General features: G+C 52.1%; 6 protein-coding genes across 13 annotated transcripts; 1 reads left to right on the top strand and 5 right to left on the bottom strand.

The window, feature by feature from the left end:
* Window positions 1-6,848: 6,848 nt before the first annotated feature.
* On the bottom strand, window positions 6,849-19,834 carry LOC102108112 (interferon-induced very large GTPase 1-like). Of its 2 annotated transcripts, none has more exons than XM_088053003.1 (2): window positions 19,740-19,834; window positions 6,849-15,184 (listed from the first exon to the last, which is right to left on the bottom strand). In XM_088053003.1, exons 1-2 carry the CDS (start codon window positions 19,825-19,827, stop codon window positions 7,881-7,883), a joined length of 7,392 nt encoding a protein of 2,463 aa, XP_087909129.1. In that variant the 5' UTR covers window positions 19,828-19,834; the 3' UTR covers window positions 6,849-7,880. The 2 variants fall into 2 exon arrangements, with proteins under 2 accessions (XP_087909129.1, XP_087909130.1); XM_088053004.1 differs by lacking the exon at window positions 19,740-19,834 and adding an exon at window positions 18,579-18,693.
* Window positions 19,835-36,073: 16,239 nt separating this feature from the next.
* LOC148184747 (sterile alpha motif domain-containing protein 12-like) lies at window positions 36,074-41,850 on the bottom strand. Of its 4 annotated transcripts, none has more exons than XM_088053326.1 (4): window positions 41,757-41,850; window positions 41,154-41,252; window positions 40,382-40,643; window positions 36,074-38,130 (listed from the first exon to the last, which is right to left on the bottom strand). In XM_088053326.1, the coding sequence occupies exons 2-4, from the start codon at window positions 41,211-41,213 to the stop codon at window positions 38,126-38,128; spliced, it is 327 nt and encodes a 108-aa protein (XP_087909452.1). In that variant the 5' UTR covers window positions 41,214-41,252; window positions 41,757-41,850; the 3' UTR covers window positions 36,074-38,125. The 4 variants fall into 4 exon arrangements, with proteins under 4 accessions (XP_087909452.1, XP_087909451.1, XP_087909453.1 ...); XM_088053325.1 differs by having other exon boundaries at window positions 41,726-41,822; XM_088053327.1 differs by lacking the exon at window positions 41,757-41,850 and adding an exon at window positions 41,490-41,527.
* Window positions 41,851-43,380: 1,530 nt separating this feature from the next.
* On the bottom strand, window positions 43,381-60,051 carry HADHB (hydroxyacyl-CoA dehydrogenase trifunctional multienzyme complex subunit beta). Of its 3 annotated transcripts, none has more exons than XM_014261305.2 (16): window positions 59,976-60,051; window positions 58,229-58,303; window positions 57,833-57,874; window positions 56,280-56,376; window positions 55,291-55,335; window positions 54,306-54,405; window positions 53,017-53,104; window positions 51,519-51,706; window positions 49,082-49,262; window positions 47,700-47,821; window positions 45,999-46,078; window positions 45,872-45,919; window positions 45,513-45,600; window positions 45,358-45,432; window positions 44,554-44,718; window positions 43,381-43,924 (listed from the first exon to the last, which is right to left on the bottom strand). In XM_014261305.2, exons 2-16 carry the CDS (start codon window positions 58,293-58,295, stop codon window positions 43,889-43,891), a joined length of 1,422 nt encoding a protein of 473 aa, XP_014116780.1. In that variant the 5' UTR covers window positions 58,296-58,303; window positions 59,976-60,051; the 3' UTR covers window positions 43,381-43,888. The 3 variants fall into 3 exon arrangements, with proteins under 3 accessions (XP_014116780.1, XP_087909383.1, XP_014116779.1); XM_088053257.1 differs by having other exon boundaries at window positions 60,019-60,037; XM_014261304.2 differs by lacking the exon at window positions 59,976-60,051 and adding an exon at window positions 58,399-58,517.
* Window positions 60,052-60,283: 232 nt separating this feature from the next.
* On the top strand, window positions 60,284-85,087 carry HADHA (hydroxyacyl-CoA dehydrogenase trifunctional multienzyme complex subunit alpha). 2 transcript variants are annotated; one of them, XM_005532732.3, is made up of 20 exons: window positions 60,284-60,398; window positions 65,226-65,267; window positions 65,355-65,425; window positions 66,518-66,651; window positions 67,746-67,884; window positions 68,827-68,946; window positions 69,028-69,130; window positions 72,955-73,077; window positions 73,692-73,810; window positions 74,574-74,630; window positions 76,825-76,934; window positions 77,193-77,327; window positions 77,909-78,080; window positions 78,919-79,005; window positions 80,437-80,577; window positions 81,615-81,683; window positions 81,929-82,124; window positions 82,527-82,641; window positions 83,435-83,580; window positions 84,566-85,087. In XM_005532732.3, the coding sequence occupies exons 1-20, from the start codon at window positions 60,311-60,313 to the stop codon at window positions 84,709-84,711; spliced, it is 2,313 nt and encodes a 770-aa protein (XP_005532789.2). In that variant the 5' UTR covers window positions 60,284-60,310; the 3' UTR covers window positions 84,712-85,087. The 2 variants fall into 2 exon arrangements, with proteins under 2 accessions (XP_005532789.2, XP_014116777.1); XM_014261302.2 differs by lacking the exon at window positions 60,284-60,398 and adding an exon at window positions 65,052-65,151.
* A 155-nt stretch (window positions 85,088-85,242) lies between these two features.
* Window positions 85,243-92,260, bottom strand: GAREM2 (GRB2 associated regulator of MAPK1 subtype 2). The gene is made up of 6 exons (XM_014261291.2): window positions 92,149-92,260; window positions 90,687-90,827; window positions 89,412-89,542; window positions 87,767-88,873; window positions 87,082-87,245; window positions 85,243-86,977 (listed from the first exon to the last, which is right to left on the bottom strand). Exons 1-6 carry the CDS (start codon window positions 92,258-92,260, stop codon window positions 86,134-86,136), a joined length of 2,499 nt encoding a protein of 832 aa, XP_014116766.2. The 3' UTR covers window positions 85,243-86,133.
* A 5,748-nt stretch (window positions 92,261-98,008) lies between these two features.
* RAB10 (RAB10, member RAS oncogene family) lies at window positions 98,009-138,565 on the bottom strand. The gene is made up of 6 exons (XM_005532731.3): window positions 138,082-138,565; window positions 112,562-112,622; window positions 104,068-104,206; window positions 101,892-101,981; window positions 100,679-100,780; window positions 98,009-98,438 (listed from the first exon to the last, which is right to left on the bottom strand). Exons 1-6 carry the CDS (start codon window positions 138,206-138,208, stop codon window positions 98,355-98,357), a joined length of 603 nt encoding a protein of 200 aa, XP_005532788.1. The 5' UTR covers window positions 138,209-138,565; the 3' UTR covers window positions 98,009-98,354.
* Window positions 138,566-138,770: the final 205 nt, after the last annotated feature.

Genomic DNA, 138,770 nt, shown 5'->3' with positions numbered 1-138,770 from the left:
GTCAATGGCAAGGAGTCGAAAGGGGCCTTTGTATGGCTTCCATGAGGAGAGTTTATTTCTTCTGACTCGTGAAGGGTCCAGGAACAAAGGGCCCAGAACAGGGCTGTGCAACATGTTTTGTACTGGGGCGGAGAGCAACTAGGACCAATGAGGTTAGGGCCAGGGGGTGGTACAGAGGAGGGTCCAGAGTGTTAGAGCAAATCCGTTCGAGGTAGGGGAGGGATTAGAGAACTCGGACCAATGGGGATCCAAGGACAAGAGAAGGTTCTAGGGATAGGGGAAGACCCAAGGAAAGGAGGCAGGGAAGAGACCACCCAGGGGGAGGGAAAAGGGGCTGGCTAACAGGCCAGGGGGAAGGGTAGAACTGGGGTACATGTATCATCAACAGGGAGACATCATAGGAGAGGCCTCAACCATTAAATCATAGTGGCCTCCCTCCAAGGGGATTTAGCACTCTTCTCGATAGAGGGCTCACAAATCCCCACAGTTACAGTTCGATTCATGCAAGGAATTAAGACAGGGAAGAAAAACAATACTTACTAGTGCACCTCCAGCAATTACCAACCATTTCTTCCACCCCTCCCTGTAATAAATAGAGACCCTTTTGTTCGCCTAAACATGTAAGATACGATGCTTTGCAAAACTATGCTTTGTGTAATAGGGATGAGGTTGAAGGCTGCTGCTGACGTCTGTATAATTATGAGAACAACCTTGCAAGCTCTCTTGAATTCCAGAAAGTTAAGCCACTCAGATAAGCCTTAAAAGGAGAACAGTGAGGAAAGGTCAAAAGAGGAAGACTCCTGATCTTCATCCTGCGACCACCAGAAGGCAGAAAGCGACCACCAGTGACCGGAGGCACATGCGCAGAGACACCCGAGAAAGGACAACGTAACCCGGAAGTCGGACCACTTAAAAGGGAAGACACGGAAATCGGACGTGCGGCAGCCAAAGGAGCAGAGACTCCCCTGCCGCCCAGCGCTGATTTTTTGCTTATTGCTTGCTTGCTGTAATTAATAAAATTTTTACCATATCACTCTCTTGAGTGCGTTCATAACACTCCCCATTGAACAAATTGTCCAACCACTTCATTTTGATCAAGTGTGTCTGTCCACCTTTCAGCTGGTACGTGGGCTAATTTTCGTGTATTAGTAGTGATGTTTGTAATTACTTCACTCTGATCATTTATTTCAATTCAACACTCAGAAGAATTAAATTTCCCCCACACACCACCCTCTTTGGCTAAGAGAGGTGCTAACAGTGCTAACCTGTTCTGATATATCATCGCTCTCATTTGGTGAGACTGGGCTGAGAGTAAATCGATGGCCAAAGATGATTGGTTTGAAATAATTTCTACTAATGCTTGTAGATGGATGATGCGATTTAGCATATATATAGGGGTTCTGCATCCCCATGACCCATCCTAAGCCCATGTAGCAGGGCCATGTGTAGCTATTATCCTCTCAGGAGGCCACTCATCTTCTCCCTACTTTTGCATAGCCCCGATTAAAATCTCTCTCTTTTTCCTTCTTAACTCATCGTAAAGTGGGATCCCTAAATGCTGCTTTTCTATTCTGGGGAGCAAGAAAAAGGAAGGTTTAATGATCCCCAGGGTGCATCTCCCTTCCCAGTCTTTAGGAAGTATTACATAAGCTGACTTCCCACATAACCAGAAGAGATTTTTTTGGGCTTTCCAGTATGTGTCTGTTTTTACTGAAGTTATACCTCTTTTATTCCAAAACTTGGAGATTTGTGGCTCATCTAGAAGGGGGTTTTCTTCTTTAGTAATGCATTCATATAATTTTTCCCTTTTTACCAGCCCACAACCTGTTTTTCACTTCTTAGCCCAATGTAAGTGTGGTGCCTTTGGAATCCACCATTGGTTGGTATAATTTGTTACCAGATATCTTTTACATGTGGGAGAGTGAAGCTCTCCCACATATACTGCATACCTTGGACCTCTTCGCCACAAGCATTCTTCCCCAGTCACCTTGGATCTCAAACTCCAGGTTTCTTCTTATCGTCTATTATCTGGTCCTGGCTCTTCTTTTTCTAATAGCTTTAAAATCTCCTGCAGGTTTAAAGGTATTCCTTCCCACGGCCATATTTCTGCCATCCTCATGTCACCACAAATCCAACAACTTGTTACATTAAATTCTCGACTGATTTTCTCAACTAAATCCAGAAACAAATTTTTACCTCCTACCAACTGGATTTCAGGAGACCTCTTAACCACCCCTTGTATTTCTTCCTCTTTAATTAGATGAGGCTCATAAATTTGTTGATTCCCCCCCAGTTTGCCAGGTTTTTCTCTGTACATATCCATTTTTCTTTCATAGGGCATTCTCTCAGTAGTTTCTGTTAAAAATTTCCTACATTTTCAAGTTGCCAATAAGTTTTCCCGTCCTCTGTACAAATTATTGACTGCGAAGTGTTGACACAGGAGGGGCTTGGGTTTGTATGCACTCTGAGGACGGCTGATTGAGTATCCCCTGCATATTATGGGTAGTAGTACCTATCGCAAGGGGCAGCCTCTCCCATCGAGGTGTTCATCATTAGGAGGGCTAGAATCCATGGGAGTCTGGTATAGGGCACTCTGTCATTCTTGTTCAGAGAACTCATGTCTCTTGTTCAGGACGTGCTTCCCTACCCAGTCTTGCCTCCTTTTCTCCTTGCCCTGGATTGGTGTTCTTACCAGCTACCTGGTTGCAGGGGTTCGAGCTTCCCTCTGTGTCAACTGGTTTCCTCTCCTGTTTCCCTTTTTGGGGTCAAATTTGCTAAACACCTGGGAGAATGCTCTACTTCTTGAACTCAGAATCTGCAAAAGAAACACCAGAAGTTCAGTTTTTACCAAGATACACAATTTAACTAAGTATTCAATGTCCATTACAACTCACAAACTTTAACTGAGTATTTAGCTTTCATTAGAGCTCACAACCTTTAAATAACTTTTTCCCAATACTATCGTTATAAGTTTCATCTTTTTATCTGTCCCTTTCAGGTCAGTCACCTGGGGTAAGAAACTCAACTGGGGCAGAAACAGGCCCTTTTACTCTTGAAATATGAGTCCATCCTTTCTCTTGGGTATTAATTGCTGTTTCCATTGTCAGAAGGACCTGGAAAGGGGCCTCCCACTTCGGAGTCAACAGCTGTTCTTTCCATGTTCTAATTAATACCCAATCCCCAGGCCGAAATCTATTATGGCTATATCCCGGACGAGCCCCCAGAAAACTGTTATAACCAAGGCTCAAGACTTTTTGATGTAAATTCAAGTCAGGCTCGTTGATTAAGACTGAGCTGCAGCCGAAAGAGGACACAGGCTAATCCTGCATGCCCCATGCTACAAACTGGGATAGCAACAAACTATAGAAATGGGTTCCCCAACAGAAAAAGCCCCTGATAACACTCAGCATCCTGATTTATACCCTCCCTTAGTCCTGGATTGGTCTGTTTTGGATCCTCTCCGGGATTGGTCACTTTCTCAGGCTCTGATTGGTCTATAGCAGCATTCATCCTGGTCCAATCATTTGTCCAGGGCGTCGAATGACTGGTGGACTCTTCTTCCAATCATTACTCATGGTGCTGACAACATCTTCATTACTTCATGTTCTCGAATATTCTATTCCAGGCCCCCATAAAGCTCCCTTATATTTCTTACCAATCCCCCATTCTGTCCACCCAACCCCAATCCAGTCTCAACCCCGAATATTCCAAAGTTCTTAACAATCCTAGTCATCTTAACAACTTTACACCATATTTAAACATAGTTAACTTTTATCCCTTATAACTTTGTAATTCATAATATCAATTAACACTCTAGTAATAATAACTTTAATTAACCTCCCAAGTTCAACAAAAAGATCATTTATAACACTGCCTCACCACCGGGGCTGTGGAGAGACCCAGCTCCACCTCCACGGGAGCTGGGCAGGGACCCATTCCCCCCTGCTCTGGGGGGCAAAGGCGTGATACCCCTTTCCCTGCCCCCCCCACGGGAGCAGGGGGTAGAGCTATCCCTCCCACCTCCCCCCTCCCTGTGGGGACAGGGGGCAGGGGCACAGGGAGCAGGGTTACCACATTTAGAGGTGGGGTTGCAGGGTGGTGTCATGCAGGGTGAAGGTATGTTAGAGGGAAGGGGAATGTGTGAGGGATGGGAGGGGTTATGGGAGGAGTAGGGGTTATGGAGGGAGACAGGCGGGTGGAAGGGGTTATGGGAAGGGGGAGGGAAATACGGTAGTGGTTTCCCCTCATGGCTATCTGGCACATGGCCAGCATAATTTTGGATCCCAGCCACGCGGGGATAGGGGGGTTCATTGCCTTTAACAGTTGGGATATGAGGGTACAGAGAAAGCCCTCTGATAGCTTGCACAGCACTATCAGAGATGGGGGGCTGAATGAAACACATGGAACCAGGAATGGCATTGTCAAGGTGCATTTCCTGCGTTTCTGGATCTGTTCTATGCATCTTCTTCAGCTCAGGAGCAGAGGGTTCAGGGGAAGGGTTAGGGGGAACCAATGGAAACTGCAGTGGCTGTTTTTCTATTTCTTTTTCTCTGTCAATCAATTATTTTTGAATTATAAGAAAAAACGGGAGGTACTTTGAAGCAAATTTGTCTCCTTCCTCCACTTTAAGTGTTAAGAAATTGCTGATTCTATCCCATGCAGGGACAGAATCTACATCTAGCATGTCAAGCTGTGGAGTGTTATGGGACAGCCATGAGATAAAATGTTTCAATTTTTTTCAAGAAATCTTAACATCTGTGGAATTTAAAAATTCTTGTAATTTGGATTTAAATTTGGTTGGAGTGTAGATAGCTTTGATCCCATTTTTTTTGTTGTTGTTAAAAGCTGTTAACACAAAATCATTTTAGTTTTTTTTCTTCTTTACACAGCAAAAGAAGCAAAGCCATCCATGATAGGCTTTTCTCAGCTCTCCCCCCACCCCACTCACTGGGGTAAGACAAACTGCTCAGCCCAGCGGCAGCGGTTCTTGCCAAGCAACTAAAAACACATGGCTGGGATCTGAGGGAGAGGAAGTCACGCCACTTGTCCGCGCCACGGCCCAGGGCCACCCTCCCACTGCAGCCACTGGCTCTGCAGCGGTGGTGCTGCCTGCCACCGCCTGCAGCACTGGCCACAGTCCCAGATGGGTCCTGTCGCTCTGCCGCTGGCCGGCCCATGCACACCATTGCCTGCGGATCCGTGCCCTCTGCCGCTGTTTGGGGGGGCCCTTCTTCCCCCGCCACTCGCCGCCCCAGGGAGCGGTCGGCACCGGCCCCGCCACCGCACAAGGCCACTGCAGCTTGCAGGGGACCGCACCCGGATCCTCCACGCCTCTCCACTGGAACGGGAACGAGATCTGTGGCACCGGTGGAAAGCGGGGAGGGGTGGGGCAAGTGGCTCGGCACGTTCTGCGGCCACCGGTTCAAAACCCGCCATGTTGACATACATGTTTGCAATGCAAGAAAATCTCCTCTGCTCTGGATCTGACCTTCTGACGATTCAAAAGGCTATCGGATCCTTCCTCAAGACCACAGCCACCGAAAACAGGGTGTGTCTCCCAGGCTAACTGATTACATCCAACAGACTTGTTTGAACCCCACTAATGGAGTTCCAGTCGCTTGTGGGTAGTTCTAAAACTCCTCTCACTGGGGCACCAATCTGCTATATTTTATGTATGTTCTCTGCCTCTCTATAGCCACTGTCCGCCCTCCTGCAGCCAGGGAGGTGAGAAGATATTATGGCATTGACCAGAGGCTCTCTCCCTTGCTGAGATGGTATTCCAGCTTTATTCTGGTGATCGCACGGGGAAAGAGAAAGAAAGTTGGTAACACGCTCTTTTTTAAAGTCAGGGGAAGGGGAAGGGTTACATTCTTAAAACCAGTAAGGAAAACTGGGGAGGAAGAGATAAGAGGGGAGAATCTAACATTCTATATTTCAGGGGTACGTCTTGGGTTATACCGTTTTTCTAAATGCATTACAACGTGCTGCCATACCCCGTCTCCCAGACCCTCACCCAGTGTTTTGCCAGGCAGCAGGGTCAGCACAAAAGAAACAGGCACCAACTTAAGGAAGAGGTGTCATTTACTATAATGCAAAACTGCCAAGAATCACAAAAGGATGGCAATCTCAGCAAGGCACATCATCATTACTACAAAAGATTGCATACAGTGAGATGTCACACATTACATCTCCAGTTACCCCAAGACTTTACCATCCTCCAGCTCCACACATCAGCTGGGGAGCCTCTGTCACAGTGAAGGAACGGAGAGTCCCTCTCGCTAACTGGGAATTACTGTGGGGTGTCCACCTGCAGGCAACAAGGCTTCCAACGGCACTGTGAGAGGGTCCTGTTCTTATATTGTTCAATAACCAAGCTAACATCACTTCCAGTGCAGGAACATCTCGTTTCTTTTTCCTCTTGGGTTCCTCCCAAAGCCTGGCCTGGGCTAAAGCAGGAACCAAGGGAGTTGTCTTTGATCCTACACTCCCAAACAAGGAAAAATGTCAGATTTCATGGATCTTGTCCCATATGTAAATATGGAGAGATAAATGCATGTTCCACTAATGAGCACATTCATAGATCATATTGTTAATGATGCTTCTTTAATGAGCAGATACATTTATCATATGGCTAATAATGCTTCCCTAATGAGTGGATGCACATCGCTTTTGGTGGAAAGGTTCACCCACTGGGCAACTTTGGCTCAGGGCCTAACGTTCAGGCCTAAGGCAGGGCCCGTTGTTCAGGCCTTAGGAATTCACCCAGTGCCACCCCCTGTCCCCTGCCTGTCTCAAGTCACCCCCAGCTGTGTCTGTCCTGAACACAAAGGGGACACAGAGCAGGGAGGTCCAAATCAACTCCTTTATTAGCAGAGCCTGCAGGGCATGAGGCTGAAGCAGCCCTTCAGCCAGCTCTCCAGCAGGGCTTGGCCCTCGCATTGCCAGCGGGGCTGCAGCACCTGCACAGCAAAAGCCCCCACGCCTGCCTGGGCCAGAGCCAGCTGGTGCCACCTTCTCCAGAGCACGGCTCCAGTGCCACCAGCCTGCCTGGACAGCACCAGCACTGCCCCGAGGGCTGCTGTGGAAGGTGCTGGCAGGCAGGATTCTCCACATGGGGCATTCCCAAGGCTTTCCTCAGCAGTGAGGCCAAGGGCAGGAGCATCTCCTTGCAGGCCTGAGGGCTGCAGGGAAGGGCAGCAGCCCCAGGCACCTGAGCAGGAGCGGCTGCCCTGGACAGAGACACAGCACCTCCGAGACTGGGAGTGAAAGCACTGCCTGAGCCCCGGGGCCATCGTGTCCCTGCTTTCCTGAGCCCAGAGGCACAACAGCTCCTGCTGGGAGAATGGCCTCAGTTGATCCAGGAGGCTGCAGTGAGGGAGGGAAGGATGACACCCAAAAGCCAATCAGCCCAGCTTGCAGCCAGCGTGGAGCTGGCCTCAGGTCCTGCAGCTCTTTCTCCGAGCAGGACACCTCCTTGCTGCAGGAAAACTGCCTTGGGGGCACTGTCTCTTCTGTCTCACAGCACCTGAGCCAAGGGGTGCTCTGAGTGCTGCCTCTGCCCTTGCCCTGGCCCTCGGGCTCAGGCTTGGCCATGAGGCCAATCGCCACAAGGAGAGGCTTTGGTTTGGCTCTAGGACAAAGCAGAGGGAAATGTTTTTGGCAAGAAGGCAAGAGGATTCTGGCTTTCTCATCAAGCAAGGGAGTTCCTGAGCAACGCATACAGTAAAGTGCCTTATTTCACCAAACGTGGGAGCAGTTGGACACCCTTGTCTTCATTGGGCTTGAGAACATAATCATTGTAACTGAATTTGTGGAGAGCCTGGTACAAAGTACTCCAAAACTGCAAAGCCCTTGATGATCTTCCTTCCCGTGGATGTGGCCTAACGCCTGTCCAGCTCGGACAATGCTTCCTGCTTGGTAATTCTCTGCCATGCCTCAGGGATTTTTCCTTTGCCCTGAAATTTACCATTGTACAAGGCTTCCAGCTGTGCCCTGAAATGAGACACAAACCATTTCCAATATGCCTGCATGGATGAATCAGGAAGAATGTTCCAACTGGAAAAACGGGATCCAGCATCACGGTATGTCCTATAAGGGATCCATTCACTGTTACCAATTTTGAATAAGACATCGCTTGCAACGAGGCTGGAACAAATATCAATGACCAGCTCTTCTGTCTCATAACACCTGGCTCCCACTAAAGCTCGTGGGCGATGGAAGACCACATAATGGTCTCCATCATGTCCCTGCATGGTGTTTGTGCAGACAGCCCCACAAAATGGACACTGCTCCCAGCACCCCGAAAACTGCTCCACCAGGATGGTGTGAGGCTGTGTTGAAAACAAGCTCATATCAGCACCAGCAAATTCTTTCCTGAGCCTGTCCCTCAGGTCACCCAGAGCTTCTGCCATGGCACTGCTCAGGAACTCAGTATCTTTGACCTCTTGGTGCTCGATGCCCTTCAGGTCACTTCTGGGCAAGTTGATCACTTCTGTCAGTTCCCTGCAAAATTCATCCAGCCAAAGAGAGACATTGTCTTCTCTGTCTTTTCTGTCTTTGACAATTTGGGTTGATAAAGAAACAGCTGACAGGATGTTTCCATAGAGAAGATTCAGGGAGCAATCTAAAAACTTCTCCAGTCTCCCACTCTTACCTAAACAGTAATTCTTAACTTGTGTTTCAATGTATCTTTCAAAAAATTTCTCTGGGAAATTAAGGTAATCCTTGAAATACTCAAAATTTTCTTGTTCTGCCAGGTATCTCAGGATGCAAATTTCCAGATTGGCTCTGTTGCCCCTGAAATCTGGGAATTTGCCCTGCATGTCCTCAGCGATGGCTTTAGACGTCCTCTCATAGACCGCCCGGCGAAGAGCCGCTTCAATCTTCTCACAAAGGAAAACAGCAAAAGTTGTGATCGGAGAGGCTCCTTGGCAGGACATCTGGAAACATTGGAAGAACTCTTCTCTCTTGCTGCTCAGGTACACAACTGGGTCATTTGCCTTTTGGAATGCTTCATGCATGGCTTTAAACCTTTCCGCTGCCATTTTGCACAGATACAGAGACAAAGCTATGCTGTACTCTCTGTTAAAAGTACATTTGGCATGGCTGGGGACGGAGTTCACACCGTTGTGTACTTCATTGAGTATTTCATGGATAAAATTTCGACTGTAATCCCGTTTCTCCTGTTCCTTCTTTTCAATGTTTGCCTTCACACACACTATGATGTTGTCTGTGATGTGCTGCAAGGTGATAGCCTCATCACTGGAAATGCTCCTGGGATCTGAGATAAAGCCAAAATATTTTCTTTTCATTACATGTTTCTCTAAGTCGAAAGAAAATCCACTGCCTTTGGGAAATGATGTGATCCGTGCATGGAAACCTGGCTCCTTAAAGTGCTCCAGAAGGACTTCTTCGATGTCTGCATCGATATCCACCTGTTCCAGAGGACGAGCAGCACTGGAGATTTCAGCAATCCACTTGTTCCAGACAAGAGTAAAATTATCCCTCAGTTCTCTCTCACTCAGACTCTTCCCTTTCAGAGTCACAGCCAGCTCCCTACTCCTTCTCAGGAGCTCATCTTCATATTCCAACTTCCTTGCATCCAGTTTCCTCTGCTCCTTCTGTAGCTCTATAAGACTCTCACATTTCTTCTTCATTTCATGGAGAAGAGTCTCTTTTAGTTCTTTCAGCTTCAGCTCTGTGCCTGATTTCCACTGGACCAGTGTCTCATGGTCTTTGTCTTCCCTGAAATACTTCTCCACTTCTTTCTCAATGCCATCACTTGTCTTTTGCACCAGCCCTTCAAGGTGTTTTCTGGTGACATTCTGCAAGTCCCCATTCCGAATTCGGTTGTCCAGTCCTGTCTGCACGTCTAAGATGTGACTCCTCAGCTTCCAGGTCCACCGACTAAAGGCACTTTCCAGTTTCCGGTACACAGCAATCTCCAGGGAATTCTTGAAGCTGAAAACAAAGTTTTCATTCAGCAAAGCATTCCAGAGGTCACCAATACGATCTTTCAGGCTCGAGAGCCTCAAAATGCTGTGCTGCGACTGCTTCTTGGCAGCCTGGAGGATTTTGCTCTTTAGTTGCTGGACGTTCTGGCTGTAGGTGGGGTTGGGTGGTGCCATTGGGGGGTTTCCTTCCCACAGGTGAGCAAAGTAGTGAATGTGGGTGTTGACATCAAAGCCAATGACATCGCTGAAGGAGGAGATGTCACAGAATTCCTGCTGAGCAGCTATCACGGTCATTTCATCCAGCTTTTCTTGCAAACGCCTTTGTCCTTCCATGTTCTGCTCCTTGGCAGTTGCTTCTCCCACATTTTGGTGGACAAAGAGGCAGCTGGGGGAAAGATTGACTTTCTTCATCCTCAGGAAAGCCTGCACAGCGATCTGGAGAACATCTTGCATTTCTGACGGGTTCTCTCCAAACACATTGATCACAGTCATGTTACCAACACCAATGACAAAGGTGGCCAGCTCATTGTCATGGTTCAGGGACTGTTTACTGGCCATCTCGGTGGCACGGAGTCCCTCTGTGTCAACCACCAGCACAAAATCAAAGCCCAAGTCTTGCTGCAGCTCCTCGCCCACTGGGATGAGCTGCATGAAGGCTCCGCGGGTGCATCTCCCCGCGCTGACGCTGAACTGCAGACCAAACATGGCATTCAGCAGGGTGGACTTGCCTGTGCTCTGGATGCCCAGCACGGAGAGCACAAACACTCGTTTGTCCCCCAGCCTCCCCATTAAGCTGTCAAAGATGGCTCCCACCCAGCGCAAGGGCAGGTAAGAGGCGTCCCCATCCATCAGCTCCACGGGATAACCCAAAACCATCAGCTCTGCTGCAATTTCTGGCAGTTTAGCATAAAGCTCATCCTTGGGGTTCATTAACTGCAGAGCTTCATAAATCTGCCCTACCTCTCTCAGAAGGTGCTCCAGGCCGATGGATGAATTGTTGATTTCATCAGAGATGGAATCCAGCTGATTCACCAACTCAGCATTCACACTGCTTTTTTCCTGGTTTTTCTTTCCTGTCGAGATTTCAGTCCATAACTCATGATAGTCTCTTCTTAGTTTTTCAAGGCAACCATAGGACATCTCATCCATGAAGACCTTCGTCCACTGCAGGAAATATTTCTTGGTATCTGCTGGCTGGCCCTTGAGGAAGCCAAGAAATAACTTCATCAGTGGGTTGAGGGGGAAAGCTTGCTCAAGTTGCTTTCTTCTTAGTGCTTTCTTTTCTTTTTCAGTTTGGCTGCGATGATGCTCAATGCTCTTGTTCCCCTTCTCCTGCAAGCGAGTGAGTTCTTTGTCCTTTTTGCACCACTGGTACCACAGTTTTCCTTGAAGCGGCAGCAGCTGGGATTTGATCTCAGACAGCTTCTCTTTCTTCAGAAGCTCCACCAGCTCCTTTGACTTTACTTTGGCTGCCACACACCCGGGTTGATCTGCATCCACTATGAATCCGTGCTGGCGAGCTTTGTCCACGCAGGCGTCCAGGCTGAAACATGGATTAGACCCTTCCAGGAGATTCCCAATTGTTTTGCTCAGCTGGATCACCAGTTCTGCTTCGTTTCTGTTCCTGATCCCAATTTTTATTTTTGTACTTGATCGCCCAGGTGCAACGTTCTCTTTTTCCGTGAGAAGACAAACCAAAGGCCTTTGTGACTGCCACAGGTCCTGCAGAAGCTTTTTCCCCCTGCTGTCCATGTGCTCCGAATCAGACACCAGAGCCACGTTGACAGCAGATATCTCCTGCAGGAACTGCAGCTGTGCTTTGTGATCCCTGGCATCTCCATGCAGGTTGCAGAAAGCCACGCAGCGCTCAAAGGTGTCATCGGGGCTTCCACGGGGGCAGTACCAAGCAATCTCCACCACCCCTTCCATCAGCAAACGCTCCCTGGTGCTGCCTCTGCAGTGGCGGTGGAAGAAAGTGTTGTGTTTGCGTTCGCTCAGCAGAGCGTTCAGGAGCTGAGACTTGGAAGAGGAGGCCGAGCTGCCAATGCGGATGAAGGACACGATGGGTATCTGTGCCTGAGAGATGAGTTTGTTGTTGTAACTCTTTGTTTGGACCTGCTTTCCTGACTTCTCAACCTCTTTCCAGCTCCTTTGGATTTGGCTGAGGGCATAGAGCGGGAACTCGATGTGTGAAGTGCACGGGTTGGGCACCAGCAGAGGCAGCGCCAGTTGGCAGAAGGCCAGCTTGGTTGCAAGGGTCTGTCTCAGGAAGTCATCAGCGCAGTGGAAAATGGCCATCTGCAGGTCCATGGGGTGCACATAGCTGTCCCTGCTCACACATTCAGGGGCTGCTTCCTCCAAATCATCAAGAAAGTTATCAAAGCAGTCTGACAGTTCATCCTCTTCCTTTGTAGATACTGGCACAGGTGCAAGGCCTGGGATGCTCTCATCCCAGCAAGTCAGGTACCTCACCTGGTAATCCACGGTTAACAGCTTTTGCAGGAAGTAACCGGGCAGTTCCGTGTCCTGGCTGGGCTGGCTGTCCTGCAGACATGTCCTGCAGATGGTGTGGAAATCTCCCATCCCCATTCTTCTTGGATAGTGACTTTCAAGTCCAAGGCGCTTGAGCAGCTGGAGGAACTCCTGGTTTGTGATGGCTTCATTTGCTTCGGATTGGCTGCTGTTGGAGATGGATTGAGACTGCCTAGGGAGTTCAGATGTTGGAAAAGTGCCTTTCAGGTCTCTGATTATGTTCTGCATCCTCTCTTCATCCCCATTGCCATCCAAGCACCCACTGATCAAGGAATGCAAGTCCTCTTCCAGCCTCTCCCAGTCTTCACCTCCACTGTGCTTTTGGAGCAGATTCTTTATCCGTGTGGACCACAAGCCTTTCATGTGATCTTCCATGAAAATTAAACGCTCCCTCTTCTGCTCAGGGGACAGCCCTTGACTTTCTGGTGTCACAGTCAGACCCTTCAGCAGAAGAGAGGCCTCAGCTCTGTCGGCATCTTGCTCCTTCAGGTTCACGTACTCCTCATGTGCCACTTCCATTTCCTTGGCCATGTACTCAATTTCTGGGTGTCCAAGGAGGTGCTGAAAAGTGCTGCTTTCCACCTGGTACCCTGTGCTGCTCACAATCAAGAGCACCAACAGTTCCACGTCCTTCTGAGCCTTTTCCTGGAGACACTGGAGTAAGGAATAAATGGCGAGGCTGCTGGTCTGGGTCGCTTCTCGCTTTGCTTCATGAATGGCGGAAGCAGAGCTTCCTGGTGCGTAGGAGACAGCATGGATGTGCTCCTTCATTTGCTGCAGTGTTTTGATGAGGTCTTCAAGCTCAGAGACTTTGGGAGATTTGGGAAGTGGGTGCTCAGTCTGGAAGATCCATTGCATAATGAAGGAAGCCTCAGGGAAGTCCTTGACAGAGTAGATATGTGGAGTCAGGAGGCTTTTCAATATTACCTTGATAAATCTGGTGTTTTCTGGAGGTGACTCCTGGCAACTCTGCACGGTGTTCACCAGGAAGTCCTGCAGGGCTTTGTCTGACAGGCACACGTTGATCCACACACTGGGGTTCCTGGTTTTTGCATTCAGATCATCTTTTAGCTCCATCAGCATGAGCAGCTTCCTTTCATCCGCCGGCACCTCCCAGGCCTTCAGAGTCCTCATGAAATCTCTGGCCTCTTGCACTGCACTGCCCAGTTCCTCTCCAAAAATGCTGCCGACACTCAGATTTGTCAGCGCTTTGTACGCAGCCCGGAGGGCTCTGCTCATCTGACCCACGGAATTAAAATCCCTGCTGTGATTGTACAGGATGACATCCCACACTGGGATCAGCTCAAACCCACGGTCAATAACGCACCACGTTGTGTTATCAGACACGAGCCCCGTTCTCCACTGAGGAAGAGAAGCGGTGTCTGGTGGGCCCCCTGTGTTGACCACGTAGAGCTGAATCGCTGTATGGGAACCCTCTCCGGCTCTTCCCAGGACAGAAGCCTTTGAGCTGGATGTAGAAACATCCAGGGCCCCCGCAGCACTTGCCAGGAAGCCACCCCAGCTGGCCCTGACAAAGCTGTTCAGAGCTTCAGACGTTTGTCGCTTCATCTCTTCCCTCTGCTCCTCTCGGAATCCCTCAGTAGACGCCTTCCACCAGAATATCCCCCCAAAGTGGAGGGGACCCTGGTTTACGTGGGACCCAAACCTGCTGAAGAACCTCTCACACATATTTAGCAGGAGGGTCTTGTCATCCTGAGTGGAGCTCAAGAGCGGCTCCATGTCTTGCAGCTCCCGCAGAGCCACATCCGAGAGGCAAAGCTGATGCCTTTGGAAGTAGCAGGAGGCCAGAGGGAGGTACTGGTACCTGGTGCTGCAAAAGTAGCTCTGCTCAGAGCGGGACTGGTGGGTGTCCTGTGACCGCGAGGAGCTGCTGCCATCTACACCCGCTCCCAGATTAATTCCCCAGAACTTGCATTTGGCAGAAACACTCATGCTGAACCCCAGCTGCTCCATGGACTTGGTGAAAGAGGATTCTGCTGCAGAGGAGGAGAAGTCCTTCCTCTCAAACACCGATCCTTGCTCTGGACCAGCGAACTGGAATCCCTCAGGAACCCTGAGGAGCTGCTCTCGCTTTGCCAGCGCATCTCCAGGTCTGCTGGTTCTGTAGATGCCCTGCAGGGCCAGTCCCCCTGATGCCCGCCTCAGCACCTCCGCGTCAGGGATGTTCTCTCTCCTGCCTGCTGGCAGCTCCTGCTGCTCCAGCTGCTTCTGGATGCTCTCCAGCATATCCGCCAAGGGTTCCTTTGGTGCTGGCCAGAACTCTTTGGGAATCTCCATGGCTTGCCACACAGTCTCTGCTTTCTCCCTCAGAGCATCCTGGCTGTGGGTGCGACTGTTGAGCATTTCTGTCAGATCATTCAGGGCTTCTTTGGCCAATTCTTGTTTCTCTTTTCTCTTCTCCATGTGCTCCTTCTGCACATCTTTACTGGTTGCTTTGTCGTCTCTTATTTTCAGGAGTTTCTGGAGTGCCTTCTTCTCCCAGGGGTGCCTTACCTCACACTCCAGCTTGAGGTAGTCTTCGTATTCCAGATGTTGCAGAGCTTCTCTGCACTCAATTCCCAGGATCTGCGACACTTTGGGCAGCCAGTATCCAGCATCCAGCCCTTCATCCTGGAATGCCTTTGCCAGGAGCTGTGCCTTTGTATCCCCCTCCTGTGTGCCCTCCTGCGAAGCCATGGCTGTGGAGGAAGAAAAGAGACTTTCCCTAAGGTGCAGGCAGAGGCCCCAGCCTCTGGCAGAGGCTCTGCAGCAGCTGTGGCCCTGGGGATTGCTCCCACCCGGCTGCTGGAGCCAGGCCTGGGATGGCAGAAGAGCCAGGGTCCCCTTCCCAGCACACTGGATGTGCCTGTGGCTTTCCTGTGTGCAGGATCAACCCTGAAGCTCAGTCTTTATCCCAGAAACTACACAGAGAGAGACACAAACACAGAGATACACAGAGACACACACAGAAATAGGCACACAGGCACAAAGACACAAACACAGACACAGAGACACACACACTCACAAGCACACAGAGAGACACAGAGACGAAAATACAAACACACACACAGAAACAGACACACACACAGGCATACACACAGAGACACTCTCAGACACAGACACAGGCACACACACAGACTCTCACACACACAGGTACACTCTGATTCACTCAGCCACACAACCTGCCCTGGACAAGCTGCTGCCTTCGCCATTGCCCACATCCTCCCAGCAGAACCCCTCATGACACAAGAGCAAGGAGCACTCCCGGCTCCCTCGAGCACTGGCACAGCCCCTCTGCCCATCCAACACCCCTGCCTGCATCCTGCACCCTCTGCCCAGTCCCACGGCTGCCCTGCTCGCTGTCTGGCCCAGCCTGCTGCTCCCAGCACCCGGACGCAGTGCTCACACGCTCCCCCCAGGGCACCCCACACTCCCCAGACACATCCCCCCACGCCAGGCACGGCCACACGGGCTCTGAGCTGTGCTCCTGCTCCAGCTGCCAGCGCAGCCCCTCCTCGCCCCACTCATGCCTCTTCCCAGGAGCTGCTTCCCTGCACACTCGGGGCTCACCCCAGATCAGGGGGAAAATCCACCTTGTCCCTACCCACAGCTGTGTCTGGGGTATCCTGGGGTGACTGTGATGTTAAATTGTATCCCCATTCATCTGCCTAGCCCAAAAATACGTTTTGTATCCTTAAAACTTTATCTGAGAGTGAAAGTGAGTGGAGAAAAAGCACCGAGTCTGTTATCAGAGACTGTCCTTACTCCCTCCACATTCCAGGAAAGGGTTTTGACTACAGCACAGACAACGGGAGAGAGATCGCCTTGCCTTTCCAGCTAGCCAAAGCAGAGAGGTCTTCCTAGACTGTTTTCTTTCCCTTTTCTTGGAACAAATCAAACCTACTCTGGACTGGGGATACGGGTTACTGGGGATACGGGGGAGTACCGGGAGCTTGCACCCATGGACTACAAGGGGCCCAGCCTGGGCAACAGCATTTTCCAGCACCAGAGGGATTGATAACAGAGCAAACACCCACAGGAGGGAGACCCTCTGAATTTTTCATCTCTTCAGAGCAGCGAGAGCTTTTTGTAATTTGGTATTGTTCATTCTTGGGCTGGGTAGTGCTTTGCCTGTTAAATAAAGAGGTTTTTTCCACTTGTCCCAGAGAAATTTCTTCCCAAACCAGTTGGTGGGTGGGGGGAAGGGGCCATGTGGGTTTGCTGCCTAGAGGGAGCCCCATTAGAAGTCTTCTCCCAAATTTGCCCTAAAACAAGACACTGGGGTATCCTGGTGGCCCTTCAGGAGAGACTGGAGATTTTGGGAGCCAATTTGGACAGGTGCCCTCCGCGATCTCTTGCTCGACACCACAGGGGGTCTCGTCAGCCCAGCGCCCATTGGTGGCCATCTCACCCACGGCCACCACATGGCCACTGAACTTAAAATCTCTGGTGACAGGAGGAAATGTCAGCAAACTTCAACCCTGGCCTTGAGGGGAGCAGGCTTCAGGCTGCTCAGGGGTGAATTACAGAGGGCCCCTGGGAAACGGCTCTGGAAGGTGCTGGGGTCCTGTCTTGGGGATGGTTCTTACCCAGAGCCAGTTCAGTTTTGGTTTGTGTCTGGAGCTGTCACTGTAGCACCCTGACTCAGGAATATGACGAAGTGTGAAGGGTGGCCCAGGACTCTGGGTGGGGCTGGGGCCAGGGGCTGCTCTTCCTTCCAGCAGGGGTGATCAACACAGGGGCCATGCGGCACAGTGGGTCTGTCCTGAGCTCCTGTTCCCCGATGGTTTTTTCCTTCTTTTCCCCTCTTGGTTTTTTCTTGCTTCAGCACCATGACCAGGGCTTGCCCAGCTTGCTTCTCTGCTCCTCTGCTGCTTGGGAGCCCAGAGCCGCTGCGAGCTGGGAGCACCTCCAGCCCCAGCAGGCCCGGCCTCAGGCCCGGCCATGGCCGGTGAGGCGCGCAAAGGAGCGATCCCCCGGCCAGCCCCCGCTGCTCCGGCTGTTCTGCTACCCTTGGATTCGCCGGCCCGGGCCTGCAGCGGCACTGAGAGCGGCTGCTCCCCGCGGGCTGTGCAGGGGAAGCCAACTCTCCTCTCCGCGGCGCCCCAGCCGCCATTGGCAGCGGAGAGGCGGCCGAGCCCGCGCCACAGCGCCCCCTGCAGCCGCGGGGGAATCATCGCACCCGCCCGGCCCGGCCGGGAGCCACCAGCGCCCCTGCCGGCCGTGCCCGGAACTGCAGCCCAGCGGCGCGGGCTCGGCAGGGACACAAGGCTGGCTTTGCCTTTCTGCTTTTGGTTGTTGCTGTTGTTTGCTGCCCTTGATGTATATAGATATACTCTAGGAAATTCCTATTGTTCCGTTTCCCCTAGCTTTGCATGAAATCCCCATAAATTCAAAGTTAAAATTATATGGAGAGAAGAGGGTCATATTCTCCATTCCAGGGTGGTCTCCGCCTTCCTTGGTAGACACCTGTCTTTTAAACCAGGTCCATCACTGCTGGTCACTTTTCATTGAAAAACCCTCAAAGGACAAGGCAGTCATGAGTCACTGCCACTACGGACTCAAGGGAAAGTCCTGCTCCTCACCCTAAACTTCATCTCACTGCACAATCACCCATGGGGGAGGTCAAGGACAGCCTGGTAATCTGAGCTTTTTGGATTTCACTAAAGCTTTCGATCCTGCTTCTCCCAGGACCCTGGTGTGTCCCTTCCAACTCAGGCCATTCCATTATTCCATGATTCTCACACTAACTGACCTGACCCTTTCACTGGACACCTGCCTTTCAGCCTTTCAGCCTTTGGGTTGGGTTTTTGACACTGTCACACAATCCTGAAAACTCTCCCAGTCTCAGTTCACTTGGATTCTGGAGAGATTTATTCACTGCAAAAAATTCTTCTGATCATTCATCTTCGGTCCCACCAAGGCCACAACTCCCTTACCAGCACAGGTATTGATCTCAGGGGCTTGGACTCAGGGATAGATCCAAGGGCCCCTGCAGCCTTCCAGAGCCTTCAGGGGCAGCTTTCCCTGGGGAGTTCCTGCCGATTTGGGCAATCTGTGCAAGGCCTGTGGGCTCTGATTCCCCTCACCCACCTCACAGCAGATGCTCCCCTTGCTCCCAGCCTTGGCTTCCCAGCAGACACCGGCACAGACACGAGCTGGGAAGAGAATGGATTGAGAGCAGCCCTGAGGAGAAGGACTGGTGGGCGCTGCTGGGTGAGAGGCTGTCCAGGGAACATCTGTGCTCTCAGGCAGCACACAAGCTGTGGAGGGGGCAGAGCCAGGGGAACAGGAAGGGAGCTGATGCCTCAGGGTCACTGCTGGAGCTCGTCCACTCTGGCCACTTGTCCCAGCCCTGTCCCCTCCCAAATTCTCTCCCACCAGAGCGCTGCCAGCGCTGGTTCAGTCTCAGGAGCCAGAGGCCGCCCTGGACAACAATAACTCCAGCCCTGAAGCCGCCCCCAGGCACCCGTGGCAGTCCCTGCACGGTTTCCCATTGCTGAAGGAATAGGAAAAAGGCCCATGCGACTGTGTCCGTGCCCACAGAGAGGCACTGAGCACATTCAGGACATAACTCGGGATCGAGCTCCTCCTTGGAAGCAAAGGAGGGAAGCAGCAAGGCTGGCAGCAGGAGCGGCCATGGGAATGCGTGCAGCCGTTCCACAGCACAGCCCCCGAGAGTGTTTTCCCCAGCCGTGTCCCAGGGAAAGAAAGGGGCTCTGGGAACAGCGCTCCCTTGCTGGGGCTGGCCCAGAGCCCAGAGCGCTCTGCGCGGTGACGCTCCGACTGGAGGAGAGGAGAATGCCACCCGCCCTGCATGGGGAGCAAAAGGAAGAACTGAGCCCCTGCGCTTGGGGACAGGGCAGGAGGAGCCGTGCCTGCCGCTCATCCCCACGGAGCTGCCCAGCGGCCGAAGGAGCGGCTCGGGGCCAGCACTGCCCCCGGCATCAGTGCCACGGCTCCTGCCATCCGGGGGGCACAGCAGCCATCCGGCCCCACCTCTGAGCCCGGCCCCCTCCCAGCTCAGCCCCGCAGCGCACACGGCTCCCCCGAGCCCCCCAAAGCGGCTGCAGCAGCGGCGGCTTCCTCCAGCCCCCGGAGGAGCAGACACCGCCCGCCCGCTGCCCTCCCAGCGCTCTTCCCCTGCCCTGCCATCTCCCCGGCCGTGCCAAAACACCGCAACAGGAGCCACGAGAGCAACAAGATCCCGCTCCCCGCTGCTCCCGGCCGCACAGCTCCTCCCCAGGGCCCTACCTTCTCTCCTTCTCCCTCCGAGCCCCGCAGCTCCCGGGATGCCAGAAGCCGATCCCAGCCCCTCTTTAAGCAGCCCCGGCTCTCCCATGGGTGCGGCTTCCTCTTCCAGAGGTAGTGGGGCAATTCCAGGAAATCAGGCTTCTGACAAAACCGAGTGTGAAAGCGAAACCACTCTTTTGGAGTCCGATTATTTGAGTTAGAGCCCGATTTCCTCACCAGCCGTGGTTTGAGCTGCTTCTCAGAGAACTCTCAGCTCTTTGCACAGACCTTTTAACTGCTGTGCTGGTACCTGGAGGGCAGGTGAGGCTCTCAGCCCTTCCTGGGGCTGGTGTTCCATCAGGAAAAGGAGCAGGGGGAGCACAGCACCCCTCTCAGGGATGAATTTATGCAGAAATTCATCCTCCATAACTTTCTCTCCTGTTAGGTCATGTATCAGTTCAGCACAGCCCCTCCAGCCCCGGCTCTTTTGGAGGGAGCTGCTTCCTCTTTTAGGGGGGCCGTGGGGCAGAAGCTACTGCTTTCCCATAGGTCCTGTTTTCCTGCAGCAGTGTGAAAGTGAAGCTGCTGCTGCCTGGTTTGGGCTGAAAAAGTTTCTTTGTGAGAGGTGGAACTTGTGGATGTTCTAGGTCTTTTCCAACCTTAATGATTCTGTGAGAAATGAACTTGTAAAAATTCGTAAAAATCTAAATAAATGTATATAACAATAACGAAATAAAATATAAAGTACAGTATGACACACAAGCCCTTCCCAGATCTAGCCACGAATTCCCACTCAAAGGATAACGATCCTAGCCGGCGCCCATCAACAAAAGAATAGACAGGACGCGGCCCATCAAGCTGACAGGAAAAAAAAAAAAACTCCTCAAACTGACAAGGACAGGCTCGGTGACCATCAACGGGGAAGAATAGGCAGGACACGAAACATCAAGCCAAAACGGAGAGGCACCGACGAGATATTCATCACCGGACCCGAACACCTCGCCTTGCGGGCTACCGTTGGGGGAAGCCATCAAGTAAACAAAAGGAAAAATCCAGCCGAAATATCCATCGGCTCCAACCCGGATCCAGCCATCCCATCCGGATGGCCTGAACCACAAGAGCCACTCAGAATTTCTTTACATATGAGGAGACTCGGTCCGGACGTCCATTCGACTCTATTCTCCAATGCCAGGAAATCAATTCATACGACAATCAAGGACTGTTGATGAATGGTGCCTGCCTGGAATTTGGCCTCAAGGCTAAAAATCCCTATAAAAACCCCGGACAGTCTACCCTCCTGCGTGGATTTGGGAACACCTATACCTTTGGGTATAGACCCCTGTCCACCCAGCGCTGCGCTGTTTATTTTATTGTGGTTTTCCCTCATTGTTTATTTTTTTATAAAAATTGTTTTATAATAAATTGTTTTTATTTAACCCAAATCTGCCTTTGCATTTATAACAGATTGGTGCCGTGACTCGGATCGGAGAAACTGCGGGGAATCTCGCTGCCCAGGACGGGTACCCCCGCTGATTTTGGCGGCCTGGTGAGTTGAGAACCCCCGTAGTTCGTTCCGATATCCGAACCAAATTTAGGCGGAGGTAAAAACCACAATAAAAAGGATAAATCCGGATCGGAGAGCTCGGAAGGCACGGAGCCTTCGGGAGCCGCGGCTTACTTTGCTCGTAAAACGTCTAGTGCGCACAAGGGACACCCACGCAGGAAAATAGCTGTAAGTACTGCTGGTTGAGCGGGCGATCGGGCGAGTGTGTGAGACGTGATCTGATCACGAAGCGAGTGCGGACTTCAAGGTCGCGTTTCCATCCTCCCGCGAGGGAATTGGCCGGCCGCGAAGGAAGCGATACAGAGTGAAAGTTTTTTTTTTTCCCTCGACACACACTGGTAAAACCTGAGACCAAAGGGTGTCTCGGGAACTGATCGCAAGGTACTAAGAGGGGAAGGGACGTCTTGTCGAGCTCGAGGCTGGTAAACCCTCTTAGTAACGGACCCAGAGAGAGGTCCAGGGAAGAATCAAAAGTTCCGATTACAAGAGACCTCAGCTCAGCTCGCTGAAAGGTGAGTATCGGCAAATTTTGATTCCTAAGTACACAACGCAGAAACTGATATCGACTCACGGAGAAGTCGAAGAAAGGTAAGAATATATTTGCGAAGTATAGGGCAGAAAAAGAGTAAGCTTCAAGGAAGAAGCACAGGAAAAGATTCCTCCGATCAGGGGGAGGAATCACCAGACATCCCACTGGAAAGTCCCTTGGGGTGGATGCTAAAACACTGGGAAGATTGTCCCCAGAGGAAGGGGAAATCAAAGGAGAAATTAATACATTACTGTATGGAGGTTTGGGGAGGACAGGAGTTGAGAAGTCACCTCACTTGGCCAGTATTAGGCACATTTGAAAAATGGACGTGTAACAAGTTGTTCTCCTATGTGGAGAACAAAGTCCCCTCAGATCCTGAGGAGAGGGAATACGCTAAGCTCTGGGTAAATGTCAGAGTAGGGCTATTCCCAATAAAGCAAAAAGAAAAACGTGAGTCGAAAACTGAGTCCTGGGAACCCCTCGATCACTTACCACCCCCGTATCGAGGACCAGCGGGACCTTCCTCTGCAGATCAAGTAATGCCCACAGCACCCTTGGGCCCCCGAGACCAACCCACTGAGATACGTGTGTCTCAGACGGGAGACTCGGGGCCAGCAGCGATGCCGGCAGCCCTTCCCCTTTCCCCGCCTGTAAACACCGTAACCACAGCAACCTCCTCGGAGGTTTTTTCTGCGCAAGGCTGGGGAACACCCTATCCGCCCCTGCCGGTCCGGCCGCCACAACCGGGACCCTCCCATACAACGGAGGGGACTCCTCCCTTCAACCGGGTGACGGCAAAATTCCCACCATTAATAACAGGGAGGCAACACACAATCACCAATTCCCCTCCCGCAAGTAGAACCCGTTTAAGAGCGAGAATGATAGATAATGAATGGGGAGAGAGTGAAGAAGGGCACCGGTTGCTCCCTCTTAAAGAAGTACCGACGGCCCCGGGAGTGATCGGTTTTGTGAATGTCCCCCTTAACTCTGGAGATGTAAGAGCATTTAAAAAAGAAATGGGGCGGTTGTTAGATGACCCTCTCGGAGTGGCTGAGAAGTTAGATGAATTTTTAGGGAGTAACATTTATACCTTTGACGATCTTATGGCAATCCTGAGATCACTGTTTAATCCGGAGGAAAGAGAAATGATTAAACAAGCCGGGATCAGAGACTGGGACAGACGCAATCCACAGGGGATGCCAGGTAACCAGAAATGGCCTAGCGCAAGCCCGAGCTGGAATGCACAGACAGAGGAAGGCAGACGGAACATAATGGATTTAAGGAGCATGATTGTACAAGGTATAAGAGAAGCGGTCCCTAGGGGCCAGAACATTAGCAAAGTTTTCAAAGAGTGTCAAGGAAAAAAGGAACCACCCACTGAATAGATCGAGAGATTACGGCGAAGTTTACAGATTTACTCTGAGACTGACCCGAACTCTCCTGTGGGGGAGGTTCTGTTAAAAACACAATTTGTTGCTAAATCTTGGGAAGATATTAGGAGGAAATTAGAAAAGATTGAGGGGTGGCAAGATAAAAGTCTTCAAGAGCTCCTAAGGGAAGCTCAAAAAGTGTACATGAGAAGAGAAGATGAGAAGCAGAAATCGCAAGCTAGAATTTTAGTAACAGCGGTAAAAGAAGTCCAGAAACAAGAACAGATGCAGGGTAAGTTTAAAACACTACCCGGAAAAAGTCGAGGTTCTCACTGGGCAGCCCCGGCCCCACGGAGAGAGAGCCCGGAATGCTACTACTGTAAAAAGGTAAGACACGTTCAGCGGAATTGTAAACAAAGAATAAAAGATGAGAAAATTTTTCAAGAAGATTAAGAGTGTCAGGGGCTCTTTAATTTAGAGACCAGAACATCCAAGAAGCCCTTGATAAAATTAAAAGTGGGCCCCTAACGACAAGAAGTAAGTTTTCTTGTAGATACTGGGGCAGAGAAAAGTACCCTGCAGAAATTGCCATACGGATGTGTGGCTAGCAGAGAAAAAGTTTTTGTAATCAGTGCAAAGGGAGACCCCTTTGAAGTGCCTGTAATAAAAGATGTGGAAATAGAATCTGAAAATAAAATTTGCTTAAGGAATTTGCTATTAGTAGAAGAAGCAGATTACAATTTACTGAGAAGGGACATGATTGTTGCTTTAAGAATTAATATCTTGATTAAAAATTCTGAATTAGTGGTGAAAATATTTAAGTTGACTCCTAAAAATGAAAAGAAAATAAACCCTGAAGTATAGCATTCAAAGAGAGAAGGGAGTTGAAACAAATAATTGATGACCTCCTAAACGAGGGTACTTTAGAGCCTTGCATGTCTCAACACAACACCCCCATCCTAGCTGTAAAAAGACGGATAGTAGCGTCCGATTAATCCAGGACCTACGAGCGGTAAACGCTAAGACCCGGACTAAATTCCCGGTGGTGGCCAACCCCTATACTTTACTAAATAGACTCACACCAGAAGATATGTGGTATAGTGTGATTAATTTGAAAGATGCTTTTTAGACTTGCCCTCTGGATGAAAGGAGTAGAGATTATTTTGCATTTCAGTGGGAGGACACAGATACAAACCGTAAGCAACAGCTAAAGTGGACGGTCCTCCCCCAGGGGTTTGTGGAGTCTCCGAACCTTTTCGGACAAGCTTTAGAACAAATGTTAACCCAATTTGCTCTTGAAGACAGGACAAAGCTTTCACAGTATGTAGATGACTTGCTAATAGCTGGACCGACTGAAGAGAGTGTGAAGAAAAGCACGATTGCCTTGTTAAACTTTCTAAGAAAGAAAAGTTTGAAAGTATCAAAATCCAAGCTGCAATTCACAGAGCCTGAAATAAAAAATAAAATACCTCAGACATTGGATATCTCAAGGAAAAATTAGACCCGGAGAGAGTAGCAGACATCCTTGCATTGCCTGCACCAAAAACAAAAAGGCAAATTAGACAAATTCTAAGGCTCTTGGGATATTGCAGGCAGTGGATTGAGGGTTTCAGTGAAAAAGTGAAGTTTTTGTATGAAAGATTAAACACTGACAGGCTGAAGTGAACTGAACAGGATGAGTCTAATTTCCAGAAATTAAAAACTGTTCTTATGACTGCCCCGGTACTAACTCTACCAGATACGAATAAAGAATTCCAGTTGTTTGTGAATGTGAGTAAACAAACAACACAGGGAATCCTGACTCAGGAATGGGCAGACAAAAGAAAGCCTATAGGCTTCAAAGATCTTAGATCCAATCAGTCGGGGTTAGCCTACGTGTTTACAAGCAATTGTAACAGTGGCTCTGTTAATAAGAGAAGCAAGGAAAATAACTTTTCCTCCCCTGGTAGTTTACACTCCCCACGATGTGAAAAACATATTGCAGCAAAAAGCAGAGAAGTGGCTGACTGATTCCAGGCTTCTAAAATATGAAGCCATCTTAATCAGCTCACCCGGTTTAGAATTGAAAACCACTGCACAAAAAATCCTGCTCAGTTTCTATTCAGAAAAATTAGTACATGATTGTTCTAAAATCGTAGAGCTGCAGACCAGATAAGTTACATCAACGCAAACTGTGATTGTTTTCCATTTATACATTTTAAATGTGCTTGTTGTAAACAAATTTGAGTAACCCACTGTTGGGGAGAGTACAAACCTAAGAGACTGTGTACCAATTGTCTGACTAAAGAACAGGAGCTGACTAGCCGTTTCTTAATACTTGCCACCAGGGCGAGATTGTTGGAACTCGACTCTCCTGAGTGGTTCCTACTTTTTCAAAAGGGGATAAGAGGGAAACTAGACTCCAAGGCAGAGGCTTTGGAAATTGAGTGCCGAAAGACAGTAAAAGTACCGTGCAGGACAGACACGATTAAGTCGTCTCGGTGGGCTACCTTTAAAAGGAGATACGCCATAAGAACTACAAGGGCCCCTGAAGAATATCCCTGCTGCCGGGAAGATGGTAATCCCCGCCGTATATTTTTATACGGGCGAAGGGCAAGGCAGAGGGATACACCGGTGGGGAATCCTGATGTTCCTGAGTCTAGCCGTGTGCTTAGCCGAGAGAATGATTCCCGAGGTACCTCCGGGGGAGCGTCTCCTGGGGAAGTGTGAGCAGTGTCAGACTGCCACAGATACCAGACGAATAGTTAACTACTGTCCTCCGGAACGTTGTTTGTCTAACAGCACTCAGTATAATCTTTGTGAATTAAAGGGGAAGGTCCAGTGTTACCACTCAGGGGCAAGGCTTAAGAACGGGCAGTCTAAAACTCCTATGAAAAGAAAGACTGAAAATTCCCATTTCAGGTATAAGAGAGAAGTGGAAATGATTCCCCCAATTCCAATCTGCAGTCAATGTAACAAAACGGTCTAGATAGGGGGGGAAAAGACAATCCACCTTTTTGGCATATTATGCGGTTAACCCTTTATGTTACAATAAAGCGAATTTAAAAATGTGTACCATGGGAGGGAAAGTATATTGAGAAAGTAAAAATTTAAAACATGAAAAAAAGGTTTTTTTTAATAATGAACCGATAATCCTTGATTTGTTAAAAAGTAGTGATGACCGGGTATGTTTGCAATTCAACCAAGTATTCTGCTTCTCCAGGGATGAGGAAGGGGTAGACCCTGAAAACAAAATAAAACAATTAACCCTAGAGTTAAAGAGGCAAAAAGCAGAAGCTCAGAAAAAGAAACTAGAACAGGAGAGGCTTAACTCTCTTAGTGAACATTATGAGCAATTAGAGAAACAATACAGCAATTGGGGGTTGCCAAACCCCAACCAGAATCTTTTCATAGATCTAATGCAAGAAATAGCCACAGAATTAGGTCTATCTAACTGTTAGATCTGTGGCGGTTTAAAATCAGCTGAAAGATAGCCTTGGAAGGGAGAGGGACTAACCCCAGAGTAACTTCTAAAAATGAGAAAGCTCTAAAATATCAAAAACAAAACAAAGACCAGAAGGAAAAGAATTCACTGATTTAGTAGGCTATACCCCGTGTGTAAGCACACTCACGGTGAATTCAGAAAGCAAAACAAAAACCTGGCAACCTGAACCACCCGCGGGCTATTGGAGTCGCTCCCGGGGGAATAACTGTGAATAGATGGAAATAATTGAACTTTACTGGTACAAAAACTCTGGGGCCAATCCCTTCCATGAGCTAATAGGATTGAAGGAATATTGAGATGATCCGGCAAAGTTGAACAAGAGTTAAAAAGCTCCTAATAGTATATATTAGATATGTGGAAAAGGCATACAGCGAGCTACCCAGAAAATAGAAAGGATCCTGCACACTTGGAATAATTCGGTCCTTTTTCTTTACTCTACCTAAAACAGAGAGTAAATCATTGAGCCCCTCTCTTTGAGACATTAAACAGACAAAGGAAGGAATTAAAACGGAAACTACCAATAGCGGGAGGCAACCAGAAGTAGAACGAGGAAGAATGACCTGCCAAAAGGATCATTCAATATTACGGGCCGCTACTTAGGCAAATGATGGCAGCTGGGGTTACAGAACCCCCATTTATCTCCTCAACAGACTTATCAAGTTGCAAGCGGTGGTAAAGATAGTTTCCAACCACACTTCAGAAGCCCTAGAACTCCTAGCCAAACAACATTCACAAATGAGAGCTTTTGTGTACCAAAACAGACTAGCTCTCGATTATTTGCTAACCGAGGAGGGAGGAGTGTGTGGCAGATACAACGAATCCGAGTGTTGTATAGAAATAGACGATTACGGAGAAACAATAAAAGGATTGGCTGCTGAAATTAAAAAGGTAGCTCATGTGCCAGTCCAAAAATGGAATTCAATCCTACAAGCCTCCTGGTGGGACCAGATATTCGGGCAAGGGGCTTGGTGGAAGAAGCTAGTATTTTTCATCACTTGTTCAGTTGCCAGAATCATTTTCCTTCCCTGCTTAATTCCTTGCTTCATCAGACTAATTCACTCTGTTGTGCAAGGAATGCAGATTGCCACACTTCCAATTGATCCTGAGAAAGCGCAAGGGAGACCTACTCCTCTCTCTAAACTAATGAAATTAGAGGAGGAAAAAGAAAACGAAAATGTGATTAAAGCCTTAAAGAAGTTTGAAAATAAATATAACCTGGCACAAGCATATAGTGAGAATTCGTTAACAGACTGAGAAAAAGATGAATGTGAGTAAAAAAATTATAGTCCTCCCCTGCAGAATTGGATGAAATAACACGAATTTTTAATGTAATGAATTATTAGGCGGGGGACTGTGAGAAATGAACTTGTAAAAATTCGTAAAAATCTAAATAAATGTATATAACAATAACGAAATAAAATATAAAGTACAGTATGACACACAAGCCCTTCCCAGATCTAGCCACGAATTCCCACTCAAAGGATAACGATCCTAGCCGGCGCCCATCAACAAAAGAATAGACAGGACGCGGCCCATCAAGCTGACAGGAAAAAAAAAAAAAAACTCCTCAAACTGACAAGGACAGGCTCGGTGACCATCAACGGGGAAGAATAGGCAGGACACGAAACATCAAGCCAAAACGGAGAGGCACCGACGAGATATTCATCACCGGACCCGAACACCTCGCCTTGCGGGCTACCGTTGGGGGAAGCCATCAAGTAAACAAAAGGAAAAATCCAGCCGAAATATCCATCGGCTCCAACCCGGATCCAGCCATCCCATCCGGATGGCCTGAACCACAAGAGCCACTCAGAATTTCTTTACATATGAGGAGACTCGGTCCGGACGTCCATTCGACTCTATTCTCCAATGCCAGGAAATCAATTCATACGACAATCAAGGACTGTTGATGAATGGTGCCTGCCTGGAATTTGGCCTCAAGGCTAAAAATCCCTATAAAAACCCCGGACAGTCTACCCTCCTGCGTGGATTTGGGAACACCTATACCTTTGGGTATAGACCCCTGTCCACCCAGCGCTGCGCTGTTTATTTTATTGTGGTTTTCCCTCATTGTTTATTTTTTTATAAAAATTGTTTTATAATAAATTGTTTTTATTTAACCCAAATCTGCCTTTGCATTTATAACAATTCTATGCTTGTATGAAAGGCAGCAGGAGCTGGGCAGAGCCTGGGGCTCCTGCCTGGAAACACCAGCCCTGCTCCCCTTAGCCTGGATCATGGAATCCTAGAAATGGACATCCTGTGCCAAGGCCTGCCCACCCTCCTAGGGAACAATTCCTTCCCAATATCCCATCCAGCCCTGCCCTCAGGCTGTGGGAAGCCTTTCCCTGTGTCCTGTCCCTGCAGCCCTTGTTCCCAGTCCCTCTCCAGCTCTCCTGGAACCCCTTCAGGCCCTGGAAGGGGCTCCCAGGTTTCCCTGGGTCCTTCTCCAGGTGAACACCCCCAGCTCTGAGGAGAGGAGGGATGGGAGGAGATGCCTGTTGGTGCCATCACATCAGCTCTGTGCTCTGAACAACCCAGGGACCGCAGAGACAACCTCCAGAGCCCTCAGCCCCTCAGCTTGTGCAGGCTGGGGAGATTCCCTGGGCTGGAGCAAGGCCAGAAGAAGGAAGATGGGAAACAGGGACCCTCAGCACAGCTCCTGCAGCCAGAGCCATCCTGGCAAACCCACAGAGGGTTCATTAATAATACCCAGGGGACAAGAAGGTCAAGTCCTTGGGCTCAGGGGTTGCCACCAGCACCTCCCATCATGTTTTCCAGCACAGGAAGAGGGCACTGATGGTGTCAGTATCCCCAGGCCATGGGGCCAGGCTTCTCCCAGAATCTCCCTCAGCTTTTGGCATAGATGTAGCACCATGGGTGGTGGTAAATTGCTGCTACCTTCTGAAAGCATCTCCACACGAAGGCATTTGGGCAGGCACACTACACACACACAGTCCTCTCACAAACCACAGATGACTCTCGACAAATAGAGATGGGAAGGGTTTTTTGTATAGAGTTCCAACGGGGTTTGCTTCATTCCCATGCCAAAGGGGTCCAAGGACAAAAGACAAATAACAAGCAAGGGTCCAGGATTATATATGGGAAAGAGGGGAGCGGATCAAAGGGTCAAGGGCCAATGGGAAAATGGAAAAGTGGTGCAGGGTTGGGGTAATAGAACAAGGGAAATTTTCCAATAGGAAAACAGGGGTGCACCATTGCACTGAACTGGGGCCAATGGGGAAACAGGAAGGAAGAACATTCTAGGGGATGTACAAATGTGAACAGGGGCTGAGCAGGGTGACATTAACTTGGTAAACCAACACGGGGACAAACTTAACAAGACATTAACATAAGTCTGCAAAGGTCTGTGTGGAAGAGGACTTCTCTCACCCCAAACTCAGGAGACATTACTTGTTGCCTCCTTTCCAAGACTGGGGTATGGAGATTTTCATCATAGGCCCATAGGCCTCCATAGTCAGAGGCCTTTGGGCCTCCACAGAAGAAGCGCGAGTGCTCTGGGGGGGTTTTCTCCTTCACCACTGGCATAAGGCTGTGGGACCCACTGGAGCAGGAAGCCACAAGGCAGGAGCAAAATGCCCTGGGCTTGGGGTGGGGGGTGGATGAAAGAAACACCATGAATGGGGTGTTCCTCTTGGAAACAATACAAAATTTTATGTAACTTTAGTCAGGAGTTTTGTTCGCCTTCACCCAGCAGGAAAAATAACTGAAGGTTCTTTTCAAAGGATTGTTTTAGCACTGGAGGCCTGATGAGCTGAACCTCTCAGCAAACTGGGAGTAGCACAGAACATACACAAAAGATAACAAGCAGCAAGGAACATCAACTCCACACATCACCCCTGGCATGGTCAGATACACCTGGTCCAGAAAAGTCTGATGAGAGAACCAAGGACTGAGGACAAAATTAGCATCAGAGGCAAAGAAATCTGTGAGCAATAGGAAACCATGTACTAGCAACAGCATAACTTGGGAGCAATGAACATTGAACTGAAGAATTTCTATGAGTTTTGACTGTATAAAGTTTTGGGGGAAAAACTACTAAAGATCATGTGATGGAATGATTTTTTATGCACAAGCCAGGCTATGTGTGGATGAAAAAAATTCTGTTGCAAATCCTGGCCAGGACAGCATCCTAGCCATAATAAAGTAATGCCTTGATTCTCTAAAACTAAGAATGTTACTGGAGAGCTTTTGTTCTTTCTGCAGTTTTGGTGACGTTCCCAGGTGTTGCAGCAGCCTGAGGACCCAGCACAGAGCCAGCAGTGGGGCATGCCCTGCCCCTTGCACACACACACACACACACACACACACACACGCACTTGTGGAAGCGCACACAGACACAGAGGTGCACACCACGTGCTCACACACTTGTGCACAAAAACAGGAAAGGCTCTTTTCCTTTCACTAAAACTGCAGGTAAAACAAAAACTCTCCAACATCTTGTTAGCGTTAGAGAATGAAGGCATGACTTCATTGTGGCCAGGATGCTGTTCTGGCCAGGATGTGCAACAGAAATCTTGTCAGCCATACTTTGCTTAGCTATGTAGAGAAAATCATTCCATGACACATGATCTTTACTGGGTTTTTCCCATATTTATACAGTCAAACCTCAGAGAAATTCATTGGTTCCATGTTCATTGGTCCCAAGTTACAGAGTTTTTAGTATTTGGTTTCCTATCAGTTATTGATCCCTTTGCCTTCCATGTTAATTAGGTTCTCATTCTTCCTTCTTTTATCTCTCTTTTCCCAGACCAGGAGTCTCTGATCATGCCAGGGGCGATGTGTGGAGTTGATGTTTGTTGCTGGTCCTTAACTTTTGTGTATCTTCTCTGCTACTCACAGTTGGTTGAGATGTTCAGCTCCTCAGGCCTTGAGTGGTGAAACAGTCCTTTGAAAAGAAACTTCAGTTCTTCAGTGAGAAAAGTGCCCACAAAATAGTACCTTAGACTGTAACACTCTGTTAAAACTGATGTTGTTCTTGCACTGAGAGGAAAAATGGGATGAAGTGATGTTTGCTGAAATTTTTTTCTCTTTGAGAAATCACCCTGAATAGCCAAAGGATTGTAGAGTTAATTCTGCACCTTTGGACCCTTGGTTTTGGTTTTAGAGAAGGAAAATAAGAAGAAAAGGATTAAACATGGTTGCTCAATGCGTAGCATAGGATATGTCTGCTCTAAACATTTAGATTGTCAAGAGAAAGAAGGTTTAAATTTAGCTGCAAGACCAGTGCGTAGAAAACTAAAAGGGCAGCTGCAGCCACAGATAAGGAAGCAAAAAACGTAAGAGAAAGTTCAGGAGGTAGGTAAAAGCTGCATATTGCAAAAAGGGTGGACATTAAAAGCAGGAGTGTCCTCAGCTAGAACTCAGGAGTTCTCTGATCCCTCTCCTGGCAATAGCAGAGGAAATATGAAGGGGACCAGAGGCTTCCTCCTCAGAAGAGCCTCTGGTAACAGCCACGCTGGGAAACTAGAATTTTTGGTAGACACAGGAGCTGTTACTCAGTCTTAAATACCCTGCAAGGGAAGAAGTGATGATTCCATCCATTTTTGTCAGTGCCAGTGGTGTCACTGGGACTCGTGAAATACTCCCCCTTTTCAAGCCAATTACATTCAAACTGGGAAAATTATCGATAGCCCATCAATTTTTGTACCTGCCTAACTCTCCAAAACCATTATTAGGTGGAAACTCACTGGAAAAATTGGGTGCAGAGATCAAGTTTCAGGAAGGGGACATTCAAATTAAAAGACTTAAGGGCAATCGATAAAATAGCATGGTAGTATACCCCTACACACTCTTAACCATGCTAAAAGAAAATTATGACTATTTCCCTGTAATAGATTCAAAAGACACTTCTCTCTGCATACCTCTAAGCCATCACAGACAGGAACTATTCACATTAGAGTGGGAAAATCCACAGACAGGACTGCACTGCCACAAGGATTTAAAAAATAGCCCCACAGTTTTTGGGAATCAACTGGTGTGGTGGTTTCACATTGATTGACATTTGGGGAATGGAGCAAGAAACCACCCACAGAAGTGATTTCTTTAAGAGAAGCTACTGAGAACTTCCTCTGTTCTCTGTCCTAGGCTATTGGCCTATAGCTGGCTATTTCTGAGAACTGACAACATTTTGCACCATTTAGAAATTAGATCCACCTCTGTGAATTCTATTTTAAAAACCACAAACCCAGGAACTCTCTCTTTTTGCTTCTGGCCTCGAAAGGCAGCAGAGCTCTGGTGAGGCCGGCCCAGCTCCCCCGTGGCCTGTGCGGCCTGGAGGAGGCCAGGCCAGACCCCAGTGGCTCCCGGGCAGGGATGGAGGCTGTGAGCCCTGGTCCCAGGCTGGGCCAGGCTGTTGCAGTGTGTTTCTTGTTAATGGCGTGGTCTGTTATTATCTAAGTTGATGGTTTGGTCCAAATGAGACCCTCCCACTCCACGTTGTCAATTTACGCTGAGTCTCCTGTCAATCTGTCTTAGGTCCACTGCATCCTTGGAATTCCACTTCGGAAATCCCCTGAACTTCGACTCTTGATTAGTCCATGTGACCCAACTTCCCCCCCTACATCTCTCATTGGATAATGATTTTGTGAACCCTGCCTTTGACCCTCCCCAGGATATCTCTGATTAGCTGATGCTTTGTACCCTCCCTTTGAACCACCTCCCTATTTCAGCTGTTGCACGCTCGCATTTTCTGTCTTTTGCTGCCAAGGTTCCCCAGAGCAATAAATCCTCTGTTATCCCATGCAAAAGACCTCCCTCTCGTCCTTGTCTCCTCAGAGTGCAGACTGACAGCCAAAAAGCCGTAGAGCAAGTGCTCTAGTCACACCTGGGGTCATCCTGCTCCTGGGGTGTGACCTGCTCCTGTCACAGGCCGAAGTGATGGAGCCAGATCAGCTCCGGCGAGATGCGACACCAGGCCACGGCTGCTGACACTCACTGACACCAAACCCCCTCCCTGGGGTCCCTGCATCTGCCCTGCACCGATGGTTCCAGGTCAAACCCCCACTTCCAGCGGCTGCCGGACAAAGAGAGGTGCAGCACAGCCTGAAATCCAACACCGTGACTGCTGCGGCCACTGGGTGAGATTTAACCCTGTCACTACACAGATGAGACCTGCAGACCTTGGTCCTCTCTTCAGGGAGAGAAAAGGACAGAGTGACACCTAGAAAGACAACATGAAGACACCAAGGTCAGTAAAAGAATGAGTCCAAGCCTCAAATGGAAGGAGGATGAGGAGATGCCCTAATGGGGCTGAAAATTTTTTTGATAGGGCCAAGATGGACAATGATATACTGAAATATCTATTTTAATTTAACTTCACCAATCAATTGGAATGGCCGGAGAATGTGAAAGATTTGCAAGTTTGCTTCCCATCTCAAAGCAGCAAGTCCTTTGCCTTAACGTCATCCATTGAGAGTCACTTTATAAAATATAACACTACACAGAGGCTAAAAAAAGGCCATTCTTTGGTTTGCAAACCTTTGGTTTTCTATGGAGGGATGATAATATCCTAATTCTCTGAAGGATTAAAGCTCTCAAGGAATGAAAGTCCACTCAGTATTACAAAAGTAGTCCAAACAATTGAGTAGGTCGCAAAAAGGCTAATCCTCCCCCTGGTACAGATATCTAAGTGGCCAATAAATTACAGCTCTCCCCTCTTCTTTTTTTGCATGAGAACCAGGACCACTAACAGGAGAAGTCACAGATATTCCTTATGTCGTCCATAACCAAAACTGTGCCGAACACTAATTCATGAGAAAGTGTGGGGGGATGAAGCATTCAAGCTGTAGATGTGAGCAGAGGCATCCATTGATGAAGCCAAGCAGATGTTAGAGTAGCTGTGATCCCATGAGATGCTTGAACAGAGAGAGATGAGAGTTGATGGAGACCCTTTGCCCCCAGAAGAAAACCTCTGTTCCCAGCGATGATCACAGCGACAGGGGGAGAGAACCTTTACCTTTGACCAACTCATCCTTAAAATAATACCCCTTGAGTTCATGGCCCATGAACACACTTCTAGGAGGGCTGTGAAAATCGGAAGAATTTCACGATGCAGAACTTTTTGCCTGGGCAGCTGCTATTTGTGGAAATGAAAAGCCACAACAAAACTGTTTCATGTGGAGAAGTCTCCATGGCATGACACGAGAAAACTCCTCTCCCTACAAGAACTGGTGAAAGATTATTGTATAGTTGGTACTGCTTTAACATCCCAGGTTTTGTCTCTACGTGGTCAGTTGGGAAAGGAAAAAGTTGGGCAGGGGGAGGAAAGGAAGTTTTATTCTGATGCTTCTTATTCTTGTAGTCCTGTTAATAAAGTTTCTTTATACCTTTTAAGTTTTAAGCCTGTTTTGCCCTTTTCTTAATCCATATCTCACAGCAGGAAATGAGCAAGTGCCCTGGTGATTTTAGCCAGCACTAAAACCCACCACAGCTGGCAAAGGAATTAGAAGAACAGAAGTTCTTTAATCCACAAGAGGCTCTGTTACAATCTGTTGATGATGTCCTGCTAGCCACCAAAACTAAAGAACAGCACCGAGACCTGCTGAATTGTGGAACTTTTTAAGATTAAATAGTTACAGGCTATTGAGGGAGAAGACCCTCAGTGATGAAAATGACTGTGAACTTCCTGGGTTTTTTAATTCTCTGAGGTCAAAGGAAGTTAAGAATGTTCCATGAAGTGTAACAAAATTGTGTGCCTTTCTCAGAATGGTCAGGGAATAGGTCAGTAATTTTGAATATTGGTCCAACCTTTGTATAGGTTTTTAAAACTGCCCATAAGATTGTGTTATATGGACTGATGACACTTGGGATGCTTTCAAACAATTTAAGAACACACTAATGAGGGCTCCATCCTTGGGCTTGCCAGATCCCACAAGGCCGTTGGAAAGTGAAAGAAAGTGAACATTTGGGGAGATTCTTTTGGTGCAGTGCATGCCCTGGTGTTGATATATTTTATATATTAGTAAAGGCCTGTATGCACAAACCAGCCTTTGAAATAAGTCGTGATATTAAGGGCTAAAATCCTTGAAACTTGCCTGCAGAAGAGAGAGTAAAGCAAAACAATATTCTTGTGTGTAGGAGAAAAAATGTAAACTGTGTGTGTTAGCCAATAGTAGCTTGCTCTGCCCGCAAACCCTGTAGAACCCTATAAAAGGTGTGTTAATAATAGAAATAAACAGCGTTCACAATTACTTCTGTGAAGACTGGTGAGTAGCTGGGCGGTTTCTCAATGCCCTGGAGAGAAATCAGCCCAAGGTACATCGACCAAATGTGGGACACAAATATCCCAGCTATTTGAAGCAGTACAAAAACCAGCTGAGGCTGCAATTCTGTGCTATAGAACACACCAGACTGATACTGAAATTGGCTGGAGAGAAACTTTCTAAAGCAGTTTTGAGTATTAGAAACCAGCCATTCTTTATTACAGCACTGCTCATTTGGGGGATACTTCCTCTGATCAAGTCTGACGAGTGTTGGATGAACAGAGCTTTTATCACACACACAGATTGTAGATTCATTACCTATCCCCACTTACTTAATTTTACAGTCACACACCTTACCAAAAGTCCTTAAATGGTTCTTTGGGGTCTGTCTTCAATATCCAGTGTTTTTTTTAGGGGCATGTTCCATGACCCTCGCTCTTGAGTAAGGGCAATACCCTTCTTTTGCAGAACTTGTGCTTTGTACAACTGTGCCTTGCAGAGCTGAGCTGGCATTTTGCATGACTTCTGTTTGCCTGATTTACACCCTTTATCTGTTTCTCCAGGGCTGTGCTGTTCTCCTGTCCTTTTCTTGAGACTAAGTTTCTTGTGGGAAGCAGTCTCTTTAAGATTTATATTTCCTTTCAGAGTGTAAGGCATTAAAACAGCTACAACACTGAGTCTTGATGCAGGCTAAGAGCATACAGCAATTATTGTGGAGTCAATTATAAACAGATGTTTTACCACATCCAGCTGGGTACCCATGAAGGAAGTTTGGTCCAGATTTCTTCAAATCCCCAGGAGGTGCATCTTGAGCTGTGCTTGTGGGTTTGTTTCCAGATTTCCTGGACATCTGTGGACACTCTACCACTTTGATCACACAGCAACTGGAGTTTATGACAGTGCATATTCCTCTTTGTGATGCTGAAACAAGGTCTACTGCCATTAAGTTTTGTAAAACAGCTCATGGCAAGCTCTTGACTTCTTCCCAAAAGGCTTCATCCCTTTTAATTCTGCTTTAATGTATCCACAAATTTACTGTGTCCAGTTCCAAGGCAGTAAAAGTTGCCAGCAGCACTTGGAAAGGTTGCTCCCACTTTGGCTGGAGTGGAGCAGTTCTCTGGTCATTCAAGCAGACTCAATATCTCAGTTGGAACTCATGCCCTGGCGTGTTCAATCACATCTGGAGATCGCCACTGCTCACTGCAAATCCTGTAAGCTTTTACTAAGAGAAATGAGGAATTATTCAAATCAACCCCTCCTTTTAACATCTCTGTTTCCTGGAGTGTGGCACTTGGTAGGGTCGACCGCAGAGCAGCTCACGGGAGCTGATTTTGCTGGTGGCCCACGGCTGAATTCTGCTTTGATGTGGGGCAGCAGGTCAGGCTTGGACCCAGGCCAAGGAGGTTTCCTGACATATTTTACCCAATTATCCAATTGCAATTTGATTGCATAATTCACTCACTCCACTTTGCCACTAGCCTGGGGCCTATAAGGAGTGTGAAGATCCCAAGCTATGCCCAAGGCTTTCCCAAGCTCTTGTAGCCCTTCTGCAATAACGTGGGAACCTCTGTCTGATGACATTCCCAAAGGCACCCCCAATCCAGGTTTGAACCGACAGTACTTCAGTCACTTCCCTAACCTGGCTGGTGTGACAAGGGAAGGATTCTGGCCACCAGAACCAGGACTTAATAAGTAAGTAAGTAAAAACTTATTAAAGTAAAAACTTATTAAAGTTTTTACCCTCCTTGTCAGGGCAATTCAGTGAAATCAATCTGCCAATGTTCACCCACATTTCCAGATTTTATAGCTCCCAGCATTATTTTCTTAGCCTTGTTAGGGTTGTTTCTTTAACAAACTACCCTTTGTTGGATTCTTGATTGCACAGCCTGAGCCATTTTCAACCCAAATACAGATTTTTGTAGAGGTTTCAGAAGTTTTTCAGCACTCCAGTGAGTGCCTTTGTGTTTGTGAGCCCCTATTTCACACAAGATCAGTTCTAGGACTACTTTCTGCCTGGCTGGGGTAGCTGCCCAGCCTCGTGGATCAAATTTTGCTTCTAAGGTTTTGCTGTCAGCTCCTGCACTGGGCAGGCTCTGGATTTTTCAGGGGGGTCACAGTGGTCTCGGGGCTCCTCCAGCACTATTCCTGCATGTCTTGCTCAGTCCCAGCTGCTTTGTCCTCACACGCCATCTCCTCTGCTCCCACCGGCTCTGGGACATCTGCAGGGACATCATCCTCACTCTGGGGCGAGGGGGAAAGTGACACTGTTATAAATAACTATGTAGTTGTTGGCTTTTGCAAATTATTTTGATATGGTACAGTTTGTAATCACCTTTTAACTGCTCTTGATAGAATATAATTTATAATATATTTTATAATAACATATTAATATATATTAGTATGTTATTATTAAATCAATATATTTTAATATAATAATTTATTACTTGTCTATAATTTAAATAATACAAATAATATAATTTTTAGTATAATTAATAATAATTTAATTAAATATATTAAAAATTTAAATGTATTATTATATTATAGTGCATTATTATATATTATATATTATAATATATATAATATATAATTATCTTGTATATACTATATAGTGTAGAGTATATAGTATATATATAGTAGATATATTATTATATATTATTATATATATTACATATATATTTTTATATTTTATATATATTATTTATAGATATAATATAATATATAATATTATAATATATATTATATAGATATATATTAATATATCAATATAATATTAATATATTAATATGATGATATATTAATATAATTTCGATAAATATTATTTATAATTAACCACAAATTTATAATTAATGTGTAATTAATAATTAATTCATTAATATAATTAAGGTTAATACCCTAATTCCAGTGTAGATTACGTATTTTAGTGTGATAAATACACAATAGTTTAAGCTCTTGCAAAATACTAAAATAGAGACTATGTCCTGTGTATTATAGCATTAATTTTTGCAGAATTAATTGTAGTTGTGAAATAATAAGTAATGCCTTTATTTTTGTAACTAACTGACAATAGTGAAATAAATAATACTGTTTGAAAGTACTTGTAAAAATGGCTAAAACTTGTAGGATAATGTAATATCAAAAAGAACCAGACAAATAACACAGAAAGAGCAAGGAGGAATCCACCACTGTCCCTTCAGCTATCAATAACTGTCAAACCACAGACCAGGGGGCCTCGTGAAGAAATAAAGTACAAAATCAAAATAAAATCAATATCCGATAATATCAAATATTCATATCAGAATAAAATCAAAACTCTCAAAATCATGTGTGCATTGAGGCCAGGGGTCAATCTAAGCTGAAGAATTCCCAGAACATAAACTCAAAGGAATGTTTGGATATGTATCGTCTCCGTGAATATGCATTTGACCAATGCAGTGAAAAAATAGATGAGAAGAGTTGTTATAATTAACTGTGTGCATCTGGCTACAGATGTGCACACGTGACTTTTGCTTTATCCCTTATTATCTCTTATTAAAGTTTAAATAATTTTAAATTTCTCACAACCCCATCCCCAGGGGTGATGCCTTGAGAAGGCTGACCTAGAACAGAGGCTGGACAGAATTAAGAATAAAGTAGGTATTTATTGAAATAAATACACCTTGGGCAGTACAACAGCCTGGCCAGGGCTACACACAAGATGGACCTAAAAATGGTTAGAAAATGGACAACTGATCACGAGGTCTCACATTTTTATAAGTTTTGGTCCATCTGCATATCAGGGTTAATTGTCCAATGACTGCTTCAGGTTATGAAGTCCCATCCTTCTTGTTTTCTCTCTTCAGTCCCCCAGTGGTTATTTTTGTGGGACTGGAACTTGTAATGACTGTCCTCGGCATCAGGCTGGAAAAGGAATTGTTTTGTCTATGCACTCTGAAGAGAGCTCACTGACACTTCCTATGAAGCTCAGAACTACACACCTTGGCACCACGAAATATGAAAAATATGAAAGCTAAAACTTAAGGCATCGGGCTGAGAGGAATGACGGGTTTGTCTTTACAAACAAGCTGTGGGTCTGCTGATAAGGTGAAACTATCACTGCGAGATAACAGAAACAATGGGATGGATTCCATTGAAAGATGAAAGAGGCACTAAAAGAGCACCACGATTTCCACAAGAGTTAAGAATTAAGAAGGGATTATGCACTGGGGGGAGGTATCCCAGGAATCAGGCGTTCCGGGAAGTCTGTGCCTCTCAAGTACCTCAGCCTATGGGGAAAGAGAGAAGGGACAACCGTCCGGAAAATTGGGATAAGAAGGAGGCTGCGCTCTCCAAAAATTTGAGAGACCCCAGGGGAATGTCCCATGGCCTCTCCCTTTATTCGAATAAAGTAAAAGGACTCCTCTGTCTCCTTTTTGGACATAAACCTCTGGTGTTTGTGGATTAATTTTCCTGACAAGGGGGTGCGGCCGCCGCACGGGGGATGCTCGATGCTCACCGCCAGCGATGCTCCGCAGCTCCTGGATCTCCTCCTGCAGCCGCAGCCGCAGCAGCTCCCGCAGCAGCTCCCGGCGCCGGCTCCGCGGGGTGACCCCCATGCGCCGCAGGGACCCCTCGGTCAGGCGCAGCAGGGTCCGGCCCGTCAGGCCGTGCTCCCGAGCCAGCTCCGCCAGCCGCCGGCCCCCGCCGTGTGCCGCCAGCCAGGAGCCCACCTCGGCCCCCGACCACCGCCCCGCCGGGCGCTGCGGCCCCTCGGGCCCCTGTGCGGGAGGAGAGGGGGAGCCGGCTGTCCCGTGGGGGAACCCATGGAAGCCACAGGGTCAAGCGGCCACCTCTGTGCCACAGTGTCACCGCCCCAGCCCGAGCGCGGCCCTCGGTCCATCCCTGCGCTGGTGCCGGTGGCTGCACCCTCGTCCCCGTCCTCGGCCCATGGGGTCCCCAAATCCATGCCTGGGCGGGTGCCCCATCCTCCACCCCCGGGGATCCACAAATAAACACCCGTAGGAATCCCCCATCCCCCGCCCATGGGGGTCCCTTAAATCCCCACCCACGGGGGTCCCCAGACCCCTCCTGTGGGGTTTCACACCCAAACACCTGCCCGTGGGGTCTCTCATTCTCGACATCCTTCATTCGTGGGGTCCCCCATCCTCTGCCCGTGGGGGTCCCCAAACCTCCACCTGTGGGGCTTTCCCATTCCCGTTCATGGATGTCCCCCCTCTTCCTCTACTGGGGTTCCCTGGGACCCCACTGCAGCCCCTGCCCACTCTCACCTCAGCCTCGGGGCTCCCTTCCAGGGGTGCCTCAGCCCCATCCTGCGCCGGGAGATCCATGTGGGGCCGGGGCCGGGCTACGGGAGCAGTTCTGGCTCCCTGCAAACGGGGCTCCGTCAGCGGAGGGTCCCCCGGACCAGCCCCCACAGCCCCCCCGGCCCCTCCTGGGGGCACACGGTCGGTGACTCCTCGATGCCACCCACCCCGTGCCCCCCCAGCGCAAGGGGCTGCTCCTGGTGCCACCAGTCCCGGCTCGCCCGTGCCCTGAGCCCGCAGGGGACACCGGCACCCCCAGCCGGCCGGGACCCCTTCCTTCTTATCCCCCCGTCCTCCTACCTCGCTCCGGGTCCGTGCCGAGCACCAGGGGAGCGAAAGGAACCTTTGCCCGGGCGCTGGCTGCACAGCCCCGGGCGCGCCCCAAACAGCCCTGCCGGGCCCTAGGCACCCCGGGGAGCCGAGACACAGAGCCGGGCGAGGTTCGAGTGGGCTCCATCCATACCGGGAGTAGCACAGGAGCTCTGCCGAGCTCCCCCAGCCCTCCCGGATCGCTGCCACCAGCCCACCCCGCTAACCTGAGCACATCCCACACAGCTCGGGACGCACCGGAGCGGCTTCAGCCGCGATGGTTCCGATGGCAGCGGGGGTCCCACAGGCGGAGGGGACACAGGAGAGACACCGGCGGAGCAGGGGAGGAGCGGGATGAGCTTCCAGGATGAGTCACATCCGACGGGCTGCAGCCCTGCCCGGCCGAACGTGTGCGGACCAGCCCCCGCCTGCTGCTCTGCCCCCGCAAACCTCGAGGGGGTTAAAGCTCCCAGAGAACGCCGGCCCAGGGTGGGGTACCTGGGCTAAACCCCCCAAATAACACCTGCCCAGGGTGGGGTACCTGGGTTAGGGTTAAACCCCCCAAATAACACCTGCCCAGGGTGGGGTACCTGGGTTAAACCCCCCAAATAACACCTGCCCAGGGTGGGGTACCTGGGCTAAACCCCCCAAATAACACCTGCCCAGGGTGGGGTACCTGGGTTAGGGTTAAACCCCCCAAATAACACCTGCCCAGGGTGGGGTACCTGGGCTAAACCCCCCAAATAACACCTGCCCAGGGTGGGGTACCTGGGTTAGGGTTAAACCCCCCCAAATAACACCTGCTCAGGGTGGGGTACCTGGGTTAGGGTTAAACCCCCCAAATAACACCTGCCCAGGGTGGGGTACCTGGGTTAAACCCCCCAAATAACACCTGCCCAGGGTGGGGTACCTGGGTTAAAGCCCCAAATAACACCTGCCCAGGGCACGGCTGAATTAATGTTCATTTTCTCCCCGGGGAATTTAACAGGCACGTGGATGTGGCACTTGCAGACGTGGGTCAGTGGCGGCCTTGGCAGCGCTGGGGGAGTGGGTGGACTCAATGATGATCCCAGTTTTCTTTTCCACCCTAAATCATTCTGCGATTCTAAAGCAATCGCAGCCCTTCTCTGGCCCTGGCAGTTACTGCACCAACAGGGCGGTGTTACACCCATCCCTTATCTCAGCCGAGCCTCTGGAGCGGGGCTGGGCAGCAGCTGGTGGGTGGCAGAAACTGCTTCTGTCATAAAAAGGACTCAAAGGTGTTTGCGAGGTGCTCTAGGAGAAACTCTGCTCCCTGGCAGGTAACAGCAGCCACCCTCAGCAGCACAAAGCCATGAGGAAACAGTGAAGAAAATAACAAGGATATTAAAACAGAACAACTGTCTCATCTTCCCCACTGCTTGGGAGAAAGACAGCCCTGCTGTCTGAAGTTTATCAACACCTCAGAGCCCCTTGCAGGGCCCAAAGGGGCTCCAGGAGAGCTGGAGAGGGACTGGGGACAAGGGCTGGAGGGCCAGGAGCCAGGGAATGGCTGCCAGTGCCAGAGGGCAGGGCTGGATGGGATTTGGGGCAGGAATTGTTCCCTGGCAGGGTGGGCAGGCCCTGGCACAGGGTGCCCAGAGCAGCTGGGGCTGCCCCTGGATCCCTGGCAGTGCCCAAGGCCAGGCTGGACAGGGCTTGGAGCAACCTGGGACAGTGGGAGGTGTCCTTGCCCATGACAGGGGGTGCAGTAGCTGGCCTTTAAAAGCCCCTGCCCAGTCCCCCACCCGTTGTGATTCCATGATTTCAGAGAGCCAATACCTGGTGCCAGCTCACAGCTGCCACCACAGGAACAGTCCCCAAAGGATTTCAGGTGGAGGGAGGGGAAGAAAACAGCCAGAACTGGGTTTTGTCCTGATTTATTGCAGTTCCATCAGCAACATTCATCTGTCAGATGCAATTTGCTCATTCCAACAGCAACTGGACAGTGTGGATCAAACGCCCCCCTCAGAGCCCAGCTCAGCCCCTAGCACTGAACCTGCTGTCCCAAAGAACTGCTCCTCCCCATAGCATTACCTCCCCTCTCAGCCCACCCACCTGCACTGCTTCACGTTCTCCTCATCTCCAAATTTAATTCTCCATACAGAGCTTTGGAATAACTTTTGCTCCCCAGTGGGAGAAATCCTGAAGAGTTACCAGAGGGATCAGACAGTTACAAGGAGCCTGCAGAGACTCAGAGCCATGTTAACTGTTTCTCTCCTGGAAGTGGAATAGAGCGTGCTCATTAGATAAAAATTACTGGCTGAGTAGCTAAAAGAGATTGATAAAGGCCACAAATCCCCTCTCCAAGAAGGATTGGGTGTAGGATTTATTAGTGCATTGAAATGGCATTGCCAGGCACAGGACGGAGGTTACTGGGGGTAAAGCTCCACGATCATCGCGTGTCCCTGGGAACAGAGAGAGACAGAAATAGCTCATTAACAGAGACCAGACTAATCATTACAGACACAGACCCAGGCTCCCAGGCACAGCTGAATATGAATATGAAGAATATGAGCTGCAGTGGCCGGACACAAGCCCAGGTGGGCAAGAGGCCACTGGCCCTGGGCTGTGCCAGCTCTGGGGTGGCAGCAGGGCCAGGGCAGTGCCCGTCCCCTGTGCTGGCACTGCTGGGGCACCTCCAGTGCTGGGGACAGCTCTGGGCCCCTCCTGCCAGGAGAGCCCTGGAGGGGCTGGAGCGTGTCCAGGGCAGGGAACGGAGCTGGGAAGGGGCTGGAGCCCCAGGAGAGGCTGAGGGAGCTGGGAAAGGGGCTCAGCCTGGAGAAAAGGAGGCTCCGGGGGGACCTTGTGGCTCTGCACAAGTCCCTGCCAGGAGGGGACAGCCAGGAGGGCTCGGGCTCTGCTCCCAGGGAACAGGGACAGGACTGAGTGGTGATAAGGGGCTGCCAGAGGAGCCTGAGGGAGCTCTGAACACCCAGCACCCAGAGCTGGAGTAACCAGACAGGATTGCAGAGTCCCAGCAGGATCAGCCCTGCCATTGCTGCCCTCTCCCAAGGGAACAGGCTGGAGCCATTACCTGCCCTCCTGCAGCACAGGCGGCGACCAGGCCGTACTGTCCCCCCTCCTTCTTCAGCCTGTGGGCAGCAGTGATGACCAGGCGGCAGCCGGTGGCCCCAAAGGGGTGTCCCAGGGACAGGGAGCCCCCCCAGGTGTTGAACTTGTCCAGGGGAGGGGCTCCAACCTGCAGGGACAGAGAGGGACATGCTGAGGGACACAACCCCTCATCACCTGGCTGGAAGGGAGTCATCCCACCTAATCCCAACACCAAGCCTACAGCAGCTCAGGATGGCACATCCAGGTGGCTGATGAGGGGATGAAACCACCCCGAAGGAGGTCCTGCTTCACCTGCAGCCCCTCAGGGAAACCCTGCACTGTGCAAGGACTGAGCCCCTCACACTGCTTTTAACACTCTCCTCTACAAGGATTGTGGCTCTGGATCTTCCACCTCCTGCCGACAACGGGAACAGCATCCCAAAGAAACGGCGAAAATTTGGATTTGCTGACCCAAACTCAAGGAGCATTGCTGCCCCTCACAGGACAGAGCCAGAGCCTGGCTGTGCAGCACCAGCAGCTGCCAGGAGGGAGCCCAGTAACCCCAAAGTGAACTGGAGAGAAAAGTGGGTCCAGAGGAGGCCACAGAGCTGTTTCAGGGCAGGAGCCCCTCTGCTCTGGAGCCATGCTGGGAGAGCTGGGGGTGTTCACCTGAAGAAGGCTCCAAGGAGACCTCAGAGCCCCTTGCAGAACCTAAAGGGGCTCCAGGAAAGGGGACAAGGGCCTGGAGGGGCAGGACAAGGAGGAAAATGTCCTGACTGTGCCTTACCTTTGACTTCCTGCCCATGTAGTTCTGTGCAAACCAATCCGAATCCATGGCTTTCAGGTTAGCCAGGATCTGCCCCTGCAAAGGAGGAGAGGGTGACATTGCAATAAACCAAAGCAGATGGCTCCAGGGAGCCATCCCAGACTTGGAGCACTTACAGCAAAAGCCTCGTGGAACTCGAACACATCGATGTCACTCAGGCTGAGCCCAGCCTTCTCCAGCACTTTGGGAGTGGCGTAGGTGGGGCTGAAGGAGGGAAGACACACAAGTTTTGCATCCCTTTTTCCAGTCACATCCTTCTCTCTGGGCTCACGGCCCAGCTCTGCCCATCCCTCTCCAAAGGAGGCACAGCCCCCAGAACTATTTCTGGGGGTGCTCCTGCCACCGCTGCTCTCCCACCTCGTGACGGCCTGGAGAGATGCAACATCTCCTGAGGCACTTCCCAAAAACCACCATGGCAAGAGAAGGGTGTTGTGGGAGCAGGGGCTGTGGGGGGATGCTCTCCATCTCCACCTACCCCAGGAGCAGCTGGTCCTTGGGATCCTGGGACACGTACACGAAATCCCTGCGCAGGAAAAGGGCTGTCAGTGCCAGGGACAGGAGGAGGAAGCAGGAGCAGAGGCCACTGGAGCAGCCCCTCCTACCTTAGGTAGGCCTTTGGTTTGTATCCCATGGCCAGGGCCTTCTCCTCAGACATGATCAGGATCGCTGACGCTCCGTCGGTCTGGAACGAGCAGGGAGAAGCCGGGTGAGGGCTGCAGGACCTGCACACCCTGCACACAACGAGCCCCACAGCCCTCAGAAAGAGAGGACCTGAGCATCAGCAGAGCCTCCAGGACACCCCAGTATGACAGGGGCCAAAGGACAAGGCTGCTGGACCGAGTGGATGGAGGAATGGATGATCAGTAATGATGCTGAAGCACTTCCTCACAGCCCACAGGCACAATTCCCCTGGTTTCACCCAGGACACAGGTGCCTAAAAGCCTTGCTAGGCATGGGACAAGTTGGTTATCTCAAACACTCAGCTGTCCTCCCAGTGCCATCCCAAAACAGTAATTCCAGGACACAAGCCACATGCTCACCACATAACAAAAATGATCATTGTGGGTTTGGCACATCAAATCATGGAATGGTTTGGGTTGGAAAGGATCTTAAACTGCATCCAGTTCTGCCCCCCTGCCATGCGCAGGGACACCTCCCACTACCCCAGGTTGCTCCAGGTGCTCAAAGTTTTTAGCTTCCATGTATTCTTCATGTATTTGTAGCTTTGGAGACTGTTAAACGCTTAGGTTAACTTCCACTACTTGTCCAGCTTTCTTTCCTGCAGTGAACAAACTCTTATTGATGCATTCCTAAAATATTGGTTAGTCTCGCCTGCTACTTCTTCAAGGACTTTTTATTTTGCATTGTGTAATCACAGACATGCTAAAGGTAGGGTAGGAGATGGGGAGGAGAGCTCCCATGGGGCAGAAGCCAGGGGGGATTTACTTAAGCAACTGCTCCTCTAATTGGACAATACTGGCTGGATATTCTAATTGCCAGGTCTTGTATTAAATGGTACAAATTTAATTCAGGATGTGGCTTTTTGCCATATTCTGTACCTGAAGGCTTTCAAGGAAAGATTTGCTTCTATATTGTCATTCTAATGTTGCCTGGTAAAGTTTGTGTTCTATTTCCAGGCATCACAAGACCCAGTGTCCAGCCTGGCCCTGGGCACTGCCAGGGATCCAGGGGCAGCCCCAGCTGCTCTGGGCACCCTGTGCCAGGGCCTGCCCACCCTGCCAGGGAACAATTCCTGCCCAAAATCCCATCTGGCAGTGGGAAGCCATTCCCTGTGTCCTGTCCCTCCAGAGCTGTGGCTGCCCCTGGATCCCTGGCAGTGCCCAAGGCCAGGTTGGATGGGGCTTGGAGGACCCTGGGATAGTGGGAGGTGTCCCTGCCTGTGGCAGGGGGTGGCACTGGGTGAGATTTAAGGTCCCTTCCAACCCAAACCATTCCATGATTCTGTGAAGCTCAGACTAAACCTACTGACTTCAGTTGTACAATGTGACCAATCCCATCCTGGGACAGAATCCATCCATGGGCCTTTGAAGAACTGACCCTCATGAAGCAGCTACAGAGAAGCAAAGAGGTCAGACAGCCCAAAACTTCAGAGGTTTTGTTATGGATTTTAAAATGAAACAACCCAAATTCACCAGATTTCAACAGAGTTCCAAGTTACACCTGGAAAATCCAGAAACAGTCGATATTAAAAAGCTCATTCCCAGATGATAGCAGCTAAGGGAGGCAGAGGCTCAGGTGGACAGCTCTCCCCTCTGGCTGACAGTGCTGGGAGGAAGAATTACCAGGAAGGAGGAGTTGGCTGCTGTGACTGTTCCATAGGGCTTGACAAACGCTGGTTTCAGTTTTCCCATCTGCTCCATGGAGGATGGTCGGATCCCGTTATCTTTGGTAACTGTGTCCTTGCCTGGTGAAGGAAAAAAGTACATTTAAACTCCAAAAATCAGCAGTGCACAAGGATTTCATCATCAGGACTCCAGGGGGGAAAAAAAAATCAGAAAATTGCAGGCTTCAGGACAAGTGTGAGGAGGGAAAAAAGGAAAATCTGTTTGTGGCATCAGGATACTTAACATGGCTAAAAATAGCACTTAAAAATTGAAGCTACCTCACTTTTCCTCAGAAGACAGCAAAAACAAAGTGCTGCCATCTGTTTACTGGAAGGAAAAATTACCACATGGGAAAGCCAGTTGAGAAAAGAATTTAAATTTAGGTTAAAAAGCCTAAATGGAGAACTGAGTTTAAATCAGTTTACATTTACATGTTGAGTTTGAGGAATAAAGAGCACTGGGAAAACCCAAACATATCCATCTGCAACGATGCCAACTGCTAAATAAGTCTGTTAAACACCAATTGTATAATGAAGATCACATAGAACTGTGGCTCTACAAGGGAAATTTCTCCAGGATAGCAATTAGAGTTCCCACATGAACAGGTATTGCAGCAAAGCGTGTCCCCTGGCTCCGGGGGGGTGAGGGGGACAGCAGGACAGGCAAAGGGCAGCTTAAAGGCTCTCCCCAGACTGTTTCACCTCCCAGCAAGGAATGTCAGGCCTGGGGAACTGGAACCTGCCACATTCCAGCTTTTCCCATCCAGTACCTGAGTTACAAGAGTGGGATTTTATTTGGCTGATGTTTGTTGTTGATATTCTGGGGTATAAAGGTGGCTTCTCTTGCCTGGTGGAAGAGCAGGGGGATTCCATGTCCAACTGTCCTGATTTTCCTTGCTCTGTCCACCTCATTAGCACAGAAGTGGGGTTGGCAAGAAAAAATTTAGATATGTAAAGATACAACAGAGGGCAGGGTTAGATGGGATATTGGGAAGGAACTCTTCATTGTGAAGGTGAGGAAGGGCTGGGATGGAATTCCCAGAGAAGCTGTGACTGCCCCTGGATGCCTGGAAGCGTCCAAGGCCAGGCTGGATGGAGCACCCTGGGACAGTGGAAGGTGTCAGGGCTGGAACTGGGTAATCTTTAATATCCCCTTCCCACCCAAACCATTCCATGGCTCTGTGTTTACACACACAGGTGTCCCATTTGCAAACAGATCCCTGTGCCAGCAGTTTTCCAGGGACAAACAGATCCTGGTAAAACCCACCCAGACTCCCAGAACTCCCCTGGAGCTGCCCCCAGCAGGGAGTAGCCCTGACCATGGCACACGGGCACTGTCACCTGGCACTTTGAAGGGCACCACGTCCTGCAGCAGCCCCTCATCCTGGGCTTTCTTGGCCAGCGTGTGGGAGCGCAGGGCGTACTCGTCCTGCTCCAGGCGGGAGACGCCGAAGGCGGCGGCCAGGCGGTCGGCAGAGTGCCCCATGGTCTCGCTGGTGGAGAACTCTGCCACAGCTGGCAGCTGCAGCCAGGCAGGGGGAAAAAAAAAACCACAGGTGAAAAAATAAACCCTCCTGGGAGCACACAGAGCTGAGCCCCACGGCAGGGAGGCGTTGGAGTCAGAGGCACAGGGAGCGTGCCCTTATCTCTGACATCCAAGAAAGCACTGAATTTCATATAACATCCTGAAAATAACTGTTAAAGTTAAATAGAAAAACTCGGAATGTAAATGTGTAGATTAGAAAGTTGTCTTAAGTCACTGGGTGAAAAAGTTAAAGTTTGGAGTTTAAACTAGTTTAGAGAACAGAAGACAAGATGGAGGATTTAGGGTGTTGTCTCTTGTCCTTCTTTCTTCATCTTCTTCTCCTAGAGGTTTTTGGGTAGCAGTAGGTGATTGGGTAGAGAATGCCGCAGTGCAGCACTCAGGTGTTGGGTCATTGGGTCACTAAGAAAAATAATTTTCTTGGCATCTGTTAATTGGGGAAATGGACATATAAAAGACCTTGCAGAAGATCTCTGTTAGCCATTTTTCACCTTTCTATCTTAGTGCACATAGCTCCTTGTACCTTGCATACATGTAATGCTGACAAGAGAAGAATAAACAACCAAGTCTGAACAAGAGAAAAAACTGCCTCCCTCTCATCAATTTCAGTTCAAGGGGAGAAAGAACCTAACCACGAGTGTCCTATAGAGACAGGGAGGCCCCTCCCTTCGTCAATTCAGAGCTGCACAATTAACACACGGTGACCAGACCACAAGAGACTCGGTCAAATGCGGCAGAGAACCCATCCCTTTCCAAGATTGGGGAAAAAAACGGGGTCCAGGCTGCTGCTTACTCCGGGGATTCCAGAACTGTGTTGAGAGCAGCTGCCTGTGCATTTAACAGGGAATGCACAACAAAAGGTGACCAGACCCTTTGGGTTCAGCTCAAACACCACATCCTGGTCCTCAAAATTCCTTGTCAGACACCTCCTCATCCAAAAGCAGAGCCCTGAGGTGATTTTGGCTTGGTTTTAGTTCTTCCAGCAGCACCCAGGAAATCCCTGCATGCAGTCAAGCCTGAAATCTTCGTATCTTATGTGGATTTGGGATGTCAGTATGGTAGCTGAACAGTAGGCCTGTGAGGCCTCACAGATTACACTTTAATTTGAATAACTGTACTTGTAATAAAACTTGTTAGCTCTCCTTGAGAATGGAATTTTGTAATGGTGAAAAATAACTTGTTCTCCTGAGAAAAAAAATTCTAAGACTGTAACTGTTAACAGCACCTATATAAACTATCCAGATTCATTAAAAAATATATACAAACAATATCTTAAAAAAACCCACTAACCAGCACATAAACACCTCTAATAAACTAACCAATCGAACAAAATAACAGCTAGTTACTAACCAATTAAAAATAAACATATCTTTATAAAACCTTCTATATTTAAATATAAAAATAAACCAAGACTTACTTTCACTATTTAAACAAAAATATATCTCGTCTGTTTACTATCCCTAACACAAACTCATAGCAACGTGTCAGCTCTGCCACACTTAACCTGGGCCCCACTGTACTCACTAAAGGGAATGACATGGATGCAGTTTCCTTGTGAAGAGCTCAGGGTGGGAAGGAGGGAAGTGCTGCCCCTTTCCATCCTCACCCCCCAGTGACCCGCAGGACACAGCAGTGGCTCACTCTGCTCCTGACACGGCCCTGTGGATGCACCTCAGGGGAGCTGAACATCCAGACCTTGGCAGGATTTGGCCAGGAACAGGAATCAAAAGGCATATTTAAGATGTGTTAATCAAATTCATATACTGAGGAGATTCCTGTCTAATACTAAGGGGGGGGGGGTACTTCTATTATCTACTAAAATTCCTCTAGAATTTTACTAGATAATAGAATTATCTATATATATATTATCTATCTATCTATCTATATATATAGGGTCTATATAATAGACCCTAGAATTCTTCTGGCACTTCAGAATAACCTTTATATTTATGGGAAAAAAAATTTCTGCCATCTGCAGCACAGTTTGTCCAGGAGCTGCAGCAGGAGGTTTTGCACTAAGCTGGGTTTACTGAAGATGAATATGTGGGAAGAAAAATCAGAGGCCCAAATGCTGTGAGATGCATTAATCAGTGTTTTAACCCAAAGCAGAGGACAGAGATCAATCAGGATGAACCCCAGGAACCATCTCACCCATTTTAAATCCTCTCCATCAAGGCCAAAAAAATTACCTGTTCACGCCTCCTAAATATCCAAATGCCTGAAAAACAAAAATACCTCAGGAGCAAAGTAGTCAGGGCGAATCTTGGAAATGAGGGAGAGCTTCTGGCCCAGGGTCTTGGCTCGGTTCAGGGTCAGCATCGTCTTCCTCATCTTCCTGCTGTGGCGGATGGGGACGTCGGACATGAGCTCCACGCCCCCAGCCACCACCACGTCGCACTGGCCGGCCGCGATCATCCCCACACCTGCAATGAGAGGTGCTGCCAGAGCGGGGACACCCACCCCCACAGAGCCCTGCCTACTCCTGCATTCCTCCTCTGAGGCCTTCAGAGGCTGGACAGAGTTAAAGGAATGAAGTATTTATCCCTCTGGTATTCCTACGGGTGTTTATTAAAAGGCCTTCCAAGGATACACCTTGGGCAGTGCAAGAGCCCGGCCGTGGCTCCACCCACGAGGGACTCTGAGCCATGAGTTTTCACACTTTTCTAAGTTTTGGTCCATTTCCATCTTGGGGTTAACTGTCCAATTCCAGCTTCAGGTGATGCAGTCCCATCCTCCCAGACTGCTCTCCTCAATTCTCTGCTGTTTACGCTTTTTGGACCCGAGGCTGTAACGGTGTCCTTGGCTCTGGGGCTGGAAAAGGATTGTTTTGTCTGCCTGAGCTGTGAGGAGAGCGTGCTAATGCTTTGTATGAAGTTCAGAGTCACACTAAGGCAGTACAGAATCTAAAAAATATGAAAGCTAAAACTTGAGGCATCACCTGCAGCCCTTGGCCATGGCCAGGTTACACAATGTGAGCTCCTGTCACTTGGCTCCCACTTGTCCTTGTCACACACAGCAGGGAGGGAAGGGCAGCCCCAGCGGTTTGAGCTGCATCTCCATTTTTTAGCCCTGTTTAGATACTATAGCCAAAGATAAAAGGAGCCCAAAAGGAGCAGCTTTCTCACCATGGTCAGTCTTTACCTCCCAAATAAACACAGACACTGGGCAGACATGCTGCTGCAGGCCTACAGCAGACACTCAGTTCATGTCACATTTTACTGGCTAAAAAACTTCCACAGAATCCCTGAGGCTGGGAAAGACCTCCCAGATCATGGAGTCCAACCTGTGACTGATCTCCACCTTGTCACCAGCCCAGAGCACTCAGTGTCTGAGTGTCCAGGAATTCCCTGGGCACCTCCAGGGATGGGGACTCCATTCTCTGGGTGCTCCTGTCAAGGCCTGAGCTCCCCTTCCATGGGGAAGTTCCTGCTGCTGTCCAAGCTGAGCCTGCCCTGGCCCAGCCTGAGGCCATTTCCCCTTGTCCTGTCCCTGTTCCCTGGGAGCAGAGCCCGAGCCCTCCTGGCTGTCCCCTCCTGGCAGGGACTTGTGCAGAGCCACAAGGTCCCCCTGGAGCCTCCTTTTCTCCAGGCTAAATAACTCCATTTTTTCCTCCCATTCCAGCATTTCTTCAGTTGTTTCTTTACATTCACAAGCAGTGCAAGTTGAATAAGGGCTGTAAAAGAATTCCCAAGCTCTCTCTCAACCCCACAGCTTATTCTTGCAGCCCACATACCTGTGGTCATGGCCTGGTTTGAGGAAATGCAGGCCATGGTGACGGTGTGGGCCGGAGTTTTGTCAGAGAACCCTGCTCCCAAGGCAGCCTACAACAACAAGAGTGGCTGTTAAACGTACGGCTTCTGCTCCCAGGCCAGAGCTGCCCCTGCCCAGCACACCTTGCCAGGTGGAGCTGAAGACAAAGACATGGAGTTTTCATCCAGTTAATTATGGCAGCAGCTCTTCCCCTCCCCAGACTCTGGAGCAGGAGCTGAGGTCACTGCCGAGGCTCTTGGCCACACTGAGAACAGTCACTGCTCCTCCACACTTTTTAATAAAGAGACAAACTAATCACACCCCTCACATTTAAAAACATCACACCAAAAGAGCCTCCAACTACTCGATATCACCTTATGGGCAAAGGCAACACACGAGAGGGGTGATCTGAGCACTCAGCACAAGGCGCTGTGGCTTCACAGAGAGCAGCAAACTGCAGAGCAGTGACTCATCTGAGCATGTCCAGAGCAGCTCCCAGAGACCTTCCCTACTTGGGATGTGGCCAACTGGTTGAAAGTTCAGCAGTTGCTCCCAAGTTAAAATTACCCTGCAGCCCCATCTGACTGGCAGGTGAGCAAAGGCAGGCCTTGCATTCCCGAGGCTGAGGCTGCACAGGGAGCCCAGGTTACATCATGGATTTATCCAGGTGCAGAGCACAGCAGAGGCTCCAGGTTAGCAAAGATCAGGCTGCCTGTCCCGTGACTCCAGAGGATCAGCCACTCTGGGGATAATCCAGGAATTGTTTTTTCTGGCTGCTGGAATGAAGGGCAGCAAAGCTGCTCTCTTCAAATGCTGCGAATGCTGTGTCTGAGCAGCCAACTCAAATGAATAAATAAATCCCACAACAAAGCAAACCCTCACAGCACACTCTGCTCCTCCCAAGATATTGGGCAAGGCAGTGTTCAATCCAACTGGTATTTAGGAGCTGAGGGATCAGCAACGCTCAACAAAACTTTCCCTTGCAGGGAAGAGTCAAGCATAGGCTTCACAGCATTGAGATATGAAAATCTGATAAAAAAACGATGCTAAATGAAATCTGTGGCAGATTTCAACAGGAGGCAGAGAATGACAAAATCATCTTCCTTACAGTCCCAATAACTCATTTAACAGACAATGCTGCACAACTACTTCATGCTCTCAAATCATATATAAACAAACAATAATACTGGGAAATCATTTTCAGCAAGGATTTGTCATCTTCGGAGCAGTTGCAGAAATCAGACTCCCAGGGAAATGCTGCATAGAACCCACCTCTCTGGCAACATTACTCGTTTTCACCTCCTGGATAACTGTGCCATAAACAATGTAATCAACAACATCCCTTGGGACACTGGTCCGGGTCAGCAGGCCCCTAAGGAGAGGATCAAAACAAAGGGAATTTGTATCATTTGCACATAAATAATAACCTCTCCAGCATCCCTTTCCTGACACCTTGGCTGGAGAACAAGGCAACAACAGAACCACAGCTTCTGTCCCCCTTCAGAAAAAAATCTCATGTGCATGTGGGAAGTATAGCTGATTATGGGCTGCAAACAATCATGGTGGTAATTTGATCAAAAATCATTACAGGACTTCATTAAAACAACTACCTTGCAGCCCTTACACCCCTCCTTCCACAAAATGGCTCCCAGAATCATCAAATCCCAGAATGGTTTGGATGGGGAGGGACCTCAGAGCTCATCCAGTCCCACCCCTGCCATGGGCAGGGACACCTGCCACTGTCCCAGGTGGCTCCAAGCCCTGTCCAGGCTGGCCTTGGGCACTGCCAGGGATGGAGCAGACATCTCCAGGTTCCTCTCTTCTCCACAGCACTTTGCCTCTCAACAAAACAAACCCACTGCTAATGGCCCTCAGAGCAGAAGTGACAGGAGGGTTACAGAATTAGCTCAATATCTTTGTCACTTAATCTCCTCTGTGTTGCCCAGGTTGTTTTTCCCACCAGATGTGAGTACAGCTCAACAGCAGCTCTGATCTCTGTGTCTGGAAAGCCATAGCTGGGAATCAAATTCACTAACATTTGTCACCACCACCACCTCTCTGCATCAACACAAACTACTGAAAACCCCAACAACAACACAAACCCCACTGCTTAAACTAACCACTACTGCAGAGGGAGGCCAGGAAAAATAAAGCACCTGAGCTGTTCAGAGCCAAACCCAGAGCCTTGGGTCTGCAGCACTGAAACCTCAGCAGCTTAACAAGAATCCTCAGCCCTTCCAGTGTTCCATTTACTTACTGCAGTGCTGCTCTGGCTAAGTCATGTGGCATCAGATCAGCATACCTGGAAGGTGAAGAAGAGAGGAAGAAACTCAGAGAAGTGAGAAATCAGTGCAGAATTCTCCTGTGAGCACTGAGCAGGAGAACTGGGGATGGATCAGAAATGCTCCACTGTCCTTCTGAGCAAACAATTCAAGGAATTACAGATTGGTTTGGGTGGGAAGTCATTAAATCTCATCCAGTGCCACTCCTGCCATGGCAGGGACACCTCCCACTGTCCCAGGGTCCAGCCTGGCCTTGGGCACTGCCAGGGATCCAGGGGCAGCCCCAGCTGCTCTGGGCACCCTGTGCCAGGGCCTGCCCACCCTGCCAGGGAACAATTCCTGCCCCAAATCCCATCCAGCCCTGCCCTCTGGCACTGGGAGCCATTCCCTGGCTCCTGGCCCTCCAGCCCTTGTCCCCAGTCCCTCCCCAGCTCTCCTGGAGCCCCTTTGGGCCCTGCAAGGGGCTCTGAGCTCTCCTTGGAGCCTCCTCCTCTCCAGGTGAGCACCCCCAGCTCTCCCAGCCTGCAATCACTGCACTAAACCCAAAGAAAAGCAGCAGTGATGGGATAAAGAAGCCCCTTCTCCATCCTAACAGTCAGCTGTGGTTCCAGTTCAGCTGTGGATTTGGTGGCACAACAGTCCAGGAAGAAGAGCCTACAGCAGGTTCTTGGCCCCTGTCCTGCCAGTTTTGTGAAACTTGTTCCTTCATCTGCTATAGATTCTCTAACTGCTTCCTCTAGACCTGCTCCATGGGGATTCACACACACAGACAAGCTTCTTCAAAACACACTTTTGCACTAAATAAGCTGGATTAACTGCAGCAGCACAACTCAGGGCACCTCCTGAGCCTTTAGGCTCAAGGATAACTACATGAAAATGAACAAGTGAGATTTTTCACAGAAAGAGTCGAGTATTAACCAAGTCAGGGGGTGTTCTCTGTATTTTACTCCTCCTTGATACTCACGTGGTGCCAGACTGCAGAAAGGGAATGCGGACACCCTCCACCACCACCACATTCTTCACCCCAGTTTTGCCCAAGGTCTTCTTAGTCTTGGGCTGGACTGTGAAAAGAGAAGTGATGGTGACAAGAATATCAGCAATTTTAATATAGATCCTGCAAAGACTTCTAGAAAACAAAGAAAATTGTCCTCTTGGTGCGTAAGTGAAAGGCAGGGAAGGTAGGACACCAGAGTTGGAACCATGGAATGGTTTGGGTAGGAAGGACTTTTAAAACTCATCCAGTGCCACCCCCTGCCATGGGCAGCAACACCTTCTGCTATCCCAGGTTGCTCCAAGCTCCATCCAGCTGAGCCTAGAACACTTCCAGGGACGGGGCCTATGCCTCATCAACCTCACAGCCAAGAATTTCTTCCTAATGGGAAGAAATTCTCTCCCCAGTGGGAGAGGTTCAAGACAAGGGATGTCATGACCCAGCATCATTCCACAGGCCAGCACCAGGATGAAACTCCAGCACTATCTAGAGATTCCTTCAGGCTCTTCCCAAAGCCCAGGGGAGGATGGGGAGCTGCTGTCCAGGCCTGTTCCCAAAATCCCAAAGCATGAGTCACCTCAGCAACCCCCACGGAGAGCCCAGAGCATGGATCACCCCAACCACTCACTGTGGGTGAAAACTGAGAATGGCTGCTGGGAGCCAGGACACTCAGAGGATGAGAGGACTCTGCTGCAAACACTGGTTTGCCTGAAGATTTCCTTACTTGCAGCTTTTCAGGAACCCCTGAACCACTCTGCACTCTACATTTCTAAGATTTAAGTGGAACAAGATGTTGTTGGATTTTGGTTTTTTTAGGGCTGAGTTTCTTTGGGATACTTTTTAACGGGGAGTTTCCTTTATTTTAGTTCTGTGTTAGGAAGGATATTTTAAAGCCTCATTAGGTTCTTGTTTTTCATGTTTATTAATATATTATCAAAAGACTTGGCAGGTTTTTTCTAGACTTTTTGTTCAAGTTTAACTCATCATCACTTGGTTTAAATTGGTTCAAATGGTGTAAAATGGCTTTCAAATAGGCAGTTTTTTAATCTTTAAATTAATTTTCACTCAATTAACAATAGACACGTAAACTATTTTTCTTAGTGACTCAATGACTCAACACTTATGTGCTGCACTGTAACATTTTCTATCTAATCACTTATTACTACTCAAAAACTTCTAGAAGAAGAAGATGAAGAAGAAAGAAGGACAAGAGACAACACTTTAAATCTTCTATTTTGTCTTCTGTTCTCTAAACTAGTTTAAACTCTAAAGTTTAACTTTTCCACCTAGTGACTTAAGAAAACTTTCTAATTTACACACTCACACTTTTAGCTTTTCTATTTAACTGCTGTTTTTACAGTTTTGTATGAAATTCAGTGTTTTCTTGGATGTCAGAGCCAGGTATCAGAGATAAGGGCACACACTGTACTTCAGACTCCAACACAAGACTCTGGGAAAGGGAGGCAGCTTCCAAAACAGCCTTGTCTAGTACAGACCCTCTGAGATTCCTGGTGCTTTCCCCTTACCTGCAGCTTGGAACTGCGAGGAGCAGCTGAGTGATCGAGCAACTGGGAAACAAGAAAGGGAAAAAAGCCAAAAAAAAAGTCAGAAACAGTTCTGGTCTCTGCAAGAAGGGTTAAAAAAGAAAAAAATGGTCACTGTAAGACACCTGACCACCTGTGGGGTGTGGGGTGGTTTACTCTGTTCAGAAACTTGACACATTTTCTGTTGACTGTTAATCAAGACTCATCCCCATATGACGTGGGAATGGACAAGGCAAGCATGTAATTCGGGATGAAATAATTAACACTGTCAGCCTTTTAAAGGTGTGAACAGGGCAGATTCACATCCCAGCATTCATTCCAAACCAAACACTTCAACCAGAAGTTTATGGCCCACCAATGAAAGCTAAAGGTACTCACGGGCCCCGGCAGCCCACGCTGAGGACACGGGGAGGTTCCGCAGGGCAGAGCTCAGCATGGAACTCATTCTGGAATCTAGGGAAAGGCTGGGGTCAGTCCAAGCTGCTCTGTCCGGGACAATCCCACGGGAAGCAACCTGCCTGCCTCACACAGAGCCACAAGGTCCTCACCAGAGGTGTGCGTGGCAGACACACCAAGGACAGCAGCACAGGGAATCGCCTCCCACCACGCTCTGTGAGCAGGATGGGACCGGGAGGAGCCTGGCTTGTGGCTGGGGCTGCAAATGTGCCTGTGAATAAATACTGCCCAGTGAGCTTCTCGATTCCCTCTCAGGAACTGCTCCAGCTCTTCCCACTGGAAAATTGTCCCAGTGCCCAGGCAGCCTTGCTGCCAGCAGCACCTCCTGACGCAGTGTCCTTGGCACCCCTGCCCCCTGTTAACCCCTGGTGCCAGCCTGAGGAGCTCCTGCTGTGCATCCCCACAGCAAACAGAGCAAGTTCATGTCCTCCACCCCCAAAAACCTCTGCAGCTTTCCCAAAGCTCATTCCAAAATTGGGTTTCCCTACAAACAAACCCTCATCTGCAGGTTTTATTGCCCAGACTCTCACAGCTCCAGGTCTTTGGTTGATCCATGCCAACATTCATCTCCCTCTGTCACACTTCGGGGGTTCAAATCCTAGCACTTTCCCTCCCAAAGCTTTTTCCATGGAGTGCCACAGGAGCACCCACAGTCCCAAATCCAGCCCTCTGCAGCTCCCCAAAACTCAGCACAAGCTGCCAGTCACCCCCTTGGACACCTCCCAGCTGCAGCTCCACACCTGGAACATGTCCCGCAACATTCCTCCCTTCCCAGCCCACAAACCAGACCCAGGCTCCTCCTGCCAACAAAGATCCCAAAACCTGGCCTTTCTGAGGCATCCTGCCCCTCCTCCACCTGTGCCGACCTCCCTCCCCGCACCTGATCAAGGCTTTTCTCTAAACTTCCCCTGCCCAGCTGACAGAAGCTTTTCGCAGGTATAACCTCCTCCTCCCTCCCACACTGCCCAGCCATCTCCTCCCGATGCCCCCCCGTTCCTGCCCCCCAAAAACGCCCCCAGTCCCCTCATTTTCGGCAGCCAGTGCTCCCCTGGCACCCCAAGAGCTCAGCCCTGCCCGCACAAAGGGCAAAGCTCCTTCCAGAGCCTGCAGGATTTGCCTGGAGGCCACGATCCTCATGGATCCCTTCCAACTCGGGATAATCCACAATCCCACAAACAGCCCCTAATCCCTTCCCGTCTCCACACACCCGTGACACTTTCACACTGCAGCCCCTCACTTTCACCCTCATCCCCACCGCGGGACTCCCATCGGCTACACCCCTGCTTCCCTCAGCCGCCCCCGAACCCCCTCATCCATCTGACACCGACTCCCGACCCCTCCATCCACCCAGGACCAACCCCTCGATCCCTTCCGATCCCCTCACCCTTTCCCAGCCCCACCCCGTCCATCCGGAACGAGCCCCGATTCCCCTCAGTGTTCCCCCGTCCATCTGGGACCGACCCCCGCACTCCCTTCATGCTTCCCCCGCCCACTGAGGGCCGACCCCCGATCCTCTGCTCCATCCGGACCGAACCGCCCACTCCTTTCCCCAGGACCGACTCCCGACTCCTGTCACCCTTCCCACACCCCGTCCATGCAGGACAGAGCCCTCAGCCTCCCTGTCCGCCCTGTCCCCTCCCGCGCGCCCCGTCCCGCTCCCTCCGCTCACCTCGGCCCTCACCCCGCTCTGCCGCCGCGGCGCAGCCACTCACCAAGGGCCCCGCGCCCCCTCACCGTGCGGGCTGCCCACAGCACGCCTGACCCGCACCGCCCCTGTGCAACCGCTCCGCAGCCCCTCCTCGGCCTCTCCCGCAATCCGCTCCCGCTCGACGCGGACTGAAAACCTCCGAAACACACCGGAGAGCGGAGGAGAGGGAGGCAGCAGCGTGCTGGCGGCGGTGAAGTGCGCTGGCAGCGCTGCGGTCAGGCGCGGGTGGGGCGGCGTGGGCGGGGCGAGCGCGGTCAGGACCCCCACGGCCTCTCCCTCATTCGACCTCGGCGAAGATGGCGGCGGCGATGCGGGCCATCGGCAGCCTCGGCCGCCCCCCGGCCGCCGCCAGGGCCGGCCCGACGAGGCGCAGCCCGCCCCGCGGTGAGCGGGGGGACGGCGGGGAGCGGGAGAGGCTGGCGGGCGGTGTGCCCCGCGTGAGGGGAGCGCTGAGGGATGGGGGCACTGGGGGCAGTGAGGGGTAAGGGACGGAGATACCGGAGGGGCGCTGAGGGGAGATCGAGGGAAGGGGAGCGCTGACGGGCAGTGGGACAGCGAGAGGACAATGAAGGGTTGGGGAGGGGGCACTGACAGGTGGAGAAACACTGGCAGGGCAGTAAGTGGGCGCGGACTGGGGTGGTGAGGATGAGGAGCAGGGTGTCACAGAGAGGATTTCTTGGTGCCGTGGCAGCGGTTTGGGGGTGTCCCCAAGGGTTCTTCAGATGTGACCGTGGGGGGCTGTGAGAAATGCGGTGTTCCCAGGGAAGGGTCTATGAGGACCGGACCCCCGGGGGAGCTGTGGGGTGGGAAGTGTCCCCATGTGTGTCTGCGCCCCATGTGAGGGATTTATCCCCATTTGTCCCTGTGAGTCACCAGGCAGGTCCCAAACATCCCCCCCAAGGTCTGTTCCCCCATGTCCTGGGGTCTCTGGGGCTTGTGTGGCCCCACTGGGGACACTCTGCCATGCCAGTCCTTGCTCAGGGACATGCTGTGGGAATCTCTGTGCAGTTCTGGGGGGTCCCTGTGACCTGGCATCGAGGGGGACACACCTTCCAGTCAGGACGGTCCCTGCACATGAGCTGAGCCACAGGAGTGTCCTTGTGCCCTGACACGAGTGCCTGTCCCCAGTGCCCCGAGGGCCTGCTGAGTGCCTGTCCCCAGTGCCCCGAGGGCCTGCTTGGAACGGAGAGGATGTCCCCGTGTCCTTGGGTGTTCGGGCCCTGTGGCTGCCCTCCAGGCATGCAGGTGTATCCATGGGAAGGGATATCCCTGTAATCCCACTTGGCTGGGAGGGAGGGTGTCTCCAGGTGCTCCATGGTCTCTCAGCTGGAAGAGCTGGGATTGTTCATCCTGGAGAAGAGCAAGCTCTGGGGAGAGCTCAGGGCCCCCTGCAGTGCCTAAAGGGGCTCCAGAAGAGCTGGAGAGGGACTGGGGACAAGGTATGGAGAACAGGGACACAGGGAATGGCATCCCATTGCCAGGCAGCAGGGTTAGATGGGATATTGAGAAGGAGTTTCTGGCTGTGAGGGTGAGGAGGGGCTGGAATGGAGTTCCCAGAGCAGCTGTGGCTGCCCCTGGATCCCTGGCAGTGCCCAAGGCCAGGCTGGACATTGAGGCTTGGAGCCACCTGGGATAGTGGAAGGTGTCCCTGCCTGTGGCAGGAGTGGCACTGGATGGGCTTTAACATTTCCTCCCCACTTAAACCATCCTGGGATTCAGTGATTCCATGATTTTGTGTGAGGCATCTCCCTTTCCAGCCCAGGCAGAGCTGTGGCTCTCTCCTGCCTGTTCACAGAGCTGCCTTGGTACTTCCTGGCTCCCAAGGCAGGGAGTCCCCAGGAGCCCTGGGAAGGCCAAAGGGCCTGGCTGAGAAGCTCTGGAAACCTCATATTTGAGCACTTTGAAGGTCCTCAGAGCCTGGTGTTGATGTTGATCCAAAATCCAGCTGCATTTCGTTTAAACCCAAACCTGGGCTCAGTGGTGCTGGGTTCAGAGCTAGACTCAGAGCGCTGGGAGCTCTTTTCCAACGTGAGCAATTCCATGATCCTGGGATCACACCCATGTTACGTGCAGCTTTGGGGCAGGCTTGTACGTGACAGGGTGCTGCAATCACTGATGAGGAGACTTGTGGCAACTCCAGGGAGTTCTCAGGCTGTTGCTGGTTGGAATTCTTGTTCTAACTGGTAAAGCTCTTCACAACAGCCCTGGAGCTTCTCTGAGGATGCTGTCACTGTTCTTAATTAATTAATAGCCTTGTTCTGCCTTGCAAAGCATTTGGGAAGTGGATGCAAAGCTCTCCCCAAAGGCAGGGAGCAGTCAGGAGCCAGGTGAGCTCCAGGGCTGGCTGTACCTGCTGGGCCACATCCGTGTCCCGCCGGGTTCCCAGAGCGGGTTGGGGAGCTCAGTCTGCCAGGAGTTTCCCATCTCACGGGTCACAGCTCCGTGCTCAGCTCACAGGGACAGCTCAGGCGGCCTGAGCTTCATCCTGTCCGTCCTGCTGGGGCTTGGAGTGCTCCAGGAGTGGGAAAAGGCTTTTCCCTGAGCCATCACCCATGGAGGCCGTTCCCAGTTCAAGTGGTGTGCCGCGTCCGGGTGAGTGGAAGGGCGGGAAGGGGAAGTGCTGGGCAGGGAAGCAGCTGCGGTAGTAACTGGGAAAAGAGAAAGTGGGAAGGAGCAGGCTGGGCTGTGAGGTGGGTGTTGTCCATTCTCTGGTGCATCCAAGTCCTTGGCAACGTCCTGATGGAGCCTGAAGTGTTGGTGTCCTGGTGTTGGACAGTCTTTGAGCTGGAGTGGGTGGAGGAGTGAGACTGAAACCAATTTCCAAGGCTTTAACTCTGGAATGAATGATGGGACACGATGGAAGTCTGAAGCTGGGCTTCTGCTTCCTGCAGCATTTTGGAGGATTTTTCTGGCTCTGGTCTTGGCACGTTCCCATTACAGAACTGAAAGGATTAATGCCTAAAGCAGATGTGCAGGGACCAGGACCAAGGAGCTGCTTTCGCTGCCTGGCAAAAGATGTTTTCCACAAATATGCTGGATTTAAAATAAACCACTGTCAGGCTACCAAAACCTCATTCTAGTGTTAACCAGCTGGTACCCTGCTGACAGCACCTCTCCCAAAAGAGTTTGCATTCAAATGCAGTGAGATTTGTTCAGTCATGCCCTTAATTTATTGTTTTCCTACTTTCCTACCTTTTTTTTTGTGAGAATGGAAAGGCAGAGTGGAATTGAAGGCTGAAGGTTTTATGGAAGGAATCTGTTTGGGAACTAATATAGAAAAGGAAAGCCATGTAAAGAGCAAAAAAAACATGGAATCCCAGACTACTTTGGCTGCGGGGGGGAACTTAAAGCTCATCTTGTTCCATCCCCTGCCATGGGCAGGGACACCTTCCACTATCCCAGCTTGCTGCAAGGATTGAATGAATTCAGGGAGACAGTTCAGCCCTTGCTTTCTTTTTGAAGAGGTTATATGGCTTTTATAGGGTTAAAATACTGCTGTTAAAGGTGCCTGGTTTTCTGCTGGGCAGCATCTCTTACCAGAGGAATTGTTGTCAACCCACACTTGGTTTGTGGGAATCGAATGTTGGTGCTTATTTTCAGGAGTACCTGACTTGAGCACACAGGGAGTTTGGGGGAAATCGTTGGAGCAATCACATGTGGGTATTAAATATTGCTGAGGAGCTTTGGAGTGGGAACCAGCTCACTCTTGTTTATAAAATGCTGCTATGGGCACATGACACACAAATGCACCCCAGACCTGTTTGCTGGGACTGTGTGACGCTGAATTTCCATCCCCACACCATCACACCGCGTATCCTGCGCTCAGGAATGGGAGCAAAGGTCACTCCCTACTGCCAGCACCCCGGACAAGGTGGAAAGGAGGCCAAAGTGCAGCAGAGCCCCAGCCCTGAGCCCATGTCACGGGGCTGTGGCAGGGGGAGACACCTGTTGGGGAGGCACAGTTTGCTCTCCTGGTATTGCATTATTCTCCCTCCTTGCTGCTGGGAATGGGAATGTTTCATTCTTGAAGGTTTTATCGGTGTTTAGCAGAGCCCTCCCGTGACTAACTGGCTGTGTGTGAGCTGGTAGATACATGTGGAAGTAACACTTTTACTGGAATTCAGACTTAAAGCAGCTTTGGCGGGGATTCAGCCTGGACCTGAGTTAGGGGATCCTCGGGGTCAAGATCAAGGTTGCTTGAATGGAGCTGGGGTTCATTGATGTGCTGAGAGATCGTGGGCTCAAACATGATTTCTGAGCAGAAACAGATTTACAAGTCAGAAACTTGTGGGCAGAACTTGTTCATCTCATGGTCTGAGTTTTCTGAGGGCTCTGAAAGAAGACATGTCCATGTGCTTTGTATGTCATTAGTAGAGGTGGATCCCAGAGCTGGAGAGGGACCTGGTCATGGGATGGAGGGCCAGGACACAGGGAATGGCTGCCAGTGCCAGAGGGCAGGGCTGGATGGGATTTGGGGCAGGAATTGTTCCCTGGCAGGGTGGGCAGGCCCTGGCACAGGGTGCCCAGAGCAGCTGGGGCTGCCCCTGGATCCCTGGCAGTGCCCAAGGCCAGGCTGGACACTGGGACAGTGGGAGGTGTCCCTGCCATGGCAGGGGTGACACTGGAGGGGCTCTGAGGTCCCTTCCCACCCAAGCCAGCCTGTGGTTCTGAGTATTTTGTTGATAGATGGAGGTAAGAATAAATATTTTGTGAGCTTTTTGTGGCCCTCCTTTGTGCCCCCTGAGATCTGTGGTCACACTTGGACTGGCCCCATTTGCTGGCACCAGAGTGTGTTGTTACAGAAATACCCTGGACAGTTGTGTTTGCTTTATAGGGAATTCACCTTGAAGCTCCCAAAGTACAGGAAGGTCCCTGGTTTAGCACATGAAGAGATTGGAATGAGGATGATAACAGCAAAACTCCCTGTGCCACCTGCTCCATCCCTTGTCAGCTGGTTGGGAAGGAGGAGTTCATTTTTTCTGCTCTGGGTTGGGCACTGCTGGCACTGCAGTGAGGGGTCTGTGCTGGAAGGTCACTGCAGTGCTGTGGAACCTGCTGGACTCTGCTGGGGCACAGCTCAGGCCGTGAAGGGAGGGACTGGCTCGTGCCCAGGGTTTCCAAAAGCTCTCCATGGCAGGTGAGGGGAGCTGGGAGAGGGTGCGGCTGAATCTGCTGCGAATTCCTTTAACACCTCTAACATCTTTTCCTTAGGTTATGCCTGCCGTAACATCTCCACCTCCAGTGCCCTCCAGAGTAAGTGTGAAGCTTTTCTATAAATCCTTTTTTTTTCCTTAAAATCCCTGGAGCAGGATCTGACCCCATCCTTGTGTTTGTTCACAGACAGAACCCACGTCAGCTGTGATATCAAAGGAGATGTTGCTGTCGTGCGATTCAACACACCAAATTCCAAGGTACTGAAAATTCCCATTTAAGGCTAAGAACTTTCCTATCCTGCAGCCTTACAGAGCTGGGAGCAAAGGAGAAATAGGAAAAGAAGATTTGGGGATTTTAATGAGACATCTGGAGATACCTCTTGGAGTACTTTGTGTGTGCTCAGCTAATTTGTCTCTCTCCCAGGCACAAGGTCTTGTTAAATTTCAAATCTTAAGGAAAACTTTTTAAAAAAAAATTAAATCTTGTTTAGTTCATGTATTCAAGTCAGTTAAAGAATGTGTCCATCCTTCAGTAATTTGGAATCCATAAATGTTTTTGATTATGTTATTATGAATATAATACAAACAGAACCTAATTCTCATTTTTTAGGTCAATACAGCTGCAGTTGTTCAGGTACCAGGAGGCAGGAACTCTTTAAATGGCATCTCAGGAAAACATCTAAAAATGCATTTTGGAGTCTCAAAACCAATAGTGAATTTCAGATATCGTCTCATAGATGGAAATGCTCTTTATGAGCAGTGGTAGAGCTTGCAATAAAAACCTGGTTTTTAAAACAAAGCAGCTGAGCTGCTCTGATGTTATGCAAGATAAAAGATTGCACTACTACTGCTATGAAAAATCTTGTATTAATTGTAACAGACCAGAAGGGGGGTTTTTCTATATATTCCTTTCCTTTGAGGAGCAACAGCAGTTTCAGGTTTGAAATATCTGTTTTATGTGAGGATTTGGTGGTACCTAAAGAACCCAGGCTGGGTTTGTCCTGCTTGGTGCAGCCTTTCAGTAAAGCTGGAGTGATGTTGTCAGCCTGGTCTGGGGAACGTGTCCCTGCTCATTGCAGGGGGTTGGATGAGATGACCTTGAAAGGTCCCTTCCATCCCAAACCATTCTATGATTCTACAATTATATGGAAAAGAAACAGTTTACGAGTTCATAAAATCAATCTTCGGGGTCACAATCCCACTGTTGGGAAGGTTAAAGAGGAAATTGCTAATTAAAGGTGACCTGCTGCAGAGTTTTATCCTGGAGTGGGCTTTGTGCTAGGAAAAGGCTGAGGTAACTTGCAGCAGATGTGGGCTGAGCTCCTGCTGACGGTGCTGCTTTGCTCCCAGGTGAACACCCTGTCCAAGCAGCTGAGCGCAGAGTTCACCGACGTCATGAACGAGATCTGGGCCAACGAGGCTGTGAGGAGCGCCGTGCTCATCTCCTCCAAGCCAGGCTCTTTCATTGCTGGAGCAGATCTCAAGTAAGCACAGGGCTTCAGGAGCTGATGGAGCTGTCCCTGAAATCCAGCAGTTTGTCCCTGGGGCGAGGCACAGGCTGGGAGTGAAATCCCTGTGCTCAGGATTTCAGAGTTGCTGGAATGAAGTGAGGACTCAGCAGAGAGTCCTTAAACCCCTCCTGGCTGTGACACTTGGTCAGTCCTTCCTGCAGCCAAGGAAACACATCCTGGCTCTGGGGTGGGCATTGTCCTTCAGGCTGGGGTAAAATAAGAGTGGATAATTCACATGCAGGACTCGTTTAAGCTGGGTTGGAGTGCCTGGCAGCCTTCCAGCCTGGCCCCTGGTTTGGGCAGGGTTTGGCACTCTGCCCTGTGCTGAGCAGCCTCCCAGGCTCCCTGGGTAAGTTTTCCAGGGGGTGGGATGATCCTGTGGGTGCCCAGTGGGACCTGGAATGCCTGGTGCTGACACTGACAGGTCAGAATAGCTGCTTAAAGGCCAGAAAGCTCTGAAGAAAGAAGGTAAATTAAAAACAGACCCTCCAAAACCGTGTTGCATTTTTGGCTGGCTTTGTCCAGTGGCAGAGGCTTGCTCCCTGCTCAGGAGGGAAGGAGGTGAGCAGAGCAAAGGCCAGGCTGTGGCTAAGAGGTGTCTCCTGGCCTCAGCACCTCCAGCATCCCAGACTACTCCTGCCTGGCAAAGGCTGCGAGCCTCCAGGAGAAGAATTGGGACAGGGAGTCTCTAACCAGCAGTGTGGCATCAGAGCACTGGCCATCTGCTCCTCTAAAGAGTGATTCTGGGCTCTTTCCTCCACCCTTCCTGGCAAGTGCTTTGAGGCTTCCTATGAGCCTTCCTCCTCTCCCAAAGGCTTCCAGAGTCCTGGCACAAGGGATCCCATTCAGTGCCTCAGGCACAGCCCGTGTCAGCATGCAGGGCCTGACCCTGCTGTGTTTTGTCTCCCTGTGTTGTCTGATCCAAAACTGGGGCCTAAATGGCTCTTGCCTGATTGTCAGGCACTGGAGATTGTGGGAAAACAGGGACAAACTTGTCAAAACCTCTCATTTTCCTGCTGTTTTGTCGGTGCTTTTCCCATCCTTATCCACCTCTCTCCTCCCCTCAGCATGCTTGAAGCCTGCAAGACCGCTCAGGAAGTGACTCAGCTCTCTCAGGATGGACAGAAGATGCTGGAAAAGATTGAGAACTCTCCAAAGCCCGTGGTTGCTGCCATCAGTGGCAGCTGCCTGGGAGGAGGGCTGGAGGTACTGGACAATCCTGGGGCTCACAGCAGGAGTGGGAGCTGACAATGCTGGTCCTCTGGTTACCCAAATGATGCTGGCAGGACTGGTATTGTGAGATAAATTTGGGAGCTGATGAGGGCTCATTACATCATGTAAATGAGTTTGTGGCAAGTTAATGGCTTGGTTGTGCTTCAGAGCTCAGTCATGTGAGTTCTGCTGCTGCTGTGGAAAGAGAGCAAATCAAATCTGAATCTGTGTGGGCCAAGCTAATATTTAGATGAGTGTCCAAGGGAAAACCGGCTGTTTCCAGCAGGCATTGGATCTGCATCCATGATGCTGGCAGAGTTCAGCCTAGAAATTGCTGCTTTTCAGATGAAGTGAGCCTTGTATCCCAGCAACTTCCATTCTTTGTAGGGCTGCTGTGAGAAGGGGTGGGTTTGGGGACCCAGTGTGCTGGCCAGGCTCCACCCTGCCAGCAGCTCCACACTGGCACCTTGGCTGGATCTTCTGCCTTGTAATCTCCATCTAGGATTTTGTAAACTGCTAATTCCTGGAGCAGAGTTGTTACTAAAACGGTATAATCTAGGAATGGAGTCTCTTCAGTTTTTGCTGGTTTCTCAAGCTTTTTACACCCGCTGCGTTGATTCATCTGGACTTGGCAGTCCAGGGATAAACCAGGAGTTGTGGCTGATCCATAGATGGGACTGTTCTTGGTGTAGTGAATTAATTAAGCCCTTGATGGTGTAGGTGAGATTTAAAATCAGCTTGGGAGTTTGATGTTCAGCTCACACCCCAGAAGAAGCCATCAGTGAGCACAGAGGGAATTTGGGCAGTTGGATAAAGGAATTGCTGCAAGGTTATGAGGAAAGCTGAGGCAGTGTGAGAGAGAGAATTGTGTGATGGGTGCCCAGTTCTCCTGTTGTCTTTCACAGGGAAACCTTTCCTTGTCTCTTCCATTTTAAGGTTGCCATTGCCTGTCACTACAGAGTGGCAACAAAGGACAGGAAAACAGTCTTGGGAACACCTGAAGTGTTGCTGGGTCTCCTGCCCGGAGCAGGAGGTACTCAAAGGCTGCCAAAGATGGTGAGTAAGAGGAAAACTTGACCCCACAGCCCATTCTGCCTGGCAAGCTCCCACTCTGGAATCCTCTTTCTGCCCTTCTAGGTGGGACTTCCTGCTGCCTTTGATATGATGCTGACTGGGAGGAACATCCGTGCAGACAGAGCCAAGAAGATGGGGCTGGTTGATCAGCTGGTGGAACCACTAGGTCAGACACAGCATCCCTCAGTTCCTTGGTGTGCTGCTGCCTGTCAGGGAACCTCTCCCCTCACCAAATTGTGTGGAGGGGTCTTGTCCTGCTCTGCAGGGGGATCCCTGTTCCCACCTTACAAGCACAGGGACCTTGAAATGTGAGGCTGCTGCAGAAGCTGAGTGAACAGGAGGGGTCAGCATGGAGGGCAGGCCTGCTGGCTCTCCTCCTTAAGCTAATTATCCAGATAAGAGCCCACATTGCTCATTTATCATGTCAGAGGACAGATTGCAGCCCCTAATAGAAGGACAATAGATGACTGATGTCTGTGTTTCTGCAGCCTGCAGATGGTAATCCCTGACAGGAGCTGGAGCAGGCAGCCTCCATGGCTTAGGCACTCGGAATTGCCAGCTGGCTGTCAGCTGGGTGGCGAGACTCCCTGCAAACTGCAGGATTCCCAGTGCTGAGCAGGCTGCTGAATCATGTCTTGCTCCCAAAGTTCTTTCACTAGGGCAGCTTTCTTGGAAGGTGACTAAGTTTGAGAGCCTCCTAAGAGGTGTTTTCAGCCCCACTCAGGAGTTAAAATGGAAGCCGCTGCTCCAGCTGGCACTGTCGTGGAGTTGGAGGGTGCTGAGCGAGTTTTCCCCATGCAGAGCACAGCCAGAACACACTGGTGGTGCTGAAGAAAATAAAATTAATAAAAAGTTGCTTCTGCCCACCCTGAGCAGTGCCAGGGAAGCCCTGGTATTTGTGCTGTCCCACAGGCCAGTGCTCAGCTGGATCACAGGGTCATGGAATGGCCTGGGTTGGAAGAGACCTTAAAGCCCCTCCAGTGGCACCCTCTGCCATGGCAGGGACACCTCCCACTGTCCCAGTGTCCAGCCTGGCCTTGGGCACTGCCAGGGATCCAGGGGCAGCCCCAGCTGCTCTGGGCACCCTGTGCCAGGGCCTGCCCACCCTGCCAGGGAACAATTCCTGCCCCAAATCCCATCCAGCCCTGCCCTCTGGCACTGGGAGCCATTCCCTGGCTCCTGGCCCTCCAGCCCTTGTCCCCAGTCCCTCTCCAGCTCTCCTGGAGCTCCTCCAGGTACTGCAAGGCTGCAGGTTGGTCACCTCAGAGCCTTCTCCCCTCCAGGCTGAACAATCCCAGTTCTTTCAGCCTTTCCTTACAGCAGAGCTGCTCCATCCCTCTGATCACCTTGGAGCCTCCTCTGGGCTCTCTCCAGCAGCTCCAGCTCCTTGTGCTGTTGGGATCCCCAGGGCTGGGGCAGCTCTGCAGGTGGGGTCTCACCTGAGCACAGCGGCAGAATCCCCCCTTTCCTGCTGCCGACACTGGGGGATCAGGCCAGGATACACAGATATCCTTAGTTTATCTTTAGCTGTTTTCATTCCTATAAAACAGATCCATGGTTCTCAGGCTGGAGTTAAAATTGCCTGGATAAACTTTCCCACTTGATACTTGCTTAGAGGTGAATTGTCTTTTAAGAGCTAGCAAATGTGGCTGTTTATACCCACAATTACCCCAAGTTGCTGAAAGGAAATGTGAGGTTTCTGAGGAGCTGCTGGGAATCCTGGCTCAGCCCAGAGAAGCACGTAGCAGGAACACAGAAATACAAATTATATGCAAACATTGGATGTGTTCCTTGTTATCCAAACAGCAGCCAGCGCCGGGAGGGCTCCTGTTCACTCTGTGTCTGGGGAAAGCAGCTCCACCAGGGATGGTGCTTTAACTGATGACACCAAGCTTGGAAGGAGACAGACACCATCAATCAGGAGGCAATTTCAGGGCATGCAATCAGTTCTCCTTCAGCAGGGAGCTCTGCAGCATTCCCTGGATCCAATTCTGGCATGTGCCATTTATAAAAGAAAGCAGATGGGAGTGGACAGCTCAGAGCTCCTGGGTTAGGACACAACAAAACACTGGAAATTAACTGCAGGTAAAGTCAACACACATGTGTGAGGTCAGCCACATGGTGTGAATGGTTCCCACAGCTCAGACTTCGAAACAAACAGCAATTTTCTTCAGCTGGAGTATCAGAATCCAGCACTTGTTAATGTATCCAAGCTACTGGAAATGTGAAATCAGGGTTTGACATCTTGCAGCACATCAAGTTCTAAAGCTGAAGGTCTCAGCCTTGAATGGTGAGAAGAGAATATTTGGGAGCTGGTGAAGTCTGAATTCTCAATTCCCAAATGCTCTCAGGTTTCCAGTGAATTCTCTAAAACCCACTGGGCATTGTTGAAATGTAGGTTATGCAGCAGCTCTGAGCTATATCTTGTCTGCTGCCTGCAAAATCAACTGTGTGGTTTTATTTGGCCTGTTTTTCCTTGGACTGGCTCTGACATTCTGCCAGGGCAGGAGGGGGACTTCCACAGGGAGCTTCCCTGAGCTGTCAGAGTGTTTGTGCTGCTTTATCTCCTTCTTGCTGAGAGACTCCATCAGCTGCGAGCAGCTTCTGGGGTCTGCTGGGTGCAAATCCTCAAGTTGTTACACAGAGAGGTGAAACAGAGGGGACACAGAGCTGCTCCAGGGCTGGAGCCCCTCTGCCATGGAGCCAGGCTGGGAGAGCTGGGGGTGCTCACCTGGAGAAGGATCCAGGGAGAGCTCAGAGCCCCTTGCAGGGCCCAAAGGGGCTCCAGGAGAGCTGGAGAGGGACTGAGTGTCCCTGCCACAGCAGGGGGAGGATTATATGAGCTTTAACATTCCCTTCCCAGCCAAACAATTTTGAATTTCTATGATTAAAACCTTAGAACTGAGGACCTCAGCCTTTTCTGGAGGGGGAGAATAGTGGGAGATGACACAGGAGGGAGTTTGATTTTGGATTTTACCTTTCTCTGTTGGGTTGTCTGGGGGTGTTTCCTTAGCTCTGAGGGCTCTGCAGTGTCTGGGTGTGTTTGGAGAGGTTTATAAAAGTGAATGGCTTGCCCAGCTGCAGGGTTGTAATCTCACCAGGGATTTGTTCAGCCCAAAGTTGCACATTTAGCTCCAGGGTCTACTCAGTGGCCCTGTGCAGCTTCACCAGGCACTGCTTTGTCATTAATGACTCAGAGTTTGCCTCTGGCAGCATCTCACAGCTGCCTGATCAGCTCTGTGCTGTGTCCTGTCCTGATGATACAATTGCCTGGAAATGAGAATTCCTGTGCTTGGAAATGGTGCAACCCACCCTCAGAGGCTGCTCAAACTGGTTTTGTGATGGCTTGCTTCATTGTGGGACAGCTTTAAATTGAGCCAGGTGTTACAGGGTGTTGCAGTAGCTAAAGCAAGGGAAAGATTTCCTTTGCTGAGTTCAAGGTTGGGCATTGGCTCCAGTACAGGGATTTCCAGGGATTCAGCACTCCTGAATGCTGTCTATGTATTTAACAGCTCAGTGTTGTCACAGTGTGGTGGGGGAGAGGAGAGTGGGCAGAACACCTCAGTTCCCTCAGGATTTCGGATGCCTGCAGTCATGTCAAGTGAAAGGTTTGAGGAATAAAGGGCACAAGTGGCAGAAAGATGGCCAGGAGATGAAGACACCTCCAGAGATGTCATGGAACCTCTGTCCTTGGAGGTGTCCAGAGGCTGGTAGAAAGTCCCTGAGCAGCCTGATCTGATTGCTGGATGTCACTTGGCCTTGTCCCCACAGGGAGCTGGCATTCCAGCATTTCTGCACAATGCCCTTGATACAAATCCCTTGGGGCTTTCATTGGTCTCTGCTGAGCCTTTCCATTCTTGGCCATAACCAAGAAAAGCTGAACAGGAGTGGGGAATGGAGTGGGGCAGTTCAAAGGCCCATCACATGTCTGGTTTCCCTGCATCCTCACCCCTCAGGGATAACTTGTGCTGTGCTCTCTGCTCCCCCCAGGGCCAGGATTGAAGACTCCCGAAGCAAGAACAATCGAGTACCTGGAGGAGGTGGCCATTGGCTTTGCCAGGGGACTGGCCAACAAGACTGTGTCTGCCAAGAGATCCAGAGGGCTCGTGCAGAGTAAGTCAGCATGGACAAACCCCAAGGGACAGCAGTGAGTGTAATCCAGCTTGGCTTCTCCAGTAGGAGTTCATGCTCCTACTTAATTCCACTTCAAAACCAAGTTATTTCATGTTGGAATCATCTCTTGAGTGATGTGGGGTGGTAGAGGAAACAGGAAGCATTGTCCTGCAGAGCTGGATGTGGTGGCTCCTGAGGTGGCTGGAAGGGAGCCATGCCCCAAGGATGAGAGAGAGCAGGTACCTCCAGGGACTGTCCATCTGCAGTGTTTTAGTGGCAAGTTCTGTACCAGGCTTGTGAACTCAAGTGGGAAGAGGTACATGGGGCTGCCCCATGCTGTCCTCAGAAATGGGGACATCTCTGTGGGAATTCTGCTTCCCAGGGCTCAGTCTGTCACCAGTTGTGTTAAGAGGACTCTTCAGCCCTCAATGAGACTTGTTCATGGAATAATTCACAGAAACCCTCTGAGCAGCCCCTGCTGCCTGTGCCTGGGTTTTAGGTGCACGTTTCTAGTGCAGATGTTGACATTTGTATTCCCTTACCTCTGCAGCCCATCCTGGCAGGCTGGCTGTGCACCAGCACTGTGCTGACCCCTGTTCTGTCCCACCTTGCAGGGCTGACAGACTATGCCATGGCTCTGCCCTTTGTCAGACAGCAAGTTTACAAGACAGTGGAGAGCAAAGTTCAAAAGCAAACCAAAGGGCTCTACCCTGCTCCTCTGAAGATCATTGAGGTAACTCCCCTGTGAGGTGGGAGGAGCTGCAGGGCAGCTGCATCCGTGGGGTAATGTGGGACAGGCAGAGGGAAGGTGATCCTTCCTCTGAGTCAAGTCAACATCCTGATCCTCACAGAGATCAGTCCTGAGGAGTGCTGGCTGCGGGGTAGAATTCAGAATCACTGCCTGAAATATGATCACCAGTTTATGAGTACTTGTGAGGGGTAGAGCAGCAATCCCAAGTGAGGGGAGGCTTAGCTGGAATATTTTATCCATGAGACTTTCAGCTGCAGTTTTCCCAGGTTTTCTGTACAGTCTCTGAAAAGTTCAGGACCTGTCCAACACCATAAAAACAGAAATTGCTATAATTTTCACAGCGCTAACTACGTAATACTTTATTAATCCCTTCTGTTACACAGGCATCCTGTTACAGAGACTCTGTGAATGAATCCTAATTGTAAAATGACTTTTCACTACTGAAGTTGTTGCCAAGACTTCTCTAAAACCTGTGAAGGATTCGGAGAGCACTGCCATTACAGGAGCACAGTTCCTAAAACAACAGGGAATGGCTAAAAATGAACCTGGTGGTCAACTCCTCACCTGTCCTGTGCTAGAAGGATGAGGTGACACAGCTCTGCTAGGAGCAGCAGGGACAGGACTCAGGAAGTCTGAAATGTGACTCTAATGTTGGGGAGGGGTCATGGGGACAACAGGGAATTCTGTTAAGTGTGTGTTTGCAGCACAGTTGAGCTGTGGTGTGTCTTCACTGCTTTTGGCTTAGGTCGTAAAAACTGGTCTGGATCAGGGAAGTGATGCTGGATACCTCACTGAATCCCAGGTAAGGAGGGGAGATCCTGGCAGGGATCAGCTACTGTGTGGTATGGGGATCTGTGTTTACCCACACAAAGGGTTCATCACAGCCTGCTGCTCATCCCATCCCACCCCCTGCCATGGCCATGACACCTTCCCCTACCCCAGGTTGCTCTACGCCCCATCCAGCCTGGCCTTGGGCACTTCCAGGGATCCAGGGGAGCCTCAACACAAACCATAGACAGGCAGGGCCACTGGGGGTGATTGATGCTGCTCCTCTCGGATGAGGGAGCAGAGCTGAGGTTCCTCACCCCACTCTAGGAGCTGGCTGTAGATGTTTCATCTCTCACTCATCTGACCATGCTGGCACATGGGCTTCATGTCCTAAACACCATCCAGTCCTGCTTGAGCTTTGCTGGGACACAGGGAAAACTGGAACAGAGTTTAATTGAGGGTGTAGGACAGACTGTGGTGGGCAGGTCCAGGGGTGGAGCAGGCAGGTGTCCTCCCCAGCAGCTTGTGTGTGACCTGTTTATTTCACACACACACAGAGTCTTTGTTTTCCTCAGCCATCCTCATCCCTCCATTTCTCTATCTATCCCAAATTGTTTTTTCCTCACCAGTCCTGTTTTTGCCACAGCTATGCTCAAATTTGTTATTTCTGGTGCCACAGAGGCAGTTCTGACTGTGCAGAGTCACAGGTGGGGTTACCTGAGCACTGCAAGACTGAGTCCCCTACAGTTCCACATTTCCATCTGATTATCTCTGTATTTGGGTCATTCCCAAGGTCATTGTCCCTTAAACGCTGTTGAAATCCATCTATCCCTGGCTTCCATGAGGTGCATTGTAACTCCTTTTGTTCCCTTCTGGTGCCAAGGCCTGGTCTGAGCTGTAGCTGTCACCTCACCAATGCCCTCCTGGCTGTGCCCCATCCCTGCTGGTTGTGCATTCCACCCACGTTTGGTCTGGTGCTGAATAAAAGCCTTGGGATACTCTGTTCCTTACAGCAAAGAATGAATGGGTTTTTTTCCCCAGAACAGCAGCAGGATGGAGATCTTCCCAGAACTCCTGAAGAATAATAAGTGTCAGTGTTGTGGCTTTTTTACTGCCTCCCTCTATCCCCCAGGACAGGAGTTTGCAGATTCTCTTCTAGGCTTTGTTTCAGGTATTTTAACTCGCAGGGCAGCGGTGAAGGGAAGTACAGCCTGCTCCACACCACATTCCCTGCTTTTCCTTGGCAGACTTGGTTCACGCTTTGTTTTGTGTGTGCTTATGCTTTGTGTTCCTCAGAACATTCGTGCTGAGTGCTGGGAGGTTATGCAGGCCTTAGAGTTTGTTGCCTGTGATCCTCTGAAAATAGGGTCAGGCTGCTGCTGTCAAAGAGAACTGACCTGTTTGTAAAGATTTTTGTCAAAGCCCGAGGACAGAGTGCTTCCACCTGGATCTGTGGAAGCAGTGGCCCCAATTAGTGTGGGATGCATATGGTTAGGAAGGGTATCATGTCAGGGAAATCCAGCCCTGTCACTGAGGAACTCAAATCATCAAATCCCAGAATGGTTTGAGAAGGGACCTCAAAGATCATCCAGTGCCACCCCCTGCCATGGCAGGGATACTTTCCCCTGTCCCAGGCTGCTCCAAGTCCCATCCATCCTGGCCTTGGGCACTGCCAGGGATCCAGGGGCAGCCCCAGCTGCTCTGGGCACCCTGTGCCAGGGCCTGCCCACCCTGCCAGGGAACAATTCCTGCCCCAGATCCCATCCAGCCCTGCCCTCTGGCACTGGGAGCCATTCCCTGGCTCCTGGCCCTCCAGCCCTTGTCCCCAGTCCCTCTCCAGCTCTCCTGGAGCCCCTTTGGGCCCTGCAAGGGGCTCTGAGCTCTCCCTGGATCCTTCTCCAGGTGAGCACCCCCAGCTCTCCCAGCCTGGCTCCATGGCAGAGGGGCTCCAGCCCTGGAGCAGCTCCGGGGCCTCCTCTGGGCTCTCTCCAGCAGCTCCAGCTCCTTGTGCTGTTGGGAAGGAGGAGGAGGAGGTGCAGGGTGGGCTGTGCTGAGCCCAGAAGGTGCCTCTCCTCAGAGGTGACCTGGTCCCTTGTCCCTTTTGTATCCAGGGTGCTCACCTGTGCAGTCACACCGTGCCTGTCTCCCCCCTTGCCATGTTTTTGATGTGCTCACTCTGAGACAGCTGTTTAATGTCAAACTCTGCTTCCCTCTTCCCTTTCTTCCAGAGCTTTGGCCAACTTGCAGTGACCAAGGAATCCAAAGCACTGATGGGGCTCTACCATGGGCAGGTGCACTGCAAGAAGAACAAGTTTGGGACGCCTCAGAAAGAGGTCAAGTAAGTGCCAGTGTGGGATGCCTGAAGGAGCAGTTGGAGGATGTCTGAGAGGTTCCTGGGACTGAGTGAGCTGGAGAGCTGTGCAGCAGAGCAGAGGTTTCCAGCCTCCAGAGGCTGACCCACTGCAGTTTGGAGGCCTCACTCTTGTGTGGCCTCACTCAAGTGGTGCCTGGGTGGATGACAGGAGCTGTGTGAGTCTGCCAGCAGCGATGGGAATTCAGCCATGTCCAGCTTTGTCCCCTTGGTCCTCTCGTGCAGGACTCTGGCTGTGCTGGGAGCGGGGCTCATGGGAGCCGGGATCGCCCAGGTTTCCGTGGATAAGGGCATCAAGACCATTCTGAAGGACACGGCACAGAAGGGTCTGGACAGAGGCCAGCAGCAGGTCTACAAAGGGTATGTGAGTTCAGGGGGATTTGCTCTGGTGGCACTGGGCTGCCTTTAGTCACAGTTCTCCTCTGCTGTCAGCATCAGGAACTCCTGACACTGCTGTTCTGCTGGAGTGTCACAGCAAAGCTTTATTTTAATGTTGTCCCCTGCAGTGTGCTGGGATATTGCTGTGGGATAGGCCCAGTGGCTCAGCCTTAGCTCCTTGGGTAGGCAGAGACCTGAGATTCAGCAGTAACTCCTTGAGCTAAGGAAAGAGTGATTCTGGCTGCCTAAAGGCCCATCTCGGGGGAGGCATTCCAGGGTTTTCTTCCTGGGTTTCTTTCCATGTTCTCCTGGCTCTGCAGTAATAGAACTCAGCTGGGTGCCATCAGGAATGTCAGTGACTGACCTTCAGCTGAGCTGTGGGAGCAGAACTCTCCTGTTTCCACATGGAAGGAGGGGTCAGAACACAGAGTGACAGTCCTGCGGGGTTGGAGATGGAGTTTTGGGTGCCAGGTCTGGGAGGGAGACAGGAGGAATTCCCATGGTGCACCTCCAGCAGCCTGGCTGGTCCACTGAGGGGCTGTGACAAAGCTGTCCCTCCGCAGGCTGAACAGCAAGGTGAAGAAGAAGAGCCTGACATCATTTGAGAGGGACTCCATCCTCAGCAACCTGATGGGCCAGCTGGACTACAAGGGCTTTGAGAAGGCAGACATGGTCATCGAGGCCGTGTTTGAGGACATCAACGTCAAGCACAAAGTGCTGAAGGAGGTGGAGGCTGTGAGTATCAGTCCTGAGCAGCCCCTGGGTGGTGGAGGCTCCTGGGCTCTGCTGCTGGCTTTGTCCTCTCCCCTGTGTGCTGCAGTTGGGTTCTTGGTACCAATCAGTTACATCAAGACATGGATGAGCATCAAGGGCAGCCTTTCTGTTCACTGGGGACATTCCCTGCTCAATAAGGAACTGGTAGCTGAATGGGACAGTTCTGACATTCCCTGAATCCAAAAAAAAAAAGCTAAAGCTTCCATTTGTCTGAGGACATTGATGTGACAGTGATGTCCTCTGGTATCTCCACACCTTGCAGTCCTCCACCTGCTGTCCCTCTGTTCAGTTCAAGGGCACACTGGAGGAAAGGGGTGTTCCCTGCAGGGTCTCCTGTGGCTGCAGAGGCCTGGCAGAGACATGGAACCTCTGGGACTGATACTGCAGACATGGGGAGAGGTCAGGGCAAGTCAGAGCTGCCTGACTTGAACTACTGCTTTCCAATTAGTTCCTAATGAGCAAAAACCCAGTTTGCCTCGTTTGCCAGGGTTCCCTGGTGTTGATCTCCCAGGGCTTTGCATGTCACACTCCAGATCCAACTTTGGATTCTGTGTGCTGACACAGCCCCTTCCACCTCTCCCAGCTGATCCCTGCTCACTGTCCCCTGTCTCTCTCCCAGCTGATCCCTGCTCACTGTCCCATGTCTCTCTCCCAGCTGATCCCTGCTCACTGTCCCCTGTCTCTCTCCCAGCTGATCCCTGCTCACTGTCCCCTGTCTCTCTCCCAGCTGATCCCTGCTCACTGTCCCATGTCTCTCTCCCAGCTGATCCCTGCTCACTGTCCCATGTCTCTCTCCCAGGTGATCCCTGCTCACTGTATCTTTGCCAGTAACACCTCTGCCCTCCCCATCAGCCAGATCGCTGCTGCCAGCAAGAGGCCTGAGAAGGTGAGTCCCCACGGCCACGTGCCCTGCACAGAGCTGTCCATGGTGAGGTGGCTTTGCTTTAGAGACCTTCTGCTCCCTCCTCAGGATTTGGCACAGCTCATCCTCTGCTCCCAGTGCAGGGAGCAGAGCTCTGGGGGCAGGTGGGAAGGAGGGGAAGGTGGGTTCACCCCAAGGGTGATGTTGTTGGGGCAGGTCAGCACACATCAGAAAGTGTCAGTGGACATGGGGGCAGAGAAGCTGTGGAAGGTTGGAGCCAGGTGAGGCTTGGGCAGGATGAGAAGAAATGGCCTCAAGCTGTTCCAGGGCAGGTTCAGCTTGGATATCAGGAGGAATTTCTTCCTGGAAAGAGTAGTCAGGCATCAAAAGTGGCTGCCCAGGGGACTTTGGAGTCCCCATCCCTGGAGGTTTCCAAGGAATTCCTGGGTGTGGCACTCAGTGCTCTGGGCTGGTGACAAGCCTGGACTCCATGATGTGCCCGGCTTTTCCAGCCTCAGTCCATCTGAGCAGGAGCACTGATCCTACAGCCCTGAGGCAGCAGTGGACTGCCCTGTCAGGAGTACCTGTGGTGCCTGTGAGTGTGAGGTGACCTGCTGGAGGTTCCTGTCACCCTGCTGAGCCTCTTCCTCATTTGCTGCGGGACCTCTCTTGCATCCAGATTGCCAACTGAGCCTCATTTGTTCATCCTTGCAAATAACATCCTCTTGCTGTTTAAATTGCCTGTGCAATGGCTCTTACGGGGAAACTCATAGGAAGTCAGTTAACTAATTAGAGCATTTTCTTTAATTAGTTTTGCAGCCTGCAACTCAGCAAGGTGCCTCTGACTTACACAGGGCTTGGTGCCAAGTGTGGCTGCCAGGAGGCGTGAAGGTGACACGCTGATGGCATGGTCACAGTCAGAAAGTGAGGCACGCAGCCGGATAATCTCCACTTAAACGCTGTTCCCGGGGGAAAGCTGCACTTCCCTCTGTAATGAGTTTGTGGATAGAAGCCTTCTCACCCTTAAATTCACTTCCTCACCAAAGACATTCACAGGCAGCATGCAGGGACTCCCTGAGTGCTGCTCCAGTCTGAGCCCAGCAGCAGCTTGGTGGGGCTGCCCTGCCAGCTCAGGTGCCCCTCCAGCTCACACCATGCCCATCATTTCCCTGGGGATGAGCTCAGGGACTCCCAGGCAGATTTGGCTGCCAGACTATGAAGTGGTCCTGTAAAAATTGTACTTTAATCCTCAAAGGCAGGAGGTGTCCTGGGCATGTGCTGTGTCCTTGGGAAAACCAAGGAGAGAAGGGAATTGGGGAGTACTCCTGTCGTGGAGGAATGCAGAGTGTGCTCAGGGCCCTGCAGCCCATGGTGGCCTTCCCTCTGCAGTCAGCTTGCCCAGCTGATTCCTCTGGGAGCCAGAATGCATCTGAAGCCAGCTCTTCTCTCTGCCAGGTGATTGGGATGCACTACTTCTCCCCTGTTGACAAGATGCAGCTGCTGGAAATCATCACCACAGACAAAACCTCCCAGGACACGGCAGCTTCTGCTGTTGCTGTCGGCCTCAAACAGGGCAAAGTGGTCATCGTGGTGAAGGTGAGGGGACACTGCACACAGCAGGGGCTGGGTAATAAATAAAAGGAGGCTTCATGCAATAAGGGGAGGGTGAAACGTGTCTGTGAACACACTGGCATTGGCTACTCTGCTGCGAAGTGAAAGGTCAGAAAGGGGCGAGTGCCCAGGTGATCCTCACGTGTCCCTTGGAGCAGCCATGGAAAGCCACCAGGCACACATGCAGGGCCAGCACGAGGAGCTGGCACTCCTGCCCGTCACAGCTTCCAGGGCATCCCAGACAGGGCAGTCTGGACAGGACTGTCACCACCTCAGCTCCCTGGGAGGCTGCAAGGGCAGAGGGTCAGTGAGCAGAAACCCTCCTCTGCCTGGGTGAAATCTTGAGGGAGAGGGGCAGAGTACATGGAAAAGTGGATTTAGATTGGATATTAGGGAGAAATTCTTCCCTGTGAGAGTGGGGAGGCCCTGGCACAGGTTGCCCAGAGGAGCCATGGCTGCCCCATTCCTGGAACTGTCCAAGGCCAGGTTGGACAGGGCTTGGAGCACCCTGGGACAGAGGAAGGTGTCCCTGCCTTTTTCCTGATTCCTGAGGTTGCCAGCGAAGCTGAGCACATCTCTCCTGTGGTGCTGGGAAAACTGGCTTGTTAGAAAATGCTCTGGGCATCTCCAGACACCTGTGGGGACACAGTGCTGCTTCCCTGAGCCTCATCCCCACCTCAGCTGCCTCCCTGGAGGGCAGTTTGCAGCTCATCTGTTGCTTCCTGACTTTGTGGGGAGCAGCAGAGCTGGAACAACTGCCTTATCCTTCCCCTCACCAGCCTGTTGGGCTTGTAGCCAGTAGCCTGCTCTGGACCATGGAACTTCCAGGGAGTAAGTTCATGGAAGCCTGCAAACAGTGCTGAGCTCTACAGGGGAAAAAAAAACCCAAATCTATTCTAGCAGTCAGTACCATAGTGTAGGAGATGGGGTTTGGGGTGTCTGAGCTGCAGCCTGGGCTGTGAACCACGGTTCTGGTGCTGCCAAGAGCTCACCTGCCTCCCTGCTTCACTGCTTTTCCCCAGGATGGGCCTGGATTCTACACCACCAGGTGCCTGGGGCCGATGCTGTCCGAGGTGGTCCGAGTTCTCCAGGTGAGTGTCCCATCAGCTACTGAGCATCCCCCAAACAGTCATGGAAATTGTTTCTGCTTTGGCCAGGGCGGGGGTCAGCCTGGGTGTGGACAGCAGAGGATGTGGGTCACCAGCCCTGGGTCTTGTGGTTGTCCCCAGCCCGTTCTTGGCTCCTGTTTGCAGTTAATGGGGCTGGGCTCTCTGTCCCACACTGGCTTTTCAGGACCTCATCCCATGATGGCATCCCTTCCTCTCCTCTCCTGCAGGAGGGCATTGACCCAAAGAAAGTGGATGCCATCTCCACAGCCTTCGGCTTCCCGGTGGGAGCGGCCACGCTGATTGACGAGGTGGGCGTGGATGTGGCCACTCACGTGGCCGAGGACCTGGGCAAGGCCTTTGGCCAGCGCTTCGGAGGCGGCAGCATCGACCTCTTCAAGCTCATGGTGCAGAAAGGCTTCTTAGGTGAGCTGCTAAGGTGTTTTCAGCTGAAGGGTGTCCCCTCTGCTCCAGGGAAAGCAGCAGCATCCATCAGCCTCTCCTGCCTCAGGAAAGTGGGAGAACAATCCCCTGGGAATGGGGCAGGGATCCCTTCCACAGAAGCAGGGGTGCTGTTGGTCCTCTGGACCTAGAGAAGGAATTAGGGCCTGGCACATCTTGCCAAGGGATCAGGTGGAGCAGGGTGCCTTCCCTCTGCCCCTGCTGAGGCAGCAGATGTGTGCTCTGAGCTGTAGAGTGCTGGGAGGATCAGCTCCAGGAGCAGGAACAGCAGGCACAAAACAAAACAAGGCACAAAACAAGATCCAAGGTGTCGGGAGGAAACGGGACACGTGGCAGGAGCTGACTTGTCTGCTTTGATCCCTGCAGGTCGCAAGGCAGGGAAAGGCTTCTATGTGTACCAGGAGGGAGTGAAGAACAGGAGCGTGAATTCTGGGATGGATGAGATCTTGGAGAAGTTCAGGGTGCCAGCGAATCCTGATGTGTGAGTACCTGTGTGTGAGGCAAGGCTGGGGCTGGCTCATGCCCAGTTCCTTGTGCTCTGAGCAGCAGCACGAGGTGCAGCAGGTGATGTTAAGGGACATGGTGCTCCCAGGGCTGGAGCCCCTCTGCCATGGAGCCAGGCTGGGAGAGCTGGGGGTGCTCCCCTGGAGAAGGATCCAGGGAGAGCTCAGAGCCCCTTGCAGGGCCCAAAGGGGCTCCAGGAGAGCTGGAGAGGGACTGGGGACAAGGGCTGGAGGGCCAGGAGCCAGGGAATGGCTCCCAGTGCCAGAGGGCAGGGCTGGATGGGATTTGGGGCAGGAATTGTTCCCTGGCAGGGTGGGCAGGCCCTGGCACAGGGTGCCCAGAGCAGCTGGGGCTGCCCCTGGATCCCTGGCAGTGCCCAAGGCCAGGATGGATGGGGCTTGAACACACCTGGGACAGTGGGAGGTGTCCATGGCAGGGGTGGAAGTGGATGGGCTTTAAGGTCCCTTCCAGTTCAGACCATTTTGGGATTCCATGACATTGCTGAACACTGGCTGATCAAGCCCTCACTTATATTCCAAATCCATCTGGACACAATCCTGAGTGCTGTGCTCCAAGAATCCCTGCTTGGGCACAGAGGTTGGACTAGAGGAGCCCCAGCCGTTCTGTGGTTCTTAGTGCCTGCTTCAGGACACGTCACAGAGCCCTGATCCTCCTGTGGATTGGGACACTCCCTGGGCTGGCTCTGTGTCCCACCTGTGCTGGCCTGAGGTGCTGTCCCTTGCCCAGCCCTCACAGCCTGTGTCCCGCAGCTGCTCCGACGAGGACATCCAGATGCGCCTGGTGACGCGCTTTGTGAACGAGGCAGCCATGTGCCTGCAGGAGGGCATCCTCAGCAGCCCCGTGGAGGGGGACATCGGGGCTGTCTTCGGCCTGGGCTTCCCACCCTGCCTGGGAGGTGAGTGTTCTGGGCTGGGCTTAGGGCTCCAAAGCTCCCCGTGGGCTGCAGCCATCTGGCAAGGCAGGAGTGAAGGCCAGCTTTGAGCTGCAGCCTGAGGAAATGGCTCAGGCTACATCAGGGAAGCTGTAGGCTGGGTATTGGGAATAATTCCTTTATGGAAAGGGCTGTCCAGCCCTGGCACTGCTGTGCAGAGTAGGGGTGGACTCCCCATGCCAGGAGGGATTTAAAAACCCTGTGCATGTGGCACTTGGGGACATGGGGCAGTGGTAGTCTCGGCACTGCTGGGGAATGTTTAGATTCAATAGTGTCAAAGGGCTTTTCCACCCTAAATAATTTCTTGATTCTGATGCTGTCTCTTGCCACTGTTGCTGGAGTTCACCAAGAGCTCTTGGACCCGAAGTGGTGCTTCTGCCACGTGCCTGGTGCTTTCCCTCCTTGAGCCAAATTCAGATTGAGGGAGCAGCCTCAAGGGACTTCTTACAAAGGGACAGGATGGTTTCCCATGGTTAGACAGGAGATTGTGAAGGAATTGTTCCCTGGGAGGGTGGGCAGGCCCTGGATCCCTGGCAGTGCCCAAGGCCAGGTTGGACACTGGGGCTGGAGCAGCCTGGGACAGTGAAAGGTGTCCCTGCCATGGCAGGGGCAAGACTGGATGGGCTTCCAAGTCCCTTCCCACCAAAACCATCCATGATTCCATGATTATCCATGTCCCAGCTTGTCTGCAGCACTCAAGTGCCTCTGCCCAGCTCAGGTGAGCCGGGAGCAGAGTCCTGCATTCCCCTGATGAGAGACTGGGGGGGGTCTTGTGAAGGATGAATGGGACAAAGCCTTTGCTTCTGGATGCTGGGACCCTTCCGGGCACCTTGGTGCTTCTCCTTCCCTGTCCCTGCTGTGTCCCTGTCCCCACTGTGTCCCTGCTGTGTCCCTGTCCCCACTGTGTCCCTGCTGTGTCCCTGTCACCACTGTGGCCCTGTCCCCACAGGTCCCTTCAGGTTCGCGGACTCCTACGGCGCCCGGCAGCTCGTGGACAAGCTGCGCAAGTACGAGGCCGTGTACGGCAGCCAGTTCACACCGTGCCAGCTCCTGCTGGACCACGCCAGCAGCCCCAGCAAGAAATTCCACCAGTGAGGTGGCCTGGTGACACCCCGACAGCTCCTCCAGCCGGGCCCCGGCTCCCCACAGCACCCCATTCTGCATAGGTTAATCTCCAAATCTCCCGGGGGAGGAAGGGAAGGAAGGAAAGAAGAAAGGAGAGGGGCAGCAGGTTGCCTCATGGCTTGTAGTCATTTCAAGTGCCTTATCAGCCACTGTGTGTTGGGCACGTCCGTCCCACGCCAGCCTGGGCCTGGGGGCTCTGTGCTGCGGAATTCCTGCTGCCTTCACCTCCGTGCCGTGGCCTCCAGAGCTCCCAGTCTGGCCAGTAGCATCCAGCTTGTGGCTGGAACCGAGGCCTTGCCTTTCCATAAACATCCACCAAAATAAAGCCCCATCTCCTGGGTTTGGACTCCTGGTTCTCCTCCTGTCTCCCTGAGGGAACAGCTCGAGTCGGGATCAACTGGTTCAGGCAGTGCCCTGGGGTTCTGTCCATGGCGTGCTGGGTCCCGTGGAGGGGCAGGATGGCAGCAGCACAGGGCAAAGCAGTGTCACCTCTGCTGTCACTCAGGGGCTGTGAGGAGCCTCTAGCTCCCTCTGCCATGGGGTGATCCTGGCAGATGGACCCGCCTGTAATTGCAGATGGAGCAGCCAAAGGCCAGAAGGGCCCCCCGTGGGGAGAGATCAAGTTAAACTAAAAGGCTTTAAATCTCTGGGCACCTGGCACTGGCCTGCCCCCCCTCCCTGCCTTCCTTTCCAGCTTCAAGCCATTTTCCTGCTCCCTGGCAGGTCTTGGGCCAGGAGCTGAACGCTGCTGCTCTTCATGTCACCGCTCCCTGTCTTTCAAAGCTCCCAGACCAAAACTGGGACAAGACATCATCTCATCTGCCTCTGCTGAGTTCTGGGGGAGGCACAGGGCTGGTAGCCAGCCTTCAGCCCTCCTGGGGAGTTCAGCATTCCCAGGACCTGCCCCTGCTCTGGGAGCAGGGCCTGGGCTGCTGCTGCTTGCCCAGATGTGCCTGGGGCTCTCTCAGGCCAAGGGCGCTTCCTTGCAGGCTGTGTGATCCCTCCAGGATCATCTGCCCTTGGAGGGGGACATGAATCCCTTCCCAAGAGATGGGAAGGGTCTGCAGGGAGGGGAGAAACCCCTGAGAGCATCCATCCTCCCCCCTTCCCCTCCTCCGCGAGCAAGGGCCTTCTCTGGGAGCTCATTACTCTCCCGTACATTTATTATGCTAATCCACAAGGATTAAGTTAAACCAGTCGACGCAAAATCCAGTGTTTTCCAGCCCGTTGGGGCCAAAATTACTGTCCAGTGTTAAAATGGGAAGGGGGAAGGGCTGGGCGATGGGGGGAGGGAGAACCTGCAGCATCAAAGAGGGACGGGAGCGGGGCCACCCGGAGCTGTGCTCCAGGTGACTTGGGGACTCCCCCGTGCCGGGGGCCCCCGGCGTGGCACTAGATCTTGGGGCGCCAGCCCTTGATGAACTGCATGATCTTCTTCACCTGGAGCTTGGTGAGGCGGAAGTCGTCGGCCAGGATCTCCTCGCTGAGCTGCACGAAGATGCTGCCGTCGATGCGCTCCCGGGCGAAGAAGCTCACGACGTCCTCGGAGAGGCCGATGAAGCGCAGGCACTTGGACACCTCCTCCAGCGACAGCGCCGACAGATCGGCGGGCGGCAGCCAGGCTGGGCTGTCCCCGCTGGGCCGGGGGGTGGCCGGGGGCGCTGCCCCATCGCCCCGCGCTGCCGGCGGCACCTCGATGACCCCCTGGGCCAGGTACAGGCGGGTGACGCCCTCGGCCCCTCGCAGGACCGCGGGGGACAGCGGGGCTGCCCCCCGGATGACGATGCCGTCCCCGTCCAAGCTCTTGGGGGGCCGAGCGGGGACCGCCGGCTCCTCGGCGGGGGCGAAGGGCTCCGGCGAGGAGGAGGAGGGCGCGGCCGGGGCCGAAGGCGCTTTGGGCCACTCGGGGCTCTCCGGCCACTCGGCCGGGCCGGCGAAGGGGTTGAGCGCCCCGAAGGGTGCAAAGCGCTTTTGGGGGTGCGGGGGCTTGAGGCGGGGGCAGCTGCGGAAGGGCTTCAGGGGCGGCTCGGCCCCCAGCAGCGGCGGGGAGCAGCCGCTGCCCGCGCCCGGCCCGGGGACCGCCCAGGGCCCGGACCAGGAGCTGGGCGCGGGCTGGGCGGGGGGCAGCGGCCGCCCGGGGGGCTCGGCGGCCTTGCAGTCGGCCCAGGTGCAGGGGTAGCAGTACAGCGAGTAGGCGTCGGGAGAGGGCGAGGCGCTGCCGCTCCGCGGGACCGACCTGCGGGGACCAGCGCACAGTCACCATCACCCCGGCGCGCTGTCCCCATCCCCGGGCTGCAGGAACCCCCCCCCGCCCAGCCCGGGGACCCCAGAGCCACTCACCCGTCGTGGAGCCCCGAGGAGTAGTAGGAGAGGCTGGGGCTGGGCGAGGGCGCGGGTGCCAGCTTCGGGCAGCGCAGGGGGGCCGGGGGGCTGCAGGGGGCCGGGGGGCGGCTGCCCCGGGGCGGCACCGGCGGCGCGTTCAGCAGCCGGCACTCCTCCTTCACCTGCAACGGAGGCAGCGCCGTCAGGGCCCCGGGGCGAGCTGGGGATCCCCGCGGCTGGAGGGGTGAGGGGGAGCTCGGGGACAGCCGGTCCTGCCGAACCACGAAGCTCTGGGTGCAAATGGGGAGACTTGGGGCCCTCCTTCCCCGTGGTACGAGGAGACCAAAATATTGGGGTACCCCGTGGTGAAGGGGAGCCTGAAATTTTGGGTGCCCCGTGGTGTAGGGAAGCCCAGAGGGTCCGGGTACCCCACGGTTCCGGGCAGCCCAAGAGCTTCAGGCGCTCGATGGTGCAGAGAGCCCCGGGGAGCCGCGGGTACCGCGGTACGAGGGTGTCCCTGAGGATCTGGTGATGGGCAGCCCTGGGGAACTGAGGTCTGAGGATTTGGGTGACCAAGCAGAGCTGGGGAGGGACCCCAGGGCCAGGGGACAGAGACGGGGTCGGGGCTGGCCTCGCCGCGGAGCGGCTGCCAGGACCGCAGCGATGCCACCGCCCGTCCCTGGGGACAGCAGCGGGCTCTTACCGCCTCCGATTTGGGTGGCACAGGGGGCGGGGTGTCCCCAGCGGGCTCGTCCCCGGGGCGCTGCGGGGAGCCCAGTGCGGTGACAGCCCCGAAGGAGACGAGGTCCGGCCGGCCGCCGGTGCTGCCCAGCTCGCAGCTGCCCTCAGGGCTGGGATTGCTCCACAGCTCCTCGTAGGGAATCTCCAGCGGCTCCTGAGTCCTGAATTCGGGCTCGGCCCAGTCGGGCGTCATGTACTCCCGCTCGGGCTCGGGGAAGTCGGGCAGCGGCGGGCGCGGGGTGCCCCCGCCGAGGCCCCGCGGTCCCTGGCAGCGGGCGGGGGGCTCCCGGGGACCCCCGGAGCCGCAGGCACAGAGCGAGAGGCGCTGCAGGGGCTGGCTGAGCTCCTCGCGGGCGCAGGCGGGCAGACACAGCCGCAGGCGCCGCGGGCTCGCACATTCCTCCAGGAAGTCCGGCTTGGCCTCCCGCACGGCCCGCGAGTACTCGTCGGGGTTGAAGCGGTCGTGGCAATACGCGGCGCTGTCCCGCAGCAGCTTCTCCAGCTGCGGGTCGCCGGCCAGCAGCCCCTCGGGCAGCTGGAAGCGGGGCATGTCGGTGAGCAGCAGAAAGTGGAAGGGCACCAGCTCCTCCCGGCGCAGGATGCAGCACAGCACCACCGTCTTGGAGATGATGCTGACCAGCTTGTAGCAGTGGCCCTCGCGGATGGCGTGCAGGTCGTAGGGGTTGCGGGCGGGCCGGCTGGGCACGGCCACGTTGACGGGCAGCCTCACCTTCTCGATGATGCTGCGGATGGTGTGCTCGCCCTCCTGCAGCCGCAGCTCCAGCGGGCTCCGCGTGCTGAAGCGGCCCTTGCACTGGAAGGGCAGGCTGAGGCTCTCGTTGGTGCGGTGGTTCATGCAGATCAGACACGGCATCTTGCCCTTCACCTGCCGCGCCCCCGCCGCCGGCGCCGCCTTGCCCAGCTTGCGCAGGAGGGTGTTGAAGCGCGACTTCTCCTTCACCGTCTTGGCGCACAGGATCTCCGCTTGCCCCATCAGCGTCAGCTCGTCCCCCGCGTTCAGCGTGAAGTTGTAAACCTCGCTGTCCTCGCTGAACTCCCCCGACACCACCTGCCCGTGACAGCCCCAACGTGGCACCCGCTGCCCTGCCCCGGGCCGCCGACACCCCGCCACCATCCCTGATGTGTCCCAAACATCCCTGACACCCCGCCACCATCCCTGATGTGTCCCAAACATCCCTGACACCCTGCCACCATCCCTGATGTGTCCCAAACATCCCTGACACCCTGCCACCATCCCTGATGTGTCCCAAACATCCCTGACACCTCGCCACCATCCCTGATGTGTCCCAAACATCCCTGACACCCCGCCACCATCCCTGATGTGTCCCAAACATCCCTGACACCCCGCCACCATCCTTTATGTCTCACCACCATCCCATGACATCCCATCACTGTTTCTGATGCTCCACCACCACTCCCTGCTGCCCCACCGTCCTCTCCTGATGTCCCACCAACCCCCAAAGTCCCTGTTGCCTCGCCCCTATTCCCCAATGCTCCCCTCCTGCCCCACCACTGTCCTCGGTGTCCCCTGACATCCCACCGGTGTCCCCCGCTGCCCCAGCCCCGTCCCCTGCCGCCCCCCGGACCTTCACGCTGAAGGTGATGGCCTCCATGACGAAGATGCGGTCTGGGAAGATGCTGGCCACCTCCTCCACGCTGTTGAAGTACTGCACGGGCTCGCGGAGGTCCCGGTCCTGGTCCAGCAGCTTGAACTTCCCTGCGGGGACCCCCGAGCCCACCGAGGTGAGAGGAGCCCGACTGCTCACAGGGACCTGCTGTCCCCCACCCCGGGGCCACACAGCCCTTCATGGGGGGCAGCCAGCCCGGAGGCAGCCGGGGGTCCCCAGCACAGCTTTGGGGACACTCCCGTGGGCTTTGCCGATGTCCAAGTGCTGCAAGGGGGACCCCAGAGCAGCCCCCGGCCCTGCACCCCCCCCCAGCAGCACCTGGGGGGTTTCTGGGTGGGACAGGGCACACGGGGTGTCTCAGCAGTGCCACTCGGCACCCCCAGAGCTGCAGGGACCCCCCAAAAGCGTTCCTGTGAATGGAAGAACACGCCCAGGGCAGCCCAGATTGCAAGGGGTGCCCGCTGCTCCCCAGGATCCCGTGCCGGGACAGACAGCGGGAAGGGAGCGCGCAGGACAGGGGGAAAGGCAGGAACGGGAGCGGGGGAGCCGCAGCCGCAGCGAAACCACCGGCATCGGCTGCCGGGCACGGACCTGACGGGAATATTAATCCCGGCCGGCGGAGCTGGGACAGCGGAGCTCCTCGCTTGGCTCCGGGGGCACCCGAGGCTGGAGCCGGCTCAACCCCACATGCCGGAGCACCGCTGGCCACGGCCGAGCCCCCGAACGCTGTTAACACACTGCCCAGCCCCCCTCCATCCCCCGGGGGACGGGTGATTAACCCCTCCCCCTCTCCATTTCCCATTATTTATTTATTAGCAGGACTCATTACCGCCATGGAGCACTTAGAGGGGTCATTAAGGCTCCGGCGGCTGCCGGCAGAGGCAGCTCAGCACCTTCGTCTGCCCTGCCGGCCCCAACCCAGCCCCATCCTCATCCTCATCCTCATCCTCATCCTCATCCTCATCCTCATCCTCATCCTCATCCTCATCCTCATCCTCATCCCATCCCATCCCATCCCATCCTCATCACTCTCCCTGTCCCCGTCCCATCCCAATTCCTATCCCCATCCCTGCCAGCCCCCTCTGCAGCCCCTGCAGCTCTGCCAGGGGTGGGGGCAGCCCCCAAACCAGAGCATCTCCTACCCCAGACTGGACCTTACTGGAGCAGCCCCTCTGGCGGGTCCCGGCCCTGCTGGCCCAGGGACCCCGTTCCCGTTGTCCCCAGCTCCCCCACCTGGGTACTGGAGCGGGATGTCGATTTTGGGCCCGATGACGTAGTGGCCCTCCTCCAGGCTGTGAGCTGTCACCGTGGTCCACTGCCGGCACGAGTGGACCAGAAGCACGTCCTGGGCTGTCACCCCCTCCACGCGCTCACCTGCGGGGGGACAGGGCTGTCACCAGCGCCAGCCGCCCCCGCCCCCCGGCGCCGCTGCCCGGCCGGAGCGAGGGATGAGCAGGTGCCGCTGCCAAGAGCCGCCAGTTGCCCAGGAAACAATTTCTTTGTCCCCCCTGAAAAGCTGCAGCCGCCGCAAACAAGAAGTTTATTGAGTCGGGGCCGGCGCAGGCCCCCCCGGGAGCCCTCCAGAACCGCGGCACCCCGACCCCCCCGGCACCCCCGGCCCCCGGGACGGGCCCTGCTCCGCGGGGTCCCCCTGCAGCCCCCGGCCCCACACAGCCCGGCCGGGGGGTCACAGCCAGCCCCCCCAGCCAGGCCGTGTCCCAGGGAGCGCGGGGAGGGGACACGGTGGCTCCCGGCCCCTGCCAGCCTGGTGCCAGCACCTCCAGAGTGTCACCCGGGAAGGGTCACAGGGGGGGGAAAGCGCTGGGCCGTGGCTGGGGACAGTGGGAGCAGCCTGAGCCCCACAACTTCCCCCCTCACATCCCCACGGGGCAGGAGCCCAGGGACCCCCCTGAGGGGCAGCCCCCGGCCCCCCAGCCCCCCTCCCCCCTCCGGAAAGATCCGACCAGAGCAGCCCTGGAGCCGGGACAGCAGCTTGGGCTCACCTGGCCCCAGCCTTCCTTCCTCTCTCCCTCCTCCTCAGCACTCCAGGCTCCTTCCTTCTCCTGCTCCCTCCAGTCCTCCTCATCCCTTCAGCCTCTTCCAGCCTACTCTTCACCCCTCCAGCCTTCCTCTCTCCCCCCACCTCCTCCTCACTTCTCCAGTCACCATTCCTTCTCCTCACCTCTCTCTTTCCTATCTTATTCTTCATCCCTCCACTCTCCACCTCTCCCTCCAAACCTTCCTCCTCCTCACTCTCAAGCCTTCCTCATTTCCTCATCCCTCCACCGCTCCCCGCTCCTCATCACTCCAGTCTCCCTCCTTCCTCTTCTTCTCCCCAGACTTTCTCCCTCCCTCTTCCTGGTCCCTTCGTCCTTCGTCTCTTCCTTTCCCTCATCACTCCAACCTCCCTCCCTCCTCGTCCTCACTCTCCAGCCTTCCTCCCTCCCCCCCCATCCCTCCCCCTTCCACCCCTCCCTCCTCCTCATCACTCCATCCTTTCTCCCTCCTCCTCATCACTCCAGCCTCACTCTCTGTCCCTCCATCCTCCCTCCCTCCCTCCCTCCCCTGGTCCCTCCAGCCTTCCTCCCACCCTCCTCCTCCTCCCCATCACTCCAACCTCCCTCCCTCCTTCTCCTCCTCCTTCTCGTCCCTCCAGTCTTCATCCCCCTCTCGTGTCCTCCCCCTCCGGGCTCACCCTGCCCGAGGCAGACGAGGGTGGGCAGGCGGCACTGGCTGACGATGGCGTCGAGGGGCAGCGCCGCGGGGCTCCAGCGGAGCCGGGCCAGCCCCGCCGCCAGCTTCTCCATCGCATCGCGGCTCAGGCCGGCCCGGGGCCGGGCTCCATCGCCGCCGCCGCCGGGCCGGGGCCGGGGCCGGGGGCGGGGGGCGGTGGGAGCGGGGCAGGAGGAGCCGCCCCCCGCCCGCCCCCGGCCCCTCCTGCCCGCCCGCCCCGGCAGGCGGAACCCCCCGGCGGGGGCGGGGGAGGCGGCGGCGGGCGGGGACCCCCGTGCGGGACATCCTCCGGGAGCGGGCATCCCCCCAGGGCCGGGTATCCCCCAGGGCCAGGCATTCTCCCCCGCCCGGGTATCCCCCCAGGGCCGGGTATCACCCCCGCCCGGGTATCCCCCGCTCCGGGGCTGTCCGCGGCTCCGGCCGCACCCTCTGGATCGGGGGGCGCTCAGCCCCGGCTCGCTCCGGGTCCGGGGGTTCGGCTCCCTCTGCCCCCCGAGGGAACGGGGCGGGGGGCGCCCCGGGGGCCCTCCGCCCATCCCGCCCCTCTGCTGGGGGTGCGGAGTCGCCGGGAGCTGCCGGGGGTCCCGAGCGGGGACTGCGGGGAGCGCAGGGGAGCAGTGGGGGACGCGGGGACCCCGATGCCGCCGCACAGCCCCAAGTCCCGGCCGGGACCCCCCGGCCCGGCGCTGCCGCCCGGACGCAGAGCCCAAATGGCACCGGGACGGGGGGCCAGGGACATCACAGCCGGGGGGAGCCTCGGCACGGACATCGCCGTCACCCCGAGCGGGGACTCCGCACCCTGGGGACTCCCGGCCACCCTGAGCTGGGGACACGGGACCCGGAGGGCCGCTCACAGCCCAGGGGGGGAGGAGAGGCCCCGGTCCCGCTCTGCAGCGTCTCGTCTGGGCCCCCCCTCCCCGGTCCTTTGCTGGCTGCATCCCCGCTCCCTGCGCCGCTGGAGACCGGGCTGAGGAGGATGAAGGAGTGGAGGAAGCAGCGAGTGCCTGCAGGGCCAGTGTCCGTCCCTGGGGACGTGTCACCGGGTGCTGTCCCCTGCCCCCGCCACTGTCCCCCGAGCCGAGCACAAGGGGGAGGCTGCCGGACAGGGCAAAGAAGGGATTGGATGGAGCAGAGGTGGAATCGTGAAAGGGATGAAGCAGAAGCGAGGAAGGAGAAGGGATGGGATGAGCCAGGGATGGGGAAGGAACAGGGAAAACGATGGAACAGCTGTAGGGAAGGAGCAGGGACGGGAAAGGAGCAGGGAAAGGGAGGGAACAACTGTAGGGAAGGAGAAGGGGCAGGGAAGGGCACGTATGGAACAGAACAGGGATGGGATGGGGATGGAGGTGGGATGGGGATGGAGGTGGGATGGAGCTGGGATGGGGATGGGGCCGGGATGAGGATGGAGGAGGGATGGGGATGGGGATGGGGATGGGGATGGAGCTGGGATGGGGATGGAGCTGGGATGGAGCCGGGATGGGGATGGGGATGGGGATGGAGCCGGGATGGGGATGGGGATGGAGCCGGGATGAGGATGGAGCCGGGATAAGGATGGAGGCGGGATGGGGACAGCAAGCAGGATGCAGCAGCAGGAGGACGGGGAAAGACCCAAGCAGCACTGCCCGGGTGACAGGGACAAGCAGCGCGCCGGGAGCTGCTGGATGGCGTCCATGGGGGAAGGTCCCTGCCAGGGCCCCCCTCTCCCAGCTGGGAATTGCCCCCCAAAATCCCCCACCCAGGGATGGCTGTGCGGGGCTCCCGCCCTATGAGGGAGGGTTTGGGGTGGCTGAGCTGCTCCGCACGGCCTCGCCCCCTCCCAGGCACTGCCGAGGACCGCGGCCATGACACATTCCCAGCTTTATTCCCACCAGCGGCACAAAAACAGCCTCTCCCCGATCCCGGCGCCATGGGAACGGGGACACCATGGCAGCAGGGACACTGCGACAGTGGGGACACCGCGGGAACAGGGACACCGCGCCACTGGGAACACTGGGGGTCCAGGGAAACTCTGGGTATAGGGACACTGGGTACAGGGACACTGGGGGTATGGGGACACTGGGGGAACAGGGACACTGGGAACAGGGACACTGGGAACAGGGACACTGGGGGAACAGGGACACTGGGAACAGGGACACTGGGGGAACAGGGACACTGGGAACAGGGACACTGGGGGAACAGGGACACTGGGAACAGGGACACTGGGGGAACAGGGACACTGGGAACAGGGACACTGGGGGAACAGGGACACTGGGAACAGGGACACTGGGGGAACAGGGACACTGGGAACAGGGACACTCTGGGTACAGGGACACTGGGGGAACAGGGACACTGGGAACAGGGACACTGGGAACAGGGACACTGGGGGAACAGGGACACTGGGAACAGGGACACTCTGGGTACAGGGACACCGCGGCAGTGGGAGGGCAGCAGCAGAAATGAGTCCTCTGCTGTCACCAGAACCTCACTGGGCTTTGCTGGAGGGGACATCCCCGGCCCCGGGGGCTGCAGGAGAGCCGGGAGCTCCCAGCTGAGGGGGCTGGAAAGGGCGGCTGGGGAAGGACACTGGCACAGCCGTGGGGGCTCCAGGAGAGCTGGAACAGCCCCCCCTGAGTCCCACCCAGGGCAGGGCCTGGGGGTGCAGAACATGGCTTGGAACAGCTGCTCCCCAAAAAACGCTGGCAAAGGCCCTCTCCAAGCAAGGGCCCCAAAGGAGACCCCCCCACGGGGGCTCCACATCGGGATGGGGCAGCCTGGGACCCTCTGCTGCACTTCCCACCATCCTGCCCTTGGAAAATGCCTCCAGCAGCTTTGGAAAAGGCAGCAGGAACAGCTCTACCCCCAGCCAAACCAGTCCTGGTGGCCTGAAGGTTTGGGGAGGACTCATCCCACCTCCTCCAGGGGCAGCCAGGGCTGGGCTCACTCCCACCGGAGCCAGAGGGAATTTAAGGGGCCCAGGAAGTCACCACTGCAAGTTTATAAAAGCTTTTATTTGCTCTTGGTACGACCAAGAATGGGACAGTGATCTTTTATACAATTTGATACAGTAAGTGGTACAAAAGAATGTGTTTTAAATAAAAAGCCAGAGTGGAGTAGCAAAAATATTAAAAGATTAAGTAAAAAATTGTCAGCATGGGAATTAATCCAAGACCTTGATGCTGTTTTATTCCACCGTCCGAGTCCGAGGGCACGAAGCGTGTGACACGGCCGTGGGACAGAGCCAAGCTCAGGTTTGGTTTAACAGGACCAATTTCATCGTTTAACACTTTTTTGGTGACAAAAGGGCAGCGCTGAGCTCCCTCCGCGGGCGGGGCCGGGGCACGGAGGGGCTGTGACACCTCCCGCTGCCCTTCTCTACTCCACAGGGCTGGGCTGGGGCTCCAAGCAGAGGTTTCACAAGCAGTTAGTTTGGAACTAGCAGGGAGCTGAGATACCAGCAGACATCAGGTTACTGCAAACTCCTCCGACATGATCATTATTATTAATATTGTTATTATTATTTTAGGGGATTTTTTTTATCTGTTTCAGCATCGACACCGACTCGTGCTGCTCCCTCCTCCCGGCCCCGCCTGAGCCCCGCGGGTGCAGCTGGAGCTTGGACAGGAACAGAAACAGCCCCGATAGGAACAGAAACAGCCCCGATAGGAACAGAAACAGCCCCGATAGGAACAGAAACAGCCCCGATAGGAACAGCTCGGGTTTTATTGACGGCGAGGGGACAGCGAGTGGCACCAGCGAGAGGCCCGGGCTCTACCTGTGCCTGCAACGGGCACAGCGTCTACAAAGGTCACACACAGGGAGCAGAGCCCCCGCAAGCAAATTAAAAGCTCAAGTTTAAAACAAGGATTATACAAAAAACCCCTCGATGTAGATTTCGCCAGTTTTTTTCCCTTTTTGATCACGTTAGAAAGTGCAGATTTAGCCAAAAGTAGCCGGACTGTGTACAGCGCTGAGCCCGACCTCAGCAGCCACTCGCCTGGGAAGGGTTAACACACACAGGGACAAAATGCCAAATACAGAGCGACAGGGACACACCTCGCTGGGTCCCCACACGGGAAGCGGCCGCTCCGGACCACGAGTTCCATGTTAAAACACCGTCATTTCATTAAAATTCACTCAGCGTTAGCGACTGCGGCGAGGGCGGAGCGGGGCCGGTCCTGCTGCCACCCCCGCGGCCGGAGAGGGCAAAACCGGGCACAACCGGACCCGGAGCGGGCACAATCGGGCAAAACCGGGCACAACCGGGCAAAACCGGGCACAACTGGGCACAGCCGGGCACAACCGGGACTGGAGCGGCCACAGCCGGACCCGGAGCGGGCACAACCGGGACTGGAGCGGCCACAGCCGGGCCCGGTCCCGCCGCCACCCCCGCGGCCGCAGCGGGGCTCGGGCGGCTGCGGCGGGCCCAGAGCGGCGGGGCCGGGCTCGGAACCGGGCCGGGATTCACCACCGGGGACCCGCGGCCAGGGAGCCACGGCAGGACAGGGCAGGGCCAGCAGGGTCGGGTGACAGCGGCAGGACAGGACAGAGCCGGCGACAGCGGCAGAACAGGGCCAGCAGAGCCGGTGACAGCGGCAGGGCAGGGCCAGCAGAGCCGGTGACAGTGGCAGGACGGGGCCAGCAGGGTCGGTGAGTGACAGGACAGGGCCAGCAGGGCCAGCAGGGCCGGTGACAGCGGCAGGACAGGGCCAGCAGGGCCGGTGACAGCGGCAGGACGGGGCCAGCAGGGTCGGTGAGTGACAGGACAGGGCCAGCAGGGCCGGTGACAGCGGCAGGACGGGACAGGGCCGGTGACAGTGGCAGGACGGGACAGGGAGCGCTGGAACAGCCGCTCCATCCCGGGGAGAGCGGCCCGGCCGGGATCGCCCGCCGGATCCGGGGCGGGGCTGGCCCAGCTCGGCTGCGGACACTGGAAAGTGGAAAGTTTCCAGGGAGGTAATAAATTAAACTGCCCACCGGCTGGTTTGTTTCCTTTCCTTTCCTTCTCTTTCCATCCAGTTCCGCTCAGCCTCGGCCCGGCCCCGCAGCCCTCGGAGCGGGGACAGGAGCTGGGAGCTCGCGTTAATGAACTGCTGTCAGTTTGGGAATCCATGTTATATTCATACACAGAAAGTAGACAACCACATCACCCTCCATAGAAACTAGTGCATGCAAATAACTCTTCCTTACGGGAAAGGCCGGGGCTAGGCGGGAGGAGGGAATCACTAGTGACGGACAGGCCTAGGGGGGTTAGTAGGAATCTCAACATTTTTTACCTCGGAAGCTAAATCAGTGCTTTGTATTAAATTTTTGGCAAACACACCGCGTTGCCATCCTTTCCATTAACACATCACACCATGGAGAAATGCAAATCAAAGCGGCATGCAGGCAAAAAGAACCCAAGGAAACAAAAAAAAAAAAACCAAAACGAAACAAAACCAAAAATAAAAGAGCGGCAAAGTGAGAAAAACAATGGCAGCGGGAAGAGCTGGGAACGGCGGGATCGCCGAGAGGAGACACAGCAGGTTACATGGAGTTTGCTTTTGTTTTGCACCACCCTTTGTCCTCGATGCATGACACCAACGTTACAGAAAGCAACCACTACAGAGGTCAGGACTCAATGGCACGGGGGGGATGGGATGTCTCCTGCACATGCTTCCACCAGAAAAGAGAAAAGAAAAGTGAAAATAAAAGTTCCTTTTTCCACATAAGGCACAGGACAAAGAAACCCCACTCACGGACTCAAGGCGAAAATGAAGTTTTTCCTGGCTCTTGCCTGATGCATCTAGAGAACATGGTGACTCAAGCACATGATCCATGACAGAAAATTCCACTGTTGTACAAAATCAATTGTTAATTCTAACCTTTATTCTTATACAATTTGCAGAAGAGAGTCGAGTATGATTGCTCTGGGGTTTAATGGCAGGAGGGACGGGGCTATAATACAACCCAAACGTAGTGGTGAGTTGAGCAGGGACATGGAAATGAAGTCACGGAGATGAATTTCCTATACATGTGTTGAGAAAATTGGAGTAGGCAAAGCTGTCCTAGCCTGGAAAACCAAGGGGAGGCAGGAGCTCGTTAAGATGAGGAACAAAAACATTGGTTTCAGGTTAAAAAACGGGCAGAGTGGTTTGTTTTGCAGCGAGAAAAAAGGGGCGGTGGATGGCGATTGGTGAGAGAGGAGAAGGTTCAGCAGCACTTGCTCTTCCAGCCCGTCACCCCACCGCCACTGCTGATATCTACATTTTCACTGTTGGGCTCTTTTACAGGGGTCTGCAAGGAAACAAGTGAACACAGTTAGATGGTTCTGGAGATCCCCAGGAAAACACTCGGAGCTGGGGAGCCAGCGGCTCACAGGGACTGACATCACCAGATGAAACTGGGAGTCAGCTGTGCACAAAGAGCTCCACAGAAATGCAGGGAATCCTCCCCCCACTCCAGGACAAATGTGCAAAATCGATTTAAGTTGGGTTTTTTTTTTTTCCTTTCTTTGTTTGGTTTGTTTTAAATAAACAACTGGAAAGCTGAAAAAAAACCCCAATGCTTGAACTGAGATCACCCCAAAATCAACTGGAACTATTTTAGGTCCTGCACACAGAGCCAACGCTGGGTCTGGTGGAGTAAGGAAATCCCAGCCTACAAATAACACAAGCTGAACTCAGATTATGTGAACTAATGACCTCCAAAAACCACAACTTTTATGGATAAACTGGGCTTGTTCCCAGCCTCTGCTCGCCTCTCCTGGGACAGCAGCTCCTGAGGAACATGGGACACACAGGCTCCTCCTTGTCACAGGATGGAACTTGGTGACACCAAAGCCAAAACCCCACTCCAGTGGTTTGATCCAAAACCATCTATTGGCTGGTTGGAAAGGAACCTAAACCCTCAGCACACTTCAGTCTCCACATTTCTGTTTTAACTTTCTCACAGCCTTGCAAAAGAACCCCTGGGATAATGACAGAGGCCAAAAATGAAGATTTAAGGCCCAAAGGTTGGTATGGTTTATAGCCTCAACTCCTGTTAATCAAAGGCTAGGGATTTTCACCCATTTATCACAAAAAGTTTGTCAAAAACCCATTAGGAAGTGACTGAGAACTGCAGTGCCAGCTGATGACACTATCCACAGCATTCACACGGGAGAGGGAGGAAGGCAGGGATGAGACAGGCTCAGGATAGGGCTCATTTGTGTAGGAACAGGAACACAGGTTGCCAAAGTTGGCCAAACCACATGTCTGGAGCTCCACAGAGTTTCCATGACCTGCTACTAGGCAGGAATGCTCCAGCACAGGGGTTTCTGTGTACACTGAGCCCTTGGCCATGGAACTACATCCCACGGAAACGGCTCCGGAGCCGCACACGGATCCAGCCCAGCTCAGTCCTGCAACACCTCAGTGGCACCTGTGGGAAGCTGCTGCATTCTGTACTCATGACAGAGGTCATGGCCACAGGTACAGCAGCACAGCAGCTCTGGGCACACAGGGATCTGCTACAGGCCATGGAAACAACCTGGGGTGGCAGCAGGGCCAGGGCAGTGCCCGTCCCCTGTGCTGGCACTGCTGGGGCACCTCCAGTGCTGGGGGCAGCTCTGGGCCCCTCCTGCCAGGAGAGCCCTGGAGGGGCTGGAGCGTGTCCAGGGCAGGGAACGGAGCTGGGAAGGGGCTGGAGCCCCAGGAGAGGCTGAGGGAGCTGGGAAAGGGGCTCAGCCTGGAGAAAAGGAGGCTCCGGGGGGACCTTGTGGCTCTGCACAAGTCCCTGCCAGGAGGGGACAGCCAGGAGGGCTCGGGCTCTGCTCCCAGGGAACAGGGACAGGACAAGGGGAAATGGCCTCAGGCTGGGCCAGGAGGGTTTGGATTGGATACTGGGAACAATTCCTTCCTGGGAAGGGTGTCCAGCTCTGGCACAGAGGGATTTAAAAGCCCTGTGGATGTGGCACTTGGGGACAGGGAGCAGTGCTGGCTCTGGCAGTGCTGGGGGATGATTTGACTTGGTGCTCTCAGAGAGCTTTTCCAACCTCACTGATTCCACAGTTCCATGGCACACTGCACCATTCAGCAAGGGGAGCCAACCATGGGATGATCTGCTGCAACAGAACCCCCAAGGAAATGCCACGGCTGGAAGCTGATTCCTGGGAGCACAGCTGGGAGTGGCAGAGCTCCTTCCTGTCCCACCCTCCACACCTGAACTCTTCCCAAAAACCCATCAGAAGCTGTCAGTGCATCCACAGACGGGGCAGGAAAGGACAGTTCTCTCCAGCACAGGCACAACAACCATGAGTGTAAAGTCCAAACAAACAGGAATTTCAGTTCCTTGGCTCTGATGGATGTTACTCCCTGTGAACAGGCCCTCTACAACAACACAACATCAAACAACTTCAGAAGTTCAGCCCTGCTCCTTCAGGGACTTCTGTGCCTCAGCACAGCAAAGCCAAACGCTGCAACAATGCAGGTGAACATCACAGCAGTGAGAGGTGGAATTTCAGGGTATTTGTTCCAAAGGAAAGTGTGAGCACCTACCTTTCGAAGAATGTCTTCTGCTAATGTGAGGAATGCCTTCTCAATGTTTATATTTGCTTTTGCACTAGTTTCAAAAAACCTAATACCATGCTCCCTGGCAATCTGCAGCGAAACAGAGAAAGGGAGATTAGAGATCCTGGGGGTATTCCAAGTGCCACCGTCACTTTGGGATCAGCAGCATTTATAAACCAGGGAATACTGGGCTGGACAGGAGCCCAGGTGTGCCCAGGTGGGCAAGAGGCCACTGGCCCTGGGCTGTGCCAGCTCTGGGGTGGCAGCAGGGCCAGGGCAGTGCCCGTCCCCTGTGCTGGCACTGCTGGGGCACCTCCAGTGCTGGGGGCAGCTCTGGGCCCCTCCTGCCAGGAGAGCCCTGGAGGGGCTGGAGCGTGTCCAGGGCAGGGAACGGAGCTGGGAAGGGGCTGGAGCCCCAGGAGAGGCTGAGGGAGCTGGGAAAGGGGCTCAGCCTGGAGAAAAGGAGGCTCCGGGGGGACCTTGTGGCTCTGCACAAGTCCCTGCCAGGAGGGGACAGCCAGGAGGGCTCGGGCTCTGCTCCCAGGGAACAGGGACAGGACAAGGGGAAATGGCCTCAGGCTGGGCCAGGGCAGGCTCAGCTTGGCCAGCAGCAGGAATTTCTGCCTGGAAAGGGAGCTCAGGCCTTGGCAGGGGCTGCCCAGGGAGCTGCTGGAGTCTCATCCCTGGAGGTGTGCAGGGAATTCCTGGATGTGGCACTCAGAGCTCTGGGCTGGGGACAAGGTGGGGATTGGGCACAGCTTGGATTCGATGCTCTGGGAGCTCTTTCCCAACCTCAGTGACCCTGGGATTCTGTAACCCACTCAGCCCCAACGGGCACCAGCAGCACCAGCCAGGTGAGGTGGCTCAGAAGATTCAGAACTTTACAATTCAGAACCATTAAAATCTACTAAATAATCCCAAGTCTGTGTCTGGGCCTAAGAGGTCAGACACCACACACTGCCACACGTGAGGAATTTCAGGGATGACTGGGAATTCTGAGTTATCAAAGGAAGCAGAAACTGCAGCTGAACTCATCCCATTCAGGGCAGTTTTTGCGAAAACATTCCCAGGACTCACATCCATCAGCTCCTGCATTCATTCCCTGGCACATCCCACTGGGGCATCCCAACCCCCTGAAGCAGGCAGAAGCCTTGGCAGTGATTTGCTGATTTGAATAAAGAAGTTGTTGTTTGATACCCACCTGTTCACCTTTTGCTTTAGGGACAACTCTTTTATCTTCCATGTCACACTTGTTTCCTAACAGCATCCTCTCCACATCCTCGTTGGCGTGCTGGAAGGACACGGGGACAGGGTTACACATCTCCTGCTGCACTTTGCTGTGGCCAGGCCACCACCTACAGCTGCCCACAAGGGAGCTTCATGCACTGCATGGCACAGGAACGAGCTGTTAATTATCCCCAGCCTCCTAATGACTTCCTAGCACTGGTTAATGGTTTCCTCCCCTCTTTGCCACTGCACAAGGTGAGGGATGAGCCAGGGGAGAAAGAGGGGCTGGGGAGGAAAACAGGGGCAGGACCAAGAGAGAGAAATGAGGGAGAGAAGTGAACAGAAAGCAGAGAGTGGGGCAGGGTCTCCCAGGGGAGCGGGGTGGGGAGGGGTCGCAGTTTCCTGCAGGAGAATGCAGTGTCAGCCTGGGCAGGGATGAGGAATCCCAGATCCAGCCCATTCCCTGCAGCACGGGTCTCTCTGGAGGGGGAACGTGGATCATTTCTCATCAGTCCTGCTGAGCTGGGAAGGTCCTGTCTCACTGGAGGTTGGCCAGTGTGCTGCCAGCCCCCAAGAAATACTGAAGGAGGATCCAGGAACTCCAGGCCTGTCCTTGGAGCTGGGGAAGGTCCTGGAGCAGATCACCCAGGGTGCAGGACAAGCAGAAGATCAGACCCAGCCGGTGACAGGTCCTGCTTGACCAACCTGATCTCCTATGACAGTGTGACCTTAATGGATGAGGGAAAGGCTGTGGATGCATCTGCCTGGGCTCTGATGAAGCCTTTGGCACCTTTTCCCATGGAATTCTCCTGGCTGGTCCTGGCTCAGAGAGGTGCACTCTGCTGGGGATGGAGGCACATCCAGCTGGGAACGGGCACCAGTGGGCTCAGGGCTGCCTCAGGCCTGCTCAGCACCTTCAGGGATGCTCTGGACACGGGGATGGAGGGCACCACCCTGGCTCAGCTCATGGACAGCCCCAGGGGGGTGGGATGTGGATCTGCAGAGGGCTCAGCACAGGCTGGATGGATCCATGGCTGGGACCATGGAGGGTCAACAAGGCCAAGAGCTGGGTCCTGCACTGGGGTCACACCAACCCCATGGAATGCTCCAGAGGGGCTGGAAAGCTGCCAGCCAGGAAAGGACCTGGGAAAAATTCATTCCCCACAGGCTGCCCAGGCAGGGGTGGAGTCCCCATCCCTGAAGGGATTTAAAAGTGGATGTGGCACATGGGGCAGTGGTGGGGGATGGTTGGACTCCATGAGCTCCACAGGATTTTCCAACCTCAATGACTCTGTGATTTCTGCAAAGACACTGAACTTTTCCCTTAATAAAGACACGAGGGCACCAAAAGCCCTGATGAGGCCAATGACATCCATCACTCACCTGGGACACCTCTGAGGTTTTTAGCAAAGCAGCTGCAGAGTCCAAAGGCCTCAGTTTCCAGTTTACTCCAACTCATTGCTGAGTCTCTTCCTGTGCTGCCTTATCCCCTCTCCTGTTCCCACCACACAGAGCACTTCTCATGCTGGGAAATTCAAATCCCAGCATCCCAATTTTGCTGTGCTGCTTTGTCCAGCCTCAGGACTCCAGCGAGCAGTGCCTGACAGCCCTCACCTGCGCTCAGTTCTACCATCTCTGTGCTTTCTAGGAAAATCCAAACATTTATTTCACCTGGGAACAGCACAAAAAAACCCAAGAACTACCAGTTGTGCTGCTCTCTTGCCACCTCAGAACTCCTGGAAGATGAACTCGTGGGGATCCAGGCACTTCATGCTTCCACATCACTTTCTTCTGCTTCACTTGACCTTGCCCAAAATTTTCCAGCCTCCCTGTCCTGGTTCTCCTCTGCCAAGGGCAGCGATCAGCTACACAAACCCTCCCAAAAGCAAAGCTACCTGCACCAGCCATGAGAAACCTCCAAATATTTCATCACAAGATAACAAGGGAGAGGAGGTGGAGATGCTTAATGACCTTTGAGGATTTCCACTCTCACGCTGAGGAAACGACTCCTGTGAGTACCAACACACAGCGCAGCTACTCCGCCCTCACCGTGTGCTGTGAGCTGCTCCCAGCCCTGCCCTTCTCCCTTCCCACCCTCCTGAGCACAGGCACAAAGAGCTGGCACTGCTGGGGACGCCGTGGGACCTCACCTCATCGATGTTCCTGAGCCATTTGCTGATGTTCTCGAAGCTCTTGGCGTTGGTGATGTCGTACACCAGCATGATGCCCATGGCCCCTCGGTAGTAGGAGGTGGTGATGGTGTGGAAGCGTTCCTGTCCCGCCGTGTCCCTGCGGAGACACCACGGCATCGTCACACCATGGACAGGAGGTTTGGCCTTCTATGTACAATAGCTGAATTGTTACTGACATCCTTTAGATTTTTATTATATATTATTTATCCTATATATTTTATAAGGTATCGTGTTTGTATTTAATTGGTGAGCAAGTCATTGAAACTTAGGTCATGGTTAGTGTATATATTCATTAAACATTTTTTTTAAGATAGTTTACATTTATTGGGTTTTGGAAAATGAGTGTTTTATATGGGTAGAATTTTCCTTTTTGTAGGTGTGAGTTGTTTTTTTAATAAGAATAGATTGTTATGTAAATTGATTTTTATTTTTATGATTTTTATTTACAGAAACTTTCTATGTTAGTTAGTTTAGTTGAAATAGCAAGGCTTGATTTTATAAGGTTGGTTTTTTAATATATATTATGGTTTTTTAGTATGTTTATATATATAATATATATTATATATTATTATATATTATCATATATTATTATATATATAATATAATATAATATAATATAATATAATATAATATAATATAATATAATATAATATAATATAATATAATATAATATAATATAATATAATATTATATATTATACATACCCATGGCTTCATCACAGAGATGGATAAGATGCTTGGTTTTTTATGCAGAATAGCTGAACTCTTATTTACATCCTTTGTATTTCTATAAGGTATTGTGTTTGTATTCAATTGGTCAGTAAGTTATTGAAACTTAGGTCATGGTTAGTGAATATGTTCATTAAGGATTTTTTTTTTAAGATAGTTTACATTTTTTGTTTTTTCAAAAGTGAGTGTTTTATATGGGTAAAATTTTCTTTTCTGTAGGTGTGAGTTGTTTTTTTAATAAGAATAGATTGTTATGTAAATTGATTTTTATTTTAATGATTTTTATTTACAGGAACTTTCTAAGTTAGTTAGCTTAGTTGAAATAGCAAGGCTTGATTTTATAAGGTTGGTTTTTTAATATATATTATGGGTTTTCAGTATGTTTTTATGTATATAATATATATAATCTATAATATATATAATCTATAATAGAATATATAAATTATTATATTTTATATACCCACGGCATTGTCACACACATGGAGAGGATGCTTGGTTTTTTATGCAGAATAGCTGAATTTTTATTTACATCCTTTAGATTTCTATAAGGTATCGTGTTTGAATTTAATTGGTCAGTAAGTTATTGAAACTTAGGTCATGGTTAGTGAATATGTTCATTAAACTTTTTTTTGATAGTTTACATTTTTTGTTTTTTGGAAAGTGTTTTATATGGGTAGAATTTTCTTTTTTGTAGGTGTGAGTTATTTTTTTAATAAGAATAGATTGTTATGTAAATTGATTTTTATTACAGGAACTGTTTAGGTTAGTTGTTACTTTAGTTGAAATAGTAAGGCTTGATTTTATAATTTTTTATATATTTTTTAATTCAGTCTTATAAAGCTCCAACTTGAGCTTGCAAATGTATATTCCTGACATTTCTGATCAAAGCCTGTGGAACATCAATCAAGCTGTGCTGTTAAATGTTGGTGTCTGTCAGCAATGATGAAAACTGATCACAAAACATCAATGACAGCCTGGATTTTCCCTTCTCCTTCTGAGATCTTTGGTGGGATGGATGAGGTGTGGCTACATGGCAGCAAGGTGGGAATTAGCTGTATATTGAGAATTAACTGAGAATTCATTTGAAAATCATGAATGAAGAATTAACTGCACATTCTGCAGCGTCTCTCAGAGGCCACAAACCCCAGAGACCGCAGGTTTAGACATTTCCAGTGGCACTGTTCATGGAAGAAGGACACAGAGCTGCTGGAGGCCATGGAGATGTTCCAGGGTGACCTCAGAGCCCTTCCAGGGGAGGGACTGGGGACAAGGGCTGGAGGGCCGGGAGCCAGGGAATGGCTGCCAGTGCCAGAGGGCAGGGCTGGATGGGATTTGGGGCAGGAATTGTTCCCTGGCAGGGTGGGCAGGCCCTGGCACAGGGTGCCCAGAGCAGCTGGGGCTGCCCCTGGATCCCTGGCAGTGCCCAAGGCCAGGCTGGACACTGGGACAGTGGGAGGTGTCCCTGCCATGGCAGGGGGTGGCACTGGATGAACTTTAAGGTCCTTTTCAACCCAAACCATTCTGGGATTCAGTGATTCTGGGACAAGGTAGAATCAAAGGTTTCTTCACATTTAAACTGGTCTAAATCAAGGTTACACTCTGCAGAAAGGCCCAGGGTGTCCCTGGCCCACAGCTCCTGGCTCACAATGCACACTGATCCCCTTCTGCTCCTGGAGCTGGTGACACCAGGGCGAGGACAAGGAGCAGAGGAGGAACCAGGCAGGTCCCAAACCCGAGCAGCTCTGCCAGGGATGCCCTGACAGGCCCAGGTCACTGGCCGTGGCCTCAGGGGGTAACTGATTCCATTCCCAGCTCCACAAACCACCCAGGGATCCCCTCACTGTTCCTGAAAATGTCTGATGTGCTGCTGGGAACCTTCCCCAGCCTGCACTTACTGGCCAAAGGGCTCAGGTACAGCCTCAGCTCCCACTGCTCTGGACTGTGCCCAATTGCCCATGTCTCAGAAAAACCCAGGACACTCCAGCTGGAGCCTCAGCAGCCCCACACTGGGATATTTCCAGGCATTCCTGTTTACTCATCCCACTCCCTGGACTCACGGTGAGCACACTGCTCTGACATCCCACACTCAACTCCAAGACTTGGCATTTGGCTGCACTGACTTTCACAGGACTTTTTCCAGTGACATTTCTCCAGCTGGCTGAGAGCAGCTGGAATTATAACCCACTCCTCGACTGAATTTAAACTTTACAGCTTCACCTTTGCTGGCTTCTCCTCAACACAAGACCCACAGTCTATCCCCTTATCCCAGCTGTTAACTCTTCCCTGGCAGGGTGGGCTGGACATTGGGGCTGGGAGCACCTGGGACAGTGGGAAGGATGGGATGGGATGGGCTTTAAGGTTCCTTCCCACCCAAACCATTGTGGGATTCCATGAAGTAATCTGGGGCAGTTAAATCCTTTAATTGATGTTTTTCCTAGCATATCCCAGAGAGAGAGGGATCCTCTCATTCACTCAGGACAAACTCCTGCAAAATATCTCCACAGATCTCCACTCACACCCTCATTATTTCTTCTCTCCCCACTTGCCAGCACCTTCCCCCAGGTTACTCCCTTCCACTGGCTCCTGCCGAGCAGGAAAGCACTGGAAAAGCTTTACCAAGCCCTTCAGACATTTGGGATCTGATTCCTCCCTCCTGCCACGGCCAGCAGCTGTCACAGGAACAATTCTGAGTGGTTTTACACAACCTGGCGTTGGCAGCATGGAGCTGCTACTCACTGCTTGTCACATCCTACAACTGACTCGCCTGGTTAACTCCTCCACTGTTTTTTCTGGCAACTGGAGCTCAGCTAATGGAAGAGAAGAAAGCTGGGGAGGGAAGAAGCAAAGAACCTGGAGTGTTTCCCTTTTTTTTTTTAATAAATACTATAGCTGCCCTTTCCCCTGGTTAATGGATTCTCCATTCATTATTCAAAGATAACTCCTAATGGATGGGAGATTAGAGCAGGCTGAGGCAAACAGAGGAAATGAGTTATGGTTCTCCAGGTGCCCACGAGGGCTGGATCCACCCTGGGCAAACGGCAGGAGACAGTCAAAGCAGGCAGGTCCTGTTTGCTGCCCTGGCTCCCCAGCCCTTTGTTCAAACCCCTGGGATGTGGGAGCAGGCTCCAAAGCTCTGGGTGTAGGCACAAACGTGTGTGAGCTGGCTCAGTCTCCCAGCTCACATTAATGTGGGCAAGGATTATTGAAACAGCCAAGGAAAATGAAACACGGGAGGAAAGGGAGAGAGCCGGGATGTTCAGCTTTGTGAAGACAAAGGAAGTTGTCCTGTGGGACTGGGGAAAGGAGATGCTCAAGGAAAGTGAAAAATCTATTTGAATTATTCTCATGCCAACATTAAAATATGCATAAGCTGTATCATATTAGAGGTTTAACCTGGAGAGAAAGGGATTTCTGGGACAGCTTTCCAGCTGACCTGGCAGAGACAAAAGGAACCTTAAAATGTATTATGATTTATTGATGAATGATTTATACAGCTGCACCAAGAAGAGATTAGATCTGCTGATTTGTGAGCATCCTCCCAGTCCACGTGGCTCAAAATGAAGGTCTTCAACATATTAAACCAAGTAATTCCTAGCAAAATAATCCCAAGAATTTTATTACTGCCCCACTGTTGTTACATTTGCAGAACTGTGCAGCCCAGTGCTGCTTTGGAGAGATTGGGGAACGCAGGAGCTGCAGTTTCCAAAGGGAAAAGTGGCCATGTCCAGCCCAAGGCTCAGCGCTCCTGGCTGGGATAAACCAGGGGATGGAGGCACATCCAGCTGGGCACCAGTGGGCTCAGGGCTGGATGTGCCTGCTCAGCACCTTCATGGACATTCAGGGTACCCTCAGTCAGCCCATGCACTGAGAGGAGGTGCTGGAGGAGAGGATGGCTCTGCAGAGGGATCTGGACAGGCTGGATCCATGGAAAGGGAGCTCAGGCCTTGGCAGGGGCTGCCCAGGGAGCTGCTGGAGTCTCATCCCTGGAGGTGTGCAGGGAATTCCTGGATGTGGCACTCAGAGCTCTGGGCTGGGGACAAGGTGGGGATCAGACACAGGTTGGACTCTGTGGCCATGCAGGGATTTTCCCACCTCAGTGATCCTGGGATTCTGTGCTCTGTCAGATACTTCAAATTTCAGCTTTTCTGGATAATACTCAGCCAGGAAAAAAGAAATCCAGAACGAGAGAATGATCCAATTGTTTTACAGGACTGCCATGCCAGAGGAAAATCTTCCACCTGGAGTCTCAAAAGCCCTCAGCAAACAGAATTAACTGCTAGACACTCTCAGGGCAATTGCAGGAATTAATGAGGCTGATGGCACCCGGGGAGTGGAGCTGTGTGCAGCTCTGGCTGGTCATCAGCACGCTTCCTGAACGCCAGAGCCTGCACATCACAGGGAATTTCCACACCTGGAATGACTCAGGATGGCAACACCACTCTGCTGCCACCTGCACACTCATTCCAGGACAGGGGATTGTTTTTGACATGAGCTGTTTGCTGAATTAACCAAGCTCCTGAGGACACTTCTCTGGCCATGTAAATGAGAGAAAAATGTTATTTTATAGTCCTCTGCACAGCTAGGAGCTGCACACCAAAAACATAAAGCTGTTCCTAAAATTTGGAATCAGTCAGGAAGACTCTAGGAAAACAGGCTGACACACAAATGTCATTAAAGATAGGAGAGTTGGAGGAGAAGCTAAGTAGGAAAAAAAGAAAAAAATAGATTTTTAGCTGACTGTTACATTCCTTTGAGCCTGTGCTTTGACACAAACCCAACTCTGATTTTTGTGCCTCCTGACAAGCACCTCAGAGCTCCACCTGGGCAGCCCAGAGGTTTTCCAGCTTCCATTTCCCAGTGGTTAAGGAATTCTGGAACCAGGGATCCCCTCAGTGGATTTAAGAGCCCAAACCTGACCGTGCTCTTGTAAAATCCCTTGTGAACCCATCCATGGACACCTGCAGCTACCACTACATCTCATGAGGAGATTCCTAGCAAAACTTCATTTCCTGGTGTTTTCCACGTGCCACTTTCCAGCCTCAGGCCAGAACTGGGGTTCTGGTGTTGGAAAAAGGCAGCAAATTCTATCAGACCCTTCCTACCTGCTCAGGACACGCAGGATTTTAAAGATGTGCTCTGACATCCTGAAGAAGCCTCCTCTTTCCAGCTGTTTTTCCTGAGACAGTCCCTTTCTCTGCAGGCAGTGCTGATCCAGCCTGTGCTCTGTGGGACTGCCACACTCACCTCCTGCCCACAGCACCAGGAAAACCCCAGTGCATTTCTCAAGGGCTACATTATGTTCATGACTTCTGGGAACTCGAGGATGCCAAAGTCTTTTGGTTTCCATTTCAAAGCAACTCTACCTGAGTTCCTGAATGTGGGATAACACACTCAAGTTTTACCCTTGTCCCTTTGAAATCCTTCAGTGTTTTCCCAAAGCCAGCACCATCTTTTCCTGGATCTCTCACTCTGGTCCTTCATTCTTTCTCTCCACAGTGACAGTGTTAATATCTTGCAGACATTCAGCACTGTAAACCCCTCCAGGTCCCCCTCTTTGTAAGTGTTTCCACTTCCAAATGTGCATGAATTCCTTCCTCCCAGATCCTGTACCAGGCCCATCATTAGTGACTGTCCCAGAGATGAGCTGGACAATAACCCAGCCAAGGAGATCCTCAGTTCCTGGGCGTGCTTCCACCCAGAATCTGACACACAGAGGTTCTCCTGATGGATCTGGATAAGCTCATTCCTTGGGAAGGCCAGGCCAGGGCTGTGTCCCACCCTGCTCCTCGCAGGCACATTTACATTTGGAGCAGCAGGAGAAGCTCTAATCCCAGCCTGATCCTTCCAGAGCAGCACCCCCAGCTTTAAGAGCTACTGAGTATCGAGTTGCTCCTCACCCCAGGCAGGTTTTAATTCAGCCTGACCTTTGTGTTCTTGCTTTAGTCCTAAATATAAATTTCAGAGGTCAGGGCACGGCTGTGAGACTGTCACAAGGGCGCTTTTTCCATGCCCAGAAAGAGGGAAGAGCTGTCCTGCTGTGGGCTGTGGCTGTCACACCTGAAGGACGAGGCCATCCAGAGGCACTTGGATGAGCTCCAGACGTGGCCCATGGGAATCTCATGAGGTTTCCTAAGACCAGCTGCAGGTCCATACTCTGGAGCAGGGAAAGCTCCAGAGCAGCCTCACAGGAAAGGTTCCCCTAAATCCATCCCCTGCTCACTCAGCTGCTGCCTCGGATTGTTCTGGGAATGTTGCACAGCTCCTGCAAGTGTGGAGTGAGTTCAAAGGCAGGAAGCAGTGGGGAAATAGAGATGCACTGCACAAAACACCTTCACAAGACACTGAGCCTCTGCTGGGCAAAACTCTTGCACCAGGAAAAGTTAGAAACACAACACTGATATTTTATTTGTTTGAATTTTTTTTTTCCTTTTTTTTTTTTTTTGTCTGTAGGAGCTTCACTTTCTGCTTTCCAAATTTCATTTCAAATGTGCAATCTGAACCTGGCAGAAACAAACAATAGATTCAGGCCACAACTTCCCAATTTTGTGACATTTAAAAGTTGCCACTGTATAAATCTCAGCTCACCCAACTCTACTTCCCTAAGGCATTAAACCCCACAATCTGTACAGCTTCATTACATTGTGCTCTTCATGCATTAAATATCCTCATTTTTTCCATATTTTCTGTTTTTACATTTCATGACGATTTTCTTTTTAAGTTTAATACTAGAGTAATGGAACGGTTGGGGTTGAAAAGGACCTTAAAGCTCACCCTGTCCCACCCCTGCCATGGCAGGGACACCTCCCACTGTCCCAGTGTCCAGCCTGGCCTTGGGCACTGCCAGGGATCCAGGGGCAGCCCCAGCTGCTCTGGGCACCCTGTGCCAGGGCCTGCCCACCCTGCCAGGGAACAATTCCTGCCCCAAATCCCATCCCCATCTCTCTGGCAGTTCTAACTCTTCCTCAGGCTGCTGGTGACAAGAGGACTCCAGATGCCCTGGTTAGGAAGGATAATCACTCAGGATTATCCTGGAATGACTGGAAAGACCAGTGTCCCTCCAAACTGGAACCCAGCCACCTGCACCTACAGACACCAACGTTATAAAGCCATGGGATTGCTCTGAGTGGGACACAAGGGACAAATCCCAGCTCAGAGCTCTTCAGTGAAGCTGGAGAACGCAGATGTGAGCAGGGAGCCCAGCCAGACCCACGGGCCAGGAAAAGCCACCGGCTCTCCTGACCTGACCTGCTGGAAAGGCTCTGGTTAAAAGCACAGAAGCTCAAAGGAAGGAGCTGAGGCTTTGCCTCTTGTCAGACATTCCCACAGAGCAGCCGTGTTCTAGCCAGCTGAGAACCTCTCCACAGCTGAGCATGGAAAATTCCAGCCCAAGTGCAGCCCTGGATTGCATTTTCTGCTGACACAAAGCAAGGCTACGAGTCAATTTATAGTCACAGACTGGAGGCAACTCCTAATTTAAAAATTCCAGTTTTAAACCACTTCCCACTAAATCACAGCCTGTGAAGATGCTCTCCCCACCAGCAGGAGGTTTGCCAGCAGCCAGGTCCAGTGGTTACAAACACTGCTGCTGCTCCAGTCACACATGTGGAGTGTTACCACTGTGGAAACACAGAACACAGCTGCAAACCTGCATCCCTGAACAAATTCAGGAAGAGCAAACTCTCTCCAGGAACACCTGCTGCTGAAGGAAGCTGTATGTTACTCACCAGATCTGCAGCTTGATCTTCTTTCCTTGCAATTCAACAGTTTTAATCTTGAAGTCTATCCCTAAAATAAACAAACACATAAATAAGTCATTAGTGTTTATTTATCAAAAAAAAATTTAAAAAAATAATTAAAAAAAAAAAAAATCAATTCCACATCAACTCCGAACAGCTGAGACAGAACAGCAGGTTTTTTCTTCTTTCACTGAACTGCCAGGTAAACCAGGGATGTCCAGGGACACTGAAATGGGAAAGGAGCTGGGAGACCAGGAGGGCCTCAGGGAACACACTGGAATACCCTGAGCAGGAAGGACCCACAGGGATCATCCAGTCCAACTCCTGGTGCTGCCCAGGACACCCCAACCATCCCCTCTGTGCCTGAGAGCGCTGTCCAAAGGCTCCTGGAGCTCATTCCCTGGGGAGCTGTTCCAGGGACAGGGGCTGCCCAGCACACACAGGGTTTGCAGAGTTTCCACAGGGATGCAGAATGGCTCAAGACACTCAAAGCTTTAACCAGAGAGGAAAGGTGAATTATTAGAGCTCAGTGTCCTTGTCCAGACACATCCCTGCTTCAGCTTTGGGTATGGGACAGCCAAAGCCAGCCTTGGCAGAAGTGTCACCAAGAACTCAGCCAAGCACAGACCATGCCCACAGACATGAACATTTTACTTTCAATACCAACTAATAGAGGAAGTCCCCAAGTGCCACATCCACAGGGTTTTTAAAACCCTGCAGGATGGAGACTCAACCCCTGCCCTGGGCAGCTGTGCCAGGGCTGGAGAGCCCTTTCCATGCAGGAATGATTCCCAATATCCAGCCTGAGCCTGCCCTGGCCCAGCCTGAGGCCATTTCCCCTTGTCCTGTCCCTGTTCCCTGGGAGCAGAGCCCGAGCCCTCCTGGCTGTCCCCTCCTGGCAGGGACTTGTGCAGAGCCACAAGGTCCCCCCGGAGCCTCCTTTTCTCCAGGCTGAGCCCCTTTCCCAGCTCCCTCAGCCTCTCCTGGGGCTCCAGCCCCTTCCCAGCTCCGTTCCCTGCCCTGGACACGCTCCAGCCCCTCCAGGGCTCTCCTGGGAAGAGGGGCCCAGAGCTGCCCCAGGATTCAACCTTCTCTTCCCAAAGCTGCCACAAGAATTACAGCAGAGGCTACACCAGAGCAGGAACAGTCCAAACCATCCCCTCAAACCACTCTGACTCCAATTAGATGCCACTGTTCCAACTTTCAATTCCAATCACAGAACACCAGTGATCATTCCTCATGCTTTCCAAAAACCTGTTTATATTTAGACTTTTTAAAAGGCAGCAGCTGCAATCCCAAACTTCCCTCCCAAACCTACAAGGTCACTTTTTACCAAGGAAGATTAAACAGAATTTATGAAATGTACTATTACATAAGCAGTTTGCATGGGAGCTTTGCTTTGAACTCCTTTTAACCAACACCCAGCACACAGAACTTCTTGGGCTGAGAGCTGGACACAGAAACTCCCAGCTCTGGGCTGGGCAATGGAAGGACATCCCTGGAGGAGTCCAAGGAAGGCCTGGACATGGCACTCAGTGCCCTGGGATGGGGACAAGGTGGGTTCAATGATCCTGGAGGACTTTTCCAACCTGAAGAATTCTGGGATTTAAAGCCCTGCAGTGACTTGAGGCCAAGGCTGTAATTAATCCCAGGATGGCAGCCTGGGACCTCCTGCCCATCTCAGGTCAGTGCTCCTTTGTTTGCAGCCCCAGCACTGCAAACCCTCACACTAGGTTACATTTATGAATCAGTGGATTAACTATCACACAAACGTGACTGGAAATATAAACCTGCTGAATGATCGACTGCCAAGATACAAAACTGCCCCAAATCCACCCAGCCCTGTATTTTTTCAGCATTTCAGGGAGTTGTTTGCTGCCATATCGTGTCCCCAGCAACAAAACCAAACAAATGAGCACCAAACGTGAGAAATGAAATATTTTATATGGTGACAGTTACTTCTGGGCTGTGCCCAGGTGAAGCAGAATGTTTAAGAGCCACTTTTTATGTGTTAACATAAAGTAATTTATTAACCCAGCCAAGGAAATTAACTCTTCTCTGCACTCCGAGGGATTTAGGCAACTCCAGTATTTGGGGATAAAATAAATCTCTAATCTCATGTTATACTCAGCTCTCATTCCAATATAATACCAGTTCAGCCTTCAGAACAGAAAGGTTGTTATAAATAGCAATGTATCTCCCTGGAAATGCTTCCAAAGGAGCTCCAGGACTGGGAAAAGGAGACTCCTGTGTGGCTGTAGTGCCTGTCCAGTCCGAGGCTGTTGACAATAAACAGCAGAAACACAAAGGCTTCCCAGAAAACAGATATGGGGATATTTCCAGGAAAATTCAGTTCAGGAAAGAGCTGAAGAGGGTAACGGGTATAAACCTGACTGGCTGAAGAACAGACATCTCATCATCACAGGGGGATAATGACAGAGCTCATGAATTAAAGATGAGCATGAAATTACTCCCTCATTAAGTGTTGGTAAGATATTTATCACCTTCAGCAGGACAAGCTGGGAAAACCTGGAAGAATACAGCCAGGCTTACAAAAATCTTATACATTCCACATGTTCCAATGAAGATATGGAAATGTTCTTTACTCTTCAGGACAGCTCACAACAGGCAGAGCCTCACTTCTGTGGTTCCCAGCTCACTTCTGCATTTCTTTCCCATTCCCAGTTTTCCACCTGTTGCTCTGAGCAGCCTGGGGGTGCTGAGAGGCTGGACATGAGAGCCCCAAACCTCCCATGCCCTGGGCTGATCCCCCAGGGTGGGCAGCAGGGATGGGGGCCCCTGCCCCTGTGCTCAGGTGAGACCCCAGCCCTGGGGATCCCAACAGCACAAGGAGCTGGAGCTGCTGGAGAGAGCCCAGAGGAGGCCCTGGAGCTGCTCCAGGGCTGGAGCCCCTCTGCCATGGAGCCAGGCTGGGAGAGCTGGGGGTGCTCACCTGGAGAAGGATCCAGCGAGAGCTCAGAGCCCCTTGCAGGGCCCAAAGGGGCTCCAGGAGAGCTGGAGAGGGACTGGGGACAAGGGCTGGAGGGCCAGGAGCCAGGGAATGGCTGCCAGTGCCAGAGGGCAGGGCTGGATGGGATTTGGGGCAGGAATTGTTCCCTGGCAGGGTGGGCAGGCCCTGGCACAGGGTGCCCAGAGCAGCTGGGGCTGCCCCTGGATCCCTGGCAGTGCCCAAGGCCAGGCTGGACACTGGGACAGGGGGAGGTGTCCCTGCCATGGCAGGGGTGACACTGGAGGGGCTCTGGGGTCCCTTCCCACCCAGCCCAGTCTGGGATTCTGGGATTCCATGGGTCCAGGTGTGACAAAGCTGAACTCAGCTTTAGAAAGGACAGAAGCATTTCTGGAGTTTCTGGGCTCCTGCCTGGGGGTACCAAGGCTTTAAGGAGCACCAGCAGTTGATCCCATGGTCAGTGCTAACACTGCCCTCGCACAAACCCTGAGTCTGCTCTGCCCATCCACGGCAAACCCAGCCCAGGAGCAGCTCCAGGGTCTGCCAGCTCACACTGGACACAACTCAGGCCCCTCCATCCTGCATGGAATACTGCCCAGAGCCCCAGTTGTACCTGTGCAGGTCTAAACCTTCAGTGTCCTGGTGGATACACAACTATTGGCTCAAGGGATTTGTGCTTCCATCTATCTCTGATATACGATGCTAACGAAGAGCCAGGACCTGCATCAGCAGAACAGCTTTAAGTCCATAATCATTTCCATATCACTTTACACCTTCCCAAGCCCCTGCCACTAAATCACAAAGTGACTGTTCTTGACAAGTGACAGACCCAAGGGAGAAAAAATTATTTTCCAGTCCATTGCAGAGCTACAAATGATGAGCTGGTCCTTTTCACAGAGCCTGAATTTTGTTTGCATTCCTTCCAAACAAAGCCCCCATTGAGCACGGGGAGGACGCTGGGCGGGAAGAAGCAGAATGTAGGGCAGGAGGAGGGCACGGCTGGGAGCTGGAGCTTGACAGGCATCCTGCAGGGACATCCCACCCTGCAGGGACATCCCACCCTGCAGGGACATCCCATCCCATCCTACAGACACATCCCACCCTGCAGGCACATCCCATTCCATCCTACAGACACATCTCACCCTGCAGGCACATCCCATTCCATCCTACAGACACATCTCACCCTGCAGGGACATCCCACCCTGCAGGGACATCCCATCCCATCCTACAGGCACATCCCATTCCATCCTGCAGACACATCCCATTCCATCCTACAGACACATCCCACCCTGCAGACATCCCATTCCATCCTGCAGGCACATCCCACCCCATCCTGCAGGGACATCCCATCCCACCCAGCTCGGCACATCCCACCCAACACAGGCCAAGAGCAGCGCAGAAACAACTGCATTTTGTCTAATTCATTAATAATTGCTGTGCACACACTGCAGCAGCACCACGTGGGCTCAGCTCGGGGAAGAAAAGCAAACGTGCACAAATTCATCCTCGGGTTCATCAGGGCAATGGAGCTGGGAAGGGGCTGGAGCGTGTCCAGGGCAGGGAACGGAGCTGGGAAGGGGCTGGAGCCCCAGGAGAGGCTGAGGGAGCTGGGAAAGGGGCTCAGCCTGGAGAAAAGGAGGCTCCGGGGGGACCTTGTGGCTCTGCACAAGTCCCTGCCAGGAGGGGACAGCCAGGAGGGCTCGGGCTCTGCTCCCAGGGAACAGGGACAGGACAAGGGGAAATGGCCTCAGGCTGGGCCAGGGCAGGCTCAGCTTGGACAGCAGCAGGAATTTCTGCCTGGAAAGGGAGCTCAGGCCTTGGAAGAGGCTGCCCAGGGCAGGGGTTGAGTCTCATCCCTGGAGGGATTTAAAGCCCTTTGGATGTGGCACTTGGGGGACACGGGGCAGTGCTGGGGATGGTCTGAGATCCCTTTTCCAGCCTCACCCACTCTGTAACTCGAATCTTGTGTTGAAGCTGCCCAGCTTTGTGCCACAGGCTCTGCCAACAGCCAGGATTTTTAAGTGTGACTCAAAGAACAGCTCTCAATAGCTGAGTTCCCACGGCAGAACTTGGGACACACTCCCATCTCCTGAGGAGCAGCAGGAGGTGTCTGGGTGGCCATGCCCAGCTGTGCCCCTCCCAGTGCTGGGTCATCCTGAGGAAGGTAAAGTTCTCAGCCACAGCACCTTCTCCAAGAACCTCTCATGACTATAAAAATATGGAATGGTTTGGGTTGGAACTTGAAAGCCCATCCAGTGCCACCCCTCCCATGGGCAGGGACACCTTCCACTATCCCAGGCTGCTCCAAGCCCCATCCAACCTGGCCTTGGACACTGCCAGGGATGGGGATGGAGATTATTGTTGGATTACCTAGTCTGTACATTTGTCAGCTATAAATGAAGTCACCAAAACAGAGTTCAGTTTTTGTTTGGGTTTTATTTTTTAATAAAATGAGGAATCAAGGTTTTTCCTACCAGGTGTGTATGTTTGTGTAATCCATGTGTTCTTCCACAGGTATCCACAGAGCTGGAATCCAGCAGTGCCAGTGTCCCAGGCACAAAGAGCCCTTGGCCTGGGGTTTGCTACTGCCCCTCCAAAATAAACTCTCCTGTCTGAGCTTGTGCTTCCAAAACCTCTCACACCAAGTGAAATCATTGTCCCAGCAAAGTCCCAGCGCCCAGTGCTGGGGACAACACCTGGAAAAACCAACACTGAGACCTTGTTCTGTGCTGAAGGATGAAGGAGGGAGAAAACAGCTCCCAAAAAGCCTCTGGAAATCAGTGTTGGCACTGAAGATGTTGAGCGTGGTTTGAGATGGTGTTCACTGTGCTGCTCGGAATCTCTCGCAGAAGAAATGTTTTGAAAGACTTAAGTTGTAACTGAGATCATTAAGAGCTTAATTAAAAGCAGAAGTCTCAGCTCTTGCCTGATGAGCTTGTGCTGGGATTTCCTTGGAAAGACAAAGTGGATTTACTGCTGAAGCTTTCTTACGAAATAATTAATAATTATCTTATGATAACCAAGGTTAACGGCTGCCTGCTCTAAGTAAATGACACCCTGAAGCATTAGAGCTTTGCAAGAGCTGCACTGCCTTGAAAGAGTTTATAGAGTTTTGGACTTGACATATTTGGGAAGTTTGTTACTGGGAGGACATCAGGAGGAATTTCTTCCCAGAAAGGGTGGTCAGGCCTTGGAAGAGGCTGCCCATGCTGGAGTCCCAGGAAGGTCTGGATGTGGCACTCAGTGCTCTGGGGACAAGGTGGGCAGCTTGGACTCCATGGTCTTGGGGGTCTTTTCCAAACCCAGGGATCCTGGGACTCTGCACTAAGGTTAATACATCTCTCCTGAGACTCTGGGGACCTCAGGATGAAATTGCTGTGTTTACAAAGACCAGACAAAGCTTTTCACCCCCAAGTTAATTTGGCAGTTTTAAAAAGCACTCAGGCTTAATTATTGCTGCTGTTGTCAGTTCTCTTTTATTGAATTTTTGCTATTTAAATGAAGGTATTTTGGGGCTGTTTCCTGAGCTCTGTGTAAGCTCTAAGCACACCTGGAGGATCCCAGCTCCACATGGACTCCAGGTATGGCACAGCCAGTGCTCCCAGGATTGCTGTGAGTCCTGAGGCCCCGTTCCTTCACACTTTGTGAATGGGAGGGCTGTCAGTTAATCCAGTGAAGACAATAGCAGTTTCCTTCTGCCTGCCCAGGTACTTTCTTCACTCAAGGCAGGAATTTCCAAAAAGTGAGGCAGTAAAGACTTCCTGTGGCTATTAAAGCCCTTACTTGAGTTGGACACGTGTGGGGAGATGTTCCAGGCCAGGCTGGACAGGGCTTGAAGCAACCTGGGATAGTGGGAGGTGTTCCTGCCTGTGGCATGGAGCTGAGCTTTAAGGTCCCTCCCAAGCCAAACCAATCCATGATCCATTCTATGATCACACTGCTTAACTTCAAATCCTGCAGCCCCTCTCAGCTCCTTGGGGTGTCTCCTTTCCCTCGTCCATGGGAGATAAGAAAGGAACAGGCCTCCACCAACAAGTGCCACCTGTAAGAACCACAGCTCTCAGAGCAGGGTATTCAGGAAAGAGAAAATGAAGTTATTCCCAGCTTCATCCTTTGGCAAAGGCTTGAGTGAAAGCCTGAGTTTTATCAGAGAGCCAAACTCAGCTGATGTGGGAGGGAGTGGGAAGCTTTAGGCTGGCTGGGACAAGCCTTGGCACTCATGGCAATTCCTCCTGCAGTCAGGCTTTGCACCTCTGGCAGCCAGCAGAGCACCCAACTGCAGAGGGGAGGAACTTGCTGGAATGGGGCCCCAGAGGGAGAAGGAACCCACATTGTCCTCCCCCAATCCCAACAACATCTGAAGAAGAATTGACACTTCAGGCCAAGGCTACTCTTCCTAACAAAACGTTTATTCAGCAGGAGTGAGGGACTGCACTGCATTTGAACTCTTCCTTGTGCTCAGCCCTGATCACATGTAGCATGGTCAGGTAGATGGGAAGGACAGTGGGAAGAGGAAAAGACAGCCTGATCAGCAGCCAAAAAACAGGGATGGAACCAAAGCAAGAAGCCTGTGGATGCTCTGGGTCTGACAAACACATGGTGCTCCTGGTTTAAACCCAGCAGGCAGCAGGAATTCTGTACCTGCCTTTGCAGGAGGATGCCCCAACTCCAGAGCCCTGCACACACCCTGCTCTTGGAGCTCAAACACACTTAATCCCCTGAGTAAACAGCAGAGTAACTCAGTTAATCCAGCAGCTGCTCCTCCTCCTTCAGGGGAGAGCCCCTGCAGCTCACCTGGTGTGTGTGTACACAGAATTCCAGCACACACATCCCTGGGAGAGCACCCATTCCTGCATGGATCCTTCCTACACTCACATGAGGCCAGGAATTCTTCAAGGGGATAGAAAAAATAGCATTCATCGAATCCCAGAATGGTTTGGGTGGGAAGGGACATTAAAGCTCATCTTGTCCCACTGTGTGCCACAGGCAGGGGCACCCTTCACTGTCCCAGGTGGAAAAATTTGTCTTCTATTTCCAGGCATCAAAAGCTCCATCCAAGCTGGCCTTGGACACTGCCAGGGATGCAGGGGCAGCCACAGCTTCACTGGGAAACCCGTGCTAGGGCCTTCCCAAGGGGAATATTGAGATTCCTTACCCATATCCCTGTTCTTTGCCCACAGGAAGCCATTCCCAGTGTCCTGGCACTATCTGCCTGTATAACCCAGCCAGGCACGGAGAGCAGAGGAGCCAACAGGGATCTCCAAGCCCTGAACACCTGGATCAGACAAGCCAAGTGCTGCTGCTGGCCCAGGACAAGCCCACCCAAAGAGCTGCAGGCCAGGTTATAAACCCTGCAGGGCCCCAGAGACACGGGCAGCACAGGCTCGCTCGGAGGATGCGCTGGGCCACGCTGCACGCGCCCAGCCCTCTCCACCACAGGCTACTCCCACACTACTCAGAGCCAGGTCCTTGGGGTGTCCAAAGGACTCCAGTTCATGGTACAAACTGCCAGGGGAGCTCCCTCCCAGCCTCCCAAGCTGCAGTGACTCAGGACTCCAAGGGCAGGACGGGGAGTACCTGCCTGACTTGTTGAGACGCGGAGCCCGGAGCGGGAGCAGAGCTCAGCACAGGGAGCGAAGGGGCCCCAGGAAATAACAGAGGTAGGGCATGACCCCCAGAGACCCTGGGCTCCCACAGCTATGGGGAGAGGCAGGAGCAGCCCTGGGACCAGCCCAGAGAGTATCAATCATCACAGTGACACTGGAATGGCCTCCTGGCTGTCTTTGCTCACCTCTTCTACACCCTCAGTTCCATCATTTCTGACATCCCACCCCCGGGAGAGTAACAAAGAACTCAAGGTATGAGTAAAGCACAGATTAATGTCTTAGCAAAGCAGAAATACAGTGAATTCAGGTGTTTCACCTTCTCTGCAGGAAGTTTTTCCCAGTGCAGTGTGCAAACCAGAGCTGCAGCAGGAACTCACTCGTCCTGCTCTGCAAGGTTTCAAGTCATGACAGCTCAGCACTGACAAAGCACCTGAAGCTGCATCTGAGTCAAGTTAGCACACACCTCACATGAAGTAAAGTAACACACACCTTAGCTGAAAACCTTGGGAAATGTGCACTGAGCTCATTTACAGAACAGAATCATGGCATTGTCCACACTGGAAAAGACCTCGAAGATCACCAAGGCCAGTGATTCCAGTGGCCTAAGGAAGCTCCACAACTGGGCAGGAGAAACCTCCCCCTGAAGGTGAAGGTCCTGCCTGGGAGCCTGGTTTGGATCAAGCTGGGCTTGGCAGGACCATGGGAACAGAGTCAAGTGATTTAATTACTTTCATTCCACCAGCCACAACTGATGACATGATCAGTGTCAACAGTTTTTTCCCATACATCCAGTCCCTGGTGCCAAACCTCCCATCCTCAGTCCACCACCCAAAGGCCTCTCCTTCCCCAAAAGCTCTCACATCACCCACTCACCAAACCACCCCTTGCACCTGAACTATCACCTGGGTAAACTGTCCCTGCTTTATGCCAAGGTCAGCAGCCTCCAGCCATCCACACCACGACAGCAACAGCTACACAAAACTGCTTTTCTGGGTAACTCCCATGGGAATAGCTGTGTCCAACTGCTGGGGAGTCACAGGAGCTGCAGTATCCTGAAAATTGGTACTCTGTAGAGCAGGTATCAAGACCAGGAACTATGACTAGATCTCATTCTGTAAAGGTAAGTTAAGGACTCTTATCCAGTGACATTTACTAGCATGAGCTTGTGTGTCTTAAAAAAAAACTTGTTTAATTCCAGTATCTTTTTTAGGAATGCAGTAGATTCCCAAAATCCAAATGAAGACACTTCAGCTTTTAACACAAAATTTGCTAAATTAGAGGTTCTTAAACCCAAGTGTAATTAATTCCTTTCCAAGAGGCTGCTCAAGCTCTACCAGCCCCTCTTAGCGACCCCCTGGCTGTGTCCTGAATCCCCCATGTCCCAGCAGTTTATAAAACTGCCCTTCCAGGCCCAGTTTCCCCAGTCCCACACCAATCCAGAGAAATTCCAAAGCTGCTGATGTAAGGCAGGACACGGGACAGGAGCAGCAGCACCGGTGCCAGATCATCTCCTCCCAATTAATCTATTCTTAACGAAGCAAATGACAGTCCTGCGAGACAGCAGCTCCTGGGGGTGACCTACATTCCCCTCCTGGATGCATCTGTGTACCTCAGTCGCTGTCACAAGTCCCTACAGGGTACAGGGAGATCTGCTTTATGCAAACCAGCCCTGACCAGCCCATCAGGGACTCGCTGAATATTCATTCTGGTGACAAATCCAGTACTCTGGCTTCTATCCCCCCAAATCCCAGGCCTAATCCCCGCCAGACAATAGGAGGCCGTTGTTATCCAGCCTGACCTGGTGTCTGGGAATGGCCACTTGCTGGGAATTCATCCACATCTCCACCGTTGGAAGAATTTGGGGATCCCCCCGCCACTGCAGCTTCCTAAACCCGTCTCATATTGCCCTTATTCAGAGACTAACAGAATTCAGAGATGAACAGCATTCCCAACTGCAGGATTCACAACTCCAGGAGGGAAGGGGACCCTCCCAACTGGAAATTCCTTTCTGAAGTGCTCCTGTTGCCATCAAAGCAGCAAAGGAGCTGTGAGCAGGTGAGACCTCTGCCATTGGCCCTTTCAGGGACACACAGCTAATGTAGGGCACCAAAACTGTCCCACTGCAAGTCTCAAATGAAACCTTCTCCGTGACTGCTTTTGAGATTTGTAATAAAAATCACGAATTAACACCTAAGTCACTGCAAAAGGCAATATTGCTGCCAAGAATTCTTTAAGAGCATTTGGTGGCAGTTTTAAAAAATATTAAAAATATGAAGCGACTAAGGAGCCAGCGGTGGTGGGATCTGCATGTTCCCTACACAGCACCTCCATGGCACTGGGGACCTTCCACCTCTCCACTGCTCATCACCTAAATGAAAATATTAATCATTTCCAGGAACAATCCTTGAGATCTCCTTTGTTCCACCCTATTCCCTCCAACAGGGAGAAGTCCATTACCTTGCTATTACACATTGGATACTTGCAAATGTAAATCCTTTTACCAGCTGAACATGACTTTTTTTTTCTTCTAAAAATTACAGATTCTATCCACATATTTAGGTCTGGGAAGCCACAGGGCTGTAAGGAAGCAAAGTACCAATACATCAGGGATTCCCCAGAGCTCCTCAAGCAGCACTGTTCATGTTTGATAGATGGATTACAATGAGAAGTGCTGTTCAAACCCACACCTGGAGTTAAAAATCCAAATAATCAGGAGGTGGAAAAGGCCCTGGCACCATGCAGCAGACAGGGAGCTGGGGACCCATCCCATGGATCTGCCTGTGAGGGATTTCCAAATATCTCCTCCTCATTCAATGGTGACACACAATGCTTTTCCAGGAGCTCCACATCAACCTTGAGTTCCAGGTCCCTCACTCCACCTGCTGTGAGTATTTAAATACTGATCTGGACACAAACTGCCCGTCATGACTTTTGTACTAATCTTTGCAAATAAATTTCAACTTTTCTGTAAAGTGAAGGTGACAGCTCCTCCAAGGGAGGAACTAAGGTGTGTGAGCTTAAAACCATTAGTTAGAGGTGGTTGCCTGGGGGCTGGAGGGAAAGGGGACTCAAGGGACTGAAGGAAGCTGAACTCCCAACAGCTCAAACCAACCTGTTTCTACCTTGAGAGGCACCACATCCTCCTCCAGGTTCACAGGAAGGGTCAATGACACACAGAGCCACACCTGAGAAACTCGGTTACCACAGAATCATTAGGGCTGGAAAAACACTCCAGGATCATCGAGTGCCCAATGCCCACCTTGTCCCCAGCCCAGCGCACTGAGTGCCACATCCAGCCCTTCCTTGGGCACCTCCAGGGACTCCAAACCTCCCTGGGCAGCCCCTGCCAATGCTAATTTGGGGGTTAACGAACACACCCTTGGTGATTTCAGCTGGGGTGGAGGCTGAGGCAGCACCAAGGGACAACGTGGTTCTCCCACTCTGGCAAGGACAGGGCAGGGGACCTGGGTGAGCTCCAGCTGCTGCAGCTGTGCCAGGAACGCTGCAGGGAATGCTGAGCAGTCCCACAGCACTCACCTGATGACCAGCCCAGTCCCCAGGAGCAGAGCCTCTGCCAGTGAGCCAAGGCTTCGTGGCACAGTTTTGATCTGGTGTTTGTCTCCTGTGCAAAGTTTGGGAGATAACTGGGCTGAGGAGCATTTCCCATAAAATGGAGCATTTCCCCAGCACTGTGACCTGGACATGAAGGGACAGCCACTTCCAGCAGCTCAGAATCCAACATGTTTAACCTCAGCATGCACTCAGCAGATGTGTTCAAGGCACAGCTGCCACAAGTTCTGGGAGCAGTGAGCGTACCTGGCACCCCAGCCATGCAGACAAACACTGGGATCCCAGACAACAACAGAGGTTCAGAGAATTCCAGAACTGCTGGGGCTGGAAGGGACCTCTGGAGATCCTCCAGTCCAAGCAGGGTCACCTGGAGCAGGTGAGAGAGGGAGACTCCACATCCTCCCTGGGCAGCTGTTCCAGGGCTCTGTCACCCTGCATGGACAGAAGTTGTGCCCCATGTGGAGGAGGAACTCTTTGTGTTCCAGTTCATGGTCACTGCTCCTCGTCCTGCCGCTGGCACCACTGAGCAGAGTCTGGCACCACCCTCTGGCATCCCCCTTGGAAACATCTGTGTGCACAATCTCTGTGGGGCACTAACTGGTCACAGACAGGGCCTGAGGCCATTTCTGAGGCCAGAACCACTGATGGAACCTCCTCATCCTCTCCTCCCCAGCTGCCCTCAGCTCACAAACATCAGTGCAACTTCTGTCCAGGGAGGTCTGACTTACCCACACTCCTCCAAGGGAAGGACTTTCAGAAGTCACATGAAAGCACAGCTGAAATCTGTGTGTAAAACACCATCTCTGTGCAGAAAGAAGGCTCCAGGTTCCTGCTGACACCACCCACACTGTCACTAAGATCCCCGAGACCACAGCTTCAACACAAGCAGTTATTTCTTCCAGAAAAAAGAAACTTGATCATTTTGTTATTCCAGCAGCTAAACCTTACACAAGGCTCCCACAAACAAAACAAAAGAAAATGAACAAAGGAACTATTTTAGTGATGTTTTATGCATACCAAGAGACAAGAGAGACAATAAGGTTTTTATTCATAAGGTACTAAGGGGGAAAAAAAGGAAATGAAGCTCTAGCAAGAAACAGAACTTTCTTCAGAGCTGTTCCCATGCAGCAGTAACCTCTGCTCAGTGTCAGTTAATTCCAGGTTTGAGGGCTGATTTAATTCCCTGCCATTACATCTTTCATTTTCCAATATACTCAATTAACTCTGGTGCAGGAACCTTTACCAGCCCCTATTTTTAGGGAGGGCATCACATGAAGCAGCTGCATCTCACTGTCAGGAGCCCATCAGGCCCCACACCCAAAATCACAGCAGGGAAAAGCCTGGACAGCCCAGTCTGCAATTGGAATTCTACTCCAAACCACCAAGGACATGAATTAAATATGTTCAAGTTCAATTACAGCAAATTAAATCGGTTTTCATGCATGTCTCACCCTACTTAAGCTATATTTGTTAGCTAGAAAATAAATACAGTACATGAATCTGCTTTTGCATAGACTGCTATTTATGAAACAGAATTTGTCACTACTTGCTGTAATGGTAATTTTGCCCTCAAATTACATAAAAATAAAATTCAAGTTAACACTTATCCTGGCTAATTTATACTCAGCAGATGGACAAGACAGATAATACATAAATGAGGGGAAGTGAATTCATTCAGAAAAGCATCAGCTTTACCAAACAGGAGGTGCTGTGCTGGGGAGGTGATTAAAGGATTCAGCCACTCAATTCACTGTCATGGAATCACTGAATCCCAAAATGCTTCAGGTTGGGAAGGATCTTACAGCCCAACCTTGTTCCAAGGGCAGGGACACTTTCCCCGGTACGAGATTGCTCCAAAAGGACACGTGTGATGATGTACTGCTGGAAAACCTGTTTGTACTCTTACAAACACAAAACAATCCCATTATTTCTGACAGTTCTGGCACTGCTGGCACCAAGCATGCGCTGCCACCCGTGAGGCACCAGCACTGCCACCCCACATGTGACCTCACATCATTCCCAGGGAAAGGGCTGGGGACAGGCTGTGAGCCAGCCTGTGCTGGGTGACATTTCCAACAGGGAATGGCTGATTAAGGACACACCTGTTCCCTCCACAGGCTCCAGGACACTGCTGTGTCCAGTGCTCCCCCAGGATGTTCCCTGCCAGGCTCCAATACTCAACAGATGTTGTTAATGAACAGCTGCCACATCCCAGGGATGTTCCCAGGTACTGAACAGCAACTCACACATCACAGAAACCCTTCATTTATTAACCTCTCAGCATCAATAAAAAGCATGGCAGCAGGTTCTGACCTTTGGTTTACAACAAGTAACAGAAGTCTGAAGGCTACACATCAGGGTAATGGCACAGTGTGACCCTGAGAGATCCTCCAGCTCCCAGCTCTTGCAGGAGGTCAAGAATTGGAACACCAGATGTTTCCACCCAAGCTCTAAGTTCTCCAGCCAGTGAGAAGATGACTGGCAGAGCTCTCAAGTTCATCAGCAGGGAAAAACCTTGAAATAAAGGCCCGTTGTTATGCTATTGCCCCAAAGCATCACATTTATCAGGAAGTTTTGTCACCTTTTTGAGCTGTCATTAATACTGCAACAGTCTAATTGAACTCACAGAAAAAACCTGAGAAACAGGAATAATGTGTCTTTGAAAATGTGGAAACAACTGGAAGAATGTCACACAACACACCTAGAATCCAATTCTTGTGCTACCCAAAACACTGGCATCTCCTGAGGCAGCCCTGGAGACTGTGAGACTTGTTTGGAAGTTTTAGTTTGCTGCATTCTGCAAGAAGGTTCACAGAATCCCAGAATGGTTTGGGTGGCAAGGGACATTAAATCTCATCCAGTGTCACCCCTGCCATGGCATGGACACCTCCCACTGTCCCAGTGTCCAGCCTGGCCTTGGGCACTGCCAGGGATCCAGGGGCAGCCCCAGCTGCTCTGGGCACCCTGTGCCAGGGCCTGCCCACCCTGCCAGGGAACAATTCCTGCCCCAAATCCCATCCAGCCCTGCCCTCTGGCACTGGCAGCCATTCCCTGGCTCCTGGCCCTCCAGCCCTTGTCCCCAGTCCCTCTCCAGCTCTCCTGGAGCCCCTTTGGGCCCTGGATGTCCCCACTGGGACAGCCTGAGCCTGCTGCTCAGGACAAAAGGAAGTCAACACGGATTGTAACAGGGAAAACCTGATCTGGGTTGTTGTGCTGCAGGTGGTGTGTGACTGGAACAGAAATGCAGAGAGGTGCTGGCACTGCTGTCCTTGGGGCAATGAGGGACCCCAGACAACCCAAACTAACACAGTCCTGCTGTGAGGTGACAAGTGTGTGCTCCACAGGCTGTCTCAGTCTCGCTGTTGGTCCTGGGTGCCAGGGCAGGACCTGAGGTGGGGATCCATTTCCCAGTGTCAGAGCTGCTCTGGATCCCATCAAAAGCCCTACAGTCAAGGGGGATTCCTGCTGCATGAGGTCTCCTTATGATCCTCAGAGCATCTGGGGGTGGCCACCAGCTTTGAAAGAGCTTCTAACCCTGCAGGTGGGTGAGAGGCAGAATGAGCAGGCAACAGAGGTGGTGTGAGCAAGTGCAGGTGCTGTCACCCAGCTGCTGCCAGAGGTGACACACAAGCACTGTAAGCGCTGTGGTTTGGCACCCTGGGGCCTGTGGGGCTGCTGCTCCAGCTGCTGGCAGAGCTCAGCTGCAACCTCAGCTCTTTTCCTGTAAATTCTGATGTTATTCTCTGACACAGTCTGTGGCTGGACTGGAGCTTGGAACAACCTGGGATAGTGGAAGGTGTCCCTGCCCATGGCAGGAGGTAAAAAAAGCTGAACCTAAATGTTTCTTCCAACCCAAATCCATTCTGTCATTCCCTGACCCAAACCCAGGCAGCTCCATCTCCTGTTCTCTGGCTGGGTCAAGGTCTCGAGCACACTGGGACACATCCCTGAGGCAGGGGACACATCCCTGAGGCAGGGGACACATCCCTGAGGCAGGGGACACATCCCTGCAGTACATGGCCACCTCAGCTGAGCAGACACTGGCAGTCTAATTGCTGTTGCTGATGGAGTTTCTGAGCCCCTTTGATGGAAGGACAGCATTTCTGCTCACTGGAACAGGAATGAGACACAGCAGACTTCTCAGAGAACTCACATTCCTGGTCCATGCTGTCCCAGACAGACCAACAGGAAGCACAAATCCCAAAGAACTAGACAGGAGTTACCTTTGCTTTTGCCAGAGATTTGTGTAGCTAAAATAACTAATGTAACTTTTTTGTTTACTGGGAAGATCAGAAAGTTTGACGGAGATGAAAGCACTTCCCAGCACACTCAAGGAATCAGGAGTGTTGGAGGGGCTCCTTTAACCAGCAATTAGAGAGCTGTGCTGAGGCTCCACATCTGAGCTGCCTCTCAAGTGACAGAGGCACACACACGCCCTGCCACGTGCCAGAGATGGAGGTGACAGCTCGGCTTCTGCCACAGCAATCCCACTCGGAGAAGGAAGAGGAGAGGATGGATGAGACACAGCCTGCAGCAAGCCTTGGAGGGTGTGAAATCAATGTTGCTACCTGAGGAACTGGAAACTTCTAGGTACTGCTACCAGCATTCCAATGACCTCAGTTCAGACATTTATTATATCTGCAGTAAAGCAAGTGTAGTCGAGGTAGTGCCCTCAGGGAAGTCACCTACCAGGGGGATTTGGTGGTGAGGAAGAACAGGTACCATGGCCATGGTTAGAAGGGTAGGAGATGACATCTGACACATAAAAATGTCAGACACCCATAGGGGAGTTCCTATGTCCAGGTGCCCAAAGTCAGTAACTGAGAAGGGAAATGTAAAATCACCTTTACTGTAGATTCCAATGCTGGTGATACCCACTTAAGACACAACCACCTCAGGGGCAGAATAACTTATTTGGGACCAGGTACAACCTGTTCAGGGAACACTGTCAGGAAACAGAGGCAAGAGTTTGCTCTCTTAAGCTGCAGATGAGCCATAACAAAGCCCAGCTTTCCTGAACCTTCCATAAATCCAGAGGGTGGTACCATACCCTGACCCAGCCCAGGTCAGCCACCCACCTGGACACACTGAGATGACACCTGAACTTACCAGAGCAACACCCACCTTTGGAACCATGGCTTTTAAGGGTTGTGAAGCTCAGATCTTGGGCCAGGACAGCCTCCCCAAGCACGATGCTGATCCCAGCCCCTCTAGCACCAAAGGAACTCCAGTACACACAGAAGCAGCCATGGTTTTGGGAAGAGCATTTCCAGCACTCCTTCTAGTCCAACAACAGCCTCAGTGGATCCAAACATGAAAGCACACCAGTTTGAGAAGCACCCTTGAGGAAAAAGCTGTACAGGTATGGATATCAGTGTAGAAATTCCATACCCATCGGCTCTCAAGAAAGCAGGTGTCTCTCAGGGAGCATTAAGTCAGATTTTGGAAATGCAAGACACAAACGAGTGTTTCTCCAGGTTACAGAGAACAGTCACAATCCCAGTGGGAGAGAAAGCCTGGAGTTGTTTTAGCTACAGAACAGAACCAAAACATGCAGAGACTTTAGTTAAACCCACACAAGACTTGTAGTCAAACCCACGCAGAAAGGAAAACCCACACAGCTGAGCTGCACCGAAACACCAGACGTTCAAGGCAACTTGCAAGAGCAGCTCTGGTCTCCTCCCTGTTCTCCAGGGCCAGACAGGGAATTCCCTCAGCACCAGGAATTTGCCAAGCTGGTTTTTCACAAAGCATTTCTGAAGTACTCTACTCCCTTGCAAGAGTTACACAAAACAAGGCTGAAATCCTTCTCTACTTTGTGCCATCCAAAAGTCACGGAGCTAAACAGGCACTGGCTGCCACTGCTGGAGAATCTGTGCAAGCTGCTCTGCTCCCATGTCCTGTCTGGGCATTTCTCAAGGCCAGGTGGGATGAATTTTCCTGGCAGAGCAGCCCTCTCCCAGCCACCATCCTTGGGGAGGTTCTCCAGCTCACTAACAAGCAGGGACACGCTGGCTTTCCATGCTCCAGGGAGGAGGAGCAGGGAGAAGCTGTGGGGAGGGAGAGCCCACACCCTGCTCCAGGACTGCCAAGGCAAAACCCCCACCAGGCAGCAACACCTGCCTAAAACCCTTCAAGTTAGGGTTGATTCTTCCTATGCCCTGATGAGGTTTTCATCAATAGGTTCTCAATCGATCCCCTAATTAAATATCAGTATTGACTTGAAGAGTGGAAAAGATCAAGTGTTTTCTCAGGATAAAGAGAATTGTTGAATCACGGGATGGTTTGGGTGGGAAGGGACCTTAAAGCTAATCCCATTTCACATCCTGCTATGTGCAGGAACACCTTCCACTAGCCCAGGGTGTTCCAAGTCCAACCTGGCCTTGGACAGTTCCAGGGATGCAGGGGCAGCCACAGCTTCTCTGGGCACCCTGTGCCAGGGCCTCCCCATCCTCACAGGGAAGAAAATCTTCTGCAGGAGCAAAACATATTTCCTTTTGAAAGACATAAACCAAGGAGTCAAGAGGAAATCATTTCTCTGCACCTCCCAGTTGTGTTTATCACTCAACAAGCTGCTAAAATCTAATCATTGGCTACTCAAAACAAAGGCTGTCTTCCTGCTTAGGAGTTCATGAACAAGTTTCTACCAACACCAACAGACATTTTGTTTGGCCTCTGAAAATTCACACACAGCCCACAGATCATACAGCCTGTCACAAGAAGCTACAGGCCTGTGCTCCAAATCTGAACACACATTACCCTAGAAAATATCAGTGACTTCCTAACTCTTTATCTGTCACTGCTGAAGTGACAGCTCAGTCCCCTCCTGGAAACAGCACTGGCTAAACTGGAGCAGCCAACGCAGGCACTTTCCTTCCCACACGGCTCCTGATCGTGCTCAGCACATTTGGGGAGCAGCTGCCTGGGAGTTTCAGCTGCACATCAGCAGTGTGTCAGTGCAAGGACAGAGGAGCAGCAGGACTGTGCCCAAGGAAGCAGCTCGGCAGCGTTGGCATCCTTCACTGACCGGCTTTGCCCGAGGCACCGACAGCAACAGCACCAGGAGAGGAGCAAACCCAGTTTAGGGTTGGTTTCATACTGGGGGCAGGGAGGAGAGGCTGCCAAGAGGTTTGTTAATGTGGAACTGCAACCAGAAAGGGAATTGTCATGGGGAACCTCTCAGGCCAAGGGCAGTGCCCGTCCCCTGTGCTGGCACTGCTGGGGCACCTCCAGTGCTGGGGGCAGCTCTGGGCCCCTCCTGCCAGGAGAGCCCTGGAGGGGCTGGAGCGTGTCCAGGGCAGGGAACGGAGCTGGGAAGGGGCTGGAGCCCCAGGAGAGGCTGAGGGAGCTGGGAAAGGGGCTCAGCCTGGAGAAAAGGAGGCTCCGGGGGGACCTTGTGGCTCTGCACAAGTCCCTGCCAGGAGGGGACAGCCAGGAGGGCTCGGGCTCTGCTCCCAGGGAACAGGGACAGGACAAGGGGAAATGGCCTCAGGCTGGGCCAGGGCAGGCTCAGCTTGGACAGCAGCAGGAATTTCTGCCTGGAAAGGGAGCTCAGGCCTTGGCAGGGGCTGCCCAGGGAGCTGCTGGAGTCTCATCCCTGGAGGTGTGCAGGGAATTCCTGGATGTGGCACTGGGTTGGTGACAAGGTGGGGATAAGGACAGGCTGGACTCCATGGGCTGGGAGAACTTTTCCAGCCTCAATGATCCTGGAACTCTGAGTACAATCACCACCTACTCTGCTGTTTCCATGTCTCCTGCTGCCCTATCACTCCACCAGCACAGATCTGGAGGGTAACTATGGAGCCCCATCAGGGAGCTGATCCAGCTCAGCTGAAAAAACAGCCACGTTACACAAAGAAGTTTCCAGCCAGCTCTGTTCCTCAGCTCTTCACCACAGCCATCCCCAGTTTCTCATCAGCTCTGTGAGGCGTGTGCAAAACTGCTGCTCATTATTCACTGCCCTAGATGAGAAAAAAATCCCCAAACACACACAAAACCTAAAAAAAGCCCCACTAAACAAAACCAAAACCCCACCACCCTCCTTGTACAGTATCACACAAGTCCAGCTCCCTCTGGAACCCTTCTCTCCTGGGTGTCCCAGCAGGCACAGGAGAGGACAACCCCTCTCCAGACCAGACAATACTTGTCCAACCTCCAGCAGCCAAGAGCTGAGGGGATTCCCAAGCTCCAGCCTGCATCCAGAGCACAGCATCCAATGCCCACCGACAGATTCACTTCCATTTTCTACTTTCATTCTGAACCCATCCATCTTTTCCCCTCCAAAATTCCCCTGGCAGCTGGTTCTGCAGCGCAGCCACCTTCGAGTGGAAATGACTTTGGCCTCTCCTGCTGCTTGATGGGTTCAGGTCACAGAAACGACTGAGCAGGAGTTGGGATCAGGGGGCTTTGCTGAGCCAGGCTTTATTGGGATTTTTCTTTGTCTAATTCACCTGCTCCATGCCAGGAGACACAAGCAGACTGAGCCTGGGTACAACACAAACACAACTTACAGCTGCTGCTGCTCCTCTAGGCTGTAGGTAGGATACAAAAAAGGGATATAATCATCCCATTTCACCCCCTGCCATAGGCAGAGTGATCTTCCACTAGACCACATTGCTCTAAGTCCTGCCCAACCTGGCCTGGAACACTTTCAGGGATAGGACATCCACAGCTTCGGGGAACAGGCAAGCAAGTACTTCCAACTGTTGTAGTAAACTCTTTTTTATTTGAATCCTGAAACTACTCAACCTTCATTGCAACCCCTGCACAGAAAAAGCATCCTCACCATTCAAACCATTATTTGTTTACCAAAATCTGCCAAGTTTTCCCCATTCTCTACCTGAGGATCCTTCCCTCCTTCTGACACTTACATATGACAATCCTGAGTGAAAAAATCCTCCCATGATGCACAAACAAATTTGGATTTATTACTTGAATACCCTTGAGGACTAATTTTTAAAAACTTCACTGCTTCAATGTGCCAACATGAAGCCATTTCAAAGTAGGTGAAAACCCACTCAAACCCACTTCTAATAAAGGCAAAAGAAATCATAAAAAAATAGTAATTTCATCCAAATCGTTTTCCCATACTTTCACATTTAAAATAACAATTTTGCAAGCTCCTAGCACAGCTTTGGTTGTGTTCAAAATAAAACAAACCTCAAAATTCACTGATTTTTATCTCTGGATTTGTAGACTTGCAGGCAGGTGAGTAAAGCTCAGGAATACAAAATACAGCTGCACCTCCAGGAGGGATTGGTACCCAGGGAAGTTTTACCTCCATCAGGAGCACTGGTGGGGGGAATCTCCAAATACTCACGCACCCTTTGTTCTCCTGAGCTGTTACTAGAGATTTCATGGGAAAACATTTTTTGTGACTCATCTTCATTTGCATTGGACTTAGTCAGACAACAATGATTACATGCTTAGGCTCAGTTCTGGCATTCAACTTTTTCAGCAGCCATCCTGGCCAGAAGAGCCTCCCTCCCTACCTGTTCCCAGGTGCCAAAGGCTGGACCCCAAGGAGCTCCACAAAGTGTGCACAGCTCCTATGGCTCCTTTGTCCACAGCTCACTTCAAACCATCAACAACCTGACACACTGAATGCCAATAAAAAGCTATTAAAAATTAAGATCTCAACAAGGATATGCTACCTGGAAGTTACTTATCCTAACATTTTTAACATTCAAAATAAAGACAATCTGCTGGTAGCAGGAGTGGCAGCAGGGAGAGCACTAAAATGAGAAGGAGCACCAAGGAGCACCAGCACTGCCAGAGGGGCAGCTGCACCCGCTCACTGATCCAGCCAGGAGCATCCCTAGAGCACAACTGAGAAGTCACCACAGCTCTCAAAACCAAACAGCATAAAAATTATTTTTGCACCAGAAAATTGCTGAAGAACAGTTAAAATTTAAAACCATTTGTGATGGACTAAGCCTTCCAAGATTTATTCTTTTTGTACCTGCAAACAGCAGGGCAGTGCTGGAGGCTGAATCCCTGCCCTCTCCAGGGAGGTTCCAATGACTCTGGGATTTCTTGCAGAAATGCCATCTGGAATATTTATAGTGCCTGAGACGGGGCAATGAAATCACTCACACTGGCACCTCAGCACATCCAGAAGCTTAACTGCTGCTTTAGCAGGAAATATTAGATTGAAGTGACTCAAAGTCAAAGTGAGAGTATGTCAAATTACAGGGACAGCACCTTATATCCCAGCAGCCATCATGGATCAGGATTAGTCAATGTGCAAAGATGAAATGTGCAGTGAACAGAAGTTACTAACTTGAAGCAGAAATGCTCTATTAGTGTGTCTTCCCTTACATATGCAAACAGGCCTTTGGTTTTACAGAAATAAAACCTTTTCCCCTTAGACACTCTCCTTACACAGGGGTCAGTGTCAATATTCCTTGAGATCCTTCTTTTCCTTACAAACTAAAGACTGAGCTTTCCAGTGCTTGAAGGGAACCTACAGAAGAGCTGGAGAGAGACTTTGGACAAGGGCCTGGAGGGACAGGAGCCAGGGAATGGCTCCCACAGCAAGGGTTAAATGGGATATTGAGCAGGAATTGTTCCCTGGCAGGGTGGGCAGGCCCTGGCACGGTGGGCAGGCCCTGGCACAGGGTGCCCAGAGCAGCTGGAGCTGCCCCTGGATCCCTGGCAGTGCCCAAGGCCAGGCTGGACACTGGGACAGTGGGAGGTGTCCCTGCCATGGCAGGGGTGCCACTGGATGGGCTTTGAGGTCCCTTTCCACCCAGACCATTCCAGGATTCTACGAAGCAGTCTCAGCCTACAGCCCCCAGCAAACACTCCAGTACATTTTACGTGTATCCCAGGCTGTTGTGGAGCTCTGAGCAAACCCAGAGCCAGGGATCAGAGCTGCTGGGGTTACTCAAACACAGGAGAGCCTCAGCCAAGGATCCAGTCACCTCCCGTCACCCACTGTGTACACAAGGGCTTTGGAAACCACATTTCCTTGTTGCTACATGTCAAAGACTCCATCAGAGGTTTTCCCTGAAACTCTGCTCTTTCAGCTGCAAAACCAAGCAGAGCTGCAGGGCTGCTGAGCTGCGATTTCCCACAGCAGGGACCCCCATGGAAAGCCCCTTTCCAGGCTCCTGGATCGCCACTGCTGCTCCAGGGCCAAGCCGGGGCAGTGTGAGAGCTGCTGCCACCAGTGGGAATTTGAAATCCCATTTTCAGCCGGACCGCTGCATCGCTTGGGAATAATGCAGAGAGAACTGAGTGGACCTGGATAATTCAGGTGTTTGGATTCCTCCCTCATGGATGGGCTGTTTTTCCCAAGGTGCTAACAGAGAATCTCCCTTTCAACTGACATTGTCTGCACAGGACACTTCCCTCCAGGTTTCCACATCAATTTATGGAAGGACCATGGAAACAACACATTTAAGACATCTTTGGGCAGTTGAACAGCACACAGAAAATCGCCTGCCAAATCACCTGCCCATCACCTGCCAAATTCTACCGTAAAGACACAAACCTGACACACCAAACAGTAACCAAAAGGGTGCACATATCACCCATCACCAGATGTTCAGCTCAGAATTCAGGGAATAAATCACCTCTGCCTTCCAGTTTAGGCACTCCAGAAACAAACAGCCACTGGTTTGGCTGGTGGGAAAACTTCCAAAATCTGCACGTGCACACTTCCTGCTCAGCTTGGTGATACTCCTCTTGAAGGCCCCAAAACTGCAGAGTTAGACCAACAACTAATACTGATTACTAAATTACTAATTATTAAAAGCACAGAGCAGGAGCCACTGTGTGTCTGCTGACTTCTTAACTATGGTGTTGACTATTTTTAACTTTGGGAATTGAAATAAACCTTCCCAACAAACTCCAAAGGCAAGGAATGTCATGTGATCCCAGCAAGGACCTGCCAAGCAGTGCCAAAATACACCCTGGCCACAGCAGCAAACCCATTAGGCCTCCCAGAGTCAGGGTATGCCATGGGAAGGGACAACGTTAACAACTGTCACACAGTCCCCCAAAAATTCAGCAAAACACCAAGCTGAGGTGTTTTTTTTTTCACTTTAGATTTCCAAAGCCTTGCTTAAGAGAGTGTTTTTACATGTTATAGTCCGAGGTGCAATTTTTGGGTGATGTTTCAACACAGATGAGGAAGTGCACAGGGGTGAACTTCCACCCAGCACTAAGATCTACACTGACACTCCACACTCCCTCAGTGAACAGCTGCATGACCAGTGATTTAAGGGATTTATAGCAAACACAAAAGTCAGATTCAGTTCAAACCCCTGAAAATCATTTCCTTTTTTTATTCAGATGTGGGTATCTGCATGTGTTACACCAGTGGGTGCTGCAAGAAAGCTGAGACTTAATTTCCAGAGCCAGTCACCAAGAAGGTGAGAAGCTGCTGACCTGAACTCTTCATCTCCAAAACAAGATGTTCAGGAGAAGGCCAGTGAAACCCTGTAATACACCTGGGATGGAAAGATATTGAGTACCAGGCCTGTCCCATGGCACAGATTGCACGGAAAAGGTAAAGACACCTCCCTCTTCCATGATGCCAGAGCAGCTCTACCTTGGTCAGGAGCTGCTCTGTGAGGAAGGGCTGGAGTCAGCTTTGCCCGGAGCCCGGCGAAGGGGGGGGAAGGACAGCTTTGTTGGGCGAGAAAACAGACCCCACCCACGAGCGCGATGGTTTCTGAGCCACATCGATAGCGGTGCAAACACGGGGACGGGGATCCCACCGCCCTGCTGCCCGCAGGGACAGGGATTAACGCTGATGGAAAGGGCCAGGTGGGCTCTGGCGGCTGGCACAGGGCGTGGGGGACGAGCTGACAGCGCAGCCCCCGCGGGGGGGACAGCGAGGGTCGCTCAGGGTCACCCGGCGCGGCCGGAGCTGCGGGGAGGGAGGAACAGAACCCACCCTGCCCTGCAGCGGGGGCGAGGCGGCGTCGGGCGGGACCGGGGCGGCTCCGCTGGGGCTCAGCGCCCAGGGCGAGGGGACAGGACGCGAACGGGGAGTGGGACACAGGAACGGGGCTGGGGGGGTGACACAGGAAGGTCCTGGAGGGACATCGGGTGTCCCTGGGGGGGGGGATAAAGGAGTGGGGCTCGGGGGTGACACAGGCCGTCCCTAAGGGTGACACAGAAACGGGGCTGGGGGTCCCTGGGGGGATGGAGTGCCACAGGGAATTCCTGGTGGGTGACACAGGGAGTCCCTGGGGGGCTGGAGATAATACCGGGGATCCCTGGGGGGTGACACGGTGACGGGGCTGGGGTGAACACCGGGGGTCCCCGGGCCTGACACGGGGACGGAGCTGGGGGGTACGGCGGTGGGAACCGGGGGGTCCGCAGCCCCCCCTGAGCGGAAAAGCACTGACCAATGGTGGAGATGAAGGTGGTGTTGAAGGCATCGTCGGAGAAGCGGAAGAGGACGCAGGTCTTGCCGACCCCCGAGTCCCCGATGAGCAGCAGCTTGAAGAGCAGGTCGTAGGTTTTCTTCGCCATGGGGGAGGGCGCGGCGGCCGCCGCCGCCCCCCCCCGCCCCCTCCTTCACCGGGCCCGGCCGCTCCCGAGGGCGGCGGCGACGGCGGAGGACGAGGAGGAGGAGGAAGAGGACGAGAGCGAGGAGGAGGAGGGGGCCCACAAAATGGCTTCCTGTGGCGGGGCGGCCTCGCGCGCTCCCCGCGGCTCCTCACGGGGAGGCGGCGGCGCCCGCCCTCATAACCCCGCGGCCCGCCCGGCTCTGCTCGGCTCTGCTCGATGGGCCCCGGTTCTTCCCGGCCCTTCCCGGTTCTCCCCCGGGGCTCTCGGCGGCTCCTCAGAGGCGCTGCCGAGGCTGCGCGCGCCGCCTCCCCCGCCTCACGCACCGCGCAGGCCCGGCGGGGGCGCGCGCGCACGCCGCTGTGACGTCACTGGGGCTGTACGGGTGACGTCACCGCGCGGCCCCGGACTTCGTTTATTTTGTGTGGTTTTATTCGCTTTGATTCGTGGCCCGGGGCTGTCCGGAGATAGACAAGCTCCAGCAGCGAGAATCTCCTGGGCTTTAACGACACCAAGTGCTGCTGCT

This window comes from Pseudopodoces humilis, chromosome 3, assembly GCF_049639895.1.
Source record: "Pseudopodoces humilis isolate 2021_Gansu_Grassland_sample_001 chromosome 3, ASM4963989v1, whole genome shotgun sequence".
Lineage (NCBI taxonomy): Eukaryota > Metazoa > Chordata > Aves > Passeriformes > Paridae > Pseudopodoces > Pseudopodoces humilis.
This window is presented reverse-complemented; position numbering and strand designations above follow the sequence as displayed.

Bases quoted from the DNA above. Each gene is read 5' to 3' on its own strand.
- LOC102108112 (XM_088053003.1), bottom strand. From the start codon at position 19,827: ATGGGAGAGCCGGGGCTGCTTAAAGAGGGGCTGGGATCGGCTTCTGGC. The intron at 15,185-19,739 runs GTAGGGCCCTGG...CTTCCTCCACAG, and splicing joins CGGAGGGAGAAGGAGAGAAG to CCATGGCTTCGCAGGAGGGC.
- LOC148184747 (XM_088053326.1), bottom strand. From the start codon at position 41,213: ATGGATCTCCCGGCGCAGGATGGGGCTGAGGCACCCCTGGAAGGGAGC. The intron at 40,644-41,153 runs GTGAGAGTGGGC...CCTCCCGCACAG, and splicing joins AAGGGAGCCCCGAGGCTGAG to GGGCCCGAGGGGCCGCAGCG.
- HADHB (XM_014261305.2), bottom strand. From the start codon at position 58,295: ATGAGTTCCATGCTGAGCTCTGCCCTGCGGAACCTCCCCGTGTCCTCA. The intron at 49,263-51,518 runs GTATTTTTGTTT...GCCTGGCTGCAG, and splicing joins CTGACTACTTTGCTCCTGAG to CTGCCAGCTGTGGCAGAGTT. The intron at 47,822-49,081 runs GTGACAGTGCCC...TTCCTTCACCAG, and splicing joins GGTGCCCTTCAAAGTGCCAG to GCAAGGACACAGTTACCAAA.
- HADHA (XM_005532732.3), top strand. From the start codon at position 60,311: ATGGCGGCGGCGATGCGGGCCATCGGCAGCCTCGGCCGCCCCCCGGCC. The intron at 65,268-65,354 runs GTAAGTGTGAAG...GTTTGTTCACAG, and splicing joins CACCTCCAGTGCCCTCCAGA to ACAGAACCCACGTCAGCTGT. The intron at 73,811-74,573 runs GTAACTCCCCTG...CTTTTGGCTTAG, and splicing joins CTCCTCTGAAGATCATTGAG to GTCGTAAAAACTGGTCTGGA.
- GAREM2 (XM_014261291.2), bottom strand. From the start codon at position 92,260: ATGGAGAAGCTGGCGGCGGGGCTGGCCCGGCTCCGCTGGAGCCCCGCG. The intron at 90,828-92,148 runs GTGAGCCCGGAG...GTCCCCCCGCAG, and splicing joins CCTCGTCTGCCTCGGGCAGG to GTGAGCGCGTGGAGGGGGTG. The intron at 87,246-87,766 runs GTAAGAGCCCGC...CCTCCGTTGCAG, and splicing joins TGCCACCCAAATCGGAGGCG to GTGAAGGAGGAGTGCCGGCT.
- RAB10 (XM_005532731.3), bottom strand. From the start codon at position 138,208: ATGGCGAAGAAAACCTACGACCTGCTCTTCAAGCTGCTGCTCATCGGG. The intron at 112,623-138,081 runs GTCAGTGCTTTT...TGTTTATTTTAG, and splicing joins CACCTTCATCTCCACCATTG to GGATAGACTTCAAGATTAAA. The intron at 101,982-104,067 runs GTGAGGTCCCAC...GTGTCCTTCCAG, and splicing joins GGCTCAGGAACATCGATGAG to CACGCCAACGAGGATGTGGA.